Below are 137,636 nucleotides of genomic sequence, written 5' to 3' on the forward strand. Positions count from 1 at the left end.
TAATGCTCCATCATATTGATGGGCCAGCATTTATTTGTCTTCTATTATTGCCTACTTAAGTTTCCAGCTTTTTACAATGATAAACATGCAACTGTTAACATTTTTCGTACATATTTGTCCTCATCTCTATCATTTCTTGAAGCCAGATAAGGAATAATAGCAGTCCACAGGTATAGATATTTTAAGGCGTTTGATATATAATGTCAAACCCAAAAGGGTTCTATCAAGTGAGGGTTCTACCTCCGGGCAGAATGGGAGTGCGTCCCGAAGTACCCTCACCAAGACTGAGCGGTAGCGTTAAACACCTGGCTCTGTCCTGCAAAGGGGCCCCCCAGACTGCGATCACACAGGTTGCCTGCATCCGGCGGATGGCAGGCGGCCGCGCGGGACAGGGAGCCCAGCCAGAGGCCGGTTGCGAGGACCCGGGCAGGACGCGGGACGCGATGGGGGCTTAAGGCTAGGCAGTGGGGATGGAGGGAACGGGAACACGCACGCGACTCGCCGAACATTCGATGCGGGGGAGGGGGTCGGTGCTGATAACTGCACGCTGGGCGGGGCGCAGGCCAGGGTGGAGGCCGCGTGTCAGGCGCGGGCCTCTCCGCGGAGCGCTCCGCACCCACCCGTGAGGTGGCCGAGGCGCGGGCCCCTCCCACCCCTTTAACAGGGACACTCCCCTTTAAGGCGGGCGCCCGCGCGCACCCGGCCCCGCCCTTCGGGGGCGCGCGCGGCGGCCGCGGCGCCGGCTCGGCCGGGAGCGCACGTGCCGGCGCCGGGCGGAGGAGAGGGAGGCGGGAGCGGGGCTGAGGGAGGAGGGGAGGCGCCGGGGGCGCGCGCGCGCGCGCTGGGCGCTGCTGGGCTGCGGCGGCGGCGGCGGCGGCGGTTACTATGGCGGAGTCGGCCGGAGCCTCCTCCTTTTTCCCCGTTGTCCTCCTCCTGCTCGCCGGCAGCGGCGGGTCCGGGCCCCGGGGGATCCAGGGTGAGTCCCGGGCCGGGGGGCGGGGGCCGGGATGGAGAAGGCCGGGCGAGGGCGAGGCCTCGCGCCGCGGCCCCTAGCTACAGCGCGCCCCCTCCCCACGCGCACAATATGGCCGGGTGGGGGGCGCGGAGGAGTCGGGGTGACCCTCGGTCGGCGTCCCCAGACCCCCGAGGCGTGGCTGCCCTGCCAGGACCGAGCTCACGCGGGGCCCCTGGGGACCCGAGCCCCCTTCCAGACGGAACTGGTTTCGGGGAGCTCTCGGGGTCGCGCTCCCAGCACCCCCTTGTTCCATAGAGGGGAGAGCGGGATCCCTTCCCTAAGATTTGGAGATCCGTGCTTCTGCCTCTCAACGTGTCCAGGGCGGGGGTCTTCCTTCCCTCCCACCAGATGCTCTTGGGGGGGCGTCTTTTCTCCCGCCAAGATTGAGGGGCTCGGGCGATGGGTCTTTGCTTCTCCGAGGTACCCTGATTGTGCGAGCCCTTGCGCACCTCAGATGACAGGGGAAGGGGTCTCTAACCTTTCGTTCAGGACCTGCACTTGGGGTGTCTCTTCCCCTCCCTCCCCTCCCTCTCCTTCCTCCCTAATGTTCTGGGAAAGGGAGTCACATTTACCCTGCGCACAACCCCTTTGAGTTCAGTGGGGCAAAACCCCCCACATACACATGCCCCGTGGAAGCTGTTGGGAGGAAGCGAGACCAACAGGCCCCTAAACGTTTTTGTAGCTTGGCTGTGGAATCTCTTTAACCCTAGGAAACCTAGTTCCCGAACGGTTAATCTGCATCTAGGTGTATTTGCTTTCCGCCTCGCCTCCCCCACCCCACCCCAGGGGGCCCATTCAGTTAATCACTTTGTGGATGCCTTTCAGGTGAAATCCTAGAACCTACCTCCAACCCCCAAGATTATTTAAAGATCCCACCATTGGACCGACTCCGGCCCTTGGTCAGTACTTATTTACCTTCCCACACAATCCCTTTTCCCAGCCCTGCCCCCCACGCACTCCCCCACCCTCACACGCCCCTTACCTTCCAACCCCCACCCTTCCCACTCTAGAGGTGGGCACCTTTTCTGTGGGACACCCGGCTGGGTGTGTTGTTTATGAGGCTTTGGGGGCAGAAAAGAGCAGATGAAACCCTAAAATATTTAACTTAAGAGACTCGTCTTAAATGTGTTTTGGCATTGGGGTAGCAGATGAAGGTTATATTTGGCAGTTATATTGAAGTGATTATTGACCCGCAGATGGATCTGGGAGAGACGATCAGGATTGTATTCGCTCCCGATGTACAAAGCCTGTGCTTTGACTTCTCAGCAGCCCCTAACCTTCCAGCTATGGGAGATCAAGTGTGTGCACTGTGGCTCTCCTCTCTACTAAAAATAATGATTCTCAGGTGGGTTCAGGCTTCTTTAATAAACCAGACAAACAAGAAAAGACATCATCCTACTTTGGAGTCTCAAAAACAAGTTCATTATCTCCAGCTTTGATATTTGCTCCCAGTGGTGTAGCCTGTGCAGTGGGGTCTTTGTTCACTGGCTAATGCTTCTGTTAAGCACCTCGTGTGTGTTCCTGGGTCTCGCTGCTCTGTGTATGGGTAACATGCTGTGGGATCTGATAAACATGGTGAAGGTGTATGAACACAGGCCGTCGGTTGTGGTAGGATCATGGTTTTCGTGAATAATGTTTGCCGGGCCTTCTTATGGGCCATGTTCTGGGAATGTGTAACATGATGTTATTTCTCTAGTAGGATAGTAAATAAGGAGGCTCAGCCTTCAGGTTTGTCATTTTGTATGTGTCTGAGTAAATCTTTTCAGTTCTGTCCATAGAATTTTTTTATCCTGGCCCTAATATATGTAAGATTTTTTAACAGCCATTTCCCTGTTGATTTGGTGTAATATCTGTGGGGTTTTTCTTGTGGTGAGCCTAGTTAAGAATGTTTAATTGGTAATCCAACTGGTTCTGAATAGGGCAGAGTTCATTTTTTGTAACCTTCCTAAAATGGATGTTTGTTGGGATGAGGATGGGTGGGCATAATAGGGAGTTAGTTTCTTTTTTTGGTAAATTGGAAATTAGGTTGTGTGTCCAGCAAACATTCTCGAAGGCCTTTAAACTTCTTGGCCAGACACTGCAGTTTTTTCCGGGACACATCTAGTTGCCAATAGTGCATGCTACAGAGACCACTGTTGCAAAAGGCTGAAAGTAAAACGTCAGTTCTGGGAAAATAGAGGCTGTGGGATAACAAGAAGTTGATTGCTTTCCTCCCCTGCATTTCCTCCGTTTGCTCCCCTAGGTGGGCTGGAGGAGTGGCAGAGCCAGGGAGCCTTGATGCCTGGTACTTGGACGTGGCATGAGGGCAGAAAGGGATAGGTGTTTCTGTTAGGGCATGAACTGCGACTTTGTAAAAGGCCAGTGACAAGGAGAATGAGTTCCAGGTTGTAAACAGCAACCACTTGATGGGTATAGCAGGTTTTAAGGCCTACTTTTGGAATTTCCACAACAGTCTTTAAAAATGTACAATTGCATTTGTTAGTGGTGGGAGAACATGACATTCGTTTCTTAAGACCCAAGCAACGAGGGAGACATTTGAGGTTCTGATAGGAATATTTTGAATTTCTGTGAGCAGACTTCATCTAATTTCAGGCCAAGTCTTAGAATTTTGTTGAGGGGACATGGATTTGAAGTACAGTGAGAGCGAACTCTTGTAGAGAAAAAGAGAATCTCTGGTTACTTTTGTTAAAAGAGCTCCTGGAACAGATGTGATTAAAACATAATAAAATGGCTACTCTGGTTAAAGGTTGGAGCCAGATGGAGGGAGGAGGCCAGGTCTCAGCCCTAGAACTTTGCTCCCTTACAGGTTGTCCTTGAACAAGTCACTTGCTTAACCTTTCCGTGACTGCCTCAGTTTTCCCTCTGTAAAGTAAAGAAATGGTGTGTGTAGTTCTTCTTGGGACATTTGTGAGACTAACTTGCTGATAGCCAGTTGGCTGGGAGGTATTTTTAGACACAGTTTCTGACTTCAGTGAAGGAGCAGTGTTGGGCTACTTTTTATCTTACGGGGCAGAATAACATACTCTTGGGATTGATAGGGGCACCACATGCCACCGCGTGGTTGATTTCTTCTGATTCGTGCATATTTTTGTGGACCGTTTCAGATTTCCTCAAGTTAATTTCTGTCTTTTGACAGGCTCTTACATCGTATCCTGGGCAGCGTACCTGTGCTAATCAAAGACAGTCTGGAGGGAGCGACCTGCTTTAGGTTTTATTGGTTTGGCAACGTTTTAATTCTTACGCAACTCTGGGTATGTTTATGGCACTATGTAAATGTTACATAAGAACATGGAGGCTGAGAGGTGGCTGGAATGGTGCCTGTGAACACAGGAAGGTTAGACTGAGGACTTCATCCGAAAGGACCTTGGGAATCTGCAGTCAGTACAGGAAGAAGCTGCACTTCATTTTCCTCTAAAAACCTTTTTAGATGATTGTGTCTTTCAGGTGGACTGCTGTGTTATAAATAGGTTTATTCTCCACCGGTGAGCTAATTGTAACCTTGCTACCAAAATATGAATCAGTAAACGAGGAGACGTGCTGCTGCTTTCGGCATGTCCTGTTGAAGCTGCTTGTTGCATTTTGGAACATGAGTTGAATTGTGTTGCAGTCTGTTCTCATAATAACTCAGGAGTACAGGGTGTTGAGGTGGAATGGAATTCTCAGTCCATGGTGCTTTAGATCTTCTTTATTTGTGAAGGTTAAATTAGAATACTGAAGTGGCTCTTTTGTTTTAATTTTGAAATCCTTATTGTTTACTGTTCAGTTTTTGCTCAGAGCAGCGGTGAACATGAATTCTGGAATCCCGCCTCTTTGTCTTGAATTCTTGTGTTACTGGTCTGTTACAGGAGGAGTGATGTAAGGGGGTCTTATCTCATTTTCCTCTCTGTATTTATAAAAAGCATATCCTGGAGTCCCCTTTCTCGCCGGTCCCTCCGACGCCGGAAGTGCTGCTGGCATTGGTAGCCCATCAGTTCGGCCCGGCCTGGGAATGCCAAAGCCTTGGTCGGAATCAGCCCCTCAGACCCGCAGTGTGACCCGCACCTCTCCCACTCTGTAGGCACTGCCTCATGGCCACGTTCAAATACCTACCTACCTGCCTGCTCCTGGGGTTCGCTCTCCTCAGTTTCTCTCACGCACTTGGTTTGACCTGCGCTTAGGCTTCCAGAGGCACCGTCCCTGCTCTTGCCTGTTCTCTCTGCCTGCCGGCTTCTCCGCCAAGTATAAATGTAACACCAAGCAAAAATGCTATTTCGGAGCGTATCTCTCTTTCCCTTACTCGGTAGAGCCGCCAGCATTTGGTTGAGCTGTGAAGTTTCCATCCCAGACCATTTTACCTGCTCTCTGGGTTTCAGAGACAGTGCCTCCTCGGGCAGCTCTGGTGTTCTTTTCGGTTTTCTTCTCTCTCCACTCATCCCAAGCCTGCGCTTGTCTTGTTGAATACCTTGAATTTAGCGTGATGAAAGTAACTGCTCTTCCCTTTAAAAGTATCAATCACCCCTGATGTTTACACAATTACGTATGGGAGATTTCTTTATTCATTAGGTTGGGTATGTGTGTGGAATGGTTCTTGGCTTGGGGAGATGATCCCAAGAGAACAAGAGAGATAAAAATCCCCGAATCCCTAACCGTCATGACAGTAGCAGTGGCTGAGACTGAAAATAAATAAGTAAACACAGTTCTCAGTCATGAGTGCTCCGGAGAAAATAAAACCGAATGATGTGCCAGATAGAGTGTGCTGTGAGCTACCATTTCACGTCTCTCTCAAATTCATGGTTTCATCTGTAAAACAAGGCTAATGTAGCCCAGTGTCTTTATTCATGGTACTTATGTTGTGTAAAGTTGACCGGAACACCGGATTAGCAAATACTGAACTACTGCTCCTAGGGGAAAGATGGTGTTAGGTTCCCGTGAGCCACTGGTCACCACATTTTCATCAGGCAGTCAGTGCATAACCTTGCTAATGTGTGTGTTTCTGTTTAAAGACATCTTATTCAATATATAGTGTTGGTTCATTAGCCTTGAACTTGAGGCCAACAGTACCACAATGCAAGCCTGAGCAATGCTTATCTGATACACATATTGTCTCCGTAAGGCACATCGCCGTCGTCTTGAACTTAGGAACGCTGGACAGCGTCTTAGCACTACCCTTGGGGGCCGTTTTAAGTGGTGAAATCACCAACAGAAAAAAATGCAGAAAGGGGAAAAGTGTGGCACAGAGTATACTATGAAAAGGACGCATATATATTTACTGTATGAAAGCTGGAGCAAGAAGACAGAGCGTCATCCCCTTGTTCACCGTCAGCCGGGAACACGTGTGTCGGACGACTCACGTTTTTTACCACTCTGCACATGTGTGTGAATGCCCGTGAGAAGGCCGAGAGTATTGATTTTGAGGTTACAAATAAGTTTTAATGAGTATGGAACCTATGGATGACCTGTATTTCGTGAGAGCCATACAGATAATTGTGGCAGAGATAAAATTATATCGTGTGGAGTTCCAAGAATTCCTAAATGGTTTCACTGAACCAGAATTTGAATATAGACAGAAGTCCCATTTACAGCCTGTAAATAAGCTAAATAAATATAGAGAGAGTACTACTCTAGTGATCTGAAGATGCCTTTAACACATACTTATTGAGCACCTACCATATGCCAGGCACTATCATAGGTGCTAGAGGTACAACAGTAGACTAAGGAAATAAAAATGCCTTCCTTCATGAAGCTTACCTTCTGGCAGGTCACGTAGATGTATAAGGTGATTCTGCCTACCATGCTCCACCCTCTGCCCCCTCCCCCCAAGATTTCCTGCCTTTGGAATATACCACCTTCCAGTTATTAAACATGAATCTAGGCACTGCTTTGAAAGGATTTTGTAGATGTAATTAAGGTCCCAAATCAGTTGATCTTCAACTAGGGAGACTGTCGTGGTAGACCTGACCTAACCACGCTGGCCCTTTGGAAGCACTTTTCTCAGCTGATTGCAGAAGAGGAAGTCGGAAGTGATCTGGCTGGTTTGGAAGAAAGTAAACATCCATGTGTGAACTGCCCATGGGGGCCACGTGGCCAGGAACTGCGGGCCAACTCCCAGAACTGAGAGTGGTCCCTGGCTGTCAGCGAGGAGGGAAATAGGGACTTCAGGCTTCCATCCACAGGGCAGTGGAGTTTGCCAACAACCAGTGAGCTTGAAAGAGGTCCCAGCCCTGAATGAGAAGGCAGCCCTGGCCAACACCAGTCACGCTGTGTCTGGACTTGTGACCTACAGAATCTGTGAGATAGTAAATAAGTGGTGTTTGCAAAAATGTGTGCGTGTGGTGGCTTAGATGGATATGTGAGGGGAAGGAAAGCAGGAAGGGAACTAGCTAGCTAGGATGGGTTCGAGGGGACTTGAGACCTGGTGCCCAGCCATGCTGGTGATGGACCTCGCGTGTGAAAAATTCTTTGACCGCATGTGGCTTTCGTCTACTGCCAGTTACCTTTTCCTAGATATTTGTGAGTGAGTGAGTGAGTGGAGGAGAGAGGAGATTATGGGTGCTTTGGAGATAAGTTTTTTAGGTGGTTGCAATGTTTGAGTTGAGGAATCTGAACTGAAGCATGTCTTTTTTTATTAAGTAGTTGTGGTGAACCTGCCTTGCCCTAGATCATCATGTGTTGTCTTGGTGTACATTTGTATATCACATTTTATATTTGTGGTCGATAAAATCGAATTGTAATAAGCATTCATTTCTAATATCCAGGATGAAGCTGAATGGTGAGAGGGGTACTGAAGAGTCTGTGCTTGCCCTTTAGAGGTTGACACACAAATTGACTTTCCTTCTTCTTCTTGTTGGAACAACCACAAAACTAGGAAGAGTTTAGACCCTTGTCACGCACCGGGACGGCAGAAGTGATAAGGGCATCTGGTTTACCAAACATTTACCGTATACTCAAGGGTTACGCTAAGGACTTGTACACTTACTCTGTACAGCTGCTCTCTGAGCGCTCTTATCCCTGTTCTGCAGATGAAGGGACTGGGGCATGGAGAGGTTCAGTGCTGAGCTTGAGGTCTGTCAGACTCCAAAGCGTATGCTCTGCATCCTGTACTCTACCATATACTACGAGGACTATGAAAGTAATTGGCTAACCAGTCTCTGCCTCCAGTCTCCCACTTGTCCTCCATGCTATTGCTGGGTTTAACTTTGGAGAGCATGCCCTCTGTATCTCATGGTTCTACTGCTTGTATGTGGCCTCCAGGATAACCCCCAGACCCTTAGCCAAGCATCACAGTGCATCTGATCTGGCCTTGGTCTCCCTTACCATCCTTGTCTCTGGCTGGAACCTTGCGCCGGTCTGTTCGCTGTGGACCTAATATGCCTTGTGCTTTTCTTGGCCTTGGCCTTCTCTTCTTAGCCAAATCGACCCATCCTCCAGTGTGGGATCTTTGTCCTCTTGCCTTCCCGTGGTTGATGAGTCCATCCTCCTCTTTTGTCCATCCTGCTCCTCCCAACCTCCCAGACTCTGCCCCCTAAAAATTGATGCTAGGAACTGGCTTATTCTTGAAAGAAAATTTTTTTAATGTTTATTTATTTTTGAGAGACAGAGCATGAGCAGGGGAAGGGCAGAGAGAGAGGGAGACACAGAATCTGAAGCAGACTCTAAGCTGTGAGCTGTCAGCACAGAGCCTGATGTGGGGCTTGAACTCACAAAGTGCGAGATCATGACCTGAGCCAAAGTCGGATGCTTAACTGACTGAGTCACCCAGGTGCCCCGGAACTGGCTTATTCTTTATGTGGCTTTATCCTGTCACAGAGCCTTGCACATTTTAAGTAGTTAATAAGTTTGTTTAAGTGAATCCATTCGGTTCTTTTCCATCCTCTCAGCAATATCCTAGGTAAAATATTCCAGTTCTTCCCTGCTGTACTTCTAGTATCTCCTATATGTACAGTTTTTTATCCTAGTCACTTAAAAATGCTACAGACATTTGTGAGTTACTTGGAACATGATAAGCTCTCTTCCTACCTCACCTCTTTCATCTTTGTTTTATTCTACCACCTACCCGTTTTATGCCAGCCAAATGCACTTGATCTCAGCCTCATTAGTTTTATTCTCAGCTCTGGCTGATTTTTTTCTCCTTCATTGTCCCAGTTGCCTGAAACCATTCCTATCCCTCTTCTCGCTCAGAACTGTGACGTGCACTGTCTCCTCTCCACTCATCCATAGTATAGGAAATAGGTCAGGGAGCAAATACAAAACACTCATAAATATCCTCCCCTGCCCTAATGAGCCACATGTACGTCTATTTCAGTACAACAAAGAAAGAAAACAGAATGATTTTATATGTTTGTTATAAACTGTAGGTGAAGGAGAAGTATCCAGTTACTAGTAGATATTCTGAACATGACAGCTGAGTCCATACGCTTCGCTCCTAGGAACACCGGGCACGCTCTGTAGTAACGATGCCACTCAATCCAGTTTTACCTTGACATTTTCCTGGGCAGCAGGTGGGCCCTTGTAGATACTCAGGTATTTACAGTCAGCCATAAATTAAGCTGCAATGACAGGTCTCCTTAGCATAAACATCAAACGTCTCTTTTGAGTGAGAACAAAGCTTTCATTCTCTAGACCTGAGGCTTAGGGGTGAACTTGTTTAAACAGCTCTCTAAGGTTGGGTTTGTCTCCAAGTAGAATGTCAGCAAGGCAGTTGGTAGAATAGATATAGTGTGGAGCTGGCTTTTCAAACACCTTTCTCTTATGCAAACCCCATTCCGAGACCTTTCCCAGATTGGAATTAAATACCAAGCTTATCAAGTGTCTTATTGTTAAATCTCTGGGTTTTTTCCCTCCTCCTACAAATAACTTCCTTTATTAAGTCAGTTACATTTTTTTCATAAGTGCTTTTTACCAGTATATGTTTTGTTTTTTTTTTAGGTACTACCCAACTACACATGTAAAACTTGACTTTGTTTTGGCTCTTGGATACTTGAGAGTTTTTGTTTTGCTTTAATGTGTTTTTAAATCTAATTTTGATGATGGTGAAGGGTGAAAGTGTCACTTGGGTCTTTTTTACCAACCAGTAGCAGCAGCTGATTGCTTTACTTCAACACTGCAAGATTTTTCTACTTAGGTTAGAGTTGTGGCTGCTGGTATGTTGTCAGTTCCCAGTTGTTGTCCCCCATCACTCCCTGCCAGGAGAACCAAACGTTATCTTGATTTTGTGACAGTTTAGTGCCAGACACCTCCATTTTTTTAACCTGATTCAGGATTTTCCCAAACATTTGGGCAGTTGACTAGATCAGAAGTTACTAAACACCGGTTTTCTTCTTTCTTTGTCTTTTTCCTTTGTTTTTTTCAAGCAGTGGAGTTCTTTTAAGAGTACACACGTAGAGGGGCGCCTGGGTGGCGCAGTCGGTTAAGCGTCCGACTTCAGCCAGGTCACGATCTCGCGGTCCGGGAGTTCGAGCCCCGCGTCAGGCTCTGGGCTGATGGCTCAGAGCCTGGAGCCTGTTTCCGATTCTGTGTCTCCCTCTCTCTCTGCCCCTCCCCTGTTCATGCTCTGTCTCTCTCTGTCCCAAAAATAAATAAACGTTGAAAAAAAAAAAAATACACACGTAGAAACGTACGTATGTGGATGGTAAAAGCCACTGTGGCAGAGCCCCCCTTCCCTCTCAGATTATTAGGCTGAGATTTATTAAGCCCAGTGCTATTTGCTAGACGCCAGTGAGAAAAGGCGAAGCAAAGCAGGACAGTGCTTCCTCCCTTGTGGAGCTCAGAGGTTGCTGGTACATCTTGGAGAGCATGGGGGTTCAGGAAGGATACAATCTGAAGAACACTATACCTCCGGTTTTCTTTTTCTTTTCTTTTTTTTAAATTTGTTTAAGTAATCTTTGCACCAAATGTGGGGCTCAAACTCATGACTCCAAGATCAGCCATTGCATGCTCTACTGACTGAGCCAGCCAGGCGCGCCCACTTTTAACCATTTTAATATATATGTTTTTAACATTTATTTATTCTTGAGAGAAAGAGACAGAGTACGACCATCATCAGTGCTGTTAAGTAACCTCATAACCTTCTGCAAGCCGTGACCACTATCTGGTTCTGGAACTTTTTACCCCAAAGGAAACCCGGTAACCCATTAAGCAGTAACTTCCCTTCCTCCTTTCCATACTACCCCCAGCCCCTGTCAACCACTAATGTGCTTTCTGGATATTTAATATCAATGGAACCGTACGGTATGGGGCTGCTTTCACTTAACGTAGTGTTTTCAAAGTTCATTCATATTGGGGCACTTGGGTGTCTGAGTTGGTTAAGCATCCGACTCTTGATTTCAGCTCAGGTCATGACCTCGCTGTTCCTGAATTTGGGCCCACATTGGTCTCTGGGGTAACACTGTGGAGCCCACTTGGGGTTCTCTCTCCCTTTCTCTTGCCCCTCCCCCTCTTGGACGTGCGCCTGTGCGTGCCCTCTCAAAAACAAACAAGTAAATAAGTAACTAAAGAAAGAAAGAAAAGAAATAAAATAAAAATAAAAGAAATAAAATTTAAAAAATAAAGAAAGAAAGTTCATATTGTAGTGTATATCAATAGTTTATGCATTTTTATGGCTGGATGATACACCACATTTTGTTTTTTCGCTCATTGACAGACATCTGGGTTGTTTCCACCTTTTGACTATATGCACGGTGCTGTTATGAACATTCATGTATAAGTTTTTATTTGAACACTTGTTTTCAGTCTTTTGGTGATATATCTAGGGTTGGAATTGCTGGGTTATATGGTAATTGAGTGTTTAATTGACGGAGGAACCATCAAACTTTTCCGCAGTGACTACACCATTTTATGATCCTACTGGCAAAGTACGATATGAGGGTTCTGGTTTCTCGGAATCTTCACCAACACTTGTTATTTTTCTTTTTCTTATGGCCTTCCTAGTGGGCGTGCAGTGGTGTCTCACTGTGGTTTTGATTTTCATTTTCATTTAAAATTCATTTGCGTATGAGATGATGTTGAACATCTTTTCATGTGCTTTTTGGCTATTTGTGTATCTTTTTTGGAGAATTGTCTATTTAAGTCCTTTGCCCATTTTTTATTTGTTCTGTGTTGTTATGAGTTCTTTTTGTAATCATTCTGAATACTAGACCATTATTAGATATGTGATTTACAAATATTTTCTCCCATTCCATAGCTGTCTTTACATTCTCTTGATAGTTTCCTTTGATTTACAGTTTTTAATTTTGATGAAGGCCAGTTTATCTGGTTTTCTTTTTTTTTTTTTTTTTTTTTTTTAATTTTTTTTTTTCAACGTTTTTTATTTATTTTTGGGACAGAGAGAGACAGAGCATGAACGGGTGAGGGGCAGAGAGAGAGGGGGACACAGAATCGGAAACAGGCTCCAGGCTCCTAGCCATCAGCCCAGAGCCTGACGCGGGGCTCGAACTCACAGACCGCGAGATCGTGACCTGGCTGAAGTCGGACGCTTAACCGACTGCGCCACCCAGGCGCCCCATATCTGGTTTTCTTTTGTTGCTTGTGCAGTTGGTGTCCTATCGAAGGTACCGTTGCTAAATCCAAAGTCGTGAAGTTTACCCCTGTTTTCCTTTATAAAGTTTTAGAAGTTTTAGAATATAAGTTATAGTTTGTATATTTAAGTTGTTGATCCATTTGGAGTTAATTTTTGTGTCCAGTGTGAAGAAAGGGCCGACATCATTCTTCTGCATGTGGGTATCCAGTTGTCCAGCACCAAGTGTTGAAGACTAGTTTTTCCTCTTAAATGTTCCAGACATTCTTATCAAAAATCAGCTGATCACAGATGTGTAGGTTTGTTTCTGGACTCTTAGTTCTATTTCTTTGATTTGTATCTATACCTTTTTTTTTTTTAAGTGTATTTATTTTGTGAGAGAGTGCACGGTTGCGTGCAGCATGCAAGTGGGGGAGGGGCAGAGAGAGGAAGAGAGAGAATCCCAAGCAGGCTCCGTGCCGTCAGTGTGGAGCTGGACCTGCGGCCCCATCCCATGAACCGTGAGATCATGCTGTGAACTGAAATCAAGAGTCAGATGCTTTCCCGACTGAGCCCCTCAGGCGCCCCTTGCATGTCTATACTTGATGACAGTACCACACTGTTTTGGTTGCTGTGGCTTTGTAGTAAGTTTGGAAATCAGGAAGTGTGAGTCCTCCAACTTTGTTCTTTTTATTCCCCCCAAGATCATTTTGGCTATTTAGGATCACAGAGTTGTAGTCTTTGTTCTATCCTAAGGAGGCTGTTGGAGGATTTGGATAAGGTCCAGAGAAGATTAATTAAAATAATCATGGGTTGTAATAGGCTATTCTTATCAGTTTGGTCTGTCTGACGGATGCTGTCATCTGGAAGGAGGAGGGCCAAGAGGCAGTTTATGATCAAGTCGCAAGATCATGAAGAGAAGGGGCTATACCAGCTGATTTCGGCACTATGTTGGCTACTATAAAAGTAGAAGGTGAGCCCAGTGAGGTTTGAAAGAGGCAAGCTTAGTGTGCCCAAACAGGGCAGTGCTCCATTCTAGTACAAAATTGATGAAGCTTATTATAATTCCCCAAGGAGCAGTTGATATAAGCTAAAAATCATAAATCCTGTCGCTTTAAAGCATTTTAGAACATTTGTGGACCTTTATCTACCCGGACAAATGTGGCCGTTTTGTGGCTCACTTCTTACCTTTTGAGGTTGGTGCTACCACCCTGCACGCCCCCCTACCCTGTCCCCTGGAGATGCGGTCTAGGGCAGAATAGCGGGCTGAGTGGCCGTGAGTCCATGCCTGTATGGTGGCGCTTGGGAATTCCCATGAGCCACACCCTTGCTGCGTGTCCTCCCCGTGTAGGCCAGCGGGTCAGAGAGAGAAGACCCAACCCCAGTGTCCTGCCTGCGGTGGGATTGTCTTTGCTGAGAGCTGTCCATGTCAGTGTCTCCATAACATGCACCTAGACAGAGGCTGCTCAAGTTGGGACTTGTTGGTCTTCCGCCAAACACAGCCTCTCTCATGAATCAAATTTGCATCTACATCCTCCCACATACCACCTTCTCATCATATTTTAGAGCCACGTTCAAATCTCGCTTAGGTGGTTTTGTCTTTAGTTCCGGTTTGACTGACTTGTTTATAACAAAATGCTGGGCTAGTGAGACTGTCGTTCTGACCACTTTTTAACTTGGTTGTGTCTAGAGTGATTTTGATACTCCTCTGTGATTGGTTTTCCAAATTGTGTCATTTCTACTACATAACTCTTTGGTTATGGAATACGGAAGAGTTTTAGGTATGTATGTATTGTTTATATGCACGCGTGTAGACTGATTTAACCTGATGAGTCACTGTGAAGTAGGTTATAAAGGGCTATTAGCATTCATTAGTCCAGATTTAGCTTTTCAAAGAAATCATGATTAGGTTTGTGATTTAGTATACTGTACGTTTACAGTAAATTCAGGTATTTTTATAATTTTATTATCACTTATTTTGAAAAACGAACATTAACGCAAGACTAGCCCTAATGTCTGTCTTTAAAGTTCAGGAAAAAGTATATAACATTTAAAGCACCACTTCCCATTGTTGAATCAGTGATTCAGACAGTGTGAATTTAAAAACAAACTGGATTCAGATTTCAGCTGGAGGATGTAGAGGTCATCTAGTTCACTCCCTTCTTTCTGGTCAGTCATGAGGAAAGTGAGGTTCAGGGAGGTTAAATGACTTGCCCAATGCCACACGACTAGTTACTGGCAGAGCTGAAACCAGAACAGCAGTTTCTCGCTGTGCCTGCTGTGGTCTTACTGTAACTTGCCACTTCCTAATTAGTGGTTAAAGAGACACGTTTGTGCGTGTGTGTGTATGCATGTGTGTGTGTGTGTGTGTGTGTGTGTGTGTGTGTGTGTTTGAGTTTTACATTGAGAGGAGAGATTAAAATGTACTGAACACCTATTTGCTAAGTACTTTTGAAATGTATTATTTTATATAGTTCTACATAGTCCTGTAAAATAATTATTAACAGCCCCACTTTACAGATTAGGAAACCAGGGTGCTCTAGGTCATGTGATTAATGTTAGTGCTGGTATTTGAGCTTGGCTCTTTCTGACCTGTGCCTGCCATGATACCCTGCTGTGACTCTACTGGTAGTAACTGAAACCTTTTCAGGGGTGTGGGCAGTAGTGATGGTTATCTTAAAATCCATCTTTTTCAGACTTCTCCCTCACTCTGTAAAATGTATAGATGTACACAGATGTGCGCAGGGAGAGTCTTTCTCAGAATACTCACAGCACTTAGCGGATGTTTGGCTAATCTTCATACCATCTCTGTAAGATAAATGGTATTTTCTGGTTAGGCAGCTGAGGCTCAGATAGATTCAGGGACTTGCCTAAGTCCTTATCACGAACCCGCATGGCCCCGCTCCCAGTTCCGTTCTTCGTCCCGTCTCACATAGATTTCACCACTTTTGTTCTTTCCTGTCTTACACCAAGATTGTTTAAGTACTTCCCAAAAATAATGAGCCACGTGTGGGTGTGTTCGTTCTCCAGAATGAATCACTGTGAAAGAGGCCGTGAACCAACGAAGGGAGAATAAATATCTGGAATCAGAGACTCTTGGCTCTCCTGTCTAATTGACAGACTCAGAAGTGAGCTTTTTTTCAAAAGGCGGCTACGGGTCTGGCCTGTGTGTCCCACTGTGCTCAGAATAGCCCTCTTGGAGTTGTTCGTTTTCCCTTCTTGCTTCCCAAAATAGCCCAATGCTGTTCTCTGTGCTGGATGTCACGGCACATGTATTGAGAGGTGTGCGCTCCACAGGGAACCCCGTTGTGCCTGAATGTCCACACCAAGGGGAGGGGCAGTAGCTTTCTTGGATTACCGGTCAGGACTCCGGTGTGAGTAGAAGAGGTTTGGCTCGAGTATTCAGAGAGTTGCGGAAGTAAATTTCAGCTGGCAAGAATAAAAGGGGAAGCAAATAAAGGCATTTGGGGGAAAACGAGGAGAGTTCTTCGTCTTTCCTGTGTCTAAAAAGGGTTGGAATCGAAGTTTAGGAAGAACTTACTTTTAAAATTCCTTTTATGATTTGGATCCTAGTCTAAAGGGTACCTGCTTTAAACTTCCTGCCCTTAAAATAGAACGCTACTCTTACCCTTCAGCAGGTAGCTGCGTGCTTTGGAATTCCTCCCAGAAGAAAGGGCTTTGATCGAAGGCCTTACGGTAGAGGATCCACAGCGGCCGTTTACCTGTCAGTGTGCGGGTGCACTCTGCTTTGTTTCCTTGGGTGGGAATGGCGAGGGATCGCGTCATTTATAGAAAGCCTGGGGAAGGGGGCTTGGACACTGAGATATTTAGAATCGGTCTTTGGAACTGAAAAGCCGAGAGATGCCTTCTAGTGTATTGCAGGAAGAGACAAAGATAGACTGTTTACAGCCTGAAGGGGTAAGTTACAATAGGCTAGTTTTTCATGGGATTGGTCATAAATGTCTCTTCTCTAGGGGCTTCGGTTTGAATATATTCCCACCTGGTAGCCAGATATTATTCACTGAGTGTCCAGTCCGAAGACTTGGGTGGGCTCTGCCACCTCCATTCCCTGATGGGTGGGCGCTTCATTCGGTGCTAAGTCCCAACCTAAGTGTCCTAGTGGCCACAGCCGCACTCCCGCTGGTTCCAAGAGGTCAGGGCTAGGTTAGGCCCATGAGAGACAGTGTTGGGGAGAACCAACTGCTGCTGTCTGTGCTATTCTTGTTAGATGGATAAATAAAGGATTTCAGATTCCAGGGCTGCTGAACTGGCTTTCAGAGGCGCCAAATTCATTTACAGTAATTTCCTGTCAACAGGGCACACTTATGTATAAAACACACCCAGCAGAACTCATTAGTCCCAGAGATGATTGCATACACTGCCTATTTGGAAAGATGGATGGATGGATGGATGGATGGATGGATGGATGGATGGATATTATATTTTAAATGTGATATCCAGGGGCCTTCCAGAGTAGGTTGAATTTATTGAACACATTTTATATATTAGCTCATTTCATCCTCACAATAACTTGATGAGGAGGGCATTAATATCGTCTTTGGAGGTTATTCTTTTTGTCCCTCATGAGAGGTGCACCTGCCATGGACTAAAGGGAGGAGGAGGATGTTGGACTAGTGGGCGGGAAGCGTTTCAAAGGAAGTGATGGTTAAGCTGAATTTTAGAGGATTTGTGAGAAGTAGCCAGGAAAAAAAAGCATTGCAGCAAAAGAATGTGTGAGAGCATGCATACTGCATTCAGAAAACGGTGGGCATGCCTAATGCTGGAGAAAGGAGATGGGGTCGGTGAGCCATTGTCAAGTGAGGAAGCCTGGATGGTTTGGGGTGGGGCAGGAGGTGGTGGCCTGTGTCTTCCAAGGGGAAGGTACCTTCCTCTAGTCCTCAGGCGTCTATTTAAAGGAAAGCTTCTTTCCCAGCCACAAAATAATGTGTGATAAGTCTAAGGCAAAGTTCAAAAGGTCCTTTCTCTGTTTCTCACAGGCATAAGATAGGGAGGACACTTAGAAGAAAATGGTAGGGCTTGCAAGCCTGCTTTCTGCACTGAATAAATAGGTGAAAAGTTTGTGCTCCTGTTGACGGTGTCCTCTTTCTGGCCCTCTCTCTATAAAAGCTCCTTATTTGGGAACATCCAGTATGCTAAAGGATTATGTTCTAAGTCTGGAAAGGGACCTAGGATAGGATCTCACCGTTAATGTCACCGTATTCCCAAATTTCCTGCAGCTCTGCAGTGTGCATGTACCAGCTGCCTCCAGGCCAACTACACGTGTGAAACAGATGGGGCCTGCATGGTTTCCATTTTCAACCTGGATGGGATGGAGCACCACGTGCGCACCTGCATCCCCAAAGTGGAGCTGGTCCCCGCTGGGAAACCCTTCTACTGCCTCAGCTCTGAGGACCTCCGCAATACCCACTGCTGCTATACTGACTTCTGCAACAGGATCGACCTTAGGGTGCCCAGTGGTGAGTGGACACCCTTGTTGGACTATTGGCTCATCCTGGAGGTAGGGCACCCCTGTCATTTCGTCCTTCTCTACTCTTCCCTAATCCCTTTGTTTGGTGATAGGTAAAGGTACCTTTTTGATGTTCCCTAAGGTGACAAGGGGATAGGATTCTTCCCAGGTCAGATTTGTAGACAAGAGGTTGAGGGAGGCAGACTGTCAAGGTTGTCCCAGAGGTGGAAGCTGCGCTTTGGAGACTGGCTGAGCAGCCATGGGCAGCTGGTGAGGGGTGGGAGAGTCAGGCAGGGATCCCCATGGAAAGGTATGTGAAGGCAGCTGCTGGGTGAGGGTGATGGCAGGATGGGAAGAGAGGTTGGAGTTGGAAGAGAAGGACAGCGATCCAGGCTGGGAAGTTTTAGGTGGCACCCCTTTGCAAATGTGCCATTTAGAAGGCATTACTGGGGAGATCGGAGGAGGGGGTACTTAAGGCTGCAGAGCTTAGCACAGCTGTCACGAGTGGAGGCACAGAACCTGGTGTCTGTCTGGGACACTGAGGCGGGATAGGCCCGTGAAAGGCAGGCGGTGACACAGTGCCTTGTGAGCGTGATTGCTGAAAAGGGCCCCTTCACTGGAGAGGTTTGCATTTGAGAACATCAGGCAGACACATAGCCCAGTGAGACCTGGGAGATCGAGGGCACCTTGAATGCAGGGAGAGGGAAAGGGTATTCGCATGTGGAGGGAGGTGTCGGGGACAAATAAGGCCAGAGCTTTCCCATGTTTTTACTGTGTTCTTTCCCTCTCCTCTCTCACTTGACCCAGGTCACCTCAAGGAGTCTGAGCACCCTTCCATGTGGGGCCCCGTGGAGCTGGTAGGCATTATTGCTGGCCCAGTGTTCCTCCTGTTTCTCATCATCATCATTGTTTTCCTTGTCATTAACTATCATCAGCGTGTCTATCACAACCGCCAGAGACTGGATATGGAAGATCCCTCGTGTGAGATGTGTCTCTCCAAAGACAAGACGCTCCAGGATCTTGTCTACGATCTCTCCACATCAGGGTCTGGTTCAGGTACTGAGTTCTCCAGCGGTTGTGTGTGTTGTTGGTGTTCGTCACTGTTCCCCAGCAGGATAGAGCATTTCTGAAGACTGGGCCTTGCCCTTGTTTCTGCCAGCACTGAGGCGTTTGGTTTCATAATTCCCCTTCTTTTAGAGTCTGATATGTAATAAGATAAAGGGTTCACAGAAAATCTTTCATTCCCTGGGATTCCAAAGGTCAAGTGCAAAACTCTCCACTCCAGAAACCCTGCCTCTTTTCAAGTCTTGTAACTGTATGTCTATTAAAATTCACCTGGTTCCACCTGAGCAGTGGAGTGCTCAATTTAAGGGCCCCTTTTGAGAAACAGGAGTGTGCCGGGTTTCTCTTGGTGTGGTGACAGCTAATCATTGATTTCCGAGCAACCACAAGGGGAGTTTAAGGACATTGAGTAAAGCTGAGAGCTGGGATTTGGTGAATCATTGACTTGTACCAGTTGCCCAAGGGTTTTTGGGGGAGGTTAAATAAAGGCAACTTGGGCTTGCAGCAGGCTATCAGCACCATTTCCTGTACTGCCTGTTGGTAACCGAGTCTTTGTCAGATGAGAGAATTGAACCAAACCCTGGACCTTGATGTGAGCCCAGAATTCAGGATAAAGGGGCTGGGGTCGCTCAGGTCTCAGGGTGTACCTTAGCTGGCTATTAGATGTGAAATGACTACAAAAGAGTCTTTTTATGAAAATAAACAATTATTTTAGTGATGGTGGTATTCTGTTCTTGTAAAAAAAAAAGTCATTTGCAAAGGTCACTATCGCCATTCTAGCTAAAACACACAATTATATTGTGAGAATTTTGTACGTGTTTATGTAGGTTTCCTTGCCATGTGACAAGACTATTGTTCTGTAGGGAAATTATGCCATCAGTCATGGGCAGACATTCCTCCTTGAACACAAGGAATACTTTGAGCTGTGACATCTCCTGAATTTCAGTGGTTTTGCCTTTATTAAGCTCTGCAGTAGAGAGTGCCAAAATGATGGATATATTTAAAAGCTGCATATTTTTAGGAAGAGAGAAAATATATGTCTTGTTCTTTGCTGAAAGAGGTAGGGCAGTGGTTAGAACTGCCTGACTGACTCTGTGACTTGATTTGCTGTCACAGGAGGGTAGCTCAGGTTTTCTGGGGTCTTTTTTAAGATCAGAACTAGCTGAAGCTAGCGAAGGTCCATGGTGGTTACTTAGTCATCTGGAGTAAAATGATTAATAACTATTTCTCCCTGGATGGTCTAGTCCGTTATCAATCCCAAATATGCAGAGTTTCCAAGGTGCTGGAGTTTTAATACCGTGGTTTTTAAAGCAATAAGTCTATGCTGCTTATGTGACTTTCGATTCCCTTTAACAAATATATGCTGAATACCCTCCAGGTGATACAGGGTAAACAAAGATGAAAAAAGCTGACCCAGAATTGGGTAGAAGAGATAGGGATTGCTGGGAAGGGCCTCATGGGGGAGGATGCACTTAAAGGGGTCTTGAAGACTGAGTTGGAGGTTTAAGGAAGTAAGAGGACAGGGAACGTTCCAGGCCAAGGAAAACCCCTTGAGCAAAAGGACAAAAAGGCACGAAAGTTCACTGTGTGTTTAGGCATGGCCTGTCCAACTGGAGGATGGGGACTGGCAGGCCAGGCCAGGTGGGAAGGACCTTGGGTGCTGTGCTTTATCCAGTAAGGTGAGAGGCATCCACCGGAAGTTTTCATGTGGCAAAGTAAATGTTCGTATTTTCCTGTGGAAGGAATTCTGGCAGTGGTGTGGAGGGTGAATTCACTCATTTACCAACCTCCTGTTAGGGAGGGTAGGGTGAGGCAGGGCTGTCTGTGGGTATGCAGGGCAGGAGCAGGGTGACAAGGGAGGTGGAGAGACCAGTTGGGAGTCTTTTAAAGAAGGGTCAGAACTTGGACGGGCACAGTGGGGATGGAGAGGAGGGGTCTGATGGGAGACATTTTGGTGATTCTATACTGTTGTAGTTAAAAGCATCAACTTTGGAGTCAGACAGTTCTGTAGGTCTAGGTTTTAATCCCTTCTTTGCCTCTTGCAGCTTGTGTGAATTCAAATGAGTTACTTAACTCCCCCCCCCTTTTTTTTAATGTTTGTTTATTTTTGAGGGGGAGAGAGAGAGCAAGTAGGGGAGGGGTAGAGAGAGAAGGGGACAGAGGATCCGAAGCAGGCTCCAGGCTCTGTGCTGACAGCAGAGAGCCTGATGCGAGGCTCAAACTCACGAACCATGAGATATGACCTGAGCTGAAATCAGACGTTCAACCGACTGAGCCACCCAGGCACCCCTTAACTTTCCCTTTCGAGCCTTAGTTTTCTCATCTGTAAAATGGGGATAATAACACCATCTAACTTATATAGGTGGTTGTGAGGAAAGGAGATAATTTATCTAAAGCTTTTATCATAGTGCCTAGTGTGTAGTAAGCATCCACATCCACAGGACTTAGGGATTAATAACATGTTTATTTGGTCTGGGAGAGGAAGTGAGAATTCAGAGTCAGTCATGATAGTAAGTGTGATTGGATAGATTGCATGAAGCAATAAATGAGCCCTACAAAGACAGTAAAATTAATCTTAGGATAAGCATGGGTAGTCTTGAATTCTGTGTCTGGAGCTTGACCTGTGAGCAGAGCTTTGATCTCTTAGGAAAGAGGTGGGAGCCTTGTAGGCCCAGTTTGGTTCTCATGGGCCACATGGCACCGCCCTCTAGTGGCCACTGAGCAGAATGGCCGGAGGCACCCCTGGGGCTCAAGCCCCGTCTCTCTCATCCTCTCTGCCCTCTTTCGTCTTCAGTCTGCATAAAGCAGATGTGGGTGGACTGGCCCACAAGAGGCCGGCTGCAGAGTTGATAAATCTGATCAGGGGTTGTGTGCAAGTCTGTCGTCCGTACTAACTGAAAGGAGAAATTGTTTAAATGAGGCACAGCTGATCGCATGTGTTTCCCTTTCTGTGTTCATTCACCCCCAGTCTCTGCCTGGCTTCGCCCCTGCTGGCTTACCTGGACGTGGTGTGGGGCACCCTCAGCTCTCCACGGTCAGCAGGCCAGGGTAGAGCTGGGGCACTGTGTGGTACCGGCCTTTCCAGTGTGGCAGTGAGGGTGGGAGTTGCAGAGTTTAGCGAATTTACGGCATCTGCTTTCTTTCCATTCTTTGGTTCCCCAGGGTTGCCCCTTTTTGTCCAGCGCACAGTGGCCCGAACCATCGTTTTACAGGAGATTATTGGCAAGGGCCGGTTTGGGGAAGTGTGGCGTGGCCGCTGGAGGGGTGGCGATGTCGCGGTGAAGATTTTCTCTTCTCGTGAAGAACGGTCTTGGTTCCGGGAAGCAGAGATCTACCAGACAGTCATGCTGCGCCATGAAAACATCCTTGGATTTATTGCTGCTGACAATAAAGGTAAAGAGCTGGGCTGGGAGCGTGTCCCAAAGCCAACAGTAGTCCCAGATGCAGGGGGTGACTGGGGAAGTTGAACAGCTGTGGGACTGCAGTGCTCTGTTTGCCTTTGTGGTTGTTACCAGTAGAAATCTGAATCTGAATAAGCTGCGAGTCCTTCCAACTTTTCTTCTATGCAAAGCTTATACAGAAAGCCAGGCTATTAAGCAAGCAGTTACTAAGCAGATAAACAAGATGAACCCCTTAGCCCGCCTGCGCCCTTCCCCTCCCTCCTAGTGGAGTCCCTGTAGGGGTTCCAGTTAATTTACCTTGAAAACCGCTAGAATGAAGAACCGTGGTCTCTGCCCCGCCAGGGAGGGATAGCCTGGAAAAGCATGCGGTCCATGTTCTGTGACATAATCAGCATCGTCCACCCTTGCAGTGGAGCAGGCACGGCAGGGATGACCTGGCTACCCAGAATGTTCCTCCCCGATGGTCTTTCCAGCTCAGTGTTTGGTCTGCTTGTACCTGAGTCCCTGAGCTCCTCCTTCCTCTCCCTTCTGATTTTTTACTTTTTGAGTCTCTTGTATGGCCAGGAGCATCCTCGTTTTGGAGGACCTCACTGACTAGCAAAGCGAGAAGCAAACTAACAGTTGATTATAGGAAGTAGTCAAACAGCACACTGTTCTGGTGAGCACAAATTGGGGCTGAGATGGGCGTCAGGGAGGTCATACCTGAACTTCATTGAGGCATCAGGAAGTATCAGGAGTTGGTCAGGAAGAAAAATCAGCGGGAAGGGCACTTGAGACACACGTGTAGAGGGAAGGTGTGTTTGGAACCTTACAAGTAACGTGGGTTGGCTGTGTGGGTGGAGAGGTAGACACCAGATTATGAAGGACCTTTTTGAGAGGATTACATCTTATTCTGAGGTAGTGGGTAGTAATTGGCATTTTGTTCTTTGATTCACTAACGTTTATTGACTACTTCCCGCTGCTCCGATCACCACACACGAGAACCGGACACAGTCCTTGCCCTCGCAGCTTCCAGATAGAGGGGACAGCAGACACATGGGCAGGTGGTGCGTGTGGAGTCAGAAAGACCCTGAGATGTTTGTGTTTACATTTTAGAAGAGTCTCTCTGGCCCTTGTGACACAGTCTGCTCCCGTGACATGACAATTTTTAGAAGTTAGTGTCTACAAAGCCTATGGAAGATGCTAAGTATTTATTTTTCTTTCCGAAAACGACATCGGACTGCTGGTTCCTCATATTGCTGTGGGGGTTTGTAATGGCCTCAGCTGCCCCCAGGCTGAAGAGGCTCAGACTCAAACACAAGGGAAGAAGGGGAAGAGAGAATTGTATACTCCCTCTGTGTAAGCTGTGCTTTTTAAAAACAGCAGCACCTTTGATAACATTTCAATTTTACATGTAGCTTCAAGGATCAGAAAACGTCTTCCCTTAACTTTAACTGCCAGGGTCCTCACGACTTCAGGGCTGATTGGAGTGCAGCAATGGTGTGTTGGGTGGACCCCTTGTTTGTAATCAGAGAAACCAAGGTTGGTGCTCTTCCAAGAGCCACTCCCTTTATTGATTCTGGCAGCTTGTGTGAGTAGGGATCTGGCCGTAAAAACTCACATCAGGGCCAAGGGAGAAGAAAAATCGGACTCCTTCGTTTCTGCCTTTTTAGCATGATATATATAGTATAGTGTCCTGGAACTAGCACCAGCCTGGAATTGGGAGATCTCAATCCAATTTCCAATCTTCCTGTTGACAGAAGCATAACCTAATTAGATTACCAGTTTTGGGTTTTTCTTTTTCTCCTTCCTCCTTCCCACCACACGCCGCCTCCTACCTGTCACCTCCTATAAAAGTGCATGCTGTCCACCTTCCATTGCTCTTCTGAGGATAAGATGACCTCTCTGGAATACTTGGAAGTGTGCCCTTCCTGCATTGAAAAGCATTTTGGGGGGCACTTGGGTGGCTCAGACACTTGAGCATCTGACTCTTGATTTCCGCTCAGGTCATGATCTCATGGTTTGTGAGATCGAGCTCCATGTTGGACTCTGTGCTGACTGCTCAGAGCCTGCTTGGGATTTTCCTTCCTTCCTTCCTTCCTTCCTTCCTTCCTTCCTTCCTTCCTTCCTTCCTTCTCTCTCTCTCTCTCTCTCTCTCTCTCTCTCTTTCCTTCCCTCCCTCTCTCTCCCTCCCTCCCTCTCTCCTCTCTCTGTCTCTCTCTCTCTGCCCCTCTCCTGCATATATGCGTGTGCATGCACATGCTGTCTCTCAAAATAAATAAATTAAGCATTTTGTTGTTGTTGTTTGGAATACAGTAACGCATAAAGGAGCTCTTTGCTCTTCTCCCAGAGAGCTCATTGCCTACTGGGAGCAGTGGACTGAAAGCAGACATTACAGATGAGACAGCTGCTGGGGCTAGGTTGTGCTCACAGGGTCCCGGAGCACACTGCGAGGGTCTGTGAAGCCCTCCTCCTTGGCAGCGGTGGGTGCAGCCAGTCATGGTCTAACGTGTAGATGAGTAGATCTTTTTCAGACTGAGACAGCCACCTGCAAGAAATAAGGGAGCAGGTCTAAGAATGTTGCTCTTCTGTCCTTCCTGGAGCCCCACGTTGGTGGACAAGTGTAGATGAAACGGGTATAGAGGGGGGCCTCAGGAAGTGTGGAGACTGGAAGTGTGAATTCAGGAGTCTAGTTGGAGTTTGTGTCGTTTACATATTCTTTCTTTCCTGCTTTAACCTTTTTGCTGGTAGTTGTGCCTATTCCAGAACTCCTCTGTGGTTCTCTGCAGATAATGGCACCTGGACACAGCTGTGGCTCGTCTCAGACTACCATGAGCATGGCTCCCTGTTTGATTATCTTAACCGGTACACGGTGACAATCGAGGGGATGATTAAGCTGGCCTTGTCTGCGGCTAGTGGGTTAGCCCACCTGCACATGGAGATTGTGGGTACCCAAGGTGAGTGAACCCTGGTGAGTGAAGTTGAGTAGACTTTAAAAGCCTGTACCATCGTGATTTAGTTCCCAGAACTCGTCTTTACTGAGGAAGTTGGAGGTGAGCCTCAGGAACTGTGGCCTAATCTAAGGGAGAGAGGTCTGAGTTCTACATGAGAACAAGAGGTATTTCCATTGGGGTCTCTTCACCTCTGTTTTTAGAATGCCCTCAGGGGCTCTAGAACATAAAGATTCCGTTGTCTGTCATTTGATGGCCTGGCACGGGTGTTGGTTGGTGAGCTAGTGTTCTGAGTTACCCTCTCAGGAGCCCACGGTACACGGGTAAAAGCACGGAACCCAGAAGATGAAACAAGCTAGTGCAAAGGAGCACCGGTTTGGTAATTTCAGCGTTCACCGTTGGAAGCAGCTGGCTTACGGACTGCATGATGGATTAGACACTGGTCTTTACTGACCTGGGAGAGTTCTCCTGGAGGAAGAAGACCTCAGGCTTCCTCGTTTGTTGACTGTAGCATCAGTTCTCTGGGGGATCATGGTTCTTATCAAGGTAGCAGGTGTGGTGTGCTCCCTGATTCCTGGTTGACCAGGGCAACAGCATGTGCTGGCCCTGACAGAAAGCCAACCGTTGATGTTTGATCCTGTTCCTAGCTCCCGTGAATGTAGTAGTAGTAGTCCTGATCTTCACCTGTTTGTTGGTGAGAACCTAGCCAGTGCAGCAGCTTTCCTTGGAATTCCTTAGCAGTTCTATCCTGGAGCATATCCGTTCAGGGAAAGCGGGGGCGGGGGTAGTGATAGTGGTAACAGCTAATACGCATGCCCTTCTAAGCTCTTCACTTACCTACACTAATGCGTTTAATCCTCACATTACCATGAAGTAAGGACTGGGGTAGCCTTATGGATGAGAAGGCAGAGGTGCAGACGGGTTAAGTCGCTTTTTTAGGGTTACTGGATTAGTGGGAGGCAAAGCCAGGACTCGAACCCACATAATCTGGCTGCAGAGACTATGCTTTTAACATTTGTACTATCTCTCTGTAAAGATCCCTATGTTTTTCTCTGTCAGGGAAGCCTGGAATTGCTCATCGAGACTTAAAATCAAAGAACATCCTGGTGAAGAAAAATGGCATGTGCGCCATTGCAGACCTGGGCCTGGCTGTCCGCCATGATGCGGTCACTGACACCATTGACATTGCCCCAAATCAGAGGGTGGGAACCAAACGGTAGGAAGGCCCTGGCCTCTGCCATTGTCCTACCCTTGTACCGAGTAGCACCTGTGTGCCCTTTCCCATGTGCACGGGAGAAAGAAGCATAGAAAAGGAGGTGTGGCCCTTGCTCTCAGACAACTGAAAGCTGAACTGAAGCCCCACTCCCCACAGTGGAAAGCTGAACTGGTTGCATCTAACAGATACGAGTGCCATGAGCACAGCTTCGTAGTACTATATACACATAGCTGTTCCTGGGCAGGGGGAGGCAGCAGAGAAAGAGAATCTAGAAAAAGATTTGGAGGGGGGACAGGCACCCGGCTTGGCTAGGACAAGAGGAAGCATGTGCAGTCCAAAGGGGTACTTGTGCGGAGACCCCGAGGAGGCAGGGATTGTGTCTTGCTTGAGGGTTAGAGAGCAAGTCTGCCAAGCCAGAGCAGAGGTGATCTTAGGGTGGAGATTGGGGGCACCTTTAGGATGATGGGCCTACTTCCCACTTCATACAGAAGTGAAGTAAGAAGTAAGGAATTGTGATTGCAGACTGACTTTGTGAGTTGAAAATGGAATTGTCTTGTAATGGGACAGAAGAGGAGATCTGTTTACCTGTCAAATCTCCCATGAACTTCACTAAATTGTGCTGCTGGTTTTCCCCTTTTGACATGAATGAGTGCAGCTACCCAGGCCCCAAAGTGTGAGGCCTGAGGTGATCCCCTGATTTGCCTTACTCTGTATGTGTGTTGGGGAGGGTGGGGGGGAGGGGAGTGGCTTGAGTAGTACTAATTAACTGAGGGAGACTTTGATGATCAGCTAGAATTAATTTTCATATATGTGTAATTAGGTAAGATAACAAAAGAGGTTCAAAATGAAATTTAAACTCAACCCATCACTGGCTACATTTAATAAAGTCCAGGACCCTAGTGGCAACCAGATACTGGGCACTGTTATTGCCCTGTGACCTGCAGTACAGATCCCTCTGCCAAGAAATCAAGACATGATTAAAATAAATCCCGGTGGCTAAAAAATAGAGGTACAAATAAGAGCAGCCTGGTATCACCTAACCTGTGCTGAAGTATTTAGATTCTAATCCAAAACATGGGAGTTTGCAATAAAGAAATTTGATCACTTGCTCCTCCCCAAGGGCCATTCTTGGGGGGATGCATTCCCACGTTCAGAGGGCCCCTGAATCACGACTTTGATTTAAGTAACGAAATCCTTTTCTGTGCATGATCTTGTTTCCTTTGCTGTTGCAGATACATGGCCCCCGAAGTACTTGATGAGACCATTAATATGAAGCACTTTGACTCCTTCAAATGCGCCGATATCTATGCGCTCGGCCTTGTGTATTGGGAGATTGCTCGAAGATGCAATTCTGGAGGTACCTTTCTTTTTGGCCTTCTCTTGCTCCTACCTCCCAGTCTAGAATGCCAGATCACCTGAGGGTGCTGGTGCCTTACTGCCTCCTTTCTTTTTACAACCTGTTGGATGCCTAGTTCCAGAGCCTGTCACAACTCAGCGTTCTCTCAAAGATGAGGGAACGTTGGAGGGGGTTGTACAAGGGTGTGTTGACTCTGTTGGATAGTGTTTTGCATAGAAGTAACCATTCTGGAGGCTTGTCTGGCTTTTTTTTTTTTTTTTTTTTTTTTTTTAAAAACACATTGTCCTTATTGATCCTTAAGAGGTTGGGAAAGCCCTGGGCAGGAATAGTTCCAGACTAATTCAGGGGGTCTTCTTTACACAAGAGGCACTAAGCGTGTTCTGACATGGCTCTTTAGCCACAGTGCTGGGAAATGTGGGGGTTCGTTGATAAAATAATAGTGGTAATTTCTGAATCTGGAGCAGAAAGTTTCTTATACGTAGAATTTTCTCAAAATGAGGTTTTTTCTTCCTGTAATTTTTTCTTACATTTTTGGCATTTGCACCTGTTAACCCATGCCAGAATCTAGTAAAAGGTAGTATCAGACCTAGCAGGAAACAGTTTTTATCATTAACTTAGCACATCAGTACTTTACAGCGACTTCCAAGTATTCTGCCATGTGAATGTGTTCAGGAACCACTAGAACCTTTCCCTCAGTGATTTATCTTTGATGTAAGAGATTCCAGGTCATTGGAAATGAAATAAATTAAATTTAAATTAAATGAATTAAAACTGACAAGTCTTCCAGCAGAACCCTCTTCTGTATTACTGCCCTTTTCCATCTCTGATGTGTTTGGGAAGATCCAAATTATGGAGTAGCCACACAGGTATTACTCATGGAATTGTACATTTAAAAATTTTTTTAATTTATTTTCTGGGACACCTGGGTGGCTCAATTGGTTGGGCGTCCAACTTTGACTCAGGTCATGGTCTTACGGTTCATGGGTTCGAGCCCCTCATTGGGCTCTGTGCTGACAGTTCAGAGCCTGCAGCCAGCTTCAGATTCTGTGTCTCCCTCTCTCTGCCCCTCCCCTGCTCACACACTCTCTCTCTCTCTTAAAAATAAATAAACATTAAAAATTTTAAAAAATAAAATAAAAAATAAAATTTATTTTCTTAGGTGAGCTTTACCCCAAACGTGGGGATCGAACTCAAGACTCTGAGATTAAAAAAATTTTTTTTTCAACGTTTTTTATTTATTTTTGGGACAGAGAGAGACAGAGCATGAACGGGGGAGGGGCAGAGAGAGAGGGAGACACAGAATCGGAAACAGGCTCCAGGCTCCGAGCCATCAGCCCAGAGCCTGACGCGGGGCTCGAACTCACGGACCGCGAGATCGTGACCTGGCTGAAGTCGGATGCTTAATCGACTGCGCCACCCAGGCGCCCCAAGACTCTGAGATTAAGAGTCACATCCTCTACTGACTAAGCCAGCCAGGCCACCCTAAAACTTTGATCATTCTATGCAGATAAAACAGATTAAGAAAAATCTGGTCATACAGGTCTTAAGCTGTCAATAAGTTAATTTTTTTCCTTCTTACACCATTCAGAAATTGGGGCTAAGTATTATAATAATAGATTAAAAAATTTTTTTAATATTTATTTATTTTTGAGATAGAGTGTGAGCAGGGAGGGGGGCAGAGAGAGGGAGACAGAATCGGAAGCAGGCTCCAGGCCCTGAGCTGTCAGCACAGAGCCCGACACGGGGCTCAAACTCACGAACTGTGAGATCATGACCTGAGCTGAAGTCGGATGCTTAACCGGCTGAACCACCCAGGCACCCCTAAATAATACTAACATTTATTCACCATTCACTGTGTATAAGCTCACTTAATCTGTACTACAAACCTAAAAGGTGGTGACTATTACTGTCATAATTTTTCAGATGAAGAAAATGAGTCACAGAGATAGGTAATTTGTCCAAGGTCACATGGCTAGTAAACTCGGATTCAAATGCCGGCAGACTGAGGCCAGAGCATAGGTTCTAAAGCATCCCTTAGATGTTTACCAAGACTCTATTTAAAAATCTACCCTACTGCAGGACACCTGGGTGGCTCCATTGGTTAAGCGTCTGACTCTTGGTTTTGGCTCAGGTCATGAGATTGAGCCCCTTGCTTGGGATTCTCTCTCTCTGTGTCTCTCTCTCGCTCGCTCTCTCATTCTCTCGCTCTCTGTCTCTGCCCCTCCTCTGCTCGTGCTCTGTCTCTGTCTCTCAAAATAAATAAATAAGCATTTTTAAAAAATATCTCTCCTAGTAGCTCAGAACAGCAGAATTTTTCCTGGAAAAAGGCATGGGAAAGTTACGTTGGATTTTTCAAATTAGCTTATTATGGAAACTATTTCAGTTTGTAGCTCTAAAAGATAAGGACTTAAATACAATACAGTTATCACACTTTAAAAAGTGAACATTAATATCATTTAACATCGGTTAGTGTTGGGATTTCCCCAGCTGTCTCATAATTTTTTTTAAACGGTTTCTTCAAATCAGGGTTCAAATCATGTCCATCCACTGCAGTTGATTGATACACATCTTAAGTTTCTTGTAATGTATAGTTTCCCCCTCCACTGTTTTTCTTCTGCAGTTTAGTTGAGAAGCCAGGTCATTTGTCCTGTAAAGTTTTCCTGTCTAGATTTTGGCAACTACATTTTTATGGCATTCACGTGTTCTTCTAGTCCTGTGACTTTCCTATGATAGTTGCATCTAATGACTAGAATCATATGTATTTTTCCCCCAGAGTTCTGTTACAAGGCACATAATACCAGTCATTTCTCTTTTTGTGATGTTAACAGCCACCAGTGATCATTGTTCATGAGCATATTCATTAGAGGTTGAAAAATGCCAATATTCTGATACTGTCAATTGTCATGTATTAGCTAGATTTCTTCTCTAAAGAGAAACTTCCCGTAATTGTCCCATTTGGTTACCAAGATATGTAGTTTGAATAGGGAAACCAGGAAAAATACTTGATTCTTCCCATTTATTTACCATTTTTCAAAACAGTGAACTTGTTACCTCTCGTCTTACAAAGGTGACTAAGGATTTGGGTGTCCTTTTTTTTTTTTTAAAGTATAATGAACTGGTGGACTTGAAATATTTGCTTCCATTGAAGTGATTAGTCTTACTTCTGCTTAAATATTCTCATCTTTGGCCAGTGGGAGCTTTTCAAGTTGGTGCCTTTTAACATGACCTCAGTAGTCTTTGATAGTTTGCTTGCTTTTGGTATGACAGAGATGTTCCTTACTAATCTTGTGTGTCTCTTAATCCCATTCCTGGAACCCACCAACCTTTCCAAGAGCCCTAGCTCTTCTTAGTGGGAAGTGGTATTTACAGATTATGGTGTGAGTGTTGTTACAGGTTTTTGAGTAATGCCCTCCTTCTGTTGATAACTCAGGTGGGTATTTTCTTTTCTCCCAGGAGTCCATGAAGAGTATCAGCTACCATATTATGACTTAGTGCCCTCTGACCCTTCCATTGAGGAAATGCGAAAGGTCGTATGTGACCAGAAGCTACGTCCCAACATCCCCAACTGGTGGCAGAGTTACGAGGTAGGAAGCTTCCCTGCCTCCTGTGGCTTTTCCATCTGCCTGATTTTTCTACTTTAGAAAAAGGGTTTCCCAAGTAAAAAAAAAGAAAGAAAGAGAGAAAGAGCTTGCCAATGAGGCCATGCCCAGAGGTACCCCCTGTGTCACTTATATACTGTTATGTGCTGTTGTATATGAATCCCAGAGGGGCCACAGTGCCTTGTCCTGGGCACTGTAGGGTCCTCTTGGGAATGGACAGCCTAGTAGAAGAAAAGGCTTGGTCCCCAAGACACAGATAAGAGGTGGTCAGCAAAAGACAGAAATAAAAACTGGGTGGGAACCGTTAGACCGGTCTAGCTAGAAAGATGGCTCTGGAAGCACAGGGACGAGCTGAGCTCTGTGGAAGAATCAAATAGAGGCATCCAGAAAAGAAGCGAAGCTCAGACTGGGCATAGAAGAATGGCAGGACAGGACTTAGAAGGCATGTCTGTGAGGGAGGTGGCCTTTCTAAAACCTCAGAAGGGAGGAGGGTGTGGAGGATTGGAATTTGGGGGAGATACAGATGGAGTGGGTCAGGGACAGCATTTGGGGGAAATAATTGAAATGAGGACAAATTCATGATACAGGTTCCAAATAAACATGGCATTCTGGGGTCTTAGAGTCTTCAGGGCCCTCGTGGCTCTGCTTTTAGAAAGGACTCTAACCACTAGAGGGCATTTCTGCATTTTAGAACAGAATCGCTGAGCTCACATTTTAGGTGGTGTCTTCTCGTCACATAATAGAGCAGCATTTTCCAAAATGTTCCTTGGAGCCCTCAGGTCAGGGTTTCAGAGGATGAGGGTGAGGCTGAGAGAACTGGTCTTCAGCTTCCCCCATCCCACAACCTCTTCAGTCAGTTTTTGAAATTTTGAAAACCACTGGCCTAGGACAGCAATCAGGGACCTTTGTCACCCTCGGTCACCGGTAGAGGTCCATAGGTGGCCTTCCAAATCCATCTCTTGGCCTGACCACAGTGGTCGCCCGTGTGGTCCAGGCGGTGGCAGTGTGGCTTTCCGCCTCTGACAGGATTGCTTTTTAGGGGCTCCTGTCCTGCTTCTTCCCCACCCCCATCCCGTCCGTGCACATGAGCCCTGGGATTCCGGCCGTGTGCTTGCTTGCACCCAGGCGTGTTCCTGGTGTGCCTGCTTCACGCGCTCCTTCAAAGAACAGAGTTAGTACAGAAGCGTACAAACGGATTCTCAGACCTGAGAGAAGTGATTTTCGGAGCACAGGCTACTTCGGGTACCCCCGTCCGGAGTACCCCCGATGGTGGGCCGGCTGGCTGCACTCGCGGGCCAGTCCTCCCCTTTCTCCTGGTCCCCGAGGAAGGGAGGGCCAAGGGGAGACAGAGGCTCGCAGAGCGCTCCCCGGGCTCAGAGGGGAGGGGAGATGGTGCCAGGCTCTGCTGAGAGGCGAGGTGGAGCGAGGCCAGGAGGGCCTCCTGGGGCGGGGTCCGGCTGACGCGGCCTCCGGGTCTCCGTGCAGGCACTGCGGGTCATGGGGAAGATGATGCGAGAGTGCTGGTATGCCAACGGCGCGGCCCGCCTGACTGCCCTGCGCATTAAGAAGACCCTCTCACAGCTCAGCGTGCAGGAAGACGTGAAGATCTAAGCCTCTCCCTCCCCACACGCAGCCCTGGCAGCGGGAACTACACACAGCTGCCGCGTTGAGCGTACGACGGAGGCCTACCTCTCGTTTCTGCCCAGCCCTCGGTGGCCAGGAGCCCTGGTCCCAAAGAGGGACAGAGCCCGGGAGACTCCCTCACTCCCATGTTGGGTTTGAGACACAGACACCTTTTATATTTACCTCCTAACGGCACGGAGACTCTGAGAGCGGATGGTGTGGAGAACTCGATGCCACAACTCGAACTGGCTGTAGTGGGAAGTCCCGCAAAACCCGGTGCGTCTGGCGGATAGCCAGGGTGGCGACGGGCCCCCGAGAGGACCCCGGGGGAGCCGCGTGTCGCCATTGCTGAACAGCACCGACGGTGTCCTCCAGGGACCAGCTCCGCCGGGGCGGGCGGCGCTCTGCAGTGGCCCAGAGGAGCCACGAGTACAGCCCCTGACACGGGCAGCTCTGGGCCCTGGGCTCCCCTCCTGTCTCACGCGGGCCTCCGGAGGGACCGCCGGTGGAGGCGGGGCCTGCCGCCTGTCTGTCCAGCCGTGTGTGCATGTGCCGAGGTGCGTCCCCTGTTGTGCCTGGTCCGTGCCACGCCCTTACACGTGTGTGTGTATGTGTGTGTCTGTAGGTGCGCCACTTACCTGCTTGAGCTTTCTGTGCATGTGCAGGTCGGGGGTGTGGTTGTCATGCCGTCTCTGCGTGCTGGTGCCTCTGTTTGGTAGTGAGCAGCGTCTAGTCTCCCTGATGCCCTTCCCGAAGGTCTCTCTCCTGGCCCCTTCCCCCCAGAACCCCCACGCCATGGCAGGACCCCCTTCCCAGCAGGCTGCTCCGCCTGCCCATGTGTCGGCACCTCCATTTCAGACCGTGGAACCAAAGCTGGCCCGGTTGTCCGTGGCAGGCGGGGGAGATTTTTGGGTCCAAATGTGAGGCAGGGACAGGCGGGGGTGGGCAGGGAAAGAATCTCGGTGGAAGTCTTGGGTGTTGTGGTCAGTGGCAACCGTGGGAAATGAGCCAGCCCAAGCGCATCATCCTCAACAGCATCAAGAAGGGCCAAGGGACTTGAGGCCCTGATCCTGGGACTCACATTGGAATGTCACATCTGTCTTTCATATCCCAGATTCTGGAAACAGCAGTGTATATTTTTGGTGGTGATGGGTTTAGGGTGGGGAAGGGGAAGGGGGGGCAAGCAGTGGGGGGGGAGTCGGGGTGGGAGGGAGGCATCTGCATGGGTCTTTTACTGGATTCTCTGATCGCGGTGGAGGGGAGATGGGAGACACGTACCCACTTCAGGGGCCTGTGAAAGGGAAAAGCCCGAGCCAAACCTGTTATTTTAACCTGAGTATAGTATTTAATGATGTCTAGAAGCACGGTTATGGGTGGTGGTTTGGTCAGCGTATCTTAGGTATATAATAACTTTGAAGCCATAACTTTTAACTGGAGTGGTTTGTTTTTCCTTTTCTTTTCTTTTCTTTTCTTCTCTTTTCTTTTCTTTTCTTTTTTCTTTTTCCTTTTCTCTTCTTTTTTTTTTTTTAATTTTATTGGAAGGGTCTGAATTTTAACTTTTTTTAATATTGTTAAGTTTTTATAAAAGGAAAACCATCTCTATGTGATGATTACCTCTTTGTTTTTAAAGAAATTGCTACAAAACAACCACAAAAAAAAAAAATGCTCCAATCAAGCGCACATAGCTCAGTCACACTGGAAATGTTTGTCCTTGCACCTGAGCCTGTTCCCACCAAGCAGCGAGAGTCCCTCCCTCTTTGCCCTGGAGGTTAGTCTCTCTTGCACTGTGCCCCCCACCCCTCAATTCTGTGAGTGGTTTTTGCTTCAGGGCCCTGGCCTTTTGTGCATTGTCCAGCCGGTTGCGCCTTCTCCTCCAGGCATTTACTCAACAGATGTTTGCTGCGTACCTGTTGTGTGTCAGGCACTGTGCTGGGCACTTGGAATACGTATGTGAGCAAGACAGGCTTGGGTCCTACTCTTGGAACACTGAAGAAGTTGCCGATTCAAGTTAGTGGGTGCCTGTTTCAAGACCAGAAGTTTGTACCGTTGGTTCTGAGAGCCTTTTGAGCCTGGAATGATTGCTCTTAGAAAAGACCACCAAGGACCAGGATCCCTCCATACCCCCAAAGAGCCCTGCAGTGGGCAGTGAGACCCTAAATTACTGCATTCATTCTGAGCCCCCTTCCTGCCCCCAGGGGAGGCATATGATGTCTGCAGCCTGAGAGCATGCCTGCCTCCAGCCCAGTGATTCTCTGCCAAAGCTTGTGGAGGAGGGGCACGCCTCTCCCTGCTTACACGGGTCTCCCAGATGCTCCCGGTCTTCCTATTTATTTTCCTGATGTGTTGCTTCTTCCCTTGCGTTAAAGGAGATCTTCGCCTCACCCTTTGGGCCAGTTTGCTGGCTACTGACTAATTTCCCTTGAATACCAATGGTGTCATTAGGGGGACCTTCTTTCCCCAGCCCTGCTGACCCCCCACCTACCTGCTCTGCAGCAGACCCAGGCAGGGTGTGGGTGGTAATGGAACTTAGACTCCTGTGTCCCCGGTCACAACCAGCCTCTGGGATCTGCCAACACTCCTCGACCCAGGGACTCCCAAGCCTCTAGCCCTCTCCCCAGGGGGACCTCCTGGCCTCACCACACCTCGGGGAAGACTGAGCAGTTTTTTGGGAAGCTCCCACCCCTGTCCCCATCGCTCTTAACACCAAGGGTTAGGAGTTAGAGAGTTGGGGAGAAACTAAAGCCTAAAGCCGTGGTGTTTGGCCCCTGGGGCTAACTAACCCTGATCCGTAGGGCTACCTACACCTCTGGATTCTGGATTCACAGACCAAGTCAAAGCCCGTTCTTACGTCGCCATCAAGGCCCCCGAACGGCATTCTCGGTACTTCTGTTTGTTTTTGTACATTTTATTAGAAAGGACTGTAAAATAGCCACTTAGACACTTTACCTCTTCAGTATGCAAATGTAAATAAGTTGTAATATAGGAAATCTTTTGTTTTAATATAAGAATGAGCCTGTCCAATTTCTGCTGTACATTATTAAAGTTTTATTCACAGAGCTTTTTGGTGCCCTCTGTCTTCCATGTGTGTAGACTGACCGCCCAGCTCTTGTCAGGGGAGCGGGGAAGGGAGCAGACGCGTGCTGAAGTGGCCTTGCTGCCTTCCTCGTTGGTTGGCCGGAATGACAATGACGACAGCATGTCGAAGCAGGTCGCATCAGAAGAGGAGCCAGTCTGAGTGCAGGGTCTCCCCTCCCTGAAACACCGGGAGCGGCCTGGCCTGGAGTGTGCAGGGCAGGGGGGTGGGGGGGGTGGCGCAAACCACACACGTTTTCTTGGGCTTTGTCTGTGTCTGCCTTTGTCTTTCAGCATTTTTTTCTCTGTACAAAAGAAGATCTCGATCCTGGTGTGTCAGCAGCCACCTAGCCTTGAAGGCTGCCTAAGAGCCCTGCTCAGATTGTGCTTCTCCCCTTGTAGATTGGAGAATAAATGCGATTCTCGGGGGACTCGGGTGATTTGAGGTGGGAGTCTTCCCGTGCTTCGTCGTCTTTTCAGTGTGTGGGTGGCGGGGCAGATCTTTCCTCCTCTCGGCCGCGGGAACCCAGGATAGCGAGTCCTAGAGGCGCAGAAGCTCAAGTTTAGCCGGGACCCTAGAGGCCGCCTAGTCCCTCGGCATCAGGCACTGGACTCCCCTGCAGCATCCTCCCCGTGCTGGCAGGCCCACGCCTTCACCCGCAGGCCATCTGCTCGGTAGCAGGCCCCTCCTCTGTGGAACTGGAAGCCTCCAGGTGACTTCTCCACAGGTGGTTGAGAGAGGTCCCTTTCTCTTCCATATAAGGTCCCTTCAGTTAACATTAGTTAGCATTATTGAAAACTTACTGTGTGGCTAAGCAATGAACCCAGAGTTGATCTGTGTATATTAACTGCTCCAATCCTCAAACAGCATTATTATCCTGTCTTTACAGATTAGGAACGGAGGAGGGTCGGAGAAGTGGGCAGTGAGGAGGTTGTGATAAATTGTCAGTGTAGCTCACAGGGTGGAAAAGACCTTGGGTCCAGGGTGTCTCGTCCCAGGCTGCAACCCCTAAGCCGTCTGCACCTTCCCGCCTGCACGGTCCCATGTCCCTCCCCCCCCCCCCACCCCGGGCCAGCTGCTCCCCACTGAACCCAGCTAGAGCCTGGGGCCAGGAGGGCACACGACATTCCATCCAGGCAGTAACTGAAAGCACAGGCTGGGATACGAATCCCAGACTGTGCCTGACTCCTGCGGGTCACATCCGAGGACCCCAGGACTGCATCTCATGGGCTGAGGAAAGCCCAGCTGCCTTGTCCTTCAGCCCATGTATGGGAAGTTGGTATTTTGAACTCAAGTGCAAGACCTTCTATGTTTACCCTGTTAAATTTATCAGAGAGTGTGCTCGTTGCTCCCAGCCTGTCAGTATTTAAAAATTCTGACTGTTGGGGCACCTGGCTGGCTCAGTCGGTAGAGCATGTGCCTCCTGGGGTTACAAGGTCGAGCTCTGCACTGAGTGTAGAGATTACTTAAAATCTAGGGGCACCTGGGTGGCTCAGTCAGTTACGCGTCCGACTCTTGATTTCGGCTCAGGTCACAATCTCAGTTCGTGGGTTCAAGTCCTGTGTCGGGCTCTGCACTGACAGTGTGGAGACTGCTTGGGCTTCTCTCTCTCTCTCTCTCTCTCTCTCTCTCTCTCTCTCTCTCTCTCCCCCTCTCTGCCTCTCACTGCCCCTCCCCACCTCTCTCTCAATAAATAAATAAATTAATTTAATAATAAATAATCTAAAAAAAATTCTGACGGTTAGCCACAGTTTTCCATTGTTCTCTCATCTGAGACTGTCAGGCTGGAGAAAATCAAGTAACTCACCTCTAAGAAGTTGGCTTGAAGTTTGGCACATAGCCCAATAACCCGGATCAGCTGCTAATTAAATTGTCCTTGTGCCCTAGCCATAATTCATTTATGGACAAAGATAGCTGCAGAAATCCAAGTGTCTCTGAAGTGACAAGGTATTGTGGCTGTTGAAGCTCTCTGTTGAAAAAGATGTGGTGGCTCGTAGTGAATCTCAACCCCGTTAAAAAGCCATCCTGTGACGGATCAGTCATCTTGCCAGGCGTGGACCGAAAATCCACCAGGCTATGGATTGCAGCTTCACCTGCACCATTCTGAACATCAGAAGGGCAACTTTGCTGGTACCTCTTTGTGTGCCTTGAAGGTTACCGACACTGTTTCCCCTTTGCAAGGCCCCTGTGACACAGGAGACCTGAATTCTTTGGAATAATATCTCACTTGGGTTTTTTTTCCACAACTCTTAAATTTTTGTCCCTGGCAGGTCATGTCTTCTGAGGTTTACAGTCTGGAGAACGTGCCTGCTAACTAGGACCAAAACAGAATGAAGGGTAAAGTAGAATTGAGGAGGCACTCAGGAACTTAGGAGGGATGCATAATGAAGGTGGCCTGAAGTGGGGAGGCTTTGGATCAAGCCTGGAATGGTGTACTGGGGTTCTCCCAAGGAGCAGAACCAATAGGGTGGACGGATGGAGGGATCGTTCAAGGAATTGACTCACTTGACTGTGGAGGCTGGCAAGTTTCAAATCAAGCCGACAGCTAGAGATGCAGGGAAGAGTTGATGGTGCAGTCTTGAGTCCAAAGGCAGTCTGGAGGCAGAATTCCTTCTTCCTCAGGGAACTGCAGGGTTTTTTAGGGCCTTCAACTGATTGGATGAGGCCCATCCGTGTTACCGAGGGTAATCTGCTTTCCTCAGAATCTGCTGATTGAAATGTTAATCACATCTAAAACATACCTTCATAGCAACATCTAGACGTGTTTACTCAAACAGCACCATGCGCCGGAAGTCGTTGAGCATCCCCTGGTCCGACAGGATGGGACTTAAGGAATATGGCAGAGAGCCGTGGGTCCCTCTAGGAATGCTCCTTGGGAACCAAGGATGGGTGCTAATGGGGTGGGAAGGTTTAAGGAACAATTGGATGGCCTAGGCTCTCTTTAATTTGTTGAGCAACCCTAAATGTATAAAGCAGGCGGAATGCAGTCTGTGGTCCTTGCCCTTCAAGACAGAGAGAGGGTTTGTACAGAGAGGACAATAAGGCAGATTCTGGCAAGTCCCGTTAGAGAATTATACGTAACGTATCATGGAAGCCTACACCAGGTGCCTGGGGAAAGAAAGGAGGCACCCCTGCCCTCCAGGGGCTCCCAAACTAGCAGAACGGACTGGCATGTAGGTAACCACAATGGGGTGAAGTACATGCTAGGATAGGGGCAGATACAGGACGTCCTGCGAGCATAGGACCGCCAGTGGGTTGGGGTCAAGGGAGGTGACATCTCTATTTTGTTGTAGGCGTTGGCCTGCTGGCAGAGGAGAGGAGGAGAGGGTTTTAATCAAAACGTGTGTCACCCTTCAAGAACCACAGATGTCCTCAGCTAAGGCTAGAGGCAAGGGAGCCAGAGCCGCAATGAGGGAGTCCGTTGGGGCTGTCACGTGCTGAGGAAATAAGACTTCATCCTGGGGGCCACCAGTGCCATCACTTGTCCTGTGACAGCTGCCTCAGCCTGTGCAAATCAGCACTTTTTCCTCTTGAGTCTGGACTTGATCTCCAAATTGTCCTCTATAGCATGAGTATGTGGAGCCGCCCTTAAGTTAAAACCTCTGTGGGGTTCCTGATTCCCGATGGAGGGAATAGGCCATTGGTGGGTTTTAGCAGGGGCGGGGCGAGGGGGGGGCAGCGATCCTGTTTGTGTTTGGAATGATCACAGTGCAGACTTTGGGAGGCAACCGCTGTGGTGGTGGCGCAGGGACAGCTGGAGGGCAGGGAGAGACCATGGGAGAACGCACAGATTTGGGGCATGATCACATGTGAACAGGCAGGGAAAGAGGGGAGCCAGCTTCAGTTTGGAGTCGATGGGAGAACCATAGTTGGGTGCACAACCCTGTCTCCTGGGGAGGGAACCAGGGACGAGCCACCAGAGCAACTGTGTTTGCCAAGAGGGCGGAGGACTGGGGTATCTGGGGCCCTAAGAACTGTTGTGCGTGTGTTTTTTTCTTCCCTTAAAAAAAATTTTTTTTAATGTTTATTTTTGAGAGAAAGCATGCCCATGCGCGCTGGTGCGGGCGGGGCAGAGAGGGAGACACAGAATCGGAAGCAGGCTCCAGGCTCTGAGCTGTCAGCGCAGAGCTGGATGCGGGGCTCGAACCCATGAGCTGTGAGATCATGACCTGAGCCGAGTCCGACGCTCAACCCGCTGAGCCACCCAGGCTCCCCAAGAACAGTTGTTTTCTGTTTCTCACTGTACGTGCTCTGAAACGAGCAAGGCAGGTAAAATAACATGTGCCCTGTGTCCTAGGAGTAAGTAGCACATGGGTGCTATGAGGCAGGCTGGGGGGCTAACCCTCCCTTCTTCTGTCAATCTCTCCTGTTTACATAGCTGGGGACACCCCATCCTCCCCACCCAAGAGGCAAGGTGGTCCCAGGCCTCTGGGCCACACTAGGCCCAGAGGCCACCCGTCTCCAACATAAACAAACTACCATATCTGCTTCGCCCTTACTCCCAGACCCCCTAGAATCGGCTCTTTGGGCTGTGCCAGATCCTGCTGCCGGGCTCCCCTGGGCCCCAGCGCCACACACAGACACTATCCAGTGGAAACTGTTGGGCAATAGGCGCCATTAGGAAAAACAACCACTCCCTGCCCAGTCAGCTGCCCACCGGCTGTCTGTGCCTCCCTCTGTGTCATGCAACTGGGGGCCCAGCCCCTCATTCCTGACCAGAGCGCCAGCTGAGTCCCAGGCCCTCTCTCTCCCAGTTCCCCAGCTTAGGAGCAGCAGCAGTACCCAGAGGGGAATCCCAGCGCGCTATTTATTATTCATTCTCCCCGTTCTGGAAGCAAACGATGATGCTGGAGCGGACATCGAGCTAGACTGCAGAGCGGCCTGAGCTGCCGGAGCTCTTGCCCTAAGTGCCCCGGCTTCCTGATGGCACCCTAGAGCTCGAGCACACGGAGCACGACGGTGGGGACAAGAGTCGGCTCTCCCCACTTCCTCCACCGGGCACTGTTGACTGTTAGGTATCCAGGCCGGGGCTCGTCCCAAAGGGGAGGGGTCTTCCGCAGACCTTGTCCATTAGGCGAGCCCACGCCGCAGTGAGCCCTATCCCAAGAGCTAAGAGCCAGGGCAACTGGAGCGAATGGAGGAAAAGCTGGGGAGCTCTTCTCAAACACAGACTGGCTCGGGATGAGCCACAGATTGAGTGCAGATGTCTGAGGGGCCAGAGTCATGGGGCTTTTGCAAGGAGGCCTCCCAGAGAGAGGTGTCCCAGCAGGCAGGCAGCGTGTGCAGCACGCTCCTCCCCACCCTCCCCTCCACCCCCGAGGTTTAAGGAGCCGCGGAAGATAGGATGGGGGGAGCAGATGCCATGCAAGAGCTTAGGAGGAAGTCGCAGAGGGTGGGAAAAGGCAAAGCGCCAGCGACCTCGCGTGTCTGGCGTGTGGAGACTCTTGCACAGAGGAGGCCCCTCCAGCTGTCCGCCCTCTCCTTGTTGAACTTCACCTGCAGCCCGGCAGCCCTGGTGGAGATCAAAAACACAACTTCCTAACTGGGCCAGCGGCGAGACTCCGGAACTCTGTGACCGAAGGGGAGCTTGGCATCTCAGTGGGACACGGACCCTCTTGTGCAGGAGAGGAGATGTGGGGGATTCCCTAAACCCCACTCAGATCCCGAGTGGAGCCAGGCACTAGCCAGACAGCCATTCACTCTGGTTTGAAGATTTTCCACCCAGAGACCCACGGCCACCAGAGGGCATCACCACCCCATAGTGTGGCATCCTGGGCCCCCCATCCCCTCCCTGGAGATACTGAGGAGATTGGGAGAAGGAAGCAGGCACACACACATATCTCTGAACTCTCTGAACTCTCAGGGGAGCAACTAGCAGCTGAATTAAATAGTCTCTGGAGGCCGGAGACCTTGTGTCTAGTGGGTACTAGGGCCTGTCCTGCCTCCATCCTTACCCCCCCACGGGTCTCAGTTTGCCTCCTGTGTTCAATGAGTGCTTGGACCACATCGTATCATTGCCAGGCCACAGGGCAGGCCCTTCCTTTCCAGCTCTTGGATTCCAGGACTGGAGGAAATCATGCCACGTGCCTCCCAGAAATTGCATTTCCTGGGCCCACACTTACTCTTTGGTTCTCCGGAGCTCTGCCTGGAAGAGGGGGAAACCTGAAGGAGGAATGTCTATTTTTTTTTTTTAATGTTTATTTATTTCGAGAGAGAGACCACACATGCCAGCAGGTGGAGGGGCAGAGAGGTGGGGGGAGAAAGAGAATCCCAAGCAGCCGCCGCGCTGACGGCACAGAACCTGACACGCGGCTCAATCACATGAACTGTGAGATCGTGACCTGAGCTGAAATCAAGAGCTGGACGCTTAACCGACGAAGCCACGCAGGCGCCCCTGAAGGAGGAATGTCTCAACAGGGCTGTTAGACGCGGGTGCCGTGACACCCGTGGTGTTCACTTGTCCAGCTTTCAGGCAAGGAGGTGTCCTTTAGGTCATCCCTGGGATAGGTAAGGTGGTGGTCCTTCGCACAAGGGATCCTACAGGGTGCCCTTTTGCTGGTCTCTTCAGGGATACGCACAGGAGTGAAGAGAAAAGAAACCAAACCACTGCCTCCCCTGCCTTTGCTCTCCTCCCCATCCCCACCCCCACCCCCACCCCAGATGCCGTCTGTCAGGAGCAGGCAGCAGACGGTCCAGGGGTCCATCTGTGCTGATGCTTCACAATAGAGTCCCATGTTTCCCCACCAACACCCCCTCGGCCCCTCAGCCGATGGCCACTTGGTGGTGCCCAGGGGGAGGTGGCAGGAGGGAGAGGAAGGGACTCAGCTCTTGGCTCCCAGCAGCCCCCAGTCTACCCTCTGCCCCCCACCCAACAAGCATCCTGCCATCTGGACTTGTGTAATTACTGAGGGGTGGCACAGACCGCTCCCACCCATAGCTCCTGCAGGAGCTGGGGCCCCAGGGATGGGGGGCTGAGGGAAAGACAGAGTCAAGGAGACAAGGAAGGACAGCGACTGAGACAGACCAGGGCACCGAGACAGGAGACAGCCTTTCCTTCCTGTCGGATGTGGCCACTTGCCTCTCTGGACCGTTCATGCCACCCGTCTAACACAGCGCATGTATATATAACCAGACCATAGACTCTGTAGCCCCAGTGCCCAGCCGGTACCCGGCATGGATCAGGGCATAAATGTAGGGGGAAGGAGAAACTGGGGAAGACAGCATCACATAGGGGTTAGGATGGCAGGCTCCGGTGCCGGGCTGCCTGGCTTTGAGCCTCCGTTCTGGCACTCAGTGGCCTAGAGCATGTTACTTAACCTCCCTGGGCCTCAGTTTCCTCATCCCTGAGGTACCGATTTCCTAGGGTTGTTACGAAGGCCAAATGAGTTAATACATGTATGTAACAGCACCCACAGAACGGTGTGCACGGCCCATGGTAAATGCTCAATAAATGTCAGCTGTAAAGGCATAACACAGATTTGGGAAGACTGGAGGAGAAGGGGACAGATGGGGACTGTACCTCCCCAGCCTCTGTTTAGTGGCCAATGGTGGGATGCGGAGGCCCCCAGCTTGTGATGCTGACGCCTTGTGGTGGCTAGCTGCTCTTTAGACGCCAAGACTGGCCTTCCACTTCCTCCTCTCACTTCTTATTTGGGCACCACTGACGACAGAGACTTCAGCTGGGCTGTTCCAGTCTCTCCCACTGCCTGGCAGCCACGGTAACACAGGGCGGGGGTGGGGGGGTGGGGGGGATGGTCCCGAAGACAGGGTCAGAGAATGGTTGAGCACATCCCCCAACCCTGAGCACCCACTCAGCTCAGGCACATTCCCCTCTCCATGAGTCAACACACAGTTAAGATCTTTCTGCTGGGAAAAGGGGTATCTGAGCTCCAACATCAGGAGCTGGGGGAAAGTTTATCTAGGAGGGACCACTCTCCAGACTCTCCCAGGGGACACGCCAGAACTACGCCCACGGGATCCCGGGTTTCCACCGCTTCCCTCTCCTCTTGACAGAGAAGGGGAGGCAGCCTTTCACCTCTTCTGGGGCAGCGGTGTAGAGGGGAGATCCCGGGCCCTCACTTCCTGGGGGGGTTCTGCACAGTCAGCTCAGGGTTATCTCTAACCTCCTTCAGGGATCTCACCCTTCCCCCTGTACATCCTTTTCCCCCTGCACAGCGCAGCCACCACTCTTCCCTTGCCTAAAGCCTCCTGCAGATCCCTGGATCTCTTAGAATCTTTCCCTGAGCCTCCCAACCTCCTTACAGTGATCCCTTTCTGTACCCTCACCACCAGATTCTCCATGAATCTCCAAAGCCATCCATCTCTAAATTTCAAATCTCGTGCACAAGCCCCTTCACAGACACACACACACACACACACACACACACACACACTCATCCCCTCTTCAGGTATCCGGGAGACCCCTGGCCCCGCCCCAGGATGCCCTGCCCCACTCCTCTTTGGCTAGGTTTTCCCCTAGCGGGTATTCGGGTCAAGACTTTCCCCAGCCTGGCAGGGTGTCGGACGCTGTGGGCGGGGCTCCAGGGCAGCGGCCCCCCTGGGGGCGGGGCCTGCCGCTCCAGGGGCGAGGCCACCCGAGGCCGCCCCCCAGCCCGCCCCCCAGCCCGCCCAGCTCGCCGATCCTATAAAGGGAAGCGACCTGCCGCCCGCCCGGCTGGCATCTCCGAGCCGCTGGTATTCCCGCCGCGCGGAGCGAGCGCCGCCACCGAGGGTCGCCGGTCGCCGGGCGCCGGAGCCATGACCCTACGCCGACTCAGGAAGCTGCAGCAGAAGGAGGAGGCGGCGGCCGCCCCGGACCCCGCCGCCAGGGCTCCCGACTCGGAAGTCGCTCCCGCCGCTCCGGCCCCGACCCCGGCCTCCGGTCCCCGTGCTGCAGCCGCCAGCCCCGGAGCCCCCGGGGACGAGCTGTACGCGGCGCTGGAGGACTATCACCCGGCCGAGCTGTATCGCGCGCTCGCCGTGTCCGGGGGCACCCTGCCCCGCCGAAAGGTGCGTCCCCACCCCCCAATTCCCGTGGCCCCCCAGCTCTAGGTACCCTCCGGTGTCCCTCCCTGCCCCGAGACCTGCTCAGCCCCTCAACATCCCGCATTTATGCCCGCTGACCCCACAATATATTCCTCGGGAGCCACCGGGTCCCCCACTTTCCCCGCCCCCCCCCCCCCCAGCCCGCTCTTCCCCACCGACACGTTTCAGAACCTGCTGTCCTTCGGCCAGTCTCCCGGGTCCCCTCCTCCGAAGGCGCAAGCCTCCCCGCGCCGCGGCCCCCGCCTCCACGCCGCCCCCAATCTCGGCGGCTCCCCACTCCCCACGCGCCGCCGTCGCGTCTCGCTCCTCTCCTTCCCGACTCCTCCCCAGCACCCCCTTCTCCTACTCGCTCCAGCTGCCCTCAACACCCCTGTGCCCCGCCCCCTACTCCCCCCCCACCCGCCCCCCGCTCAGGTGTCTCTAGGCCCCCAGGCCCCCAGCCTGGGCTTCTCCATTTGGAACGTGAAGGCCTAGAGCTGGGGTCCCGCCGCTCTCCCGGACGAGTTGAGGGTCCGAGAGCCCCCGGGGGGGAGAGGCGGGTGGACGAGAAAGTGTGTAGCGCCGCGGACTCCCGAGAGCTCACCCTTCCGAGGGGACGCTCGGATTGCTAGGCTCCGGGCCTGCCGCCTGGCCCTGCGTCGGAGGTGCGGGGCGCGAGGCTACCGCTCCGGGGACTTCGCTGGGACCGGACGCAGTGGGAGGGGTCGCAGGGCGCCCGCGGGGCAGGAAGGATGCGAGCCGCGCCCGCTCTCTGAGTCTCCCCCTCCGCGAGGCTCTTCCTCTGGCCTGGGGGGACCTGAGCGCTCAGAAAGGGGGACAGAAGACCCAGGTTAAAGAGGGGGGGGGGTGGCCTTCCCCGCTCAGTTCCCCCCTCCCCTGGCCCTTGGCTTCCCCCCACCACACACAATGAACAGCTTGTTGAGAATTTGCATTTTATGAAAATCGGGTTGAAAGACAAAGGGGTCTCTCTATGCTGCCCAGTCCTTCCACCCTGGTCCATTTGGGAACTCCCCTCACCCCTGAGGCTGGTCTTTGGTTCTGGAGAAAAGAGGGCTCACTTCAGTTCCTAGCCTTGGAGCAGCCTGGGGGGAGGGTTAACTAGGGCACAGACCAGGAAGGCCCTGGGCTGTTGAGGGCATACAGGACAAGGGCTGGCCTGGGATGGCTTCTCCCAAAGACCAATAATTTAGGGAGGGAGAGAGACTAGTTTCTCAAGGGCCCTAGGGAGGCAGGAACCCTCAGCTCTGACATTCCCTGTCACCACCCCCCCACCCACCCCCAGCCAACCAAACAAAACCTAATCTCTCTCCTAAGTATAGTGAGACTTAAGGACAAGTTTGAGATCTGTGTTTTTTGCTTTTGTCCCAGAGAGCAACAAAATATATGGCAATGTCGAGAGACACAGGTGGAGGTGGGTGTAGCTGGCCACCTACAGCTGGGATCCACAGTTGCTCCCTGAAACAGCCTGTACTTTGGGGGAGGAGACTTGGCCCCACTGTCCCCTGCCTTTCCATGTTCAGGCTGGGATTGCCTGCCCCTCCACGCTTGGGCCTCTGACCGCAGCTCCCCCAAGTCACTGTCGGTGGCTGAGAAATTAGGAGGACATGCCCGACTGGCACGGGTCTCTGGAGTACCTTGACAGGCAAGCCCAGGAGACCCCAGCCCTTCTTGGGGAACCTCTGGAAAGAGCCCCTGCCTCAGCTTGACGGGTTTGGGAGGCCTGAGCCCTGCAGACATACGCCCTGAGGACAGAGACTATTCTATCCAGATTAATGAGTCCCCCTTGCCTCCCAACCTGGGAGCTAGCACAGAACCATTAAGGTTCATGCATCTGGAAACTGGTAGGACTGTTGTGTCCCCACAGTCTCAGTTATGGGGTAGAGCCTTAGGGAGAACTGTGGAGTGATGCTGGAGTGGTACTGGGCAAACAGTTACACTGGCAGCAAAGCAGGTGTGGAACTGGGACCCGACAGGCAGGCAGCAGGAAGTGAGGTGCACGGTCCAGGGCTGGAGCCCAGGGGAGGGACCTTCCAGAATAGGATTCTCAGTACCTGCTCAAGAACAGTTCCCCTCTCACCTGCTCCTTCCTCTGTCTTCCCCCACAGGGCTCAGGATTCCGCTGGAAGAATCTCAGCCAGAGTCCCGAACAGCAGAGGTGAGTCACCAGCACCCCAGCCCCTGCCCTGGTCCAAAAGTGTGAGGTGCTGGGGTGGGGATGGGGGTGGGGGGGCAGCACGACACCGCTGTCAGCCCAGGGGGCGTCACTCTCCCACCCTTTCTGCACGGCTCCCTTGCTAGGAGTGAGGGGCAGGTGGGGGTGTGGGCTGTGCTATGGGGGTGGCAGAGAAAGGAGGTAGGGACTTTTGAGTCATCAGGTGTTCCTCATGCCACCCGCAGTCCCTGCCAGTTAGCCCTCCCTGGGGAGATCTGGATCTGGGAGGTGGAGGAAGCAGAAGCCTTCGGGCTCCCCTGAGTTCTCCCAGCCCCAGCGAGCTCCGGGGGCCCAGATCACAGCCCAGCTGGGTCCAGCTGCTTGAGTCTGGCTGCCCTGCCTGCAGAAGTCCAGTCCTATGCTGGTCCCAGCCTGTGGCGGCCCTCTTAGGAAGCATCGGAGGTGAGGGGAAGAAGTAGGCCCTGACCCCGGGCCTCGTGCTGGCCCTGGCCCTGGCCCATGCAGACTTGGGCCTGGCTTCTAAAATAGATCAGCTGACTGCAGCCTGCCTGCCGGATTGGCCTGTTTGGCCCTTGAGCTAAGAGTTGTTTTTATATTTCTAAAGGGTTGTAAAAATAAAAACAGAACAATGTATGACAGAGGCCGAATGGAGCCCACAAAGAAAGCCCAAAATATTTACTCTCTGGCCCTTTACAGAAAAAGTTCGCCAACACTTGCAGAAAACCCCGAGAGCGCGCTGGGGTAACACAGCACTTGGGTCACCCTTTTCCCCGCCCCAGCTCACACAGAGTGGGGGAAAGGCCTGCGTTTACAGTGGGGAGGAGTCAGGGCCCGGAGTTGCTGTGCGGCATTTGAGGGGCATCTGGGTCAGGCTGGGCGCTGCGGGCCTGGGTCTCCAGGGCCTTTCAGCGGCCGAGACTTGAAGGGGCCTTTGGAGGCTGCTTTCACTCTGCCCCTGGCCGGCGGGAAGGAAGGGGGTGGGGGTGGGCAGAGGAAACTCTGGGCTCCCCCAGCAGGCGGGGATCTGGAGGCGCTCCAGACCATTGTGTCCAGTGGGCAGGCCTTCAGTGCGGGAAGGGGCGGCCTCGAGGCTCCCCTCCCCACCCCACCCCCCCAGCCTCACATCTGGTGGGCTGGCCCGTCGCAGCTGGGAGGAGCAGCTGTGGTCGAGCCTCGTGACTGGCCTCTGGGGGTGGGGCCAGCCCTCTCCCCAAGGCTGTGGAGCCGAGAGGCTCAGGGCTGGGGCCGAATGTGGGGCCTCGGCTAGTCGGCTAGTCTCTCGGGCTCACTAGAAAGCTGGAGGTGTGGCTGAAAAACTCGGGAAGCCCATTCCCTCCGGGGGCCAGCCATTTCCAGAGCCTGCCTCCACTGGAGGCGAGATTGAGTCTCCACGGCTCCGTGGGGCGGAGGTCAGCCGGGGATCGGGACGGGCATTCCGACAACCCGCGAGGAGAGTTGAATTGGCGCTGGAGACGGTGAGCCCTGCCTGGATGTTCTGGAGCAGACCTCCAGCATCAGCCGAAGACCACGCTGTGGGACCGCCAAGCTCCTCTTAGTCCTGACAGTCTTGATGAGATGGCCCCTGTGTCCCTTTGCAGGAAAGTGCTGACTTTGGAGAAGGAGGAGAACCAGACCTTCGGCTTTGAGATCCAGGTGGGAGAAGCTGGGCACAGAGGGAGCGCAGGGTTGGAAGGCCACTCTGACAGATGGCCGGGCCCTGCCACACCCCTGGCTGATGGGCCCCTTGTCTGTTACAGACTTACGGCCTTCACCACCGGGAGGAGCAGCGGGTGGAGATGGTGACCTTTGTCTGCCGGGTTCATGACTCCAGCCCTGCCCAGCTGGCTGGGCTCACACCAGGTGAGGCCCGAGCCTGGGACACAGGGCCCTGGGGAGAGGGTAGGACCTTGCTCCCAAGCAGAGGGGGTGAGAAATCGCTTCTGAAACCCATTTCCTTTCCTCCTCCTGTTTTGAGAAGGCCAAGAAGAATGGATAGAGTGCGGGCTTGGGATCCAGGCAAACTTGCCATTGACTGTGTGACATGGAGCAGTCCCATCTGCAAAATGGGGGCACTAACATGCCTAGGGGTTCCCTAGGCACAGAGCCAGGACCTGGTAAATGGCAGATGTCGCTGCTGCTGTTTTGTCTCCTGGCCGTCTGGCAACCCAGCCCGTGCAGGAGCCGGGGAGGGGGCGACATTCCCTTAGATCTGCTCAGATACTGGACATCAGGGCCTCTCCTGTGCCGACCCAGCCCAACTCTGGGGTACCTGCGTGACGTCCTCTAACAAGGAAATGATGCCTCCACTGGGGGCCCTTGGGATTAGCCAAATCTAGAGTCCCCAGGCCCCAGGAAGGGGATTGAGACTGCAAGAACTAAGCCCCCTTCTAGCACCACTTTCTTCCCTAAGCCCTCACCTCCTTGCCCACTTACCAGCAGCCCCGGTAGCCAAGTGGTATGTTGCAACTTTGCAAAATAGTTTCATATTCACTCTCCCTCCTGATCCCTGAAGTAGCCACAGTAAGGATCACACACCCTTTTTATAGATGGGAAATGGACCCGTAGAGAATGTGGCTTGCCCTGTCTGAAGTCAGAAGATTCCGCAGCGGCACAGGGTGTCAGAAGCTGAGGTTAGCTCTCAGCGTGGTGCTACTCACCCTGACCCCTTCCTGTCTCGGCTGGGTCTCATGATAGCCTGTGGGCCAGACAGAAACAACCAACTCTGGGGGCAGGCAACCCAGGGTTGCTGAGAAGGCTCAGCCTTTGGGGACAGTTTCCTGAGGGGGGAGTGGAGGTGTTGGGTCTATGAGGGCCCTATGCTGGGGCGCTGGGCCAGGACAAGGTTTCCACACAGCCATCAGGAGTGGCAGGAGGGAATTCAGGAGCGTTCTGTGTATTACCCCTACCCTTCCTGGCTAGGGTAGGGGGCTGCAATTCTTCCATCCTGCCCCGTGGAACACAAGCTCACCCCCTCTCTGCCTGGCAGGGGACACCATCGCCAGCGTTAATGGCCTGAACGTGGAAGGTATCCGGCATCGAGAGATTGTTGACATCATTAAGGCGTCTGGCAATGTTCTCAGGTATGTCTGGACGCTGCCATCCTGAGGGTTCCTGAGCCCAGCTTCTCTCAGTGTGTCCGCACCCTGTGGGCTCACTTAGCCTTTAATTCCCCAACCTCCTCAGGCTGGAAACTCTGTATGGGACGTCAATCCGGAAGGCTGAATTGGAGGCACGTCTGCAGTACCTAAAGGTAGGGCAGCCCAGTTAACGTCCAGCCTCCACCCTCTTCTTCCAAGCTCCTGCCCCTCCGGCCCTCACTCTTTTTTTAGGGGCTCATTTACCTGTCCGAATATGCTTTTAACCTTCAGATTTCTTCTGTGCACTGCCTGATCCCTCCGTCTATACCCACCTCCTGCTTGTTTCTTGCTTAGCTCCTGACAGTGAGGCGGGGGGTGTCTCTTGCAGCAAACCCTGTATGAGAAGTGGGGAGAATACAGGTCCCTAATGGTCCAAGAGCAGCGGCTGGTGCACGGTGAGTAGATTGGGGGTGCAAAGGGTCCCTTTCACCCCTACTGATGTCCCTATGCATGCTCCCCCCTCAGCACTCGTGGGTTACTTCCCTCTCCAAAGTGAAGAAAAGTTTGTTGAGCTACTGCTATGGGTACAATATTGCCCTGGGCTGCTGCACACACATTTTTAGTTCCTTCTCCCAACAGCTTTCTGAAGGCGAGCGTTAGTATCTTCTGCATTTTACCGATAGGAACAGCGAGGCTCAGTGAGCTCGTTTCAAATGCCTTCCAGGGCTCTTGTGTCACAGTGGTCCTCATAAGGACTCCAGTGTATAATTCCTGTTTTACAGAGGAGGGAAGCGGGGCTTAGGCCAGGGGCCACACGGATGCTCAGCAGGAAGGAGCTGAGGTCCCCTCTCCATGCCCTCTGACAACGCTTCCTCGTGTCTTCTGCCCCTGCAGGCCTGGTGGTGAAGGACCCGAGCATTTATGATACATTGGAGTCGGTGCGCTCCTGCCTGTACGGCGCGGGCCTGCTCCCGGGCTCGCTGCCCTTCGGCCCCCTGCTGGCCGCGCCCGGGGGTCCCCGCGGGGGCGCGCGGCGGGCGGGGCGCGACGCGGACGACGCCGTCTACCACACGTGCTTCTTCGGGGGCGCCGAGCCGCCCGCCCCGCCGCCGCCGCCCCCGCCCCCCACCCGCGCGCCGGGCCGGGGCCCCGCCGAGGCTCTGGTGTCCGCGCCCCGGGCCGCGCTGAGCCGCAGCGCCAGCGTGCGGTGCGCGGGCCCCGGGGGCGGCGGGGGCGGCGGCGGCGGCGGGGCGCCGGGCGCGCTCTGGACTGAGGCCCGCGAGCAGGCCCTGTGCGGCCCCGGCCTGCGCAAAGCCAAGTACCGCAGCTTCCGCCGGCGGCTGCTCAAGTTCATCCCCGGACTCAATCGCTCCCTGGAGGAGGAGGAGAGCCAGCTGTAGGGGCGGGGCGGGCGGGGGAGGTATTTATTTATTTATTCGTTCCAGCCAGTGCAAAAAGGGGGCGGGGGGAAGGGGCGGGGGGCTGGGTCCGAGGGGACCCCAGGAGCCCAGCGCAGCAGCGGGAGAGGGTCCTTGCCAGCCCCAGCTGGCCTGCCGGTGCCTGGCTGCCTCTGCGGACCGCTGACCCCAGGCCCCAGTACCCTTTACTCCTCCTCCCCTGAACCACAGTGGGAGGCGGGGCAGGGAGAACCAGGCGAGCTTGGGTTGGGAGAGGTTTGGGGGCGTTCATCCTACATCTGGGTCAGTAGTGCCTTGTGGGGTGTCCAGGGAAGCAACTCCCCTGGAGGGGAGGAACCCTGTCCCACGAAGCCCTCTCCTCAGCTTTACTTGCTCCTCACCCTTGGCCTGGGGCGGCAATGGCCGATGGCCGGCCGGTCGCTCGCCCACCCTCCACACACATACAGAGTTCCAGTTAACCAGCCAAAGGTGCTGGTCCCCCTCCTTCCCGGCCTTGACCCCTAAGGGCTTGGCCCCCTCCCAGGGGCCTATAACTAAGTTGGGTCCTGCCGGGCAGGGGTCCTGGGTTCTCTAACCCTTGGGGGACAGGAATGGGCATGTCCAGTTGGGTGGGGGCAGCACAGACTGTTCCAGCATTTTGCATATTGTTGCTTCTGAACCACAAACTGTATAAAATTGATGGTTTTTTGCATCTGTGTCAGCGTGGTGACTGCCTGGTGGGGGGCAGGATTGGGGTCCCGCATGCTCTGACTCAAACACACACCCTGCCCCCCAACACCTCCCCCAAACACACACACACACACACTATATTTTACATCTTATTTGCTTGGAGCCTGCAGCCAGGGAAACAGTCTGGTGGATTTTAACTTACATGTATGAACCTGAACTAGAGGCCCCACACCCTCTTCAGAACTTGGGCCTCTTGTTTAAATGTATCTGGAGCCTCCCTTCCCAAATACCCACAACAGGTGGTGCCCAAGGCTTGTCTAAAGTCCTTAACTATCCCTGTGCAAATAACCGGTGCCTGGAACCCTCAGGGCCTGGGTCTCCCACAGAGACCTTAGCAACCAGCCACCCAACCTGTGACAGGCCTCACCAGGGACTACTCCATTGTTCTAGGACTCCTCAGCGGTTCCCCAGCATTCCTACAAGAAGATTCTAACTCCTATGCTGGGTTCTCTGACCCTTGCCTGCCTCATTTTGTCTCCCTTCTCGCTTTCTGCTCTGGTTCCCTTGCTGTACCTGGTATGTTTCAGACCCCATCCACTGGAGGCCTCTGCATTCACTCTTCTCCCAGTCGGCCCCTTCAGTACTCCGCTCTGCCTCCCAAAGGCCTCCTCACCCAGTCCAAAATGCAGTCACACCTTCCACTGGCTTTTTCTGTCCTACTACTCCTGACCAGCCACAACTGTCTCGACTTTGGGGGATTTTGGTGTTTGCCTGGCTCCCCTCTCCATTACGACATACACTCCTTGTAGCAGAGCCCAGGGACCTTTCCTGTCTCCTCTGCTGCTTTATTTCACGCCTGATACTAGCTCATAGTAGATGCTAGCTCAAGAACTATAATGTGTGCTCACAGCATCTCCAAGAGGTGGATGCCACCTTTCTTTGAAGTGACCCAGGGCAAGTGACCTGTCTAGGGTCAGACAGAGAGTAAGTAGCAGAGCTAGGCCTGAGACTTGAGGCTCCATGCCAGTGTTCCTCCCTGGCAGTAACCAGCACGCAAGGGGTGGCTTTAAGAGGTCTAGGTGGCACCCTCCCCCGGCCAGGCCACCTCCTACCCTCCCCCTCCTGCCCCACTGCACTTGAATGTGCCCCCTGCTTCCTCTCTTGCCCCTGGACCATCCCTTCACCTAGTATTAGGGTGATCTTTCCAAAAAGGAAATCGGATCACAACCCTCCTCACTTAAAATCCATCATGGCTTCCCCTGGAATAAAAGAATAAATTCCAAACTACTTCCTATGCTTATCCATAACATGTTGTCCCTCTGGGCAGACAAATTACAACAAGGCATCCCTTCCTCTGAGTTGACAGCAGCCACGCAGGTCCCAGAATTTGGCAACTGGGAGCCTTTGTGCAGTGCACAACCTCTGCAATTGTATTGGGATGCCTTGTAGGAGGCCCTCTGGGTTCAGGTCCCTATTTCTCTCTTCAAGCTCAAATTGTTTCTCCTTCCATGTCACTTCTCATGCTTAAGCCACACTGTTCTTCCTAGTCCTAATCCTCAAATATGCCCAACTCTTTCCTGTCTCTGCCCTTTGCCTATGCTGTGCTCTCTGCCTGGACACTCTTCTTTACAAGACTGATTCCTCCATAGTGACTTCAGCTTAAACACTTCCTCAGCTTTCCCAGATCAGATCAGTAGTTCCCATGTCCTCATTATTCTTTATCTTGAGCCCTCTAGTTATTTACTTATTTATTTAATTTTCTTTTCTTTACCACACTTAACTCCCCATTGGTGATTATACTGACTTCCTTTGTATAGATCTTTTGCCTTCCTAAGGCAGGAAACTCAGCCCTGTTGACATTGTGCCTCCAGGGCCTAACACTGGTGTGGTACACAGCAGGTGCTCAATAAACAGGAATGCTTCCTTGGGGCCAGGCCAGCAGAGGGTTGACTGGCCACCTCCCCAGCTCTCAGCCCTGGGGTAGGGGTGGTGAGGAGGCCCCACCTCTGCTCCAGCTGATGCTGGCAACTGTGAGCCCCTCTCCTGCTGTCCCTTTGGGGCTGGGTGTCAGCTCCAGCCAGGGTCCCTGCACCTGGCCGCGCTGCCCTCCCTCGTTCCGGGGAAGGGAAGACATTTGATTAAGCAAATGGAGCCTCCCTAAGCTCCCTGTTTGAACAGCTGCTCTGCAGCCATGACAAACAGCAGCTCTTAGAGGCTCAGGTCTAAGGGAGGGGCCCTCTCATACCTTTGTTCCCAGAGCCTGGGACTGTCAGGAGACCAGCTGCCTGGGCAGAGCCTAGCACCTTACTGGGGGCGGGGTCTGCAGGGGCCTCCCCGGCTTTTGCCTCCTAGCAGGGACACCCAGCCTCTCTCTGACCAGCCTGTTCCTCCCCTCCTCCCCTGCGGCCAGTCTTGGGGGTGATGTCGGTACCCCTCACCCAGGCTGAAGGGGCTCCTGGAGGAGGCTGAGGGGGTGCCCAGAGCGGGGCTGGATCCCACCTCACAGATGATGGGATGACGGCACCAGCACAGCAGCCTCCTGCCGTGTAGGTGGGTGACAGGGAGTGACTAATGTACGAGCTGCGATGCTAAAAATTAACCCAGGGATCGTGTTTGGTGGAGGATGGGGGTGGATGGGAAGGGAGCAGGGACGGGGAATAGTGTGTGGTTGGTATTCCCCTGCCCTGCCTCCCCTCCTTCATCTCCCACCAGTCTTCTGGTCCTTTCGGTGCCTCAGGGGACTCTGTGGGAGCCCTTCCCCATCCCCAGGCCAGAAGAGCGGTCCCCAATAACCCCAGGGACAAGAGTGGACGCCATTCTAGGTCGTGACCCAGCCCTGCAGATGGGAGTTCTGGTCTGAGGTCCCTGCAGAGCTCTCTGCGTCTGCCCCCATCTCCTCAGCATGGTGGCGTTGTGCCCCGGAGCCCCCTGGTTCTCCTCCCACTCTGCCCGGGGCCACTGCTCTGCTCAGAAGTGGGGGATGGGGCAGGAGTAGCCAGTGCGCAGAGACAAGGGAAGGTTTCCACTGGCGGGTGGAGTGGGGGGGGGCAGTGGAGGCAGGAGCTGTACCTGAAGGAAAGGATGAGGGACCCTATCCCAGAGCACCTCTACGTACTGGTACTGTACTGAACACTTCCAGAGCCATAGGCCACTTAGGCCTCACCGCATATCCGAGAGCCATTCGCCACTGTCCCTGTTTCACAGATGAAGAAACTAAGAAGTGGAGAGGTTAAGGGAACATAGGTGGTACCTGGAAGAGACAGCATTCCCTCATCTATGTTTGTCTGAAGGGCCTGGACTGGGCAGAGGGAAGGCGTCCCGAGGGAGAATGAGGACAGGATGTCAAGATGGTAAGGAACCAGGGAGCCTGGGTGGTTCAGTCGGTTAAGCGTCCAACGTCGGCTCAGGTCATGATCTCACGGTTCAGTTCATGAGTTCAAGCCCTGCATCAGGCTTTCTGCTATCAGCACAGTGCTGGCTTCAGATCCTCTGTACCCCTCTCTCTGCTCCTTCCCCGCTCTCTCTCTCAAAAATAAGTAAACACTAAAAACAAACAAACAAAAAAAGATGGTAAGAAATCGTTTAGAGGAGCTAAACCTCTAAGGCTGTGCAACTCATGTGTGGGGAGGGAAAGTGGGAGCATGGAGGGTGGATGAAAGGGGGGACCTGAGGGAGCAGGGTCTGATATGTGCCAGACAGCAGAAGGAGATCAGGTCCAGAGGGATCAAGGCTCCATGGATGTGGGTGCTGTGCTGGAGTGAGGTGAGAACATTCCCATCAAAACATCGAGGGGCTCTTGACACTGGATTCTGGGGGCCACAAAAGGGGCTTGGGCTTGGAGAAGAGCTTTGTTGACACACATAAGAAAACTTATTAGGGGTAATCCATAAACACTCCCATTTTGCTCGGAGACAAAACCAGAGAACTTGAGCTAAATGGCGGCAGGACAAGAAGAGATAAGATAGTAGAAGGCACTCTCTGCTCACCAGTCAGTCATTCCTAAAATTGGAGAAGTGAGAGGCTGTGGGACTCCCCAAGGGTCAGGAGAAATGCCAGGCTGTCTAGTTGGGAGGCTGCTTGGCCCTGCAGTGACGGCGGGATGGGATGGCCTAGAGGAAGGAGGAATGGGTTGAGGGAAGTGAGAGAGAAAAGACCTTGAGGTTGAGAAGGCAGGGGCCCAAGGAGGGCTCCTCCATGCAATGAAATGGCCAGAGTAGAGGTGTGCCTGACCCCTGGTGGTGGCCTCAGAACACTGCATCTCTCTTGGCCCTGACCTTAACAGGCACCAGATCTGGAAGAAGGGGGGTGTCCCATCAGCCTAGTGCCCTGCCCCACACTCTCACAAAGCGGAGTCTCCTCTGAATCACACAACCCATCTGAAGCTCTCTGCCATCTGAATTTGCCCAGCACTGAGTAGGCATTCAAACGACATCGACTGAAGGCACGTGTGTCTGAATGAATGAATAATGCATTCAGAACTTATAAATGATCAAACTTAATTTATTTCAACCAACATACCTTCTCTGCGTGGAACCCCACTTAGTCTGAAGGCTTAGAGACTGGGCTGGAGTGGGGGAAGTGGGGAGGAATCACATCTGCTAACCTGCAAGACACAGAATTTTTACCATAAGGGAGACCTCCTAAACTTCAGTGACTGTTTCGTTCCTGGAATTTATAGAACACACACATTTATGCAAAAAGTAAAAATTATGGAAAAGAAGGGGTGCTAATTAGTAACAAGAAGACACGTAAGAATAAATCTCATTGGAAAAGTAAATATATACTAAAGGTAGTAGATTAATTATAAAGCTAGTGTGAAGGTTAAAAGACAACAGTAGTAACAATAACTATGATTACAATAATCAGGTAAGGGACACAAAGGTAAAAAGATGTAAAACGAGGCATCAAAAACAAAGTGTAGGTGGGGGGAGAGTAAACATTTTGAGCATTAGAATGGGATCCAGCTTAAGTTATCTCTTTACAATGTTGTGATACGTAAGCCTCATGGTATCCACAAAGCAAAAAACTATAGTAAATACACAAAAAAATAAAGAGAAGGGAACATAAGCATACCATAAAGAAAGTCATTAAACCACAAAGGATAAGATCAAGAGAAGAAGAAAGGAACAGAGAGGAATTACAAAAACAGCCAGAAAACAATTAACAAAATGGCAAGAAGCACATACCTATCCATAATGACTTTAAATGTAAATGGACTAAATTCTCCAATCAAAAGACATACAGTGGCTGAATGAATTAAAAAAAAACAAGACCCATCTATATTCTGCCCACAAAAGACACACTTTATTTATTTATTTATTTTAAACTTTTTGAGGGGCGCCTGGGTGGCTCAGTTGGTTAAGCGTCCGACTTCAGCTCAGGTCACGATCTCACGGTCCGTGAGTTCGAGCCCCGCGTCGGGCTCTGGGCTGATGATGGCCCAGAGCCTGGAGCCTGCTTCCGATTCTGTGTCTCCCTCTCTCTCTGACCCTCCCCCGTTCATGCTCTGCCTCTCTCTGTCTCAAAAATAAATAAACGTTAAAAAAAAAAATTAAAAAAAAATTTTTTTTGAGAGAGAGCATGAATGTCCCTGCAAGTGGGGGAAGGGCACAGGGAGAGGGACGCTCAACTGACTGAAGCACCCAAGCACCCCAAGAGACATACTTTAAAAAAAATTTTTAACGTTTATTTACTATTGAGAGAGAGACAGAGAGACAGAGCATGAGCAGGGGAGGGGCAGAGAGAGGGGGAGACACAGAATCTGAAGCAGGCTCCAGGCTCTGAGGTGTCAGCACAGAGCCGGATGTGGGGCTCGAACTCACAAACCACGAGATCATGACCTGAGCCGAAGTCGGTTGCTCAACCAACTGAGCCACCCAGGTGCCCCATCAAGAGACATACTTTAGATATAAGAGCAACACAGGCTGAAAGTGAAGAATGGAAAAAGATATTTCAGGCAAATGGAAACCAAAAGAAAGCTGGAGTAGCTATGCTTATATAAGGCAAAATAGACTTTATTTTTTTATTAAAAAATTTTTAATGTTTTATTTATTTTTGAGAGAAAGAGAGAGATACAGAGTATGAGCAGGGGAGGGGCAGAGAGAGAGGGAGGCACAGAATCTGAAACAGACTCCTGGCTCTGAGCTGTCAGAGCCTGACACAGGGCTTGAACTTGTGCACTGCGAGATCATGACCTGAGCCGAAGTCAGATGCTTAAATGACTGAGCCAACCAGGCGCCCCCAAAATAGACTTTAAAACAAAGACTGTAATAAGACATAAAGAAGGCTGTTACACCATGATAAAGGTGTCAGTCCAACAAGAGGATGTAACAATTGTAAATATTAACGCACCCAACACAGAAGCACCTAAAAGTATAAAGCAAATATTAATAGACCTAAAGGGAGAAATTGACAGCAATATAATAATAGTAGGGTTTTTTTTCTTTAATGTTTATTTATTTTTGAGACAGAGAGAGACAGAGCATGAACAGGGGAGGGGCAGAGAGAGAGGGAGACACAGAATCTGAAACAGGCTCCAGGCTCTGAGCTGTCAGCACGGAGCCCGACGCGGGGCTCGAACTCACGGACCGTGAGATCATGACCTGAGCCGAAGTCAGACGCCCAACCGACCGAGCCACCCAGGCACCCCTAGTAGGGGGTTTTAATACCTCATTTACATCAATGGGTAGATAATCCAGATATAAAATCAATAAGGAAACAATGGCCTTAAATGATACGTTAGACCAGATGAACTTAATGGATATTTACAGAACATTCCACCCAAAAGCAACAGAATACACATCTTCTCAAACACACAAGGAACATTCTCTAGGACAGATGATATGTTAGACCACAAAACAAATCTTAATAAGTTGAAGAGAACTAAAATCATATCAAGCGTCTTTTCTGACCATGATGGTATGAAATTAAAAATTAATTACATGAAGAAAGCTTAAAGATTCACAACTATGTGGAGATCAAACAACATGCTACTGAACAACCAGAGGGCCAAAGAAAAAGTCAAAGGAGAAATAGGGGTGCCTGACTGGCTCAGTTGGAAGAGCGTGCAACTCTTGATCTTGGGGTTGTGGGTTTGAGCCCCACGTTGGGTCCAGAGATTACTAAATAAATAAATACATAAACTGAAAAAGGAGAAATTAAAAAAAAGTACCTTGAGGGGCAGCTGGCTGGCTCCTTTGGTAGAGCTTGTGACTCTTGATCTCAGGGTCATGCGTTCAAGCCTCATGCTGGGTGTGGAGCTTACTTAACAAAAAATACCTTGAGACAAATGAAAATGGAAATGGAATATACCAAAATTTATGGGATGCAGCCAAAGCAATTCTAAGAGGGAAGTTCATAGTCATAAATGCCTACCTCAAGAAACAAGAAAAGCCTCAAATAAATAACCTACCTTGATACCTCAAGGACCTTAAAAAAGAACAAATGAAGCCCAAATTTAGTGAAGAAAGGAAATAACAAAGACCAGAGAAGAAATAAAGGAAATAGAGACAAAAAACCCCATAGAAAAGATCAAGAGTTGGTTCTTTGAAAAGATAAACAATATTGACGGGCGCCCGGGGGGTTCAGTTCCTTAAGTCTCTGACTTTGGCTCAGGTCATGATTTCATGGTTCGTGGGTCTGAGCCCGACACTGGGCTCTCTGCTGTCATCGCAGAGCCCGCTTCAGGTCCTCTGTCTCCTTATCTCTGTGCCCCTCCCCCACTTGCTCATGCTCCCTCTCTCAAAAATAAGTAAACGTTAAAAAAAACCAACATTGGGGCCCCTGGGTGGCTCAGTCGGTTAAGCATCCAACTCTAGCTCTTGACTCAGGTCATGATCTCCTGGTTCATGAATTCGAGCCCCCTGGCAGGCTCTGTGCTGACAGTGTGGAGCCTGCTTAGGATTTTTTCTCTCTTCCTCTCTCTCTGCCCCTTCCCTGCTCATGCTTTCTCTCCCTCTCTCTCTCTCTTTCTCTCGAAAATAAACAAACATTAAAAACATAATACGGACAAACTTTTAGCTAGACTCACCAAGACAGTAAAAAGAGAGGAGTCCAATAAATGGAAACAGAAATGAAAGAAGAGATGTTACAAGTGACCCCACAGAAATGCCAAGGCTCAGAAGGGACTACTATGAACAATTCTATGCAATGAACTAGACAACCTAGAAGAAGTGGTCACATTCCTAGAAACTCACAACCTACCCAGACTGAGACATGGTGAAACAGAAAATCTGAACACACTGATTACCAGCAAAGGGATTAAACCAGTCATCCAAAACCTCCCAACAAACAAAAGTCCGGGACCAGAAACCCTCACTGGTGAAAACTACCCAGCATTCAAAGAATTAATATCAATCTTTCTCAAATTCTTCCAGAAAATACAAGAGGGGAATTCTGAGCACAGTTTACAAGGCCAGCCTTACCCTGATGCCAAACCAGACGTAAATGCCACAAAACAAGGAGATTCCAGGCCAATATCCCTGATGGATACAGAGGCAAAAATCCTCAACCAAATATCAGCAAACTGAATGCAACAGTACGTTAAAAAGAGTCATACACCATGATTACGTGGGATTTATTCCAGGGATGCAAGGATGGTTCAACATCCACAAATTAGTTAACGCAATACACCACATAAACAAAATGGGGGACAGAAATCACCTGATTGTCTCAACAGATAGATGCAGAAAGAGCATTTGACAAAGCTCAACATCCATTTATGATAAAAACTGTGAACACGATCAGTACCTCAACACAGTAAAGGCCACGTATGAGAAAACCCCACAGGTAACATCATACTCAACAGTGAAAAGCTGAAAGCTTTTCCCCTGAGATCAGGAATATGACAAAGATATCTACTCTTGCCCCTTTGACTTAACATATTATTGGAAGTCCTAGTCAAGAGCAATTCAGCAAAATAAAGAAAAATGTATCCAATTGGAAAGGGAGGGATAAAAACTGTCAGTACCTGTGGATGACACGGTATTACACACAGAAACCCAAAAGACTCCATCCCCAAACTGTCAGAACTAATAAATAGATTCAGTGAGGTTGCAGGATACAAAATGAAGACACAAAAATCTGTTGTGCTTCTAAACACTAATGAACTGTCAGAAAGAGAAATTAAGAAAATAATCCCGTTTGCAATTTCATCAAAAAGAATAAAGTGCCTGAGAATAAATCTAACCAAGGAAGTGAAAGATCTGTATGTTGAAACCCACAAGACATGAATGAAAGAAACTGAAAAAGACGAGTAAATGGAAAGATATTCCACGCTCATGGATTGGGAGAATTATATTGGTAAAAGGTCTGTACGGCCCCAAACAACGTACAGATTCAGTGAATCCGTTATCAAAATTCCAACGGTGTTTTTCACAGAAATGGAACACTCCTAAAATCTGTACGGAATCACAAAAGACCCCAAATAGCCAAAGTAATCTTGAGAAAGAACAAAGTTGGAGGCATCACTCTCCCTGATTTCAAACTATATTACAAAGCAATAGGAACCCAAACAGTGCGGTACTGGCATAAAAACAGACACATGGATCAACAGAACAGAATAGAGAGCTCAAGGCATAAGTCCACGCATAGGTGGTTAATTAGTTTACTACAAAGGAGCCAAGAATGTTTTTCAGCAGAGAAAGGACAGCTGTTTCAAAAATGGTGCTGGGAAAACTGGAAAGCCACATGTAAAAAACTAAAAATGGACCTCTCTCTTACACTGTACACAAACATTAACTCAGAATGGACTAAGATATGAGCATAAGACCTGAAACCACAACACTCCTAGAAGAAAACTTAGGCGCTAAGCTCCCTGACATAGCTCTTGGCGAGGATCTGACACCGAAAACAAAAGCGACAAAAGCAAAAATAAATACGTGGGGCTGGCCACATCAAACTGAGAAGCTTCTGCCCACGAAGGAAACCATGAACAACATGAAAAGACAACCTACGAAATGGGAGAAAATAGTTACAAATCATCTATCTAACGACGGGCTAATATCCAAACTATATACAGAACTCATATAATCCAATAGCAAAAAAAAACCCCGAAATCCAGTTTAAAAACGGGCAGAGGATCTGAACAGACATTTTTCCAAAAAAGACACACAGATGGCCTACAGACACATGAAGAGATGCGCAACAGCACTCAGGGAAATGCAAATCAAAACCACAGTGAGGTATCACCTCACACCTGTCAGCATGGTCAGTATCAGAAAAAAACAAGAAATAACAAGTGTTGGCGAGGATGTGCAGAAAAGGGAACTCTCATGCACTGTCAGTGGGAATGTAACCTGGTGCAGTCACTGTGGAAAACAGTATGAGGTTCCTCAAAGAAATTAAAAGTAGAAATACCATATGACCCAGTAATTCTACGGCTGGGTATTTATCCAAAGAAAATGAAAACGGCCATTCGAAAAGCTATTTGCACCCCCGCGTTCCCTGCAGCGTTATTTACAACAGCCAAGGTAGGGAAACACTCTAAAGTATCCATCAATGGCTGAATGGATAAAGAAATTGTGGTACACATATGTATTACTCAGCCGTAAAAAAGAACGAAATCTTGCCATTTGCGACAACATGGATGAAGGTCAAGGGCATTATGCTAAATGAAGTAAGTCATACAGGGAGAGACAAATGTGGTAGTATCTCGCTTAGATATGGAATCCCAAGCAAAAACAAAAACAACCCAAGCTCACAGGTACAGATAACTGGTGGTTGCAAGAGGCAGGAGATGGGAGGTGGGAGAAATGGATGAACTGTTTTGATTTTCTTTCTTTCTTTTTTTTTTTTTTTAGTTTAAGTAAGTTAAATAAAACTCTTCCTACAAAGTAAAAATTAGGCAAATTCTGGCCCTCTGGGCCTCTTTCCCCTATGCTCCCTTGCAGTCACTTGAAAGCCACCCCCCTCACAGCTGGTGAAGTCCATGCAGCACCGCCCCCCCCCCCCCACCAGAGTGACAGGCCACCTAGGTCCCAGCACACTAGCATATTCAGCTCTCTCCAAATCTCACTCTGATTGAAACCCTGGCGCTAACCCCACTTTCTGGGAAATTCGTCTCTGGTTAAGTGAATGTAAGGCCAGTGATTACCAACTACAGCAACAAATCACCCGCGAGACATTTAAAAGTAGCCAGGACCCTGCCCCTTCCCTTAAGGTTCTGATTCAGGCGTTCTGTGGCAGGCTGGAGCTTCCATATTTTAAAAACGATCTTTATGTTCAATAAAGAATTACTGAACACAAGTTGACTGAAGTCGACTCTAGAGACCTCTGAGCTCCCTCCCAGCTAGAACCTTGGCACTCCAATCACGGACAGAACTCTGGTTCCCCTGAGGTCCTATCATCCACAGGGAGCTGATGACCTGTGCCTCCCACTGGCACTTTCTGGCCCCGTGGTGTGGTGGCGGCTCCCCCATTGACTCGGAGCTCTTGGAGGGCAGGGAGATCCCGTTGGAGACCCGTGTGTCCCCATCTTGGCTGCAGCGGCCGTTGGCACACAACAGAGGTATCCGGGACCTGCTGGCTGTGTGTGGCCAGAGCTCAATGGGGAAGGGGAGGGGAGCGGAGACCCCAGCCTGAGAAGCTGGCAGGCTGGGTCTTCCCTGCAGCTGCTCCTCAAAGGTTCTGGTCTAGACCAATAGTTGGGGGTTGGCAGGGGGAAGATCAGACCGTGAGCTGGGTGCCACTTCAGTGCACTGGAATCAGCGGGGCGCCCCCCTCCCCACCCTCGCCTACCCTGAAGCCGAGAGGCTGAGGGCTGATTTTGCAGAGGCAGGTTCCAGCTTGGGGGTGCAGCCATCATTAGCTGGGGTGGGGGTGGAGACGGGGACTCTGGGTTGTGTTTGGCTGGAAGCTGGAAGGGAAGCAGGTGGCAAAGCTTGAGTGAGTAACCGCCTCCCCAGAGCAGCAAATCTTGCCGCCCCAGGAAGTCCCACAGACATTCTGCACCCCCTCCCCCCGCCCACGCCGGGACCTTCTCCTGGCAAACGCCCACCCGAGCTCCGCACCTCCAGCTCGCTTTACGCGCTCGCTCTTCCGGCGCAGACGCGCGGCGCCCCAGCACACTTGACCCCGTTGCAGACACCCACACCGTGCCCCGGGCAACCTCTCTGGCGGATCCTCCCTTATTCTCTTGCCACACCCCACCCGCCGCCCATCCTCTCGCCCTTCAGACCCTTTAGAAACCCGGGAAGGGTCCCTGTGGCTCCCGGGTCCCGGGAGGGGCCGGGCCGGGCCGGGCAGGGGGCGTGGCCTGGGCAGGTTTGCGGAGCTCTGGGGTACTATCGCCCTCTGCTGGGAAGACTTGGGAATTGCTTCACCTCTCTGTCGTACGGTATTTTTCCTGCCCCCTTGGCCACCTGGTTTCGGACCTTCCTTGACCTCTCTGCCATCTCTCTTCTTTCCTTGACCTGACCCCTGGAGAACTTCGAATATGTAGGTGTCGGTCCTAGTCCCGGGTCTGTCACAGGCTAGGCTCGGGTTTCTTCCCGGTGATAGCAGTCATGAAGACCAAATGCAGGACAGTGAAAGAAGACACTTTGTAAACCGAAAGGGAGCATCTGGGTAAGAGGTGTGGCTGTTGTTAATGCTAAGGGCAGTCTCTCATACTTTCTGGGGTGTGGATCCGGGGGGGGGGCATTTCCCCCCCTGTCCTTGGCCCACAGTGGAACTAGAGGCACAAATCTCTAGGGATCATCACATTTTGATATATTGCCTTCCCGTCTTTTCCCCCATATAGAGAAGCAAATATATATATACATATATATATACACACATATGTATATATACATATATATACATATATGTATATATACATACATATATACATATGTATATATGTGTGTGTGTGTATATATATATATATATATATATATATATTTTTTTAAATACAAATGTGACCATACTCTACATGCAGTTTTATGTCTGGTTCCCCCCCCCCTTCAAGTGCACAAGTCATGGTTAAAAGCCTGGATTCTGAAGTCAGACAAACCTGGATTCAAGTCCCCCTGTCCTTAGGCAAACCACATAACCTCTACCTTTCTCAGCCTCAGTCTCCTCATCTACAAAGTGGTGCTGGGGCACCTGGGTGGCTCAGTCGGTTGAGCGTCCGACTTTGGCTCAGATCATGATCTCACAGTTTGTGGGTTCGAGCCCCATGTCAGGCTCTGTGCTGACGGCTCGGAGCCTGGAGCCTGCTTCCGATTCTGTGTCTCCCTCTCTTGCTGCTATTCCCCTGCTCACATGCTGTCTCTCTCTCAAAAATAAATAAAGGTTAAAAAAAATTTTTTTTAATAAATAAAAACACAAAATGGTGCTAATGTGGGGAATACACACTTCACAGCCCCTGGGGATTTCCAGCTCAGCATGTGTTAGCAGGTGTTATCTCATGCTTGGATTTTGTTTTGTTTTCAATGTTTATTTATTTATTTTGAAAGAGAGTGAGTGCATGGGTCCATGAGTGCACAGTGGGGGAGGGGCAGAGGGAGAGGGAAACAGAGAATCCCAAGCAGGGTCTGCACTATAAGCACAGAGCCTGACATGGGGCTGGATCCCACAAGCCGTGACATCATGACCTGAGCAGAAATCAAGAGTCAGACGCTTAACCGACTGAGCCACCCAGGCGTCCATCATGGCTTGTATTTTGAGCAAGACTCTTCTCCAGCCCAGTGATTCTAAGTGTGCAAGATGTTCTCCCTTCTACAGGTGCCATCACGGTAAGAAAGGGAGATCTCCATCTCTGAGCTTGCCCCCACCCCAGCACTGCTCTTGGACACATGGGTCTCGTTATCCTTCAAGCACACTCAGAATTCCCCTTCTTAGTGAACTGCAACTGCCCTCTGCCTCGCTGGCCTTTTCCCCAGGTTAGGGCTCCTTCCCTTCCTTCCCTGGGGTTCCTACTACCTGTTGCCTCCGCAGAGAAGCCTCTCTGACTGTTCCTTTAAAATCGACAGCCTTAGTCATTTTCTAGCCACTTACCTGCCCTGTCTGTCTTCATAACACTTCTCAGTATGAGGCATTATGTTATATATGTTTTTATCTCCCCTTTCCCCGCCGATATATGTCCAAGGAAAGTAGAGACTTTCTGAGTTTATTTCTCGCCCATCTCTGCGGTTCCTACAAGACTGCCTGGCACGTAGTAGGCCCTGGATAGATTGTTGTGTGAACATGAATAAATCCACCACTCACCTTTCTCCCTTCAGAGGCAATAGTTTCCTAAGAGGCCACTTGTGTCCAGCAGAGGGCGCCACCACACAGCGTTTGGAAGTCTGGGCTGGCGCTAGGATGGGAGACATTTATAAAGCCCGTGGGCCTCCCACCCTGTGGGCGCTCCGTGGGGGCTGGGATTGGAAGAAAGAGGGCCCCCTGCACTCATCTGTCTTGGCAGCGTGGAGCTGGCAAGCCCCGGCCACATCCTCCAGCGCGCTCCGGTGCCCTGACTGCCGGACACACGTCCCTTGGCAGCTGATGCTTCTGGGTGGATCACACCCTGCCCTGGGCTGTGCAAAAATGAGACCAGTACCATGAGGCGCCTTGCTTGTTCCCGGGTGTGCTGCAAGGCCCAGACAGAAGTGTGTGTGAAATGTTTTGTGAGTGTGAACGCCAGGCGGATGTAATTTAGACACGCTTTTACTGGTGGTGGAGGCAGATGGGCAATCGAAGAGGAGAGACCAGAGAGCTCTTCAAGGGAATTGCCAGGCTAAATGAAGGTGGGCTTGTGAAGAAGCTCAAGACAGTGAAGGAGAATGAAGAAGTTAAAAATAACAAGTACCTTTCACCAAGAGCTTATTAGGAGCCAAGGCTGAGGAAAGCGACCTCCAAACATTGTCTAATTATAGCTGACACTTAGATGGTGCTGACCTGTGCCAGGCACTGTTCAAGCGCTTTGTGCACACACATTCATCGGATCCTCACCACTCGGGGAGCTGGGTCCTTGGGATCTCTGTGTCCATTCTATGCATGAGGAAAATTAACCAAATAGCTTGAGGAACTTGCCCCAAACCACACAGACAGGGCTGGGATTCAGACCTAAGCAATCTGCCCCCTGGAATGTGCTCCCCAAGCCCTCGTGGTCACAACCACTCTGAAAAGAAGGTATTCTTGTTCTAGTTCCCCGGGGGGAAACTGAGGCTCAGCGAGCTCACAAAGGCTGCTAAGGCCACGAGGCAAATAAGTGTATTTGAGCCCTGCTTAACGACCAGATGATACCTGCCAGTCCCCATGGAGTCAGGAAAGGGGCTGCGGAGACGGGGACAGGGTGCTCTCAGGCGGGGCTCGCAGCTGGCACGCCTGCTTCTTCCTCTGAGGGTCAGGGCCGGGTGAGAGAACACAGGCTGCATAGGGCTGCGTGGCTGAAAGAGAGGCTGCTTGGTGGTCTCAGATTCGTGGAAGGAAGGAGGCTGGGCCACCTTCTGGGCCAGGATGGGAGGGAAGGAAGGAAGTACAAAGTGTTTTGGTAGACACCATCCACAGTGATCCCACCCAGGCCTATGGTCTCCCTCCTGCAACCCTCCCACCCCCCACCCCCCCACACACACACAGGGAGAAAAGGGGCACTGAGTGGCTGTCTTGATAGGGCGAGGTGGGAACAGCCCCATCCCTTGCCACAAGAGCCCCCAACCCAGCCCCTGGCTCCCAGCCTGTTACATAAGCTGCTCCATACCCAGGGACTGGAAATAGCCATGGCAGTGACGGGCTGGGCCGGGGGCATGATGAACGGTCCCCAGGAGCATCAGCTGACCGCTCCCTAAGTGACCTGAGGGCCTGCCGGCAGCTCAAGTTACCTAGCCCTCCCTGGGAGGAGGCTTGCAGAGGACAGTTCCAAAGTGACTCTGCGTCTGGACATTTATGGTGTGAGTGTCTGAGGGATCGTCCTACTCACAAGCCTGAGTGGCTAAGGCAGTTCACAGCCACACTGGGCCGCTGCAACACCCCCCCCCAACCCCCACCCCCGGATGCTGGGTGCCAGAGCCTTGCCCAGAGAAAGTGCTTCGGGATCCCTGGAGCCAGCACCAGAGACAGCTGGAGCTCTGCTCCTCTGGGTCCTCCACTAAGGGCACCAGCAGAGAGCAAGAGGAGATTGAGAAATCGGGGGTGGGGCGTGGGGGCTGCTGGAGGCCACAGGCTGCATTATTCCAGGGCTGCCCACTCCACCCCATCCCCATGCCTCCCAGTTTGCAGCACACCCTGACACTGCACTAAGGGCCCCTTGATCCAAGGAGGTGCCCATATGCTCTGATGCCCACTGGAAAGGGCAGAGCCACAAGACCCCTCCAGTCGCCAGGTATACACCCCTACTCCTGAAACCAACTTGGGCAGACTTTCCCAGATGCCCCCCCCCCCCGCCAGCCCTCCCTCCCCGGGGCACAGGAGGCTGTTCTCCCAGTGCACAGTGATCACATGGTAAGAATTATGATTATGGCTCTTCCAATTCTGTGCCTTTGAGATACCTACTCCTCCAAAACAAAAACAACCACCACCACCACCACCACAAAAAACCCACCCCAAACCAAAAATTAAAACCTTCCTCCTAAAAATATCAAATTAATGCTTTGTATCACCTACACCAGTTAAATCACTTAGTTATTCACCCCCAAATCCTTGGGTGGAATGGGTACTCCCATCCCAGGGAGTGAGGACCTCTTTTGCTCCATGACTCCAGAGCCCTCTGATGGGTAGGAACCTCCCAATTGGAGAAGTGTGGGGAATTTTACAAAAGCAACGGAAGGCAGGTGAGCCGCCCAACAACCTTCCTGCTGAGAGAGGTTCCCTGCTCAGTGATCAGATGGTCACACAGACACAGAGCCACTCTTGTTGGTGCTCAGGTGTGGGGCCAGGACTCCCCTCCAAACCCCTATAGGAGCACTCTCTGGAAAGCTCTGCCTGTGCCCAGGTAGTGCCCCTGTCTCGGCCACCCTCCTTGTGTGCCTGTGGGTCTGGGACTTCTGAGCCCGTGGAGGGGGCAAAGAAGAGACGAGCCCCAAAGGTACACCTGGGGGCTATGGAATACCCACCCCACTGCCCAGGAAACCTGTGTGGGAGAAGGGCTGGGCCTCTCCTGTTCTCCTGTCTGCCTCCATGTCTCTCCCAGCGCTCCCCTGGGAGTCGTCCCCGGTAACCGAAGCTGGTGCAAGCCGGAGGAGGTGTCGCTTGGTAACAAGGACGGCACACAAGATCCAGCTAATCTGGGTTGCCCCAGCAGGGCAGGCAGCTGCCTGCTGGCTAGCAGCAGCCCCTCCCCCCCCCCCCCCCCCCGGAGACAGATGCTTAAAAACTTCTACCTATTTCCACTTCAGCAACCCCCAAGTTCTAGGCAAGTTCTAGCAAACCCCAAGGTCTGGGCAGGGAGGACACTTTATCTCCCCATCCTCCCTACCCTTCTGTCCCTATCCATTTTCTTGAGCCCTAGCTCCCTTCACAGCACGGTGAAAAATCTACAGACTTCTCTGGGGATCTCAGGCTCTGTTGCAAGTCATGAAATTGGAGGCAAATCTGTTCGCCTGTCTGAACCTTACACTCCAATCTGGGAGGCAACAGCCAGTGGTTCAGTGCATGGCCTTTGAGGCCACAAGGGCCTGGATGCTAATCCACAGCCCATTTTTCAGCTGTGAGACATCCAGCATGTTATTTAACCCCTGGGAGCCTCAGTTCCCTCAATACTAAATAGTACCCCCCTTAGAGGGCTGTGGAAAGAAGAGACAAAGTAAGGAAAGTGCTTGGCCTAGTGCCTGCCTGGCACGGGCCTCCACATGATTTGGCCAGGCCCTCCTCTCTGGCCTCCTGTCCAGCACCCTCCCTTAGTCACTGGGCTCTGCACTTGCCTTACTCCCCTGCTGTGGACCAAACTTTCTCCCTGACTCGGGGCTCTCTTGAATATTGTTTCCTTTCCCTGGAATACTCGGCCCTTCCCCCCACTTGAGAAATACTCCTCAGTTGGAAAATGATTTCCTTGGAGAAGCATTCCCTCACCCATCACCCCTTCTGAATTACAGCTCCCCATTAAATAGCTCACTGGCATCCAGCATTTTGTTCTCTCTTTTTCTCTTTTTTTTTTTCCCGGGCCTCCTCAGATGATTTACTGCACACTGCTTCTTACCCATCCTGCCCTCTGGAGGGGCAGCCCTCCCGTTTTCTCTTTATGGCACTTATCTATTCTCCAGACGGTTTAACATTAGTCTCCCCTCCCGGGCTCTAAGAATCAGTGGGCCAGGACAGGGGCTGTGTCCGTTTTGTTCTTTGCGATGTCACAAGCGAAGAGAGTTTGGCTTAGGTGCTCCCCAAAGTACGTCCTAGCTTTCTGTATCTCTTTATTTCTTATTTCTTCCTTTTCCTCATCTCTATATTGACCTCAATAATTTTTTGCATCATTTCTCAGGTTCACTGAATCTTCAGGAAACGGGGTCTAACTGGAAAGGCAGCTCAAGATTTAAGGGCGCTTGCCCTTAATTCCACTCCATTCCCCACAGGACTGGCTGGACCAGGTCTGGGATGGCAAATCGCAAACCAGCCCCCAGCCGACTCTGGGACCCCTCTTCTGCCTCCTCCCGGGGCGCCTACCCGGGCGCCCCCCACCCCGGAGCCCCCCACCCCGCGCGCCCCCCCCGCCCCCGCGCCCCGGCCTCGGCCTCGGCCCCGGCCCCGGCCCCGCCCCCGCCTTCGCCAAGGCGTCTATTTGCATGCAGCAGACGAGAAGGAAGCAAACGCCCAACGGCTGATTTGCATACAATCGTGTAATTGGTTGGAAGGGCCGCAAGGTAGCCAATGGTTTGCAGCGGTGTTTACCCCGGCGCGGCTCCGCGCCGCCGAGTGATGTAATGGAAGCCTGGCTGGGGCGGCGCGGGCTCCCTCCCGTCCGCCTCCTGACGTAGCGGCTTCCCCGGGCCCCACCCGGCCCAGCCGGGCCAGGCGCAGGGCAGCGCGGCCGCCCCCGGGACGGTGGCGTGGGGCACGGCCGAGGCTGCACTGCTGCGGCGGGGCCCGGCCCTGTTCCTTCCGGCCTGGCGTTCCGGTTCCGGACCCTGGGGGAGGGCCCGCCGGGCCAGACCTGATCTCCGGCGACGTGGAGAGAAATCTGGAAGCGGACACCGGAGGATTACCAAACTCTACTCCTTGGGGAGTTGATTACCAGCCTCTCGCTTCATAAATCACGTAGTTCTGTAACGTTTGCCTTTGTTTACAACGAGCCTGTTTGATTCTGTAATTAAAAAAATAAAGTTATAGAGGTTTTCTGCTTGTTTTTAATAAAGAGCCTGGCTTGGATTTAGGGGACAGCTTGGCATTAATTCTAGCTCTGTCACTTCCAGCCTGGTGAACTTGGTCACTTTTTCTTGCTAGCCCTGATGGCCTCTCATGGCAACCAGGGAATAGAAAATGTGGAGGTACCGTCTAAAGTAGGAGGCCTCCTCATCCTTATGTAATTCAGAGCAGGTAACCCCATCCGGGTGGTGTCCCTGGAAGGACCCTGATCCCTGGGACAACCCCAGGAAGGCCCTGCTCTGTCTTTGTACCCCCATTTTCCCCTTTAATTGCTCCTAAAACTGGGGAAGGGTGGGGAGACCCCTGCAAAGTATTTCTCCATCCTCAGATGAGAAAAGGAACCACGAAGGGAATCCCCTCCACAACCCCTCTCCTCACTCAGGGCTAGGCCCTGGGCAGGGGAGCCCCTTCCGGGCACAAAAGGGCTGGGGAACCCCCTTGACATACTTTTACTGGCAACCCCATTGGGCCAGGGTGGAGGTGAGGTGGAATAGTGTCTCCCTGACTGGGTGGAGTTGCATCAACGTTTTTTGTTACTGTGAGATTGGAGGGGCATGTAGGGAACACCACTAGAGGTCTGGCTGGTTGTTCTGGGTCTCAACCCTGCCCCCACCCCATATCTAAGAACTCTGAAGTCAGCCTTTTCCTCCATACGATGTGCATGTGCTCCCTTCTCTGTGTCTTGCCTGGTCCTCTCTTTCCCTTCACACAGTGCCCCATGTTCTCTTCTTCAAGGGAGGCCTCTCAGATTAACCTTCTGGATTCCCACCCCAATGTCGGCTGGAGACCTCTTGGAGGCTACCTTTTGGGTCTCCTGGCAATGTGTTCATAACTGTTCTCGTGTTCTACCTCCCCATCAGACTAGGAAGCAACTTTCTGTAGCAAGATCTTGTCCTTCTCCCTTAGGAATTTCCCAGAATGTGTCACAGCAACTGACCAGAGCACCTGTTTCCCCCCTCTGGTCCTAGCTCCTGAGCCATGCAAGTGGTTGAACTTCTCTCTCGTCAATTTTCCCATCTGCGAAAGGGGCTTGTGTTCCTGGAGTTTGTGTAGAAAGAAGAGGGGCTAGGCATGAAGGAACAAGACGGTGAGTAGAAACTAGAGCACTGGTCTGGGAGTCAGAAGACCCGGGCTCTGGCTTGGACATTGCTAGCTGAGCCAGCTGGGTCAAAGAGGCAACAAGGGGGCCGGAATTTACTGGACATCTGTAATGACACTGAAAGGTGGTATTGCCTCCGTCACCTGTGCAGCTCTTCAAGCCCTCAAATAAACATACCAGCTCGGCAAAGCTACGGTCAGTAGTCTGCATCTGCAGATTCAAGATAGGGTCCCCTGGCCTGCCTTCCGCTAAGGCCTCCTGTATAGAAATAGCAGGTCTGCTACTATGTGCCAGACTACTTGCTACATTTTTTTTTTTTTTTTTTTTTGAGAGAGAGAGAGTGAGCAAGTGAGAGGAGGGGAGGGGCAGAGAGAGGGAGACACAGAATCCCAAGCAGGCTCAGAGCTGTCAGCACAGAGCCCCAGAGCCTGACATGGGGCTCAAAGTCATAAGCCGTGAGATCATGACCTGAGCCAAAGTCGGACACCCGACCGAGCCACCCAGGTGGCCCCTACTTGCTACATCCTTTGTATCTACCGTCAAAGATACACTCTTCGCAACAAGGGTACATTTTCATCTTCTTGTTTCAAATGAAGAAATGAAGAAACTGAAGCCCAGTCCAGGTGAGTAACTTCCTTGAAGTCACACAGTTGGTCACAGGTGGGACCAGTGTCAATCCCAGGCCTCTTGAACCCAAGTTCCTTCTCCCACCTCAAGCTGCCATGATAAGCCACACAGGTGTGTGTGTTTTGCCATTACATATTTTAGTATATGTTTTACTTGATTATAAAACAGGAGAAGATATATAAAGCCAAGTTGTGTTAAAGTATTTATGGAAGGGAGAGACCTCTGTGGGCTGGAAGCCTTCATGGAAAAACTGGTAATTGAGCTTTTTCTTTTTCTTTCTTTCTTTTTTTTAATTTTTTTTATTTTTCCTGTCCAAATAAATGTATTTCTCCTACACAGGCAAATATTTTTAAAATGTATTTCAAAAGTTAGATTTCTGGAAAAAGAAAAAGAGAGGGTGGGGGTAGTGGCTTCTTTAAAATGCCCATTTGGAAGGAGCTGCTGGGGTAGGAAGGAGAAGGGGGAACTAGTCCCAAGCCTTCCCCCCCTCCCACCTTGCCATTTTGAAGTCTCGGTTTCTTTATTTCTGCATCCACCAGATTCCATGTTGAATCTGGGAAAGGAATGTAAAGGGTCTGAGAAGAACCTTGATTTTGAGACAAAGCAGTGATTCTTGGGATCATGATGAGGATGGAGAGAAAGGGGCTTCTGGGTTGCAGCAGTTAAGGACCAGGTCCAGAAAAGGATTTCTGCCGGTGGGCAGGGCGGTGGGGACAAGAATGTGGCCCCTGGAATGAGGGCTGAGTGGGGGTGTGGGGCCTCTTTTGGAGAGTTTTGAATGCAGAAGAGATTCTTTGTTGCGTGGGGCCTGGCCTCTGCGCTGGGGATATGATAGCATGCTTGTAATTTAAGGTGGCTCCAAAAATGAGCAGGCGCTGGTGGCTGGTGTAGCAGAGCACAGGACTGGGTCCCGCCTAATGGCTCCTCCCCAGGAGCTTCGCCTGCCTGGCAGTACAGGAACAGACATTATAACACACCCCACACCCCACACCCCCCAGTCAGCCCCCCAGTCCCACTGCTCCAGCGTTGGCCTGGCTTCCCTGCACCAGCCACTCCAAAAGTGGGGGGCTGTTGGGGCAGAAGGATATGTTCAGAACAAGGTAGTTCTCCCATCTCCAAAGAATGTCCCAGTCCAGGGTGAGAGAGAAACCTTCCAAGTACTCCCACCCCCAGGAAGGTTCTTACTGAGGAGACCTGGAGACTATGGCCAGAAGAGGGTGGGCCACTCAGGGCTTCCTGGCCACTGAGGTGAGCCTTCGTGTACTTCCCGCAGGGAGCACTCCAGTGGACTGGGGGGAAGTCGGATTCCTAGAGGAGAGTAAGAAGAAAGTATAAGGCCTCTCCACTGCTGCTCAGTCTCCTGATAACCAGAGAAGGTGGACAATATGATCACCCTCATTTAATAGGTAAGGAAACCCAGGCTCAGAGAGGTGAAGTGACTTGCCCTCTGTCACACCGTAGTACAGGGACAGCCTGATCAGTGAGTCCACCACCAGCCTTGGCCTTGCACTCCCACCGCCTCTGGAAACGCTTCTCTTCAGGAGAAATTTTACCCTCCCAAGCTCTCCCTCTCTGTCTAAACTGCCCTCCCGTGTGGAAGCTGGGGCGTCCTGCTAGTCGGATTCCTTGCCCTTGGGGTGGCATGCAGGCCAACCAATCGATGCTGGTGGGGGTGCCCAAGGTTCAGAGGGCGGGGGCCCTGACCTCTTAAGCCAGCCTAATGGCTGTGTGACTTTGGGCCGCCGCGGGGCCTCTCTGGGCCTCACTTTTCCCACCTCTGTTACCGGGGAAGCCCCTGGGTAATTTATTTATAACCCAGCTCCAGGTTTGCTGCCTCGGAAGGTGTTAGCGAGGCCGCAGAACCCTCACCTGCAAAACGGCTCCCCCACCCCAGCCACAGCGAGGCGGATTATGTAACTGGGTGTGCGGCGAGTTGGGGGGGGGGCGGGGGCGCGGGGCGGGGCGCTCACGGCTATTCCGGGCGCCGCTATTTTTAGCCCCATTGATGAGGCTGCGTCGGCCGCCGCCGCCGGGATTCCGGAGACGTCAGTGGGCGCGCGTCACGGTCCCCGCCCGCCCACCGGGGGAGGCGCGCCCGGGGCCGGGAAGGCTGCGCTGGCGGCCGCGGGCTGCGGGGGCGGGGGGCGCGGCCGCGGCCGGAACTGCGGGGCGGGGGGCTTCCCGGGGTGGGGGGCGCGGAGCCGCGGCCGCGTGGCTGCAGGAGCTCGCAGCGGCGGCGGCGGAACTGGTAGGGGGCCCCGCGCGGCGCCCGCGACCCCCCGGCCTCCAGGCATGGGCGCCCCTGCGCCTTGTGGTGCGGAGCAGCTCCCCGCTGGCCGGTGCGCGACCCCGGAAGGCGGGGGTGCAGAGGCGAGCAGAGCTCGACCGGCCAGGTGAGGGGGGCCCGGGTGGGGAGCGGTGAGGGGGTCTCCGGGAGCTGCCTGGGGAGAATGGGGTCTCCGCCTATGCGGTGGAGTGGCCTGGGAGCCACGCTGGGAGTCCTGCTGGGGATCGTGGGAGTGTGGGGCGGGGAGGGACTGGATTCCCTGCGGAACCTGCTGACCCAGACTCAGCCCCCCCACCCCCACCCGAGTGCGGCGGCCAACGCTTTTTCTCCCTGGCCCGCCAAGGGTGGGGTTTGGCCCGTGAGGGGCGCTGGAGATGGCCGGGCCGGAGAAATTCCTTCCAATCCCCCCCCCTCCCCGCCCCTGGCTGTGGGGAATGGGTTCCAGGAGTTCGGGAAGGGAGGGACCGGGACCAGAAATGCCCGGGGCGGCCCCTTTGTGGGACCGAGTGAAGAAATCGAGGCCGGAGAGGGTCTCCTCGAGTCAGGCGCCAGGACCTGGGATTAGAAGTGGTGCAGAAGTGACATTTACAATGGTTTACGGTGGAGGCTTCATTTGGTTGGGGGGTTAGCGTTCCGGGCATGCCGGGGGGGGGGGGGGGGGGGAAGGAAGACTGGGCAGAGGTAGGTGGCTAAGCAACCGTTGTGCCCAAAGGGTGCCGATCGATTAGGGGGCTGATAACAGCCCGGGCAGGGCCTCCAGTGGCGGCTACAGCAGTGGTCCGACACCCACTTCAAGTGAATGTTTAGATCAGCGAGGGATGGAGACTTAAAAGGGGAGCCGGCTGACTGGAAAGCCCCAGGGCCCAGGGGAATGACAAGTGTACAGCAAGATAAAATCAAGATTCGGAATGATGGCAGCCAGGCTGAAGGATGGCCCAAGACTGACAAGATGAACAGGACTGATTATAAATGTTGGGGCCTGTGCTGGAGTGAAAAAAATGAGCTCAGGGGTTCAGGCCTAGCACCTGGCTCCGAGGCCCAGCAACCCAGGGCCGGGAGCTTCTCACTTGCTTTCCGATGTTGGCTGCCAAACTGCTTTGTGCAATCTAAGGCCTCTCTCTACCCACCAGAGTAATCCCAAGGCGGGAAGACGGATGCCTGGCCCTGGGCTCGCTGGTTGGGCTCCCTGGATTCTTTCTAATCCCAGTTTTGCCACTTCCTAGCTGTGTGACCTTTGGCAAGTTACTTGACATTTCTGTGCCTTAGTTTCTCCACTGGTAAAATGTTCCCTACAATAATCTCCACCTCGTAGTGAGGAGGCTGAAGTGAGAAAATGCATGTAAAAGGCTTAGTGATATATCTAGCACATGGTGTTCGGTAAATATTGTCTGCCATTGTTCTTGTTGATAATGAGCAATGTGCCCATTTCTGGGTGGGGACTTGGCCAATGCATGGCTTGGTGTGTCAGCCGTGTCCTGGGGGCAAGGAGGAGTTTAGTTAGCAGACTGAAATACTTGATAGGAAGGAGGAGAAGGAGGTTTTGGATGGGCCCGGGCAGAGCTGGGATCCAGGGCTGGGGCTCTTGGAGTCCAGGTTGTAGCTCAGCATTGGGAAGAGCCCTCAGACTTTGGATCCGCCCTCAAGTGGAAAGGACAGTTCCTTAGCGACAGTGTTCTCACCTCCTTCCAAGCTAGCTGGCCCGTTCTCCCAGCCCAGCTCTGGTGCAGGCCTGTGTGAGTCCTTTTCTCCTGCATTCCACAAATACTTACCGAGTACCTACTAGTGCTGAGCTCTGTTTTGGAGACTGCAGACTGCGGCGATCGAGACAGACACGTGAACAGATGAACAGCATTAGCCCTATGGTGATAATACGAACAGGTTAATGCGGTGGGGGTGGGGGTGGAGGCTCTCCAAGGAGATGGAATGGGACTGGAAACCTGACTGGTGACAAGGGGCAGACATACCGGGGCAGTGACTTTCCTGGAAGAGGAGGCAGCCAGTGCAAAGGCCCTGATGGGGAAAAGAAAGCCCAGGTGCTTAGAGCACAGCAAGGAGGGGGAGCAAGGGCTGGGTCCTGCGGTGTGGCCTGATGCTCCCACTCCCTTAAGGGGACATCCCTCTCTTCTCTGCACCTGCCCAGTCCTATGGCATACTCAGAGGTTTGCCCTCTGCTCTGTGTTGAGTGTAATGGACTTTGATCTGTTCCCCCAGAGGAACCTCCTGGGGTCCAGAGATGTTAGTTTGCTCCTTCTTGGACCTTCTGTGGCTCGTGGCTCACTGCCTGATTTTAAGCCCGATTTTGCTTTCAGTATGGGGTTGGAAGCCCTCCAGATTTCTAGACTGCCCCCCTCTCTTTCCTGCAGCCTGGTCTCCATTACCCACAGGAACATGGGAGTTCTAGTAGCTCTGTAAGAGGAGAATCTGAGTACCATGGTCCAGAGTAGCTCCTTTTAGCCCGTGGACCCTGGGGCAGAGGTCAGGAAGGCCAGGAAGCCCATTGCCCACCCTCTGGGCCCTCCTCCTCCTTACTCCCTCCACCTCCCATCATGGAGACATTTACTTCCTTTCTCCCAGACCTCATCTTGGCCTGAAGCACCTGGTCCTACTCTCACTCTGGGACTCAGTTGAGAGAGGAGAAAGCTGAATTAGGGCGGAAAAAGAAGTGGGGTCTGGGGTATCCTGGTTGAAGGAGGCTTTGGCACCAGTGAGGGGGAAGGCGAGAGCTTAAAGAGGCTGGAAGGGTGGTACTCACAGTTGGCTCTGGACGTGGAGGCCAGGTGCCCAGAAGTGGCTTGGAGTAGGAAGCAGAGTCTGGGGCTGGCTTTGATTCGTCCTCGTTTGATTTTTCCCGACAGTGATAGCACATACATGTGTATACGTATCCAGCATTGTTCTATGTCCTGTACACGTATGAACTCGTTTTAAGCTCCGTGATAGCCTTGTGGTTGTTAATATCAGAGACAACTACGGAGTGTCGTCCTCACAGTTGAAGAACAGGAGGCACAGAGAGGTTATGTAACCTGCCCAAGATCATAAGTGATAGAGCCATGATTTGAACACAGGCATCTGGGATCTGGCATCTGGGCCCTTAACCTCTTTGCTCCAGGCTGGGCCTTCCTGTCTGGGGACTGGAGTGCCTTCACAGAATATTTCCTGGGAGTCCCCACTGCTCTGGTTGGAAGGCTGGCTGCCTGGAGATGGAGTGATGGAGCCCCTGCCCTGTGGGGTTGTCTGAGGCTTTGGGGGCCAAGTTGGAGCCCCTTAAGGAGAGAGAGGTTATTTTACTCTATCCTCACAATAGCTCTCTTTTCTCTGCCTACGAAGTGCCCTTTTGTGCACATCAGGGCTGAGTGCTGGACTAAAGCCACCCCCCACCCCAATCCAGGAGTGAGGCATGAGGCTGAGGGGCTGGGTGCTGGCATGTGTCCCCATGGTCCTGAGATGTCCCACACAATGTCAGCTGTTCCTGGTCACACCTCACATCCCCAAGAGCTGTTTGCCTAGGGTGTGTGCCCCCAGGTTCTGATGCCCAGCCCAGGAAAATCCTTGGGCTGGCTTGTCAGCTCTCACGGCCCGGGTCCTGCCTCTATTCCCACTCCTGTGTTTCCTGGCTGTGCTGCCTCCAGGGAGTGTCCCTGCTGGCTGGTTATTCCTCACTCACACGGACTCTCCCTCCGTAGGCTTCCACCATGGACAGAGGCCAGCCCTGGCCCCTCTCAGGCATCCCAGCTCCGCCTGCCAGGGCCTGAAGGCACAAGGGATGGTTGAGTGTTGTCTGAGGTCTGTTGGTTCATCCAGATTGGTAAGTGCTCTACTGTTGTCCTTTGTACACCCCTGGGGCCTTCGAGCAGGTGAGGTTTGGGGGACAGAGGTGGGTGTGGAGCTGCCCTAAGTGGATGTGGTTTGGGGGATGGAGGGGGAAGCCCTGCAGAGGTGGCGGGTGAGGTTCTGCTCTGCTTGGGGAGATCTGATTTCTTCAGTGATGGGGGCAATGTGGGGGTGGGGAAGGGGGAAGCCTAGCTTTTTCAGCGGGATAGGCTGCAGGGCTCCGGGCCTGGGGGGCATGGGCTGGTGTGGGAGGAGAGGGGCAGGGATGTGGGTAGATGGCCGCCGTTGCCAAGGCAACACGTTCTGGTTCCAGGAAGCTGATGGGGTGGGATTGGCCAGCTCAAGGCCAGACCAGGAGCATGGGGGGTGGGGCAGGCATGGGGGATGGGAAGCTGGCTTGTTTCTAGGGCATGCACACTGGAATGCACAAAGGGAAGCCTGGGATCATCTCCCCCGCAAAAGGGGATGACCACACCCTTCCTACTATGGCAGGCCTGTATGGCAGGCCTGTGGGGTCTGGTATGGGAAGGTGCTTCTATGAATGGGGAAGATCTTACTGGCAAAGGTCAAGGACAGGCCCTCCGCTATTCACACAGCATCCCCAAGGGGGAAAATCTCAGACTTGTGGCCATGGCCAGAGGGATTCTAGGCCATCTAGTTCACCTCCTCCCCTTATGGATGAAGAAACAGAGTCACGGAGGCGAGAAGCGACTTTTCAAGATCCTATAGTGAGGGCATATAGAGCCAAACTTAGAATCAAGGTCCCTGGAGTCTGGGCGAGCCCAGAGGTCTAGTTGGCTGGTGGAGGACCTACTTCCCTTGTCTGAGGACACTTCTGGAGAAGGTACAAGCAGATCCAGGGGTGAAGAATGGAGTGTGGGAATGAAATTTCCACCAGGCCTTTCCCTGGGGATCTCAGATAATAGGATAGGGCCAAGGGCACCATGGGCCTGGTTACCATGTTTACTTGGGAGAGCTGAAATTCAGCCTGGCACCCCGGCCAGGGATCTGTGATGCCCTTCTTCCTTCCCCAGAACAGGGGGCTATCTCCAGGCCACAGCCCCCTTCAGGCCTTGAGGGATCCCTGGATGAAGTAGGAGCTGGTTTCATATCTCCCCCAACCCCCCAAACACTGTTGCCTCATGTGGAGTTGGTGTTCAGGGCACAGGGAGTCCCACAGAGGTGGCTGCAACAGGGGAGGAGGAGGTGTCCGGCCTGAGCCTGGGTGGAAGGAGGGGAAGCCCTAGGAAGCAGGGCCTCCTGTTCCAGAGGCTGAGCTGGGTGTGCACCTGGCCGTCTACTGGCCGCAGGCTCTGTGCCACCAACCTTGGGCTGGGGGCAGGGAGAGGAATTACTGTAAGTGGGAGAGGCAGGTGTCCCTGGTCAGCCAGGGATCTGGACCGGGGAGGCACGTGAGTGATGATGACAGCAGCGGGCCAGATGGCTTCCCCCAACCCGGCCCCCACCTCTACCATCAGCTCAGACCGCCTCCTGAGCGCCTGGCCTTCCCGTGGGTACAGAGCGGCCCCCATGGGCAGAATTCCTCGTGTTCACCTTGTTGTCGGGGTGATGGTGGTGACTGGGTGGTGACTGGGTGGAACCCCCATGCCTTATACAATGCCAGGGCCACCCTGAGGGGCTGCCAGCCGGGGCCCCATGAGTGCTAGAGCCGCTGGTCTTGTGACGTGGGCACCTGTCTGCCAGGCCCGGGCATGGGCCCAGGGTCACGCTCACGCCGGGGCTCCCGTCAGCTGACTATTTTGGGCTCTTGCTGACCTGGGCCAAAGTCAGGCTTCAGCCAAGAGGGCCCCGAGGCAGCTCCCTCTGTCCCCAGAGGCCGGCTCTGGTTTCGGCTATATAAACAGAGGAGGACAAGCTGGCTTGGAGACAGCTTCACGTCCTAAGTCCGCTCAGCTGGTGCATAGCCTTGGCCGGGCAGGCCGGGCTGACTGGGCAGTCCCGTCTCTTCCCGCAGGGCTCCCTGAGGCCGCCAGGAAGAGCCCCTAACCAACCCCAGGATTCTCGCCTGGTGCAGTTGTCCAGGACCTCTGAGAGTCTAAGCAGATCGTGAAGAGATAGCTGGTGAGTCGTAGGGATGGGGAAACTGAGGCACGGGAGCTGGGCTGTTTGGGTCTCTTTCCATTGTGACGATCTACACTGCGGTTTCTTCGGCCCTGAGAGGAGGGGTGTGAAGGAGGAAGCAAGGGTGGCAGGCCTTCCCGAGGAGTAAGAGTAAAGCTTGACCTGAGTTGGATGGTGGTGGGAGCTGTACTTGGGAGCACGCTGTGACCCGGCACTGGGAGGTGTGGAAATAGACAGGTGCTGCTTCTGTCTCTCTCCTTCCTTGGAGACTTCCAGCACGATCTCAGTCCTCCTCTCCTGTTGACCCAGCCTGGGTGAGGTACTGGTCTGCTCGGGCTGGGGAGGGACGCTGGAATGAGCTAGGTGTCCATCGGGGAGCCTTGGCATCGGTCCCTGAGTAGGGTCCCCACCTCCCTGCCACAACTGGTTGGGACGGGGGCGGGGGGGGGGGGGCTCGGCTTCCTTGAGCCCTCAGCCCCTGCCCTGCTCTCCTTTCTTGGCCTCCCAGCTGGTCTTGGTGCCTGCGAAGCACGGCTGGAACGAGGTCTGGCAACTGCACCAACCATCTTGCCACAAACACGCTCCCCGGGCCCCGGGCCAGGGGCTGCAGCCCGGCCTGGAAGAAGTGGCAGCTCCTTACGTGGGAGGCTCTTGGGCCTTCCTTCTCAGTTCTCAAAAAAAAAAAAAAAAAAAAAAGAATCCCCCCCCCCTCCTTTCTGAACGTGAGTCTCTAAATGAATCCAGAGCCTGCGACTAAAAATACTTTAACAATAGGAAAATGCATCAGTCTTTCCGGCTGGGGCTCGTTATCAGAGGGTTTTTATTTTGGAATTTGAAATTTTGCCCAAGGAGGCTGGGTGGAGACCTTGGGCAGGGGCACGAGAATTTGGTGGGTGGTGGTGATGTTCTGCAAGTTGGTGGGAGCCCCTCCAAGGGTGGAGGAGAGGAGCTGGCCAGGAGCTGAGCAGACTGAGGGGCACGGAAGGAGGCTTGGGGAGGGCGCAGATGAGGCGTGGGCCGACCTTTCCCGAAGGCACTCCACGATCTCGTCTGCGTTTTTCCAGCACTGTCTGGCTCTTCTTCCCAAAGTCTGATCTTCTTTTTTTGTGCTGTATGTTAATTCCTCCTAGCCTGAGAAGGAGGTGAGGGTCGAGAAGTCACTGGACTAAAGATAGCCTCTGTGGAGAGAGGCCTGACCTCCTTACCTCACAAGCTTTTCTCCAGAGTATTGATTGAGCACTTGCTGCATTCAGAGTCTGAAATCTTCCCGGTGCTAGGTGGAGCCCCATCTCTGGGCACACTCTCATTTCCTTTCACTCAGCTGTGGAGGGGGAGAGGTGTGGATGGGGTTACTGTTCTCTAATTCTTGAAGAAGGGGGTGCTGGCTCCCCAGTTCAGCTGAAGACCCTTATATCTCCTTTCTCTGCCCCCCCCCCCCCCCGCCCCAGGATCCTACTGCAGGTTCCTAGAGTCTAGGCCCTCAGGCAGTGCTCCATTTGACTGTTGTGCTTCTCCCTTCCCCTAATGAACTGAGTTCTCATGGCCCCAGAGTGTGATGTTGTCTACACTGGGCAGATGAGGAACACTCTTGGAGAGGGCGAGGGACTGGCCCCAGGTGAGACACCGGGCTTGCTGGCTCCTGGTCACAGATGCCTCTGAGAGTCCCTCCATCTTTTGTCCCTGCTGGGGGCTGGGGTGAGAGGTGGCAGACCGTGGCTTACCTGCTCACATCCTTGCGGGCTCTGTTCAGAGGTAACAACATGCGTGGTCGTGGCAGGGCCTGGGTAAGGGCCAGGAGACCAGACGCCAGGGCCTCACCCTGCACCCCCCAGTTCCCAGAAGCCCCCCGGGGCAGCAGGCACTGCTTCTGTGCCCACGGCACAAATCCCCCTACCCATTGCCAAGGCAGGAAAAGGAAGTGGCTAGGTCAGGGCTGGCAGTAGGTCCTGGGGCTGAGGAGGGGAAGCTCTCGTGGCCACTTCTCAGCGAGAGGAGGCAAAGCTCACTCCCTCTGCCCACCACTCGGGAAGGGTGTGGAGGTATGTGGGTGGTGATGGTCTTGAAGAAAGTAGGGCAAGCTCCTGCCCTCTGCTGGGGGGTGGGGAGGGGTGGCGCAGCCCAAGGCTGGGGGTGGGGGGCAGTGTGGGAAAGGGGCTGTATACTTCTACTTTTTCCATCCCTGTTTACCCAAACTGACACCAACCTTCCTGGCCGATGAACGATGGTGGACATCGGCTGCCCGTTTGGGGCCTGTTACTATTAAAGATGCATGAAGGCTACCCCCTGCCAAGGTCAGGGAGACAGGGCCTTCCCCTCATGTTCACACACAGGTGAAGGAGGGGGTGAGTCAGCACATAAGTCCCCAGGCCCCATAAGATTTGACTAGGAGGGGCCAGGGCCTAGTGAGTGTTTCAGAAAACCTGCTGGGTGGACAGAAAACACACTGTGTGAAGATCCCTTTCTAATGCTAGACATTGTAACCTCTTCTAACTGTAGCAGTGCCCTGAGTAGTCGGTAGAACCAATATATAGTGAGAAGCAGCCACTGTTTCTCTGATTTCAGTAACACACACTTGAATGAACGTGTACTCGGTAAATTGCATCGGCATTTGTGTCCCTGTGAATAAATAAGTCTTTCCCATTTAGGGGTGGTTATTTAAAAAAAAATGTTTTTTTTTACATTTATTTATTTTTGAGAGAGAGAGAGAGACAGAGAGAGAGACAGAGCATGAGTAGGGGAGGGGCAGAGAGAGAAGGAGACACAGAATCCGAAGCAGGCTCTAGGCTCCCAGCTGTCAGCGCAGAGCCCGACGCAGGGCTCGAACCCACAAACCGCAAGATCATGACCTGAGCCGAAGTCGGACGCTCAACCGACTGAGTAGGGGTGGTTATTTTTAAAATAAACTTTTTGTTTTTGAAAATGTACATGCAGAAAAGTGCACAAATCATGGGTGTGAAACCTTGAGAGTATGTAGTTTGATGACTTTTCCACAGCAAACAGACCTGTGTGATTGTTGTGAGATTGGGAGCCGGACTTCATCCAGTCCCACCAAAGACACCCGCCCCCCCCGCCCATAGGAACTGCTGTTTTCAGTTTACAGGCTGTGTGTGTGTGTGTGTGTGTGTGTGTGTGTGTGTGTGCACCTGGTTCTGTGGTGTACTTAGAACAATCAAGGTCCAAAGCCACAGTCTTCGCAGTTCAGAGTCAAAGGCAGTGGGTCCAGCCCCAAACTGGGAGTTCCTGGACTTGCATTTGAGTCTTGCCCCCCCCAACTTCCATTTCCTCGTTTATAAAATTTGGGTCACAATTCTAAACCTGGACGGTTGAGTGGAGGGTTTAGTGGAGGAATCCACGTGAAGTGCTGTGGACCGAGGTCGGACCCTTGGTTGGTACTCCCCATGACTCCCTCGACCTATGAGAAGGTGCTTAGCATTAAGAGTCAGGCAGGGGGAGAGCAATGGCCAGAAGTCTTGGGGGACGAGTAGGATCAGAGCAGAAGGGAGGAAGAGGGGCACTATGCCCACTGAGTGGTGGGAAGTTTAGCCCGAGGTCCTTTATGGGAGCAGTGGAGAGTGGTGGTGGTGGGTAATGGAGGGCAGATTGGTGGGCTGAGCCAGGCCATGCTGTGGGAGCCCCGTGCGGACTGTTGTCTCATTCCCAACATGACCTCTTCTCTCCCTGCGCTTCCTGTGTTGTTATCGTGGTCCTGCTTTACCTTCTGGTCCTCACCTGTAGTTTTGGATATCTCTCCCGTCATTACCTCCTTCATCGTTACCCCTCCCCCTCCCATCCCACCCCTTCTCCCATAAGGGGCTGCTCACTCTGACCTTGCTCTTGGGGACTGGATTTGGGGATCCCTTGGGAGCCTGGGACCAGCTTATGCTCTAGGCCTCCCAAAGTCTGCATGAAGTATGCCTTTCCCCAGAGTTCCACCTTAGATTCTACCCTCCTCAGAGCCCCAGGATACCCTCCCTGGAGGGCCTCTGGCCAGCAGGGATAAGGTCTGGGGTCCCCAAGCCCCTCTTCCCTCTCCCCTGTGCCTTAAGCTTGATGCTCCACATGGGTGCCTGAATGGGTGGCCCTGGCTGTGTTCCCACAGAGGGACTCTGCCTTTTTCTCCTTATTTACTTACTTTCAGTGCATAGTAGATTCAGACCCCCTGGCATCCTTGCCTCCACATGCGTGGCCAAATGGCGGCTGCGGTTGTCTTCCCCTCCATTATTGGGGCCCTGGGGAAGTGGGGCCTGGGCTGCAGGCACACATCTGGAGGCTAAGTGATGAGATTTGGAGGTGTAGTCCAGGGCCTGGGGCAGCTCCTCACCACACTCAGTTCCCTGAGACTCCTGGGTGGACTGATCCCTACCCCCGCCAGGGTAGGGATGGGTCTGTGTTGCGTTTCACAAATGGAAAGTGGTGGGGAGGACAGGGAGGTGCTAGGGCTCAAGGTTGGCTCAGCTTGCAGAGGACTGGTAAGGCTGGGCTTGAGCACAGATTGGTCAAGCTGCAGCTAATACACCTGTTTAGGTGTATTAGCGTGAACATTGACTTGGCTAATCATCTTTTGCTAACATTAAAATTGTTTTTTTTAATTTTTTTTTAACGTTTACTTATTATTGAGAGACAGAGACAGAGCACGAGCATGGGAGAGGCAGAGAGAGGGAGACACAGAATCTGAAGCAGACTCCAGGCTCTGAGCTGTTAGTACAGAACCCGATGTGGGGCTCAGACTCACAAACGACGAGATCATGACCTGAGCCAAAACCAGTCGCTCAACTGACTGAGCTTCCCAGGTGCCCCAAATTGTTTTTAGTTTTTGAGGAAGGCCCTGTTGGGGTGGAGGGAGGCATTCCAAGTTGGGGTGACAGGCTAGGTGGCAAGCCAGCCCTTGATGTGCCTGGGACTGGCTTCACCAACCCAAACTTGCCGTGCACTTCTGAGCAAGGTGCAGCTCCTCTGGGAACTCTTGGGTCCTAATCTGTAAAACGGGAGGATGTGAATTATATTAGCAGTTTTAAAGTACCCCCCCCCACCTTTTTCCTGTGGAATCTCTTTTTTCCAAGCAAATCCTATGCAAGAGCCCAACGCAAAGGAACACAAAACTTTGGCTTGAGGTGGGATGGGGATCTTGTATGGGTCCCCTTGCATTACTCTACCCACGCTTCACCTTCACCCGGGTGGCCTTGAAGGGTCTCTGGAAGATGGTTTGGGGAAAACCAGAGCTCTCTGAAGACTGGTCCACATTGAGATTATATGCTGAGGTGGGGGAGCTACGGCATGTTGTGACCGGATCACTGAATGAGATCCGTGTTGCATGAAGACTACTCCACTGGTGAGCAGGAGGATTTGGGAAGAGGAGACAAGCTGGTTAAGGGGCAGTTTCCTTATTGGGTGTGGGCAAGGAGAAGCAGAGGTCACTGGCCTCACTCAGCTGGTCTGCTGTCTTCATGCACCAGTGAGGCTGGGCTGCGTGTGGTTGGAGTAGAAACAGGGGATCCAAGAGATGTCCCAAAATAGAATTTCAAGAAAAAATGAGAAGTTGCATGTGGGGCATCAGGAGCAGAGATGGGGTGGTGGGCCCGGAGTACAGCGACGACGAGCTCCGTCTGCAACGGGTAAAGTTTGAAATGCTGGCAGGACCTTTGAGTGGGCAGAAGTGGGGGCAGGGGACAAGGGCGTGGGAAATCCGAGATGGGAGGTGAGGAACAGGAAGTGGCTCAAGGGTAGGGGAAGTGCTATAGGATGACCAGATGAGGTGAGAGTTGGGCTGCCCCAGCAGGCTAAGGCTAAGGCGCAGTGAAAGTGTTAGCAGAAACCCTTCAAACTGACTTACAGGGGAGAAGGGGGCTGGCTGGCTGGCTGGGACCCAAGTGTTGGTGGGGGCATTTCTCCTCCTTGTAAACGTTAGGCCTACTTCCCCTCTCTCTGACCTAGCAGGTGCAGGCCTCCCCAGGTCTGGGGTAGAATGGGGGTGGAAGGGTGACAGCCAGACCAGAGAAGTCTCCGGTGGCTGCAGCGTGGTCTGTGTCCAGATACAGCCCTGGCAGTCCCTTCCTGCTCCGTGGGGCAGGTCAGAGCTGCTCTCTCCACAGGTGCTGGAGGTGAGGTGGGAGTCATGGACAGGGGAGGTCGTGGAAAAATCCCCTAGAGATGCTATCAGAGGTCCCGGGTTCCACCCCAGTGTGTCACCACCTCGCTGTGTGACCTTGAGCAAGTGCCATTATTTCTCTGAGCTTGTTTATTTATAAAATGGGGAAGAGTCGCCACAAATTTGACAAGATTTCTCAGGCTCCACCCGGTTCTGAAATTCGGTAATTTCCCAACTATAGTGCACCCACTCTGCAAGGGACTGGGAAGGGAACTGGTGAGAAATCAAGTTCAGCGTGTGGAGCGGAGCCTATCAGCCCATCTTGGGCCTGGCGAACCCCTGCCCTTGGGAGGTACTTTGCATGGGAGAGTAGGGGGCGGAAAGAAGCGGTGGGCTCTGATGTCCCTGGGCCAAACTCTCGGCCGTCGACCCTGCTGGGGAAGACGGGTCAAGTGCACTTGGCTGTGCCTTGGGCTTCAGTGGGGGGCGCAGGTTGCCCGGGGTGGGTCCCTTAGTTGCCTGCTCCAGCAGCCCAGTTGCGGCAGTGGGTGCCCCCCCACCCCCACCCCGCCTCAGGCCTCCAGGAAAGGCTGGGAGAGTGCAAAGGCGGAGCCGGGTGTGGAGGGAGCCGGAGGGAGCGGGCGCGGCCGTGGCTCCCCGGGGCAGCCGGAGGCTGAGGACAGCCTAGTCCGGGAAAGCCCTGCGGCTGAGGCTCTAGAGCGCCCCCTTCTCGGGCTCTGGCCCTCTGGGCCGGTTATTTCGGACCTAGGGGACCCGGGCCGGGTCCTGGGTCCGGCGGGGGGAGCCTCGGGAGTCCGCGAGCAGCTATTTTTAGCCGGCCCGGCGGGCGCGAGGGGGCTATTTATAGATCAAACAATCCGCGCTCCCTGCGTCAATGGAACCCCGCGTGCGTCACGCGCGCAGACATTCCAGGCCCCCTCTCGCCCCGCCCCCTCGGGCTCCCCGTCCCGCGCCTCCCCCTGGCCGCCTCCCGCCGGAACCGCGCCGCCCCCCGCGCCCTTGTATGGCCATAGCTCGCCGGGCCGCGTGCGTCAGTGGCGCCCCCGCCCCTCTCCGTGCGTCACGGAGCACTTAAGAGGAGGGTCGGGCCGGGCCGGGGAGCCCCAGTGGCAGAGACTGCGGAACTTGGGGGAGTGTGCAGGACCGCGGGAGCGCACGAGGGACCAGACTGCGACTCGGGGTGCCGGTCCCGGGCAGGGGGAGCAGGAGCCAGCCGGGTAGGTGCCCCCGCGAGGAGCGTGCATCTCAGCAGCTCTCTCTGCTTTGGTTATTAGAGGTGTTGCTTGAAGGAGATGGGCGTACGCGCGGGCAGAAAGGATGTTGTAGGGTCAGTATGCAGGAGGGCGGGTGTAGGGTGCAACTCTGACGTGGGAGGGGGCCGGTTGGAATGGGATGAGGACCCGGGTCGGACTTCAGTCTGCTGGGCCGGGGGTGGGGGTGGGGGTTGGGGGGGGGAGTGTCCGTGCAAGGTGGAAGGTGGAAACCGCAGGGGGTTAGAGTCGGGGCCAGGAGTGGGGACTTGTTTAGTAGGAGGCTGGCTGTAGTTCAGCCTCCAGGGTGTCCCAGTGGCAAAGTGCGCCCTGGACTGGGGTGCTGATGGAGTCTCAGTACAGTAGAGGAAAAGATACGCAGAGTTTTAACTGCTGGGATCCATCCAACTCCTGTCAGGATTGGATTTCTAAAAGGGTCTTCTTCCTCCCGCTTGTTCGCCTCCTTCCCTATTCCCTTAGTTGTTTTCTTAACACTGTAGAGGCCATGGCTTAGTTTGCCAGGGTCCCCAGCCCGAAGTTGCTGCCTGAACTGTGTCAGGAGACTTCTGGATTGCTGAAGGAAATGGCCAGGATTGGTGGCTGAACTGCGGAGGGGTACTGCTTGTGTTGGACTAAACGAGTCTTCCTAGGGGCAGGATCTCTGGAAGTACAGGGAAGATTGTTTTAGCTGTAGCTTGGAGCGTGTGTGTGTGTGTGTGTGTGTGTGTGTGTGTGTGTGTGTGTGAGAGCGCGGGGGGGGGTGGGGGGGGAGATGTGGAAACATTGGTCCTTGGGGATCCTGTGTGGGAGTTGCTAACGTTGGAATCTCTGGTGTGGTACCTGAAGGATATCCCCCCTACTCACCGTCCTAGCCTCACATGCTGATCACATCTGTACCCCCCTCCCCCAGTCCCTGTTGGATCATACAGGTAGGGTGCAGCCTGTAGCTTGTTCAGCATAACAGGTGCAAACCACATTGTTGCCAGGACCTGCCTGAAGCCGGATTCTCCCTGCTCCCTCCTTCAACCCCGCCTCTTCCTCCTCCCTGTGGGACTGCTTCCCCGCCTCCCCCCTGAAGCTAGATGTAGGTCCATATCTGGTGTAGTTAAGTACCTGCACAAAGGGGGGGGGGGTTATAGGTTGGTGGGGGTTGATCCGGATGTGGGACGTCCAGGTGGAGAAACAGGATTTGAATAAGGCTGGAACGCCCAGCCCCGTGTGGCTGCCACCCTAAACCCATCCCTACCTAGACCGTCTTAGTGCAGGGAGACGTGGCCACCCTTATATCCTGCAGGTGCTATATGTGCATGTGGATGCGCACCGCTGGGTGGGCGGTGCCAGAGCTCCAAGGGGCTTTGGTGCCAGGGCTGGCTGTGGTAGTGACAGGCCAGGGGTGGAGCTGCCCTGTCCAGGGCCCATGGAGGTGGGGGGAAAGGCTATAACCAGAGGACCCCCTGGGCTCTTGGCCAGGAAGTGGTGCCAGCCTTTGCCCCCCTCACTGTTTCCTTGATTGTGGCACTCTCTGTTCCAGTTTGCTTTCGTACCCACCCTAACTGGGTGGGCCGGAGCTGTGCAGACCCCAGGCATGGATGTGGGGTGGCAGACCGCCCCAGAGCCTTCTCTGTGTTAGTCTGCAAACTTACAGATTCCCCCTACGTGGTGCCATCTCTGCTCCTTCAGGCTTCTCAGGAGTGAGGGTGTAGCCCTCTTTGCCTGAGCTCCTGGGTTCGTCAGGGCATAGACATCCCTTAGTTGAGGGACTCAGGCAAGGACGGACTGTCTTCCCTCTGCCCGCCGACAGCCTCCTTCTCTTCCTTGTAAAGCCACCTCAAGTCTGCTGGGCTCCGAGTGTTCTCTTATAAAAATAACAAGGGGAAATGCTTTGGGGATAGCAGAAAAATTCTTCTTAGGAACTGTCCCTTCTCCTGGAAGTCCAGGGGGGCTGTTCTCTCCTCCCTCCTATCCCCACTGGGCCTCCCGCTAGCATTTGGCCTTTAAAGGTCTGGAGCCCGGTTACTTGATCCCCCAGGGAGTGGGGAACTGGGTGAGGAGGTCTGGGCTCCCTTCCTTTATGCTTTTGAGAGCATCCCAGGCAGCGCAGAGCGGGCGCCCATCCCCAGATGGCAGGACTGGGGTGCGCGTGGGAGCTGCAGCCTTTGTTCAATGTGTAGGGTGGGGGCAGGGATGGGGGACGGGCTCATGGCTGCTCAGGCCTCTTTCTTAGGCAGCTGGGCCTTCATTCCTAGCTCCTCTTCCATTTTGAGGATGTCCTTCCCAGGCACTGTGCGGGGAGGAGGAGAGGGGGTTTTGCAAAGGCTGGGCCGTGCCTGGGAATATTCCCAGAAGTGCCAGGTTAGGGAAACAACATCTCTGCACCCAGAGAATGGGCTAAGTAAGGCTTTGCCTGTCTGCCTCTCCTCCCCACCCTTCTCCCAGCCCCCACCCATGCCTTACCCGATGCGGGAGGGCAGGGGGCTGGAGGAACACAGCCTCCCCCTGTTCCAGCAGAGAAATGCTGGCTGGGTGCCTTCCCTAGGGTTCCCAGGCTGCCTGGGGTGTGGCTGGCTTTCCAACTGAGCCCACTCTTGCTGGGCCACTGCCCGGGGACTTTGTGACATGGGGGTTGAGATGGTACTCCAGCCGGGGACCAGGATTCCTGGGTTCTGTGGTGGCCCATGGTGCCAGCGCCTCAGTGTCCTGTGTCTGGCCGGGATTCCTGCCACCTGGCTGCTTAGAGACCTACACTTATTTAGAGGTCAGGCTTCAGACTTCCTTCACTGACTCTCACCTCCTCAATCTTGGTCTCCCCCCTCTTCAGAGATGCCCTGTATCCAAGCCCAATATGGGACACCAGCACCGAGCCCAGGATCCCGTGACCACCTGGCAAGCGACCCCCTGACCCCCGAGCTCAGCAAGCCCACCATGGACCTGGCCAGCCCTGAGGCAGCCCCCACCGCCCCCACTGCCCTGCCTAGCTTCAGCACCTTCATGGATGGCTACACAGGGGAGTTTGACACCTTCCTCTACCAGCTGCCGGGAACAGCCCAGCCATGTTCCTCGGCCTCCTCTTCGGCCTCCTCCACATCCTCATCCTCGGCCACCTCCCCTGCCTCTGCTTCTTTCAAGTTTGAGGACTTCCAGGTGTACGGCTGCTATCCTGGCCCGTTGAGCGCCCCCCTGGATGAGACCCTGTCCTCCAGTGGCTCCGACTACTATGGCAGCCCCTGCTCAGCACCGTCACCGTCCACGCCCAGCTTCCAGCCACCCCAGCTGTCTCCCTGGGACGGCTCATTCGGCCCCTTCTCACCCAGCCAGACGTATGAAGGCCTGCGGGCATGGACAGAGCAGCTGCCCAAGGCTTCTGGGCACCCCCAGCCACCGGCCTTCTTTTCCTTCAGCCCCCCCGCCGGCCCCAGCCCCAGCCTTGTCCAAAGCCCCTTGAAGCTATTCCCCACACAGGCCCCCTGCCAGCTGGGGGAGAGAGAGAGTTATTCCATGTCGGCGGCTTTCCCAGGCCTGGCGCCCACTTCTCCACACCTGGATGGCCCAGGGATGCTGGATGTACCTGTGCCCTCTGCCAAGGCCCGGAGCGGGGCTCCAGGTGGAAGCGAGGGCCGCTGTGCCGTGTGTGGGGACAATGCTTCGTGCCAGCATTATGGTGTCCGCACCTGCGAGGGCTGCAAGGGCTTCTTCAAGGTACTGGGCTGCCCCTGGGTGCAGCTTTTTATGGGAAGCGGGCGAGGCTGGTCTCTCTTCCCAGTAGGCTCTGTGCGGTAGCCTCCGTGGGGTTCTCTTCCCAACCCATCCTGCCCTTCAGGAAGGGGTCTGATCTGCAGGTGGGCCGCCCTCCTGGGGACCCACAGATGGCCGGGGGCTGGGACCTTCGTGCACCATTGGGGCTGCCTGCGGAGGGGTGAAGGGACGGTGAGATATGGGCGAGGGTGCAGGCTGCAGGGGTGCCCCCAGGAGGGCATGTACTAATGGCCAGCCTCTGGTTTCCTCTGCCTGTCCTCTCCCAACTCAAGGTCTTAGTGGGACGGGGGCCCCAGGCACTCATGTTCCTGGCGTGAGATAAAAGGATCTGGGAAGAGGGCTTGATGCTTGAGGGCTGGGGGCGGACTGGGGAACAGGCTGTGTGTTTGTCCCAGCTCTGGGTGCCTGCTCAGCTTCCCGTCCCCACCCCCCCATCCCTCCTCCACTCTCTCTTGTCTGCCCCAGGGAGGCACATTTACATGTACAGGTACCTGGGCTACCTGGGAGCCCCAAACCCCTGGCCCCTAATCTTGTGTCCTGGGGGGGGAGGGGGTCTCCCTCCTTAGGCAAAAACCTCTCCCAGTGTCCCCAAGATTTTCTTCTTCCTCTCACCCCCCCACCCCCCCTGCCATCTCTCCCTCCCCTGCCACCCAAATGTTAGAAAAATAGCTGTGAACAGAGAGTGCTTTTGTCTGTGATGGCAGCAGGATCTGGACGGTCCCCTCCCCTGGTCTCCCCCCCCCCTTCACCCCGCCCGGCTCTGACAGCCTGTTCCGTGTTGCCCCCCCATCCAGCGCACAGTGCAGAAAAACGCCAAGTACATCTGCCTGGCTAACAAGGACTGCCCTGTGGACAAGAGGCGGCGAAACCGCTGCCAGTTCTGCCGCTTCCAGAAGTGCCTGGCCGTAGGCATGGTGAAGGAAGGTGGGTGGCTGGGATGGGCTTGTGGGAGAGAGAGGCAGGCCTGAGTGGGGTGGGGCAGACAGAGTGTCCCCAGACATCTGTCCTGGTGGGCCCCCACAGATGGCTTATCTCCACTGCACCTCGGGTCCACCTGCCTGCCTCATGGAGGGGTGCTCTCTGTAGGGTCTCAGGGGCTCTAGGTCCTTAGACTCCAGGGTACTTCCCAGCATGACATGCACAGCTTGGGCTGAGAGTCCCTTCCCTGGACCCCTTCCTCCCTTCCTCAGCCCTCCCCGTTTCTCTGCAGTTGTCCGGACAGACAGCCTGAAGGGACGGCGGGGGCGGCTCCCTTCAAAGCCCAAGCAGCCCCCAGATGCCTCTCCTGCCAATCTCCTCACCTCCCTGGTCAGGGCGCACCTGGACTCGGGGCCCAGCACGGCCAAACTGGATTACTCCAAGGTGAGCCCCGCCCACTCCACATTCAGTGGCTTTGTGAACACCGCATAAGGCCCCTCCCCAGTTGGACGTACTGAAAAAAGAGGAGCCCCTTTTGGGCTGACCAGATGGAAAAATGTACCCCCTCGGGTGGGCGGCCAATTAGAAAAAAATGTGCTCCTTCCAGCAGCCTCAGCCCTGGGTTAACATGGGAGGATTGGCGAGTAGGACCACGGGCAGAATCGCAGTTCCTCCCTCGCCCCCGGGATCTGGCCGTCATCCGAGTGCGTGACATGGCCGTGTGTGGTTGTGGCCCCAGTGCGGGGCCCTTCGTGGGGTGCTGACCCCACCGGACCACCCTCAGTTCCAGGAGCTGGTGCTGCCCCACTTTGGGAAGGAAGATGCTGGGGATGTGCAGCAGTTCTATGACCTGCTTTCGAGTTCCCTGGAGGTTATCCGCAAGTGGGCCGAGAAGATCCCCGGCTTTGCTGAGCTGTCCCCGGGCGACCAGGACCTGCTGCTGGAGTCAGCCTTCCTGGAACTCTTCATCCTCCGCCTGGCCTACCGGTGAGTTGCCGTTGCCCCCTCAGCTCCTTCTCTGCTGCCCTGTCCTCAAGCGCCCCCTGACCAACGTCTGCGTCCCTGCCCACCAGGTCCAAGCCTGCCGAGGGGAAACTCATCTTCTGCTCAGGCCTGGTGCTGCACCGGCTCCAGTGCGCCCCTGGCTTTGGCGACTGGATCGACAGCATCCTGGCCTTCTCTCGGTCCCTGCACGGCTTGGTGGTCGACGTCCCTGCCTTCGCCTGCCTCTCTGCACTCGTCCTCATCACGGGTGAGTGGCCAGCGGGGAGCTGGGGTGGGCTTGAGGGCCTGGCCCTGGGTGGGCTGGCATCTGGCACTTGGTGGGCCCCCCATGGTGAAGTGAGGGGACCTAGATGCAGAGAGGGGCAAGCATTTGCTCAGAGTGACCCAGCTGGTGGGCGGCAGAGCCGGGGTTCGGGCCCCGCTGTGCCCGAGGCAGAGCCCAGGGCAGTCTGTGAACTAATCCCGTGCTACCCAAGATGCAGACTCGTGTAGGTCATCGTGTATGGCCTAGGGTTCTGGTTTGTTTTTAAAATCTTCCTGAATGATGTCACGTGCAGGAAGGCACGCAAATGACATACTTTCACGCACCAAGCACACTCACGTAAACGTTACCTAGATCAGGAAGCAGACGTGGTCACTACCCAAGGGGTCTTGGGTCTCCTGTGGTCATCTGCTCCCCTGAGGGTAACTACTACCCTGGTTTCTGTCAGCATAGATTAAGTGTGCTTGTTGTCTACTTTGTGTGAGTATGGTTATTCGGGATGGATGTTTTGGAGTTAAATGTGGAGGTCTTCAGATCTCTCTTCTTACTTTTTAAAGCACCAGTCTGCCCCCCTCCCCCTTTGCGCTTAAATTTCACAGGGGGCCCAGCCATATAGGACAGAATCCAAGGCACTTTGGGCTGAAGGGGTGGTGGTTTTGAAACCAGCTTTCCCTGGAGGTGGCCTCTAAAACGTAGTGCTCAATTCCAGGGCTTTTTGGAACCGTCTGGCGGGGGGAGGGGGGGGAGCAAAAAAAGCTACTGGCCTCGTCTGAAAATCCGGTTAGGGTTTTATTTCGTTTTTGTGACCTTGGGCAAGTCATTTAACCTCTCTGGGCCTCAGTTTGTCATTTGGAAGATGAGGATAATGAGTATTCCTGAGGCTACCACTAGACTTCCAATGGGGCTCGCGCGTGAACTTGCTTTTGCAAGGTGCCAGCAGAGTGTGGGGGATGGTCAGTGGCGACAGGTCTAGAGCAGGGGGCAAGTGGGGGAGGCTGGGGCTCGGGGCAGGGCTCTGCACCTTGGATGGACAGCTAATCCCTAAGCCTTCGCCTTCCTCGCAGACCGGCACGGGCTGCAGGAGCCCCGGCGGGTGGAGGAACTTCAGAACCGCATTGCCAGCTGCCTGAAGGAGCACGTCTCGGCCGTGGCGGGTGAGCCCCAGCCAGCCAGCTGCCTGTCACGCCTGCTGGGCAAGCTGCCCGAGCTTCGGACCCTGTGCACCCAGGGCCTGCAACGCATCTTCTACCTCAAGCTGGAGGACCTGGTGCCCCCTCCACCTATCGTCGACAAGATCTTTATGGACACGCTGCCCTTCTGACCCCAGCCCAGGAACACGCGTGCACCGTGCGTGCACCCTCCTACGCCACCCCACGTGCCTTTAGCCCACGGACCCTCGGAGCACCCCCACCCTGGCCTGGCCTTGAGCTGCAGACTGGCCAGCCTCCCCACTCGCTCTGGGTGGTTGGCAGGGAGCTGACGCCCTGGGGGAGGGGGATGCACTCACGGGGGTGACCCCTACTATTTGTCTTACCCCCTAGCCCAGCCCCGGCCTTCATGTTTTTGTAAGATAAACCGTTTTTAACACACACCGCTGTGCTGTAAATAAGCCGAATGCTGCTGTAAATACAGGAAGGAAGAGGCTGCGTTGGGAGAGGGGGTTCGGGAGGGAGCGGCGGCCCCCACCAGCCTGGGCGAGCCCTTTCCCGCCTCCTTGCACCTGCTCTCTCTCCTCGCCCTCTTTTCCACATGTACAGAAACTTACTCTAGGAAGAAGACAAATGACAGATTCTGACATTTATATTTGTGTATTTTCCTGGATTTATAGTATGTGACTTTTCTGATTAATATATTTAATATATTGAATAAAAAATAGACATGTAGCTGAAACTGGGACCCCGTCTGTCTCTCTGACGTCCTCCCCGACACCACACGTGCCCTGTAATTACTTAAGAGACAGAAGTGACTGTATAAATCTCGGACGTTATCCACCTGAGCTAACAGGCCTCAGTTTACTCTTTTGTAAGACACAGATAATGATGGCACCTGCTTCTTGGGATGGTGACACAAAGCACTCAGACTGGTTTGGGAGGTGTGGAAAGCCTGTGATGAGCCCATGTGGAGGGGGCCTGTGGTGGAGTCTGACTGGCTGAGGGGAGGGAGCACGGCTCTGGCTGTCAGTTCCTCACCCGGGGCGTGGTCTCTGATTTGGCTTCTATGTGTGTAAAACAGGATGAGGGGCAGAGCCAACCTCATGTTGCTGCTGGGGCTACAGGAGCGTGGGTGGGGGGCTGGGTACAGGGCAGCCTGGGATGCCGTTAGCCGTTGTGAGTACAAGATGTTGTTTCCCCTCTGCGTTTTTGACATTTCTCCGACCCAGCCTAGTGCCCTAGCAAGAAGAACCAGGTTGCTGGTGGCCCTTGCCCTCTTGGTAAGAAGAGGGTTCCTATCTGTGCCCAAGTGCCCCTGTGAGGTCCTCCCAACTCCCAAGCTCATCAGTTGCTTAGAGCTGGCCTAAAATGAAGATTCCTAGGAGCTTTTTTTTTTTTTTTAAGTTTTTAAAATGTGCATTTATTTATTTTTGAGAGAGCCCAAGCAGGGGAGAGGCAGAGAAAGAGAGGGAGACACAGAATCTGAAGCAGGCTCCAGGCTCCGAGCCATCAGCACAAAGCCTGACTCAGGGCCTGAACTCACAAACCATGAGATCATGACCTGAGCCGAAGTTGGTCGCCTGACTGAGCCACCCAGGGGCTCCCAGATTCCTAGGATCTATGTCATAAATTCAGATTTGGTGAGGGGTAGGGCCCACAAATCTACACTTTCACTAAGCAGCCACAGTGCTTGTGATGCAAGTGGTCTCAGGGCCACTTTTTTGAGAAACATGAACCTAGATCAACCCCAACCTGAGGCCCAAGGTTGCTGGCAGCGTCTAGCCCCCTTCACTGAGCTCAGTCTAGCTGCGTTGATTCCTTCTCGAGGACTTGGCAAGAGACCTGAAAGCAATGCCCCTTACACCTGTTTCTCACAACACTTGCCCCAGGACTCTTGACTCTCCACCTTTGGGGCCCCTGGCTGGATAGAAGTCATACAAAATAGGGCTTTTCTTCCAAAGCTAGAATCAGGTGCCTTTCCCAGTGCTCTAGCCATAGCCTGCAGGTTCCCCAAGAAGCCTTCAACCACATGCTCTCACTTGGGATCCAGGAAGACAGTCCAACCCCAGGCCTTCTGAAGAGTCCACATGTGGTTGGGGTGGGGAGCCCTTGGCTCTGTGCATGGTGACCACCACCTCCAACAGTGGGTGGACTTCTGGAAGCATGTGTTCCTAGTGCCCCGCGCCCGAGTCCCTGAGTGAGCCTTTGTTAAAGCACAGCACTTCGCAAGGTGCGGGGTGGGGGTTCAGTTTCAGTGAGGAGATCTGATTTTATTCTTAGCCCTGCCTCCAACTCCATGCTGCTCTCTGAAAAGCCCCTCTTCCTCCCTGAGCCTTGGTTTTCCCGTTTGCCCAGTGGGAAGGTGGGTCGGGCAGTACTCTGGTTGGGAGCAGAGCTTGCTGGGAAATCTCCCACCAGTTGTGGGACTGAACTGACTCTTCTCCCTTTGGGTCACTCTCTTCTATATCCCTGACTTTAGCAAAGATAGATGTGGAGCACAAGGCAGGCCCTGGGAGGAAGGCAAAAGGGCCACTTAGGTGCTTGAACACTGGCAGGGGTTGGGCAGGGGGCGGGCAATGGAGAATCTTGGTCTGTATAGATATCTAAGCCCCAAAGTGAAAATAGCTACCCCGTGCAATGTTCCATCACCCACTAAGTTCTTTTCATATGATATTTGTTATTTCTAGCCCTCACTACCACCCTATGAGGGCAGCAAAGTTCTACAGAGCAAGGAGCCTGGAACCGGACTGCCTGGCTTTAAATCTTGGCTCCAGCTCTTCCTAGCTGTAGAATTTTGGATAAGTTACTTAACCTTTCTGTGCCTTAGTACCTTCAGCTATAAAGGGGGAAGTAATTGTATCTATTTCATAAAGTTACTCTAACGATCACACGAAAGCATGCATGCAAAGTGTTTCAAACAGTGCCTGGTGTGAAGCAAACACCCAAGAAATGATAGACAGCTGCTGCTTTTACAAAAGAGGAGGAAAGGAAATGACTTTGCCAAGGTCACTTGGCATCGAAGTGGCTGAGCAGGGTGTGTCTAACTACCTAACCGCTAACCCGCTAGGTCTCCCTGCCCAGGGCCTTGTAAATGAAAAGAAACTCCATCAGGGACGGTGGCTTCTTTCCAGGGCTCGGGGATTGGGGTGCCCGGTGGGAGGCTGATTTCTCCAGCCCCGCCCTGCCCCACCCTGCCCCGCCCAAGGGCTGGAGCCTGGAGGCAGGCCCTTTCTTTCCACTGAGCAACTGGAAGAACTGGCCTCCGAGTCTTGCTAGGGGCTGGGAGGGCAAACAAGGGGGCATTGAGCCTGGTGGGGCATCACAATGGCTGCTCTGTCCCAGCTAGCCGGGGGCTGGGCCCATTTCCGACGGGGACAATAGTCAAAAGGCAGTGACGCTGGCAGGGCCTGGAATCCCAGGCGGGATTTTCCGAGGCCTCAAAGCCTGCCGTTTGTCCTCACATGGAGACCCAGGAAGCCTGCCTCCCTGTCTCCCCCCACCCCACCCACGCTGGGCCCTGTGCCCAGAGGCCCTGGCCCCCTCCCCAGCCCTGAAGTGCCATTGTGACTGGGGTTGGGGTGGCTCTGAGGTCTAGGATCTGAGTGGGTGCTCTATACCCCAGAGTCTGTGCCTAACGACCCTCCTCTGGGGCCTGGAATGGAGGAAACTGCTTCATCCCTGGGCTCTGGTCACCAGGACTTGGTTATGGAGGGAGGTGGCAAAACATTGGCCTCAAGGAAGCTGAGAAGCTTCTGAAGGTCACGGGCAACCACCCTGTGCTCCAGGCGTATTGTGCCACATGGTCGGCAACGAGTGTCCAGTGTGCCAAGCTGTGAGGTAGCTGTTGTGCGGCCGTGGAGGGGAGCCTGTGAGAGCCCATCAGAGGTGGGAGGCCACGTGTGGTGGCTGGACAGTCAGCAGGTTGTTAGTGATGTCCTTTCACAGACCTGAGGCAGCTGTGTTAGGCATGTCCCTCTGTACTAGCCAGGCCTAGGGATCCCCAGGGAGTTTTAGCTTCAATCTGAACTAGCCCCAGCCCCCACCAGAGTCTCTGATGCCAGTGGAGACCCCAGAACCACTGGGCCTCCTCAGAAGATAAGGCTAATGGGGTGAGCTTCTGTGACTCCACCTTCCAGCCCTGTCCAGGCCTGGCCTTCCTTGCAGTGTCCCCACCGCCCCCCTCCCCGGTCCTCCCGGGAGCAGCCGGAGCCCAGCCCCAAACCTCTGCCTTCACCCCTGCTCCAGGCTGGCCCCAGGTTAGGGGCTGTTTGGGTAAGGCCTAGGCTGGCCAGTGGGACTTTAAAACCTCCAGGCTCCAGTTATGAGGGCAGGAAGGAGTTAGTGCGAGGCTGAGCAAAAGCACTCCCCCACCCCAATATCTCCTTCCCCACACAGCCAGGGACATTCCGAGGGCAGGTGGCCCATTCCAGGGTCCCCAGCTAGACTCAGAGTGGGTCTGAGGACTAGGGGGCCCTGGAGGCCTCGGCCCGGGTTTCTGCCTCCTTTCCTCCACCCCATGTGCCCGTTGTTCTCCCTACCACCCTGGCTCCCCTCTGCCGCCTGCTGGGCCCTGATCCTGCCAGGCTGGGGGGCCACTCGAGGCCTCCTCAAGGTCTGACCCAGGCACTGGCACTGTCCAGCCCCTACTCAGGCACCTGGAGGCACCAGCGGGGCCAGGAGGGGAGGCAGCGGGGGAAGGGTGGGGGCGCTGTTCTGGTTCATGCTGTGTTAGCAGGGAGCGGTGCCCAGCTGCAAGCCAGGCAGGCAACGTGCTGACTGTAGCTGCCCTCCTGGTCTGGCACATCAGAGGGACGAGGCCCCCACCCAGCCCAGCCTTGGAGACCTGGACCCCAATCTAGGTAAACTGGGGTACCATGAGGATAGATAGATGCCCCTGGCCAGACAAGAAACCAGGGGGTACATAGAGAGATCCCCTTACTGGGGGTGGGGGCGGCGGTAAATAGCCCTCTCCTTTTGCAAAGACAGTCACACAGCATCCTCTGGCCCAAAGAACAGATACACACATGCCTCCCAAAGAGACAGATGAATAGACCTTGCAGGACAGAGAGATGACAGGCCCCTTACCCCTGAGGACAGACACAGAAATAAAGCTCCATCCCCACCCCAACTTGGCCAGAGAGACAAACACAGAGACCTTCCCGGAGAAAGACACCCACCGCCCTTCCCCAACACGAGGGACAGATCCCCGCAGCCTCCAGAATGGGCTGCGGACATGGTAACTCCGAGCCGGGGCCAGGTCTAGAGGCTGCCTGATGAGGTCGGGGCTGGGAGGTGCCTCTTTCTCACGCTCTTTGCCACTCGGTCGGAAGCCCAGCCATTTCCTCTGCCTCGGAGGAGGGGGTGTTGGGGTGGGAGGTGTTGGAGCCCCTGCCCAGAATCCCAGGGGGCAGATGTCAGAAGTCCGACAGCTGATTCTCCTCAGCCCCACAGCCTGGCCAGGGTTACAGGGTCAGCAGACAGGGTGCTGGCTACCCGGCCAGGCTAGGCACCGTCAGGAGCCCCTGGCCTGACGTCAGTCCCACTCATTGTTGTTGCTGGGGCTTGAGTCACTCCCTGTGACGCCACTGGGGTCAGCTCCGGAGCGACTGGGGGTGGCCTGCAGGGCCAGCTTCAGGGCTCAGCTCTCCCCTGGGCACATGCTAGAATGGGGTGGGGCCATCCAAGGCCACACTCACCGCGCAAAGCCAGCTGCTTACTCCCAAGGTCTTGGGTTGGCCTTCAAGGGCCCTCCACAGGCCTTTGCTGCCGTCCTGGCTCCGAGGGCCTCAGCCAGTCACCCAGCTCCCTGGCTGGCCATGGTGCTGGGCTCTGACTGAGAAGTCTGCTCTCTCTGTCTTTGTCTCTCCTGCCTCAGAAGCCTCAGTTTCCACCCTCCGCTCTCAATGAGACCTCTCTCCCCAAGCCTTTGTGTTTCCCCTTCTCCAGGAAGCCCCCCCCTCCCATAATTCCCTGTAGCTCCACTTCTTTCTGGAACCCCGCCCTCCTTCTTGCCTGTCCCTTCACATTGCTATCCTGTGCTCTCTGGAGCGCAGCCTTTCCATTTTTCTTCTGGTGTCCAGTCACCTCCCACCTTGCCGAGAGCAGTGCTTCGGCTTCTTCTCCACTCTCAGTGTGTCACTTTCTCTCCCACAGGCATCCCTTGGAGATTGACAGCAGTAGTCTCAATCTTGGCCCCCTCTGGTCCCGGTAGAGACGGCTGCCACTTCTTTTATACTGTGTCTTGTGTTCTCTTGCCCAGGTGTATCCCTTGGTCCATTTCCTCTGCAAGACTTTGAGCTCCCAGAGGGCCACATTGCGATTTGTCTACCTTGGTATGGCATGGGCACAGTGTGTGGACAGTTACCTGTGTGTGGTACGAATGAACGAACGAGTGAACCAATAAACGATTACATCTTGAAGAAGCACCTGGCTGGCTCAGTCGGTAGAGCATGCGGCTCTTGATCTCGGGGTTGTAAGTTCCAGTCCCACGGTTAGGTGTAGACATTGCTTAAAAATAAAATCTTAAAAAAAAAAAAAGATTACATCTTGCTCATCAAAGGAGTGGCACAGGGTGGGATAATTCATTCCACACGACTCACTTTTTGAGCCAAGACCCTCTCTCCCTGACAGGATCGCCCACACGGGCATAGGACCCTGAGGAGGGCTTCATCCTCAGGCAGGGAAGGCTCCAGGGACAGGATGAGTTTTGGAGGAGGGACAAGAGTGAGTGGAATGAGGCCGGAGAAGCATGCAGCCTCGACAAGTGTATTAGTCAGGGTTCTACAGGGAAACAGAATTAATAGAATGCAGATCTATAGGAAGAGATTTATTATGAGGAATTGGCTGATATAATTATGGAGGATGACAAGTCCCAAGATCTGCAGCTAGCAAGCTGGAGACTCAGGAGAGCTGAGGGTATAGTTCCAGATACTGACAAATGGGAGACCCAGGAAGAGCAGATATTTCAGCTCAAGTGTGAAAGTAGAAAAAAAAAAAAAAACCAAAAAAACAAAAACAAAAACAAAAACAATGTCCCAACTTGAACTTGAAAGCAGCCAGACAGGAGTTCTCTTTACTCATGGCAGGGTCAGCCCTTTTATGCTAGTCGGGCCTTCAACTGATTTCATACGGCCCACCCTCATTAGGGGAGGCAGTAGTCTGATTTACTCAAGTCTACTAGATTCAAATGTTAATCTCATTTAGAAAACACCCTTGCACAGACACATCCAGAATGTTTGACCACATATCTGGGCACTCTGAGGCACAGTCACGTTGACACATAAAATTAGCTATCAAAGTAAGTTACTACTTATCATTGAGCTTCGGTTTCATTATCTGTAAATTGGGAGCAAACTGTATTTACCTTCAAAGGTAGCTAGAGAAATCAACACAGTAGTGCATTTGAACTGCTGGCAGTGTGCCTCGTAAGGATCAGTATTGGTACCAGGGATGATTATGAAGTCAGGACAGTGGCCTTGAAGGGCCCCGAGATGGAGGGTCTCAAGGGTAGAGGAGAGATCAGCCACTCCCTTCACTGACTGGCAGCCTCTGGGAGTTAAGCTTTGATCCCCCCACCCACCCAGGGCTGGTTCTAACCTCCTTGGGTCCCCCCTCTTTTGGCTCTTCACACACTCTCCCCTCCCAATATTTTATGCTGATTCCCTCCTGGTTAAGACCATGCTCTGGAAGAGGTTGCTGGTCTGTAAGGCAGGCAGCTTTCTTCTTGCTGAGGCCCTGGAGGTACTCCCAGGCTGCCTGGGGAGAGGTAGCTGCACCTGGGACAGAGACAAACCAGAGACCAAGGCTTCACAAGGGCACAACTAGGGGGCGATGGGGGAAGGGATAGGGAACAGATGAGGAGGGGGTAAAGGTCAGCCAGAAAAGGAGTTTAGAAAAACTGGATGGGAGAGGGGAAGCCTTAAGTGCATGGAGGGTGGTGGGGGTAGGTGGTGGTAGTGGTGTGCTGGAGCCAGCTGGTGCTGGTACTGCTACTCGAGAGCCCATTTTATCTCTGATGATCAAAATGTGATCCTTCATTCATTCTGGACTCTGCATTCAGTGATGTCCTGTAGCTTCAAATCAGCCATCACTGGCAAACGTTACTAATGAAGGCATTTTCCCACTAGAGAGCAGGCTTTGGATGGGGTGTATTGGAGAACAGTAGTGTATGGGGAGGGTTAGGGTGGAGAAACCAGAAAGAGAACTTCGGTAGCCGTGTGGACTCCTGCATTTGAATCCCAGGCTCTGCCGCTTACTGGGTGAACTTGGGCAAGTTACGTAACCTTTCCCAGTGTCCATTTCTTTATCGGCCTTCTAGGATTGATTGATATCAGGCTTACATTAATTAATATATACAAAGCACTTAGAATTATACTCTTCACATTCCACTCAATAAACGTTATCTATTATGATTTGGGGAGAGAAAATGTGTGTTAGGAAAATGAGCATCCTAAGCCTCAAGTAAACAACTCAGGAGTGTCTCCTTTGGGGCATGCCAGGCTCTGTGACCACTAACAAAACAACAGACAAACTTCTGCCTGCCCTGGGCTTACAATCTACATGGAATACCAGATATGCTCCCAGAAGTTACAGAGCACTAAAAACGCACTCGTATTCGCATAACACTTTACATTCCACAGGTCTTTCATATGAATTATTTCTTGTGATCGTCACAACAGCGCCTCCCTTATACAGGAGAAAATGAGTGATACAGAAAAGATGAGTGATGTCAAGATGCTGACACAGGGGGCGATGGCAGAATTACGAGCCTTACAATTGTTACCAGATCGGTCACGGTAGAGCATTAAGTAATGCCCCTGTATGGAGATAACAGACTAAGGTTAAGCCTCTTTCTCCAGCATTGTGGGGCCAGGGATCCTGTCTATTGTGCACACTGGCCAAACTAAAGTTTTGCCATCCATTCAGCATCATGCAGCGCCCTGGCTTGGACTCATCTCCAGGCCACCTCTCCAAATGGCACCCCCTTCATCTTGGGGGATAGACACCCCGTCAGGGCTCTGCGCCCAGAGTTGGGGACTGGCTCGCCGCCGATGACTCCTCTCCGCCTTGGGAGGCGGCACAGATCTCACTGGCCTCTCCTTCCCTCTCATCTCTATGGCGGAAGTGCGTGGTCCCAGCCGAAACACAACAACATTCTCGGTGGTGGGAGTGAATGGACTCGTCCAAAAGAGGGGGATACTTCTCACCCTCAAATCTTAAAACGAGAGAGGTAATCAAGAAAAAAGTAGCATGTTTTTGCGGAGCAGTATGTGGCTCCCTGTGTCCGCCGGCGTGACTGTAAGGCGGACCGAGCGGCTGCGCTGGCTGCGGGGCCCGGCCGGACGGGAGCTCGCGCCCCCGCCGGAGGCCGATGGAGCCGGTGGAACCCGCCCCGCTGGGAGGGAGGGGTGCCGAGGCGCGAACTTCCGCCGCCGGCACCGCCTCCTGCCGCGGTGGTCTGGCGCCCGCGGCTAGGGGACCGAACCGTCGTGGGCTCTCGGACGCGGGCTCCGGAGGTGGGGGACCGTTTTAACCGTCTGCCCCCTTCCCGGGTGCAAGCGCGGGCACTCTCCAGGCCGGCGGGAGGGACGGCGCGCCTCGAACTCCAGAGCGCGGCCGGGGTGGGCGCGGGGCGCCGCCCCCGGGACCTCAGGAGGCAGCTCCTCCCCGGACCCTGGACCTTGGAGTAGTGGCGGTGGGAGAAACGGGACCCGAGAGGAGGGTCCTTCCTGCGGCCCGCCAGAGTGTCTTGACACCGAGCCTTGTTTTTGCTTTTAGTCCATTCCTAGCGCTCAGCCGCAGGCGCGGAGGTCGGAGCTCACCTGCGGAGCGGGCGCCTGCGCGTGGGGAGGAGGAAGGGCATGGGCAGAGCCTGAGTCACCCGCGCTCCAGCCTGTACACGTAAGTGGGCATGGGGGTGCCCGGGGCTCCAGCATGGCCCAGTGCTCTGCAGACCTGGGCCTGGAGGGGGACCAGAGGGAGGCGACTTCTCGCGCCCTGCTCTGGAGGGCTCGCTGCTCACCGGAGGCGGGGGTGAGGGGAAGGGGACAGACAGGCTCATCACAGACCAGAGGTGGCTTGCTGTGGGAAGGAGGCTGGAGTTGGTCAGTACTAGCCTCCTTCAGGAGTTTCCTACAACAGTGCTTAGAATGAGGAAAGAGTCTGGGCGTGGGGCAAAAGAAAAAAGTGGCCTGTTTTTTTTTTTTTTAAGTTTTTAAAAATGTTTGTTTATTTTTGAGAGAGAGAGAGAGAGAGAGAAGGAACGAACACAAGGGGGGGAGGGGCAGAGAGAGAGGGAAACACAGAACGGGAAGCAGGCTCCAGGCTTTGGGCTGTCAGTACAGAGCCGGATGTGGGGCTCAAACCCACCAGTGCCGAGATCATGACCTGAGCCGAAGTCTCACGCTCAACTGACTGAGCCACCCAGGTGCTCCAGTGGCCTGTTTGGAGGTTTGTGGGGGACGCAAGAGGGGGAAGTGGTGGAAGAAGGGGGAGCTGGACCAGAACTGGGAGTATGAATGGAAGGGCGTGAATAGAGGGCAGAAATGAGCCGGAGAACCCCCCCTCCTCCTGAGTGTAGAAGCCAATTCAGTAGCCCTCGGAAGGACCTGGAGCTCCTGGGTCAGGGTGAATTGAGCAGTTACTTTGTAAGTACTTTCTGAGTACTGAGTTTCCAGTTTCGAGTATGATCCAGTCCCTGCCCTCCAGGAAAGGTCTAGTGGGAGAGACAAGACTGTATAACATCTCGTGAAGAGATGCCTGCTAGGACAGGTAGACCCGGGCTGATAGCCGAGTGAGAGGCAGAACCAGCTTGATCTCTGAGCTGTCCACAGACTGCCTCGTGTTCACTGCTGAGCACTGCTGTATTATGGGGATTGAGACAAACACACTTAGAAGAGAGCTGCCAGGTAAGATGTCATGTCCAGCTGGGGTGTTATGGGGACTGGGGACCCTTAACCCGTGGTTGGGGTAAGGGGTGACGAAAGAGTCGCTTCCAGGTATCAGAAAGGCACATTAGTGGAAAAGGGGTGAGACTTACTCTGTGTGGCTCCTGACTTCCAGACTATGACCGGTGGTTAGGGGCACCTGGCTGGCTCAGTCAGTAGAGCACATGACTCTTGATCTCAGGGTTGTGAGTTTGAGGCCCGGGTTGGGTGTAAAGATTACTTAAAACCAAAACAAAAAACACTGTGGCCAGTGGTTTGAAGCAGTAAGGGGCAGATCCTTTCTGTAGAAGGAACAACTGGGTAGAGCTGTCTGAAGATGGAATGGTCTGCTGTGAGGGGTGGCCGAGCTCCCTGTCAGGAGAGGTGTGTTAAGCCGAACCCGCAGGAGGGAACTTGACACTTCCTTCTCCTTCAGGGCTCCTGTTCAGTTACTTCCCAAGGTCTGGTTCTCCAGTCTGTTCTTCCCTTTCCAGTCTGTCCCCCGGTGCTGTATTGTAGCGTGTGTCCTCTCTCAGCGGAAATGATATTATAACGAATTATAGTGGCTAACACTTACTGTTTACTCCTTGGCAGGTACTGCTTTAAGTGCTTTACAGATGCTAACTCATCCAGTCCCTGAGACAGTCCTTGCGAGGTAGCTTTTATTAATAGCCCTTTTATATAGATTTGGGAAACTGAGGCACAGTGGGGTTAAGCAGCTTGCCCGAGATCACGCGGTGAGCAGGTGGCACGGCTGGGGTTCCAACCTGGGCTGTCTGGCATTGTTCTTAACCACTGTTCTACTGCGTTTTACGTGTACGATTTTATTTGATCCTCACAAGAATCCAAATTGACGGATAAAACACCCTCAGAGAGGTTGAGTGATTTGCGTAAGACCACAGAGCAAGGTAGAGGAGAGCTGGGGTCCAAACCAGGACTGTTGGACATGAAAACTCCCACACTTTGCACTTCACTCCCCCACATCCTATTGTGCTGCCCTTGTAACCATCCCTACTGTTGTGGCCTCTAACTGGACTTCTTGCCCAGCCTTTCTGCTTTAAATCTGAAGAGTTTCTACTTCAGAGTCTGTGGATGGCTCTGGAACTAGGTGAGATTTGGGGTGTGTGTGTGTGTGTGTGTGTGTGTGTGTGTGTGAGAGTCAGGTGTTAAAGCCCAGTGTTCATAGTTTTTACTGCTTTCTCAGAGCAGTTTCTGACCACAAAATAGTTCAGAGCCATCCTTTGGTTTTTATCCAGAGTTAAGTTCCTAAATTTTTTTTTTTTGTTTGTTTACATTTTATTTATTTTTGAGAGAGAGACAGAGAGAGACAGAGAGCACAAGTGGGGGAGAGGCACAGAGAGAGGGAGACACAGAATCCGAAGCAGGCTCCAGGCTCCGAGCTGTTCAGCACAGAGCCCGACGCGGGGCTCGAACTCACAAACCGTGATATCATGACCTGAGCCGAAGTCGGACACTTAACTGACTGAACCACCCAGGGGCCCCAGAGTTAACTTTCTGATGCACAGATTTGACCTTGGCACAGTGATGCATCGACTCTTCACTGCCCTCAGCACCATCCAGATGCCTTAACCTGGTCGTTCAAGGTCCCAGGCAGTCAGACCTCAATCTCTCTCTTCTTTTTACTCCCACCTTGTACTCTTGCCACTCAGGTAACATTTACCTGCCTTTCTCTCTCACATTCCTGTGGCCTGTCAAGGGCAGGGGCTGTTCTTGCCTTTGAACGGCCAGTGCCTGATACCTGTCGCACAGTGAACGTTTGCCGTAAACTGCGCTGAACGCTGTACCGAAGTCAAGCCTTGGCTGGTTGTTTGGACTGTGACTTTGAGGCTCCCTCCCTTTCTGGTCCCAAGAGTCTTTTTGATGGTATGTGTCTTTGAAATGCAGAGGAGGGCCACGTAGGCGGAGGCTGGCTGGGCCAGAAAGGACGTGACAGGTGACATGCAGGTCATCGAGAAGGTGTCCGCTTTCTGACCTGGCTGCTCTTGCAGGGTGGCCCCTGGCTGGGGTGAAGCTCCCCCGTCTTTATTCTTGTCCCCCAGCGCGGTGTGGGCTGCCGGCTGCAGGATGAACTGTCGCTCGGAGGTGCTGGAGGTGTCGGTGGAAGGGCGGCAGGTGGAGGAGGCCATGCTGGCCGTGCTGCACACCGTGCTCCTGCACCGCAGCACGGGCAAGTTCCACTACAAGAAGGAGGGCACCTACTCCATCGGCACCGTGGGCACCCAGGATGTGGACTGTGACTTCATCGACTTCACCTACGTGCGTGTCTCCTCTGAGGAGCTGGACCGTGCCCTGCGCAAGGTTGTCGGGGAATTCAAGGTAGGGGTGTGGCCCGGGGGGTGGCAGGTGGACCTCGAACGCCCCTCCACCCTGGCTTGCTGTTGGACCCTTCCCGGGTGTTCACGGCAGCTTCTTCCAGGTTCTAAGGGACGGGCGTGTTCGGCGCTCCTTGTGGGGAGGATGGCTTTGGGCGAGGGCAGGGAGTGACGGCAGGGAGGCGTCAGGTCCCACGGGGTGATCGCTGCCCGCATGGTCTTGACCTTCTATCTGACTGTCCGGCTCTCCCTGCTGACGCCTTTTCTTGCTTGTACTTTTCCCTTCAGCAGTCTGGGCCTTTCCTATGTGAAGTTCCCTGGGAGGGAGGGTTGCTGGGCTCGGGTGGGGCGCCCCGGGCCTGTGGTTGTATGTGCCTTGTGTAGGCGTGGAGAAAGGTGGGAGGGCACATCAGGCTGCCAACGGTGGGAATGGGGATGTGATTTTTTTTAGGTTTTAAAGTAAGAGGGAATTTTTTTAAGGTGCCATCTCTGAGGTCAGCGGAAGAGGGTTGTCTGTCTGACTTCCAGTCCACAAATGTTTGGAGGGTCCCTACACTGTGCCAGGCACCATGGCCTATGCTCATGGCGGGAGGCCACAGTGTCTCCCCACCCTCACTCCCCAGCCCCTCTGAGACCAGAAAGGGCAAATTCATGAGTTTCCCCGTCCCTCGTCAAGGGAGGCAGTGGTCGTCACTGTCCTCCAGATGCCTCTAAGAGACACGTGGAACGTAATGGTTAAGAGCATGGATTCTGGAGCCAGGCTGTGCCACCCAACGAGCGTGTGACCTTGGGCAGGTGACTCCGCTTCTCTCGCCCTCGGTTCCCCTGTATGTAAAATTGGAACGACAATCGTACCTGCTTCACGGGGCATACACACTATGAGGATTAAATGAGTCAAATGTGTCAAGTGGGTGAACCAGCCTGGCACCCCAGTAAGCATCGTAGAAGTGTTAGCCCTTATGACTACCAGTCAAAGTCACGTGACCTCGGTGTGTCCACAAAGGAGAGAATTGTTCCTTGATAGACGGTTCAGGACTTGAGGGAAGCATCCTTACCCTCCTAGTTGGCCGTAAAATTCAGATGGAAGGGTGCTTCAGGGTCGCACCTGCCTTAGGAGTGTGGGGCCACCACAGCCCCTGGAGGTAGGGGATAGGCAGAATTATTGGATGAAATGGTCTCATTCGCTTCTCAGAAGAGAAAAGGAAGAAGCTGGGTCTGGTATGTCCTTCCTTTCCCCCTTGTGTGTGTTTGTTTGTTTGTTTGTTTGTTTTTAAGTTTATTTATTTTGGGAGAGACAGAGACAGTGTGAATGGGGGAGGGGCAGAGACAGAGGGAGAGAGAGAGAATCCCTAGCAGGCTCCGAGCTGCCAGCACAGAGCCCGGTGCGGGGCTCGAACTCATGAAACCATGAGATCATGACCTGAGCCGAAATCAAGAGTCAGACGCGCAACCAACTAAGCCACCCAGGTGCCCCTCCCGCTTTTCTTTAGCGTCAGATTTTGTTGATTTGCTTGGAGCACTCAAGTTTAGGCTGGCAGGTCGCTGTGTCATTTCACACGAATCCTTTACCCTCTGTGGGTCTCATTCCCCACCCTCCCTGAAGGACTAATAAAGCTAGGAGAGCCTAATTCCCTGGGGTGTAGGAAGCACACAGTGAGAGCTCCTCCAAGGTCTTGGCCTGCTCATCCGTTCTCCCTCCTTCCCCAGGATGCACTGCGCAACTCTGGGGGTGATGGGCTGGGGCAGATGTCCCTGGAGTTCTACCAGAAGAAGAAGTCTCGCTGGCCTTTCTCAGACGAATGCATCCCCTGGGAGGTGTGGACGGTCAAGGTGCATGTGGTAGCTCTGGCCACAGAGCAGGAGCGGCAGATCTGTCGGGAGAAGGTGGGTGAGAAGCTCTGTGAGAAGATCATCAACATCGTGGAGGTGATGAACCGGCACGAGTACCTGCCCAAGATGCCCACGCAGTCGGAGGTGGACAACGTGTTTGACACAGGCTTGCGGGACGTGCAGCCCTACCTCTACAAGATTTCCTTCCAGATCACTGATGCCCTGGGCACCTCGGTCACCACGACCATGCGCAGGCTCATCAAAGACACCCTTGCCCTCTAGGCCTTACTGGGGCCGTGGGCTCTCCTTGATGGCTTGCAGACCTTGGCTTCTGGGGATCGTACCGTTGGCCCCTTGGGGCTCGGGAACCTGCCCCAGGTCCTTGATGAGACTTGGAATGGCCACCCCTGGCTTCCTTGTTTTGTGGTTGCCAGTCTCTGGTCATTCTTTTAACCTTGGCTGATGGTCAAGTCTGGCCTTCACTGTCTCTCCACATCCCTGGTGGGGGTTCCCCTTCCTTCTCTGCTGTATGGAAGAGCCATCGCTAGGATGGTGAATAAAGTTGAGAATGTGAGTTCAGGTTGAGCCATCTCTCCCTTGGCTTGTGTTCGGCCCGGAAACATTCACACTTTCTGACAGACCTATGAGGATACAGGTGTGTGTTGGGGGTGTTATTCCAGCGTGATGGGGGGATGGGATTAAAACTGACCAATTTTGTACTTTGTGGGACATTCATGTAAGCAGGTGTTAACCATTCAGGTGTCACCATGTCAGTCCTATGAATGATGACACAGATCAGGATCTGTTGCTTTTGGATAGGACTGTGCCATTTCTTCTCCCTCCTTAAGGAAGCGGTGATAGCCCTGCCCTTTATATTATCTGGTCTTATTTCATGATTGCCTCAAAAAGTACCTTTTCTGTCTTGATAGAGCACGTACAGGTCCCCATGTGCATCAGAAAGCTCATCTGATTTGGGGTTTCTTTCCCTGGAGAGAGATCGGCCAGCTTGAGGCAGGTGTCTGAGAGGTGTTCCAGGTCGGGCTGGCCCTGGCTGGTTGTTAGGACACTGCTTTGTTAACACGCTCATTTCTACATCAGCATACTCAAAATCAGTGAACTCCTTATTGTGTACTTTTTACTGAGTTAGTCTATATTTTACAATGCTTTTTGGTTGTATATGGGCGGTTCTGCTAGGCCAAATGGGGTGGGTGGGTGGGGGTCTTGCCCCTGGAGCCGGTAGATAGGATGGCCAGGAAGCGTTCACCACATTTTTCTCATTCCAAGTCACCTTAGCCCTGTGATATTTCACAACAGATCTAGTACGGTCTTGCCCTTGATCTCCGGAGCATTGGGAGAATTCAGGAGGTTCTTGGGGCTTTGGAGATGGGGAAGGCCATTTCCTAGCAAGTCCTTGATGGTGTGTAATCCCCACCTGGCCCTACTGCAACCCTCGAGACCTTGTTTTCCTCCTAGCTGGCCGTTAGCTAATCCCTCCTGAGGGGTTGGTTGACTGATAGAGCTGTTTGTTGGCCGTGACTTTGTTTTTAAAAAGCATAGTGTTGCTGTCTTTCAGGAGACCTGAGCAGAAGGGTCTTGACTCCATCCCGGCTTTTTGAGACTTTCTACTTGTCTGCAGCCAGACTCTGAGACTCTGCTCCACACTGCCCACCCCCGCTCCAGGTTGGCTGTGGGCCACCCAGCTGGCAGTGAACTCCCCTTGGTGGACAGAACAGTAACATTTCCATTCCTTTTGGCATTATAATTTCCTGTATGTAGGGGACTGATTTACTCAAGGTCAGGGCAGGAGCCCTGGTGACTCAAATATGTTTTTTTTTTTTAATTTTTTTTTTCAACGTTTATTTATTTATTTTGGGACAGAGAGAGACAGAGCATGAACGGGGGAGGGGCAGAGAGAGAGGGAGACACAGAATCGGAAGCAGGCTCCAGGCTCTGAGCCATCAGCCCAGAGCCCGACGCGGGGCTCGAACTCACGGACCGCGAGATCGTGACCTGGCTGAAGTCGGACGCTTAACCGACTGCGCCACCCAGGCGCCCCTCAAATATGCTTTCTCATTGGTTGGTAACTCCTTGATCTCTGGGACCTGAGCAAAAGAATGGGGGTAGGACTTGAACCCCCCCCCCCCCCCCCACGCTGCTTGCTGTCAGCCCAAGGAGGCACTGGCCTGCTTGTCCAGCTCTGAGAGGCTCCCAGAGGCGATGATGGAGGAGTAAGGATACACATCCCTCAGGTCTTGGAGGCTGCTCATTTGCCTCCTGTTCAAGTGGCCCCCTGGGCCACCTGGCAGTATTGAGCTTTGGCCCAAGGACAGCCAGGAATGCTTGCTTGTCTTGTGTCCTGCTTAGTGCGGTGGCACCCCAGCCAGCACCTGGGGTGGGGTCTGGAAGGACTTTTCAGGGTTCTGAGGGAGGTGCTATCTTGACTTCCTTTGTCAAGGGAGAGAGGGAAAGCCTTGCGGACCCGACTCCTGGGTTTGGTTGAATGCATGGGCCGGATTCCCACGCGTGGGTGTAGAGGCCCTTGGGACGAGAAGAAACAACCCCGGGCCCTGGGAGTCTGGGCCATAGTCCACACTGGAGGATATTGAATGCTCAGCGCCCGAGGGAGCCTACAGCGCCTGGGATCCGCCCCTCGGGGACCTCCTCTATGCAGCCCAGTGAGGCCCGCCTGCTGGCTTGGGCTCTCGCACATCTGGCCCTTCTGCGCACATCTGGGCAGCCGGCGCCTTAGCATGAACGGCTCTGGGACTGGCGCCGCGGCCCCAGCCACTTGGCTGAGCTCCTGCTGCAACCAGTCGGGGGTGCTGCCCGAGCCCCCCGAGGGGCCGCCCGTCGTGCAGGCGGCGGTGCTGGGTGTGCTGTCACTGCTCGTGCTCTGCGGGGTCCTGTTCCTGGGCGGTGGCCTCCTCCTGCGTGCGGAGGGCCTGACGGCGATGGTGCTCCGAGAGCGGCGCGCGTCCCGTGAGGCCGAGTCCAGCAGCGCCGGCCGAGGCGACGACAACTCCTAGGCACCCATGCGCTCGAGGGCGGGGGTCGCGGCCTCCGGGGCGGCCCACACGACTCGGCCCTGCTGCGGAGAGGGGTGGGGGTGGGAGGGCTCGGCGCCCTCCCCGCCCTCCCCGCCCTCCGCGAGCCTGGCGCTGCGCAGGTGAGAGTGCCGGGGCAGAGTTGGGGGGCAGCTCTTCAGGGACTCTGCCTGGGCTCTGCATGTCCCCAGGGTGGGGCCTGCAGGCACCCCAAGTGTGCTAGGACCCGAGGGAAGAGGCTGCCACCCTCTCTTCTCCCGATCTCGTGTCTCTCCAGCGGCGCCTCACCCATGTCCTTTTTCTAGAAGAGCGGGTCACCCTGCGTGAGGGGGAGGCGGGGCGGATCAGAGGGGCCTCAGTGTGCTTTGGAGCTCTTCTACCCTGCACGCACCCCCCCCCCCCCCGCCATTGCTCAGCCCCACGGGAACTGAGGCCCAACTCAGGGGTGCCCTAGCACTGCCCATGCCGCTGGGAGGCTGAGGAGAGACACTGTCACGGAAACTCGGACAACCCAGGTCTTTGCTGCTTCCTCCTCCTCTCCTTCCTGAAGCCTTGTCCCCAGAAGGGGGTTTGAGTAAGATTTCTCGCTATGGCCCCCCTCTTGAGGCAGGGATGGGAGTGTGGGTCCTGTTTTATGGCAGAGCCAGGGGCCTGGAGGTCTCTGGGGGATGGGGAGGTATGGCCGGGGTCCCCCCTCTCCCAGTCCCTTTTCTGGTTTTTGGGGCGCAGAGGTGGCCCTGAGCAAGGAGCTTTGTGGTATGTGTGGGGAAGGCGGTGGATGGCAAGATTCCTGACAGCCGGGGGGCCTCATGAGCACGTTGCTGCGGGAAGCTGGGGCTGAGGATTCCCAGCTGTGGAGGCTCCATCTGGCTCTCCAAGGACAAGAACCATCTGGAAGGAAGGGCCTGGGTGGCCTAAAGACAAGGTAATTCCAGGCCAAGGCCACCTGGGACACAGCCCCAGGAGTTGGGCAGGGAAGCCTTCACTGTCTCTCTCCTCTGCTCAGTGTTGTACCCACGGGCCCCTGGGAGGTTTCTGTGGGTATGGCTGTTCTTTGGGGGTGTCTCGGACCTGTAGCTTGTCACGGGCAGAGGCAGGGTCCTAGCTTCCTTCTGAGAAGACAGTCGGTGCACGTGAGGAGAGCCTGGTGAGGGGAAGGTGACAGCATGGGCAGCGTGTGGCTGAGCAGCTGTGAAGCTGACGACGTGTGATCTGTGACAGAGCAGCCCAGGGTTTAGCGCTAATCCCAGGCAGTTGTGCCACGCTGGCCTCGCTGAGCTGTGGACTTCTCACCTCAGGGACACCACTGCCACCCCCTTGGAGGGAGAGGGCTGGCCAGGGCAGTGCGGGGTGTGTGTGTGTGTGTGTGTGTGTATGTGTGTGTGTCTGCTCTGGCACAAGGGCAACAGGCTGGGCCTGGGGGACACCTCCCACCTCCCACCTCCCTTTGCTGTGTCCCGGACGAGGGGTGAGAATGCCCTCTTTTTATTGTATCCAGGTTCCTTCACCCCCCCCTTGCCTGATCACATCCTGCTGTTTTTCTCCCCTTCCTGTGCCCTGTGCTCTCCCCTCCTTCCCTAGCTGGGATTGTGGAATTCCTACGTGTGCTGTGAACCCTGTATTTTACAAATGGGACTGCTTGGAGAGAAGAGAGTGACGCGCTAAGGGAACGACAGAGCTGGAACTGACCGCTGGGGGCTCCCGATTCCGAGCTTAGGGGTTGGGGGCGGCATCCCTGAGTGAGAAGGCCCATCCCTGGGTTATTCCTCTTGCCCTGTCCTCCTTCATTTCCCACCACTGTTTGAGATGCTGGTGCAGAATAGGACCTCTGCCTGTGAAGGAATGAACCTTCACATACACACCCCCATTTGGCATATGGCTTCTGGGACCGGAACCCAAAACCCCCATGTTACTGCCTCGCTCCTGACCCTTCTTCCCCAGTGGCCTTGTTAGACAGCCGTTCATTGCTGGGGACAGCCTTCCAGGAACCCGCAGCTGCTCCCCAGCCAGCTGGGCTCAGCTTTCCCGGCCTGAACCTGAGGGTGGGGGTGGGCTCAGAGAGTCAACTGGAATATGTATCTATGGAGAACAATCCAAATGGGCAGAGCAGAGGGATCAGAGGTGAGGGCCGTGACTTTTGGACTGGCATTTGGATTCAAGTCTGGGTGGTGGTAGGGGTGTACTGAGAGATCCAGTGGAGGGAAGGGCTGTGCCTCCAGCGTCATGTGTCTGCTGGAGGGGGCAAGCCAAGGGGGTAGGCAAAGGCTTTATATGTTTATTTAATGTTTATTTATTTTTGAGAAGGAGACAGAGTGCGAGCGGGGGAGGGGTAGAGAGAGAGGGAGACACAATCTGAAGCCGGCCCCGGGCTCTGTGCTGACAGCTCCGAGCCAGATATGGGGCTCGAACTCGAGAGCCGCGAGATCATGACCTGAGCTGAAGTCGGATGCTCAGTGGACTGAGCCACCCGGCTGCCCTGGCAAAGGCTTTCTTCATCCAACTTCCTGCCTTTGCTGTCTGTTCAACTCAGTGCTTGGAGAGCCAGATTGTGGGATGTGCCGGGGACTTGGATGTTCTTGGGGCAAGATACTGAGATGTTTCCTATGGAACTCTGACCCTGGCCAAGGCTGTCAAGGCTGGGGAGGAAAAAGATTTAGAAAACTGGGGAATGAGTGCCACCGTCACCCCCATCTGTCAGGCTCCAACTTGGAGTGACAGGTGGGGGGAGTGGGTGTGGGCTGAGTGCCATGGAGTGAGGCTGGGCATCTGGACCCCCCCAGCAGGCTCCATTAGTCTGCACTGTCCCTGAGGGAAAAGCTGGGGCCGGAGTTGGGTGATCTTCCCTCACCCTTCCTGCCGCCTGTGAGTTTGACCCTGAGTTGGAAAGAGCTGTCGGGTTTTTCCGGTCCGTGTCGGGTTTTCCTCCCCTTCCATGCGGTACAACTCCCTTTCCAGCGAAGGTGGGGGTCGCTCTCTGTTACAGATCCTGAGCCTTGCGTGGTCTGTTGGTCTGTCTCCCGGAGAGCTCCACTGCCAGCCTGCCATGCTGGGGAGCTCCCGCTCCTTTGAGCCGTGAGTGTTGCGGACAGCAGCCGGGGGGAGACCTGGATTGGGGTGAGGCCTCCACCGGGATCCTCGCATTCAACCCGGCCTCCGATGTGCTCCACTCAGCCTCCTGCAGTCCGCCTGGGCGCGGCTCCCGGAATGACCAAATCCCCTGAGCATCCACCGCACGTCCAGGGCACTGAAGCAGACATATACCCTGCATACTCCATGCAGCCGATGCCGGCTGTGCCTCCTGACTTCCAGGCCTCCGAGGACATGAGTGCAGTCCCTGTCCCATCTCTGATACAGGGCTGCTGTGGTCCGACAGGCCGGTGACCCGTCCCTGCTGAGGGCTGTGGTCACTGTCACCCATTTGGAGATCTTGGGTGTCCCAGCAAGGCCCTATCACTTCCTGTGGCTTGTTATTAAACACGTTGGTCATGCAAGTTTGGCATATACAGTCTGTGTTTCCAGCTCCAGACTCGGTATTTGTGGTACCCTGCTCCCACCCTCCCTGCAGTTTGAACATTTTCTGGCTGATGCTGAAAGAGCAGCTCCAGCGGTGGCCCCTCTGCCCGGGTCTCTCTTCAGTGGTGGCTATTCCCTGTCAACACCCTGATCCAAATCTAAGGGTGGGTAGAAGGTGCGGCCAGGTGGCTGCTCTTGTGCCAGCACTCGACTGCCCCCCTGTGGCCAGTGTGGGCAAGAACACCACTTCCTTCAACCGCTGAACTAGGGTCTAATCACACACAGGCCAGCGTTAACCTGAGGTGCTTTGAAATGAGAGGGGGTTTTGTGAGCGTGTGCACTGAATTCTAGATGGTAAAACCGTCCCGAACCTCGGTCTCTCCATCTATAAAACGGGGGCAGCAATGTCATGGTGAGGATCCAACAGGTAATGTGCTTGTCTATAGATGAAAGGTTTTCTGCACGGTAATTATCATGTGATGTTACTTCCCGCTCCCCGAACCTGACCGTCCCCAGAGAAGAGGTGTAGAACCACCCACCCGGTTCCTGGGAACACTTCATTTATTCATCTTTTCCATGAGTATTCACTGAGTGACTGCTCTGTGCCAGGCATGCTCACGAAACTGAAGTTAAAAGAGACAATAAGAAGTGGCCAGTGTCAACGGAGCCAAGAGCAGAGAGTAACCTGCTCATAGAGAAGGTGGTGTGCAGAATGGACACGTATGGGGCGAAGAAGGCGGAGGAACATTCTGGACAGAGGCGCAGAGAGGCGTGGGGCTGGGGGTACCCTAGGAGCAGGGTGTGAAGGGAGATGAGACCAGAGGCGAGGCGGCTGAAGAGGAGTGGAATTTACCCTGGGGGTGGTGAGGTATCCAGAGGGCTTCAGGCTGCCGGGTGACACGGTGAGCTCTGGACCTCAGGGGGTCGTGACAGAAGTTTGTGTGTTGGGGGAGGGGGGAGCAGGCTGGACAGCAAGGAGGCTGTGATCAAAACCCGGCAAAGCAATAGTGGCCTGGACCAGGAGGGGAAAGCAAGGGCACAGATCCAAGCAGTATTTGGGGCCCAGGCTTTGGTCACTAGTTGGATGTGAGGGACGCGGGATCTGGGTCCTGCTGTGAAGTCCTGGGCCGTTGGAGATGCCTGCCACCGACTGAGGTGACATGTTATCAGCTGGTCTGCATTTACTGGAAACCCAAATGATACCTGGCTTGAGCAGAGGGAATTTATTGGCCCATGTAACTGAAAAGCCCAGGGGTAGCTCTCACCTCAGGCCTGCTGTGACTCAGGTCTCAGTCAATGTTGGTTCCTCCTCCTTCCGTGGCTTGGTCTGCTGACTGCTGTCAGCCTCTGGCAGGGTGGTCTGGTGTTAAGAGCGAGGACTTGGAATCACACAGCTGGATGTGAACACTGGCACCTCATTCGCCAGCCGTGTGATCCGTGCAAGGGGCTCAATCCCTTGGTGGCTAGAGCGGGGAGAGGCAGGGCCTCGCTAGTGCATTTTTGGGATGCATGAGATTCATGCATGCAGGGTGCCTGGCAGGGAGCAAATGCACAGTCCGTGTGCCTGTTATTAGTCCCAGCCTCTGTGTAAGGCAGGATGTTGGCTTTATTCTCAGGTTCAAATCTATCAGGAAAGAGGGGGGGGTCATCTCCCAGGTCAGCCAGGCCGAACCCCTGGAGCAGCTGAGACCGGGCCTGTTTGACTCTGTGCTCACCCTGAATCGCTGTGCTGCAAGGACAGAATGTTCGAGGCCTCAGTCCCATGCTCTACTCACAGTGTATGTGTGTGGGGTGTCTTGACAAACCACAGGGCCCAAAGGAAGGGGATGTCTCCTCACCAGATCTAGGCCTGTTTCAGTCCTGGGGTGAACAGATGTGGGGTGGCCATAAACCAACCTGTGGCTGCTGCAGAGGGGACCGTGAATGCGTCCAGTTCTGATGCGTTCTGGACGTGATGCTGCTAGAGACAGAAAGCGGAGCTGTGGGAACGGGTCAGCTTTGGGGGAGTGGTTGGGGCAAGATGGGAGGAGACTTGGCATGCCACCCCGCAGGACGCCACTTAAAGACAAGACAGAAGAGGGGCCCGTCAAGGAGGCAGAGGAGGAGATCCCGGGGAGGTGGGTGGGAAACCAGGGAAACTGCTATCTTGGCAGTCAGGGAAGGAAAGACTTTGGAGCCGAGTGGGTGGCCAGGAGCGTCCACGTCCCAGCAGTTCTGGTGTCCTGGGAGGGGGCCTCGGCCTGAGACCTTGCAGGGACAGAGTGGGGAGGGCTTCTTGCTAGGCCGTGTGGCCAGCCTGAGCCACCCGGCCACTACCCTCAACCTCGGGGGGGAAAAAGGAGCCCCCGTCCAGAAGAAAGTGGAAATGGTGGACCCACGGTCGGGAGAAGGTTGGGTTTATTTTTTGTAGCACCCTTCCCGGTACCGTGTGAATGCTTACCACACGCTCATCGTACCCGGGCGAAATAAAGCAACACAGAATGAACACTCACAAAGGCACCTCATCCTACTCCGCGGCTACTGAGCCGCCCTTCCAAGGCGAAGCAGGCACACTGGTGAGAGTCCCGCATCCTGCCGGGTGACCCAGGGTGACCCCGCCTCTGAGACCCCTTCAGATGCTGCTGTGCTTTCGATTCCTTCAGCCTGCTCATTCACACATTTTCACGATGGTCCCTTGACCTCTCCCTTTCTAGGCCCTCCCTGTGGCGCAGTCCCGGCCGGCCCCCACGTCCCTCCTCTCCAGTTTGGAGTCCATGTGTGTTACCTCAGTCCTGCTCCTGCCCATTTCCTGACTTCACTCTTCCCACGCAGCCCTCCTGCTAGAGCCTCAGCCCTGGATGGATGCAACTCTCTGTTCTTTGAACTCGCACCTGGCCGCTGCGTGCCTCCAAAGAACATCGCAGCCCCGGGCAGACTGGAGGCACCAAGAGTGCCCCCCCCCCCCTCCGCCGGACCCTTGCCACGCCTGGCCCTCCCTCCCTGCGGCTGGCTCTGTCTCCCAGCTGAATTTCGGCAAGGCTTCCCCACTCTCAAGCCCTGCCCTCCCTCTTCCCCCCTGCTCTCTGCTCTCTGCTCCGACGTCCTCGCCGCCTGCTTCTCACGGAACAGAGGCGCCAGCAGACAACGCCCTCTGCCTCCGCTTCTGTCCCCAGATCTGCAGCGCGCCTCCTGGGAACCAGGGGCTTTCCTGTGGCCTGTCCCCGTGCTGAGGATGTGCTCCTGCCGCGGCGCACCCCTCCCCCTCCTCCGGCTCAGTGCCCTCTGCTGCTCCACTCGTTTCTTTAATGCTCCTTCAGTGGCTTCTTCTCCACTGACTCTGGCTTCCAAACACACTCAGGTTTCTTCCAGCTTAAAATAGCCCTCCTCCTCACCCAGTGCTCCTCCAGTTTCTACCCCGCGTCTCACTTCATCTTTGTAGCCAGACTTTTCCAAAGAGTGGCCCGCACTTGCGCCCACGTGTGCGCCCTTCGCTCCTCTCCAGCCTGGCCTCTGTCCGAGCTGGCGGCAGGAGATCCAAGCCCTGGGGGGATGCGGTGTGTGTGTGGTGGGGGGGTTGGTGGTTGAGGCCACCTCGTAGTTCTTATCTCAGCGGCCCACCTGGCCACTTGCAGGGGACTGCTGCCCCCTCCCTCCCCTCCCCCACGCCAGCTTCTGCAGGAAGCTCGGGGCCTTGGAGAGAGGAGGCTGTGACTCTGGGCTCCCCCTGGGTCCATCACTTAGTAATGGAAATCCTCTCTCTCACCGGTAAAATTGGATAATGCTAACACCCACTGAGGGAAGCTGCCAGACGATGTGGTCCAGAGTGTGGGGGCGCCAGCCTGGGTGGAACCTGGGCCCCCCAGCTCCCGGCTGCGTGCCCCTGGGGGAGTCTTGCTTTACCCCTGCCCCGGCTCACCTCTCTGGCAGATCCCTGTGCCAGCCCCTCCTCCTGCCCCTCCCAGCCCTGCGTGCTCAGTTCCTCAGGACTCTGTCCTTGGCCTTCCCCTTCCCCTGCCCTCTCGCCTGGGGTGCTCCCCCCACCTTCTGGAGCTGAAATCGCCACCTCTCTGCCAGGCTCTGAAATGTCAGCTGCCTCCGTTGTCATGGGGCGCGGCGTTCTCCTGCCACGTGTCTCTGTTTCCAAATTTCTTTCTTCTTAGAAAAATACCAGTCAGGTTGGATTAGGGGGCCCACCCTAATCCAGCATGACCTCATTTTAATTTAATTATGTCTGCACTGACCCTGTTTCCTAATAAGTTCCCATTCTGAGGTGCTAGGGGTTAGGACTCCAACATGTCTTTTGGTGGTGGGGTGAGGGGGGCGGGTCACAACTCAACTGGTAACAGTTGGTAATAAGCGCTAGGAGAACAAAAGAGGGAGGGTGCCTGCGCAGTGTGGGGAACGACTGACATTTTAAGTCGGGGTCATCAGGGAAGGTGTCACCGAGGAGGAGACATTTGGCCAAAGACCTGAAGGAGAGAATCAATAGAGACACGTGGGGGGCCCTGTGTCCCCTGTGTGGTTAAGACACAGCAAGGTGGCCCAGGGAGCGCAGGTGTCCTGACAGGGCCACGGAAGCCCCAGCCTCCCTACCCTGAGCAGGGAGCGTGCTCTTCTACCCAAACCGAAGAGTGACCCAGAAATGATGGCCACAAAACCATGTCACACACTCTGGGAGAGAGGGAAGCCTGGGCGTCATCTCCTGAGCTCTCAGGCCCGAGGGCCTGCACTCTTCTTGGCCAACGACCCACCGATGGCCAGTGAGTGGGACAGAAGAAGCTGTTCCTGTCCCTGGCTGCCACCCTCCCCTGGCCCAGAACACACTGAGCTTCTCTGATGGTCCAAGATGTATTTAATTAGTTAGTTAATTAATTAAATGTTTAGTTTTGAGAGAGAGAGAGAGAGAGAGAGAGGGATCGCGAGTGGGGAGGAGCAGAGAGAGAGAGGGGGACAGAGGATCCGAAACAGGCTCCAAGCTCTTTGCTGACAGCAGCAGGCCCAGCCCAACGTGGGGCTCGAACTCGTGAACGGTGAGATCATGACCCGAGCCGAAGTTGGACGCTCAACCCACTGAGCCACCCAGGCGCCCCCAAGATATATTTTAGTGAAGGAGCTGGTTGGGATTCCAAAGCTGTGTAGGCGACTCGTCCTAACTACCTCACTCCCTTGCACCACGTGAGGGTCCCTAAGGGTTTCATTTCACTGGCGGTCCGTGGGGGTGCCCTCAGCCTGGGCTTCTGTTGTTTCCACGGGCGGAGGCTTCAACCCCAGCTCCATTTCTCTGCCGGCGTCTTTCTCCTTCTGAGCCACCTAGACTCTCCCACCCGTGTGAGAGCTAGCTGCTCTTCATTCGCAGTTGAAAGTCGACGGGAACCTTCCTATTCTCCTAACTTTGGACCCCTTCCTTGCAGAACAACAACCTGGCTAAAGGCACAGATTTGCCTCTTTCTTGGACTGCTTTTTATGATAAGAGCCACCATATTAGCTGGAAACTTCTCTGCCTGGGCCATCTGCTCAAATGTGAGCTCCATTAGGAGAGGGGCTTTTGCTGTTTTGTTCGCTGCACATAGAGGGCCGGTAGGAAATGTATTTTTGAGTAAATGACATTGTCTCTTAGATTACTTCTTTAATCACAGGGTGGGGAGGAGGGAGAAACTATAAATGCATCATAGCCCCTTAGTTTTCTCTAGCAAAAGATGTGTTAACTCCGGAAATGGACTAGAACCTAACTGAGGCACACGGGAGTTGATCATATGCTATGCTGCTGGCATGAACGGAGGCTTTGGAGAAATGACAGCAAAGTTTAAGGGGGGCAGTTGGCAGCCTTCCAGCTATCGATTGTCATCTTCGCCTGTTGGATTTAACAATAACAAATCAATGAACAGTGAAGTTTGTGGAGGAAATCAAATAACTCCAAAACGCTTTCAACACTGTCCGTTCTTTTAGACACTACTCTGCATAGGTTTGTGGGAAAAATCAGCACATTTTTCCCGGTGTGCAAGCAGGGCGGAGAGGGGCAGAGCTGTGTGATTGGTTGAAGATTTGAGCAACACACTTCAGTACGGAGGTGGGGAGGGGCGGTGTGTTCCAGAAGTTACGGAAACAGTGGGAGCAGAACCAGTCACTTTAAACACACAGGTGGCTGGTGACTGGGACAGTTTGTTGTCTGTTGGTTCCCAATTTTGAATGTATCTTCTTGTTTAAAATTTCTTTATCAGATACCAAATGTTACAGGAATTGTAGGCGAAATGAATTAATTGATGAATATTTCAAAACCATTTGGCAGAATCCCTCCTCCAGTGGCTAAGGCAATCTTCCTTCCTTCCTTCCTTCCTTCCTTCCTTCCTTCCAAAAAATATTTTTTAATGTTTATTTGTTTTTGAGAGAGAGACACAGAGTGTGAGCAGGAGAGGGGGAGAGAGAGAGGGAGAGGGAGACATAGAATCTGAAGTCTGGGCTTGAACTCACAAACTGTGAGATCATGACCTGAGTCAAAGTTGAACGCTTAACTGACTGAGCCACCCAGGCACCCCTAGGCAGTGTTTCTTAAAGTAGGTTCCACGGTTGGTTGCTCTAGTTTCAAGGGACTTTAATGGGAAGTACTTGAAAACAAAGGTTCTGTGGTCTAATCAATCTGGGAGTACTGTGTTAAGCACAGTTAAATAGGTAGATGTGACCAAAGAATTCTTTTTTCTCCTTTGTCCTCCCTCCCCCCGCCCTTGTTTTCTTTTTAAGGAGCATCTCATGGGACCACCATTCCAACAAACAGACTTTGGGAAACGTCATTTAAAATCTTCCCTTTAGAAGAGAAGAAACATTTTGGAAAAAATTAGATCACATTACTTCAGATAGTGCATTTCCCTTACTTTGTCAGAACAACAGTATAAAATTAATTTTCTTTCCAAGGACTATAATGCCACATTACTAAATTTAAATTCACGTTTCCCCCAAAGAGTGTTTTAAAAAACACATTTCGGAACTGCTCCTTATGTGAAACAAACCTCTACAGGGAGCAATGGCCAAATATGTTCAAGAATTTTATACAGGATGTAAATGTAATCCCAGAACTTCAATTTTGCCACAACTATTTTACCCAAAGTTGACTGTGCTCTGCGGTTCCTGCAACGCAATAGATCTTGGCTGGTTTTCCTGCAGCGTGGTTGTCTCAAAGAAAGTCCATTCCTCGAGTGGACTTTTGTTGGCTTGGTTTGACCAATCTCTATAGCAGGTCCGCCACTGTGTTGCCTAAAGTGAACTGACCCACAGACGGGCGTCAGTGGCCTGGGGCTGTTGGCTGAGGTGTGGGGACCCAGGCGCCATGCCGAGGAAGCCCAAGGGCCTGACATACCCACTCTGTGGGGAAGTTGACTGCATCGGCTGAGAGATTGGTAATGTTTTACTAGACTAATCTGAGCGTACCTTGGTAGGCTTTGTCATATTATACATTCTGCACGTTAATTTCTGAGCCATAACTCTGGCTGCTGTGGTTATGGCTGGGAGCTGTCACGTTGGTTCTGTTGCTGTACTAAAATAATGGAAATGCACAGGTTCTTTATGGAACTATTTTACTATTAAAAATCACGTAATTTTTGGGGGGGAAGAGCTCAACTGGAAAATTCCTCACAAAACTTTTTCTCTGTTGAGTTCAGTTTCGCTCGGAGAGGGACCTCTCCCCCAGCACGTCTCGGGAGCTTGTCCTTTGTCCACCCCTGGATACTGGTCATATCCTGCATTGTCCTCACTCTCTTTTCCCTGCCTGGTCTTGTCCATCCGGTGCGTTTAACTACTGTTTCAGCTTTCTGTTGCTGCAGGACAAACTCCTCCAAACTGTAGTGGCTTGAAAGGACCACCACCCTCGTTTCTTATTTGCTCACCATTCTAGGACTTTTTGCAGGGCTCCAAGGGGCATTCTGGGCGGTTCCACTGCTTTCACCCCCATGACTGGTACCCCACATGGGGGGAGGGCAATGGAATGGCTGAGGCACTTTTCTCTTCCCTTGATCTGTCATTCTTGTAATCTAGCCCGAGTTTTTTTTTTTTTTTTAAGTTTATTTATTTTGAGAGAGACAGTTACAGCGCAAGCTGGGGAGAGGCAGAGAGAGAGGGAGACAGAGAATCCCAAGCAGGCTCCACATTGTCAGCACGAAGCCTGATGTGGAGCCTGAACCCACGAAACCTCGAGATCACTACCTGAGCCGAAACAAGAGTTGGATGCTTACCTGACTGAGCCACCCAGGCGCCCCTAACCTGAGCTTCTTTGACATGGTGCTGGGTCCTGAGAAGTTACTTGATATCACCTCTGTTGCATTTGGTCAAAGCAAGTCATAAAGTCAACCCAGATTCAAGAGGAGGACATAGGTGGCCTTTAAAAAAAGTCTTTATTTATTTATTTATTTTGAGAGAGTGTATGCATGCACATGTGAGCGAGCAGGGAAGGGGCAGAGAGATAGAGAGGGAGAGACAGATAACCCCAAGCAGGCTCCGAGCTGTCAGCGCAGAGCCCCACGCGGGGCTCGATCTCACGAAACATGAGATCATGACCCGAGCTGAAATGAAGAGTCAGACGCTCAAACTTCATGGCCTGAACCACCCAGGTGCCGCTAGATGGCACCTCTTGAGGACAGTAGTGAGCAAGTCACTTTGCAAAGGGGCCTGTAGGATGGAAGAGGAAGTCTTGTGAGTCTTTTGAAACGATCTACCACAACTACCAAATATTCTATCAGGGGTGATCAAAGACAGTGCCCACAGGGCTAGGTGGGCAAGGGAGGGTGTCCCTCCAAGGGAGGGGCCGCTAGGCAACTAGAGACGGCTCTTGCAGGAGGGATCAGGCCTGATGGTGTCAGATCTTTTGGTTTTTCAAGAAGAGATGGAAATACAGATATTCAAACACCATGAATTTGAAGTGTAGCTTCCATTAAAAAAAAAAAAAATGTGAGCCAGTCCAAACTTCCACGTGTGGTCTCACGTGGCTTGTGGGCTGTCAGTTCGTGAGCACTAGGGATTGACAAATCTCTCTCCAGCTCTGATTCTCTCCTGAGCACCAGAGCCGCATACAGAAGTGCCCACCAGATGCCCCCACCTGTATGTCCCAAAGCATGTCGGTTTCCCCATGTCCGAAATGGAGCTCATCATCTCTACACCTGCTCCTAGTGATGCTATAGCAAGCATCCTGCCTGGGAACCCCCGAGGCTCTCCCTCCCTCCTCCCCACTCTCAGTTCATCATCATGACTTGCTTCCTGGTTCTAGTTATTAACAACCTCTGGCATCCGTCCTGTCCTCTCCGTGTCTTTGCCACTGTCTTCCCTCTCTTCCCTGGACCATTTCCACAGGGGTCCCTGCCTCCAAATCTTCTGCCTGCCGGCCCTTCCTCCAGAGCGGCGCTGTCCAATGTTGTAGCCGCTAGCCATCTGTGGCTGCTTAAATTTAAATTAATTACAATGAAATACAATTTAAAAATTCAGTCCCTCAGTCCTAGTTCAAGTCCTATTCCAAGTACTCAGTCGCCATGTGTGGCTCATGGCTTCCATATCGGACAGTGCAGGTACAGAACATTTCCGTCACTGCAGAAAATTCTATGGGACAGTGTTGCTCTGTCATCACATTACTGCCTCAAACCTCCCTGGTTGCCCATTTCTCTGTGTCTCCTTAACCTAGCTTACACCTCCATGTCGCCTGGGTGCACCCAGCCCCCTTGTTCCCACGTGCATCCTTTGTTCCGGCCACCAAACTCTCGGCAGCTCCCTGCCTATGTCGATTCTCTCCTGCTTCATGCCTGGGCACACTTGCTTTTTGCAGCTTGAGAAGCACCGTGGAGTTAGCAGAAGGCTTTCCTTTGCAAGGACACACGCACCTCACTCACACTGGGCTAAGCAGTAAAAAAGGCTTAGGAGCTCAGCCAACTGGCTAGTACGGAGGAAGATGGACCTCAGGGCTGGTTTGACTCAGGCTCCGCCGGTCAAGACCGGGGTAGTCTGTAGCTCAGATGGGCAAAGTCTGGATAGTCTCTCTACAGCCAGGCGTGAACGTGGCAGCCACCTGAGATTGGTGCCCTCGTGTGGCCCAAAGGGGTACAGCAGCTCCCGCGCTTGTGGCTCCCTGGTTCAGGTCCAGGTCGAGAGGGAGGGCGGCTTTGGGAGGCTCTCCTGAGAGGGTGAGGAAGCGACTTTCCAAGCAGCCCACTTGACCCACATGGGTCATATTCCCATCCTGAGCCCATAACTGGTGGGGAGCAGGCATGGTCTTGCACGCCCACCCTAGAACCCATGGGGGCGTCAGTTCCCCACAAAGCACAATGGGTTGTTGGGGGCAGTGTGGACAGAATATTAGGAACATTACCAAGAAAAGGGGAATGGTCGCTGGGGAGGCATCGGAGGGCCACCGCAGCCCAGCAGGCTCTCGCCTTGGTTGTTAGCCAGAGGGCAGCAGCAGCTTCCCATGCAGGAGTGGGTGAAAACTGGATGGTCACCCCATTCTTCCCCTCCCCAAGCCTCAGAGAAGGACAGCCTCAGTCCACCGCTACTTGATGGAGAAGTCTGGGGAGGTCGTGCCTAAGGAGTTCGTTTTAGAGGCTCCCTGCCCACTCCTCCCTCTCGACTCCAGCCACACCGGCCACTATCTCTTCCTCTGAGCCTTCCTTCCAGCCCTTGCCAGCCTCAAGGCTGTGCTCTTGCCCACAGCACTTCCCCTGGCATACCCCACCCCTGCCCACACCCCCTTACTTATGCAGTAAGTAAGTAGGGGTGAGGGAGGGGAGGGCCACTGTCTCAGCCTCAACTCCCTTGAATAAGCTCCCAAGGCACCCTGAGAGTGTGCTAGGGGAGTGGAGGCACCCTTCATTTCTGCATAGGGAAGGCTCTGGATTAAAGAAGGTAACCCAGGCCAGGGCCCTGTTCTGATGCCAGGAGGCCCTGAAGGATCCTGGACAGGGTAACGGGGCCCTGATGACGTCTGGAGCAGGACAGGCACCTTGCAAGTGTGGAGTTGTTCTTCCTGCAGTCACATTCGTCTGACCTTCTTGTCCCTGAGAGTTGCTTCCACGTTCATGTAGCCTGGAGCCACCTGAGAAGGAACGGGGTGTCTCTAGTTCCCTTAGTGGGACTAGGAAATTTATGGGAGGTTTGCTGTCCTTGTCCCCTGGGGACTGCACCCCACCTCCTCCAAGCCACCCTCCAGGCTTGGAATCTATTTAAGGCTGCAGGAGCCAGACCTGAGGCCTGTTCTGAAGGCAGGTGAGGGGCCCATGGCGGGAAGGGGTGGATGTCCGAGGGAGAGGGAAGGAGAGGGGGGTGTTGGAGGCAGGAGGGCAGCCCCCACTGGGAAACTCCGTGTGAAGAGTCCCTGCCTTGGAGACGCCCTTGTTTTTAAGTGCATTTCTTAGTGAAACTCAAGGGAAACTCCAAGTCAGCTGGGGCTTTAATGTTTCCTCTCAGAAGGGGTAATTCCCTTTCATGCAAGTACTTCGGTAAAGACATTTGCATATGGAGTAGATAGATGTGCCTTTGGGGGAGATTAAAGGGACCTGGTGGCAAAAGGAGCCAGTATCACCCGCCTCGTTCTGCTTTCCACCCGCCTCTTTACACTTTCCAGCAGAGAGGACGTCAGTCTATTGAGGCAAGAGGTCCACGGGTGATGGAGGGCTCTAGAGGTGTCAAAGCAACGGCAGGAAAAATAGACCAGAAGTCAGGTAACTGGGGAGATGAGCCCCAACTTTCAGATGGTGCCCAGGGAACAGAGAGTCCTGTCACCCCCACCCCTGAGAGAGGGGTCCGGCGAACTCCTGCCTTCTCGTCTGGGCTGGAGACTGTACACTGGATCTCAGCATCCATTCCCTCATCCTTCAATGTGTCCTCATCCCCAATGTGTCCTGCGGGGGCCAGGAAATCAGACACCATGCTCCTCAGGCTCCCTTGCAGCAACGTGCCGTCAGATAGATGCACTTGTGCAGGGCTTGTGAGTTGCAGGTTTGGCGGGGGCCGTCCTCTGCCGACCAGCGAGGTTGTGCGACGGAGACTCCGGGGGTCCCCGCACGACTGCCTTGGGTGTCCGGTGGTAGCTCTGGTGGTGGTGATTCCGGATCTGTGGATGGTGACCTGGGGGTCTGTTGGTGTGTCCTTGAACTCAGCGATTCCCTGGGAAGCCTCCTGACGCCTGCCACCTCCACCCTGTGATTTTACAAGCACCGAATTCCCTTGAACTGAATCCCCTCTTTTCCCTAGAATGGTTTGTTTCCTGCACTGGCTGTGCAATAGGCACGCAGATGAGGCTGGTTGGAACGGACGAAAATAGAACGTTGAATCAACTCCTAAAACAGATCTTTGGGCCCGTTGGTTCTAAACAAGAGAGAGAGCCCCAGCAGGCTGGAGGATAGGAGGTGGAGGGACCCCGCAGGGGTACAGGGCTGGACCGGAGTCCTGTTTCAGAGGCCAGGGGCGTGGGGAGCCGGGAAAGTGGAGGTGGCGGTGAAGCAGAAGCTCATGGGAGGACCAGACTGGTGAAATGGTGGCACTGGCCAAGTTCACCTTCAGGGCCTTAGACATCGCCCCTTCTTTCCTTCCGTTCCTCTTCCCAGGCATCTAGTCAGGACGGACTCTTGGGGAAGCGCAGTGACCCGGGGGCTCACTCCCCCAGTCCTAGCCACAGGTGCTCTCTGGAAAGAGATGTGCGTGAAGAAGCCGGAAGAAGGGTTCCAGCCCCAGGCGTCCGAGTCGCCCCCACCCAGTCGAGCCCTCCCAAACTGAGGCTCCAGGCTCCGTCCCTGACACACACCCTGTCCCAAAGCCCTGACCCCCAGACTCTGTGAGCATGACACAACGGGGGCTGCTCACGCCGCTAGGTTGGAGGATGTTTGAAACATTGCAGTAGCTAACTGCAACCTGGTTCACGCAGGGCCCTTCCGGAGGGCAAGGGGGCTTCTGCCAGGTCCCACGCGCCGTGGGCTGTTGTGGAACGAGGTCTTTTCAGGGTCGCAAAGTCCAGGTGCACTTGGTGGGATCTGCCAGCTGGCCGGCTGGGAAGGTCATGGCCACACAGCAGAACGCAGGCCCTCCCTCCACCACGTGTCCCTCTCACGACGTGGCAGCTGGGGCCTCAACCCTGGCCCAGAGCTGGTGTCTTACCCCGTTTGCACGAGAAAGCCACCTCCTTCCAGTGTTCTGTGACTTTTGGAGGGTCCTACTGAGATTTTAGTGGGTGGTGGGCAGCACCCTGTCACAGCTCTTGGCGGTCTGCCCAGCCCTCAGCCCTCCCTGCAAACCGCCCCCCCCCCATCTTCCCCTCTCCCTCCAGCCTCCTCCTGGTCCCAGTCTTCTCCCTGTTTGATGCAGAATAGCTTCCCTCTGAAATCTTGTCACAAGCTCCCTAGCCCGTGGGGGACTGAGCTTAGCCTCTGGACAGGTTCACCAGGACCTCTCCCACAGACACCCTCTCTCCCGATACGAAAACAACCACTGGACATTTGGCCGAGTTGGGTGAACAATTCTTCTTTCTGTCAGAGAGAGCAGAGCCTTGGGAGGAGCCAGACCTGGATTTGAGACTGGTTCCACGAATTTTTTCTTCCTTCCTTCCTTCCTTCCTCTTTCTTTCTTTCTTTCTTTCTTTCTTTCTTTTCTTTCTTTCTTTCCTTCTTTCTTTTAATGTTTATTTATTTATTATTATTTTTTAATGTTTATTTATTTTTGAGAGAGAGACACAGTGCGAGCAGGGTAGAGGCAGAGAGAGAGGGAGACACAGAATCCGAAGTAGGCTCCAGGCTCCGAGCCGTCAGCACAGAGCCCGACGCGGAGCTCGAACTCGTAGACCGCGAGATCATGACCTGAGCCGAAGTCGGTTGTTTAACCGATTGAGCCACCCAGACGCCCCTCCACCAGTTCTTATTGCCTCTGAGCTCTCACAGTTTTGGTCGTGTCTCCGAGCCTCAGTTTTCCCCATCTGTAAAACAGGAATAGAAAGTCTCTTGCAGGGTTGCTGTGAAAAGCCTCAGGCGCAGTGATGGCCCTGGTGGGACCAGCGAGTCCCCGACTTGGAAGTGTAGATAGTGGAGCCGAGTAGCCAGGAGACCGTGTAGTGGAAAGGAGTGCCCAGGGACGGAAGGCGGTGGCTTTTCATGGCAGTTCCTGGGTTCACTGGGATATAGGCAGCCTGTCGATTCTCCCAGTGCATCAGAGACTCAAAGCAACAGTGGCTTAAGAGGGGAGCTCGGTTTCATCTCCACTAACCGTCCTGGTGGGAGCGTTCTCGGACTGGAATGGCAGCTCCCCAGAACCAGGTCTCGGGCTTTTTCTGTCTTGTTCCTTCACAGGCTGACAGACAAGTTTGATCTAAGCTGGCTGTCACCACCACCTCTGGGTTCCAGCCAACAGGAGGGGACAGGGCCGGGGGAAAGCGTGCCCCCAGCGTAGGGCTGAACTCATGACCTCCACTCACATCTTGTCGCCTGTAATCAGTCACAAGGCTACACCCAGCTGCCTGGGGTGCTGGGCAACACCATGGGCGCCCGTGGGCCCAGCTATAAACTACAGACTAGAAGTTTCACTACTTCTACCGAAGGGACAGCAGAGATTAGGGGACAAAGGAAGGGTCTGCCACAGTAGGCAAGGGGGCGCGGGCGGCTGGCCTCAATCATCCATCTGCCCACTTTTCCAACCAGCTCAGCGGTTGAGGTCGCTGAGCCAGAAGGCTGTCGCGGGAAGGCCCGGACCCTGCCCTCAGGGAACAGCCAGTTCCTCACAAACCAAAGCCGGCGCAGGGTGTTTAGGGCATGGCTTTGAAGGGCCGTGCTGTCCAGCCAGGCTAGGTCTCCGAGTCCTGGTCCTGACTGGACTGTCCTGCCCCGGGAGAGTCTGTCCTTGGATGATGTTGGTCGCTCTCCTAGAGGACTCTCCTTCCCCAAGTGTCCTTTGGTGCCATGCCCTCGGCATTGGTCAACAGTCACACGGAAGAAGACTTTCCCTTTGCAGCAAACAAAGGTTTTTCAGGACACGGGCGGCCCCCTGCCTTGCTCAGCATTCCCTGTATTAAGGCCCATGGGAGCAGTTTTTTTTTTTTTTAATTTTTTTTTCAACGTTTATTTATTTTTGGGACAGAGAGAGACAGAGCATGAACGGGGGAGGGGCAGAGAGAGAGGGAGACACAGAATCGGAAACAGGCTCCAGGCTCTGAGCTGTCAGCCCAGAGCCCGACGCGGGGCTCGAACTCACGGACCGCGAGATCGTGACCTGGCTGAAGTCGGACGCTTAACCGACTGCGCCCCCCAGGCGCCCCCCATGGGAGCAGTTTTCATCAGAATTTATTATAAGGGGAGCACTTTGTCACCACAGAGAAAATAGTCTGCTTCGGGCGGATAGTAACAGATCAGATTTCCTCTTCCACCCTGGCGGCCTTGAGGCTATATCACAGCACCTGCTGCCGCTCCAGGCCGCCTGTACAATCTCTGTGTTCTGTGGGCCCGGCCTCAGTTCCACGTGTTGGTCTCACTCTTATGCCTTTGACACGTGTTGCCTCCCGCATCCTCTCCAGAAAGAAGCAGGCTGTCACTAATGATGAGATAGCAAGCCAGAGGCCCTGAATCGACAAGGAAACAAAACGGGTGGCCACGAGGGGTAGTCCCATTGCTGTCCTTGAGGGTCAGTGTTGACTTGAGTTTCGCAGCAGCTGGGGCAGAAAGGGTGCTTACAAGGCTGTCCTCAGAAAGAAGAAAGCAGAGCAATGTTCCAAGAGCCCTTAGCTGGCGAGAGGGGCCCCTGCAATGGTTCAGGGTGAGGGCACTGATCCCAGCTCCACCACTCAGAAGCTGTGTGACCCTGGGCGGGCCGCTTAACCTCTCTTTGCATCAGGGTAGTAATGATAACTGCTGGCCCGTGGCTGCATCACTGCAGTCTCTCCTTCTTCGGTCTTCATATCGCCTCCTCCTCCATGTGTCCACATCTCCTCTTCTGTATCTTATAAGGACACTTGTCGTTGGATTCGAGGCCCACCTGGATAATCCAGGATGATCTCACTTCAAGGACCTTAACTGAATTGCGTCTGCAGACGCTGTTGCCAAATAAGCTCACGTTCACAGATTCTGGGATGTGGGCATCTCTTTTTGGGGCCACCATTCCATCTACTACAAGGACTCAAGTTTGGGATCTAAGCAATACGTCTCTCCTGGTGGGTCCTTAGTGGGCAGATAGGTGGGGGGATTTTCTTTTGGTGGGAGGAAGGGGCACCATAGAGGCTCCACCTTACAGACCCCCGCTGTCCCTCTGGCATGTGCAGATGTAAGCTCCGAAGGGCGGGGCTTGAGCTGCTCTTGCGACCCCCTCAGGGCCCAGTGGGTGCTGTGCACACACCAGGTGCTCAGTGCTCGTGGAAATGTCTGAGGGTGTTCGGAGGACGGGGCGGGGGACGCACGAGCCTGAGGGTATAAGAAGGCGTCGAGAAGTGGGGCTGAACGGAGAAGGTGGGAAAGGGATGGGTGTGCTTGACTTTGGGCTGCTAAACTTGTATCTCCTCTGGCGGCGGGGAGAGTCTGCCAGCTGACTCCTCACCCAGGACATGTGGACTCCCTGACAGAGACAGACCCAAGATGGGACCCCTTTCCTCCTCCTCTCGCCCCTCCTGGCACAGGCCCACACTGCTGACTTGCTGGTCAGCTCTAGAGGTCTCCCTGCCTCAAGCTGCTCCCTGTCCTGACCACCAGTACACCGCAGTAATGCCGGTGGGCCCTCTCCTGCTCAGACACCGGCCATGGCTCCCCATCCTGGCGGAGTCAGGTCTAAACTTCTCCCAGGCCTGCCGCCAGGGGGCCTCAGCTCCTTCTCTGACTTGAGAATCCAGGATTCCTTTTCCAAAATCTATCTTCTGCTTGCTCTTCCCCAAACCTATCCCTGGAGCCTCACCTTCTGCTGTTTCCTGGCACTGTTCTCTCCTTCTGGGACAGGTCTCTTCCTTCCGGCAAATCTTCTGAAAGGCCCAGCTTTATGCCCCTTCCTCCAAGCAGCCAATTCCAGGTGCAGGTGCTCATTTGGTCCCCAGTGTTCCTCTGATGACACCTCCCACCCTCTGTCTTGTCCCATTGTTTCTGGTCAGGACTCATTTCCAGTATGAAGCCACTTCTGTGTTGGAAGGAGCCCCATCTAGCTTACTTTTGGATTCCCAGCACCGCACGGGGTGCTGAGCACATCGTAAGTACTTACTGTTTTTCAAATGAGTAAGATATCCGTTGTAGTTCTTGTCCGTTAGACTTCAGGAGCCGAAGGGGCTGTGTTCTCAGGACGGAGCTGCACATAGCTTCCCGACCTTGGGGCTTGGTTTTCTTCTCTGGATGGCCAGTGCTGGGTTACGTGCTGAGATTTCCCTGTAGACCTCTCATCACAAACACTGGGGTGATACTGAGTTGGTCTCAAATGTTGGGAAGTTTGTCCTAAAGACTTACTACATTAAAAAAATTCTTTTTTACATTTATTCATTTTTGAGAGAAAGAGAGAGAGAGACAGAGACAGAGCATTAATGGGGGAAGGGAGGCCCAGGCAATGGCAAGTCCAGGGCGGGAAGGGTCCTTAGGGGCGGCTTATCCACACCAAGCCCAGAGACAGAGGGAGACATAGAATCCAAAGCAGTCTCCTGGCTCTGAGCTGTCAACACAGAGCCCGATGCCGGGCTCAAACTCACAAACCGCAAGATCATGACCTGAGCCTGAAGTTGGACACTCAGCCGACTGAGCCACCCGGGTGCCCCAAGACTTAATACATTAAAACAAAAATTTATTTTACATTTATTTATTTTTGAGAGACAGATTGAGACAAAGCACAAGCGGGGGAGGGGCAGAGAGAGAAGGAGACACAGAATCCGAAGCAGGCTCCAGGATCCGAGCAAGCGTTCAGCACAGAGCCTGACGCGGGACTCGAACTCATGAACCGTGAGATCATGACTTGAGCCAAGGTCGGTCACTTAACTGCCTGAGCCACCCAGGTGCCCCAAGACTTAATCCATTTAAAAAATATTTCATATCTATAAAAATATATAAAAAGCTTAATGGACAATAAAATGAACATCCATATACCCACCACCCAGCCTAAGGAAAGGAACACTGCCAGTATTGTGAGTGATGTCCCTTACCTAACGAACATCCCCCAGTAAGGTCACTGTTTCCAGTCTACCTAACTCCAGAAACAGGTACAACTGCACATTGCTCAGGGACTGTATGAAGTCCTTGGTCAGATAATTCGCTCTCAGAACTCTCTCTCTCTGTTTTTAAAAAAAGTTTATTTATTGATTTATTTTGAGAGGAGGGGAGGGGCCGAGAGGGGGAGAGAATCCCCAGCAGGCTCTGCGATGTCAGCATGGAGCGCGACGGGAGATCATGACCTGAGCTGAAATCAAGAGTTGGATGCTTAACTGACTGAGCCACCCAGGCGCCCCAGCTTTCAGAACTCTTGAAGTCACCTGGGTTCATACTAAAAAGAACTTGGGACCCCTGAAGAAATGACGGTTTTAGAGACGCAGTTGTACAGTGAACTGCCTCCTGATTGGGAACCGCACGCCTGATCACAACTCCGAACGGCACACACAGCACATACACGGTGGGGGTGGTGGTTGGTGCTTGGCATTCCAACAGGATCTTTTTCTGCACTTGGTCCTTTGGGTCCCTGCATGACCGGCCAGCTCTACTGCACTTAAACCTCTGCAACGCACATTTCTGCTCCTAGATGGCACCACCGGACGGTGCCGCTTTCCAATGGCCCCGAGCCATTCTGGGGAGCACAGGCAAATTTAGTGTTTTGGACATGATGGAAGAGAAGAACGCTTTAAATTGAGAGGTGGAACTCTAGCCAACACTTAAAACACGCAGAGTTAGTTGCTAATTCCAGCTGCTAGCCCCTTTGACTGGAATCCTGGCTCACCATCGTGTCTGCGGGACTTGGGGCTAATAGCATATGTGAAGATAAAAAGAGGGCTTTGGGGATAATTTGTGTCTGGTACATAGCAAATGCCCAATAAGATTTGCTCTTTTTCGTTTCCGTTTCGATTTGTATTGCAGGGACCTGTCACATCCTGTGAGGGTAGGGGCCACAGCTTGCTGCCCACCTCTGCACCCCAAGTGCCTGGCCAATAGCAGGTGCTTAGTAAGATAGTTGTCTCCCCGGCTGCCCCCATCACGCGGAGGAGCAAGCCTCTGTGTTCCGTGTGGCTTCAGAGAAGAGCAGGTGGGGACCGACAGGGAGGGTAGGTGAGGGGCTGGTCGACAGTCTGCGCTGTCCCCACATGGTATGGGCTTTCTGGTAAGAGGGTACCGGAAGTGTGCAAGGGGAGAGCACCTGCTCGTCAGGATGCTGCAGGGTGCTGGTTCAAGGCGGGACTGGGTCTGGGTAGCCCTGTCTGCTGGCTGTATTTCTAAGTGGAACGCTGATCAACTGTTGCTGGGGCCGTCACCTCCCTGACGTGGTGAGAGGGGCAAGAGGGGCTGGGAAGGCCAGAAGGGAATAGGAGAGGAAGGCCCCCTCATCAAGGGTGGAGGTGGGTAGAAAGAGAGAGAGGGACAGCAAGGGAGAGGCAGCCTTTACCCTCCCCGTCAATACTTAGGAATGGACGAGCTCGAGGTGGGGTGGGGTGTGGGTATCTGTGCGTGAACCCTTGACCTTGGCTGGGCCTGGAAGTAACTGGGGGGACTTTCAGGGGACAGCATGAGGTCCTGCAACACACAGCGGGGGGGGGGGGAAGGGTGGTGGTCCAGGAGCCCCTCTGATTTTGGCACTGACGTTAAAGTGGTCGCTTTTCCACACAGGCTGGTGAGGCCACCCTAGCACGTTGCCTTAG

General features: G+C 53.2%; 5 protein-coding genes and 3 long non-coding RNA genes across 19 annotated transcripts; 5 read left to right on the plus strand and 3 right to left on the minus strand.

Annotated features, from left to right (window-relative positions):
• The first annotated feature begins 861 nt into the window (after positions 1 to 861).
• On the plus strand, positions 862 to 33,554 carry ACVR1B (activin A receptor type 1B). 5 transcript variants are annotated; one of them, XM_047065218.1, is made up of 10 exons: positions 862 to 976; positions 17,723 to 17,962; positions 18,760 to 19,008; positions 22,177 to 22,407; positions 23,631 to 23,753; positions 25,184 to 25,351; positions 26,405 to 26,561; positions 27,794 to 27,918; positions 31,372 to 31,502; positions 33,003 to 33,554. In XM_047065218.1, the coding sequence occupies exons 1-10, from the start codon at positions 886 to 888 to the stop codon at positions 33,126 to 33,128; spliced, it is 1,641 nt and encodes a 546-aa protein (XP_046921174.1). In that variant the 5' UTR covers positions 862 to 885; the 3' UTR covers positions 33,129 to 33,554. The 5 variants fall into 5 exon arrangements, with proteins under 5 accessions (XP_046921174.1, XP_046921170.1, XP_046921171.1 ...); XM_047065214.1 differs by lacking the exon at positions 23,631 to 23,753; XM_047065215.1 differs by lacking the exons at positions 862 to 976; positions 23,631 to 23,753 and adding an exon at positions 2,298 to 2,360.
• A 2,470-nt stretch (positions 33,555 to 36,024) lies between these two features.
• Positions 36,025 to 39,296, minus strand: LOC124502134 (uncharacterized). 2 transcript variants are annotated; one of them, XR_006959851.1, is made up of 3 exons: positions 38,719 to 39,296; positions 38,021 to 38,527; positions 36,025 to 36,753 (listed from the first exon to the last, which is right to left on the minus strand). It is a non-coding gene; the product is annotated as an uncharacterized LOC124502134 (long non-coding RNA). The 2 variants fall into 2 exon arrangements; XR_006959852.1 differs by lacking the exon at positions 38,719 to 39,296 and having other exon boundaries at positions 38,021 to 38,627.
• Positions 39,297 to 44,970: 5,674 nt separating this feature from the next.
• TAMALIN (trafficking regulator and scaffold protein tamalin) lies at positions 44,971 to 51,908 on the plus strand. Its single transcript, XM_047066090.1, has 8 exons — positions 44,971 to 45,222; positions 47,364 to 47,413; positions 49,030 to 49,084; positions 49,189 to 49,291; positions 50,418 to 50,511; positions 50,615 to 50,681; positions 50,897 to 50,963; positions 51,403 to 51,908. The coding sequence occupies exons 1-8, from the start codon at positions 44,971 to 44,973 to the stop codon at positions 51,906 to 51,908; spliced, it is 1,194 nt and encodes a 397-aa protein (XP_046922046.1).
• A 4,190-nt stretch (positions 51,909 to 56,098) lies between these two features.
• On the minus strand, positions 56,099 to 59,799 carry LOC124501388 (uncharacterized). Of its 2 annotated transcripts, none has more exons than XR_006959742.1 (3): positions 59,767 to 59,799; positions 57,114 to 57,198; positions 56,099 to 56,138 (listed from the first exon to the last, which is right to left on the minus strand). It is a non-coding gene; the product is annotated as an uncharacterized LOC124501388 (long non-coding RNA). The 2 variants fall into 2 exon arrangements; XR_006959741.1 differs by lacking the exon at positions 56,099 to 56,138 and adding an exon at positions 56,609 to 56,704.
• A 31-nt stretch (positions 59,800 to 59,830) lies between these two features.
• LOC124502688 (uncharacterized) lies at positions 59,831 to 64,717 on the minus strand. The gene is made up of 3 exons (XR_006959982.1): positions 64,604 to 64,717; positions 64,332 to 64,449; positions 59,831 to 59,873 (listed from the first exon to the last, which is right to left on the minus strand). It is a non-coding gene; the product is annotated as an uncharacterized LOC124502688 (long non-coding RNA).
• Positions 64,718 to 81,707: 16,990 nt separating this feature from the next.
• NR4A1 (nuclear receptor subfamily 4 group A member 1) lies at positions 81,708 to 96,956 on the plus strand. 4 transcript variants are annotated; one of them, XM_047066951.1, is made up of 7 exons: positions 81,708 to 81,772; positions 91,947 to 92,824; positions 93,676 to 93,805; positions 94,092 to 94,243; positions 94,584 to 94,786; positions 94,873 to 95,051; positions 96,131 to 96,956. In XM_047066951.1, the coding sequence occupies exons 2-7, from the start codon at positions 91,949 to 91,951 to the stop codon at positions 96,385 to 96,387; spliced, it is 1,797 nt and encodes a 598-aa protein (XP_046922907.1). In that variant the 5' UTR covers positions 81,708 to 81,772; positions 91,947 to 91,948; the 3' UTR covers positions 96,388 to 96,956. The 4 variants fall into 4 exon arrangements, with proteins under 4 accessions (XP_046922907.1, XP_046922906.1, XP_046922908.1 ...); XM_047066950.1 differs by lacking the exon at positions 81,708 to 81,772 and adding an exon at positions 87,319 to 87,384; XM_047066952.1 differs by lacking the exon at positions 81,708 to 81,772 and adding an exon at positions 88,065 to 88,209.
• An 8,426-nt stretch (positions 96,957 to 105,382) lies between these two features.
• ATG101 (autophagy related 101) lies at positions 105,383 to 111,890 on the plus strand. 3 transcript variants are annotated; one of them, XM_047066440.1, is made up of 4 exons: positions 105,383 to 105,446; positions 105,995 to 106,117; positions 109,152 to 109,479; positions 111,183 to 111,890. In XM_047066440.1, exons 3-4 carry the CDS (start codon positions 109,228 to 109,230, stop codon positions 111,585 to 111,587), a joined length of 657 nt encoding a protein of 218 aa, XP_046922396.1. In that variant the 5' UTR covers positions 105,383 to 105,446; positions 105,995 to 106,117; positions 109,152 to 109,227; the 3' UTR covers positions 111,588 to 111,890. The 3 variants fall into 3 exon arrangements, with proteins under 3 accessions (XP_046922396.1, XP_046922394.1, XP_046922395.1); XM_047066438.1 differs by lacking the exon at positions 105,383 to 105,446 and adding an exon at positions 105,647 to 105,732 and having other exon boundaries at positions 109,203 to 109,479; XM_047066439.1 differs by lacking the exons at positions 105,383 to 105,446; positions 105,995 to 106,117 and adding an exon at positions 108,572 to 109,026.
• Positions 111,891 to 113,806: 1,916 nt separating this feature from the next.
• On the plus strand, positions 113,807 to 114,331 carry SMIM41 (small integral membrane protein 41). Its single transcript, XM_047065466.1, has one exon. It carries the CDS (start codon positions 113,912 to 113,914, stop codon positions 114,329 to 114,331), a length of 420 nt encoding a protein of 139 aa, XP_046921422.1. The 5' UTR covers positions 113,807 to 113,911.
• Positions 114,332 to 137,636: the final 23,305 nt, after the last annotated feature.

This window comes from Lynx rufus, unplaced genomic scaffold, assembly GCF_022079265.1.
Source record: "Lynx rufus isolate CCGP_SWC_20201006 ecotype Redwood Valley unplaced genomic scaffold, mLynRuf1.p SCAF_7, whole genome shotgun sequence".
Taxonomy (NCBI): Eukaryota; Metazoa; Chordata; class Mammalia; order Carnivora; family Felidae; genus Lynx; species Lynx rufus.

Bases quoted from the DNA above. Each gene is read 5' to 3' on its own strand.
- TAMALIN (XM_047066090.1), top strand. From the start codon at position 44,971: ATGACCCTACGCCGACTCAGGAAGCTGCAGCAGAAGGAGGAGGCGGCG. The intron at 45,223-47,363 runs GTGCGTCCCCAC...CTTCCCCCACAG, and splicing joins GCACCCTGCCCCGCCGAAAG to GGCTCAGGATTCCGCTGGAA. The intron at 47,414-49,029 runs GTGAGTCACCAG...GTCCCTTTGCAG, and splicing joins CAGAGTCCCGAACAGCAGAG to GAAAGTGCTGACTTTGGAGA.
- SMIM41 (XM_047065466.1), top strand. From the start codon at position 113,912: ATGCTCAGCGCCCGAGGGAGCCTACAGCGCCTGGGATCCGCCCCTCGG.
- NR4A1 (XM_047066951.1), top strand. From the start codon at position 91,949: ATGCCCTGTATCCAAGCCCAATATGGGACACCAGCACCGAGCCCAGGA. The intron at 92,825-93,675 runs GTACTGGGCTGC...CCCCCCATCCAG, and splicing joins GCTGCAAGGGCTTCTTCAAG to CGCACAGTGCAGAAAAACGC. The intron at 93,806-94,091 runs GTGGGTGGCTGG...GTTTCTCTGCAG, and splicing joins CGTAGGCATGGTGAAGGAAG to TTGTCCGGACAGACAGCCTG.
- ACVR1B (XM_047065218.1), top strand. From the start codon at position 886: ATGGCGGAGTCGGCCGGAGCCTCCTCCTTTTTCCCCGTTGTCCTCCTC. The intron at 17,963-18,759 runs GTGAGTGGACAC...CACTTGACCCAG, and splicing joins CGACCTTAGGGTGCCCAGTG to GTCACCTCAAGGAGTCTGAG. The intron at 31,503-33,002 runs GTAGGAAGCTTC...GTCTCCGTGCAG, and splicing joins ACTGGTGGCAGAGTTACGAG to GCACTGCGGGTCATGGGGAA.
- ATG101 (XM_047066440.1), top strand. From the start codon at position 109,228: ATGAACTGTCGCTCGGAGGTGCTGGAGGTGTCGGTGGAAGGGCGGCAG. The intron at 109,480-111,182 runs GTAGGGGTGTGG...CTCCTTCCCCAG, and splicing joins AGGTTGTCGGGGAATTCAAG to GATGCACTGCGCAACTCTGG.